This window comes from Loxodonta africana, chromosome X, assembly GCF_030014295.1.
Source record: "Loxodonta africana isolate mLoxAfr1 chromosome X, mLoxAfr1.hap2, whole genome shotgun sequence".
In the NCBI taxonomy this organism is placed as follows: domain Eukaryota; kingdom Metazoa; phylum Chordata; class Mammalia; order Proboscidea; family Elephantidae; genus Loxodonta; species Loxodonta africana.
Genome location: NC_087369.1, coordinates 114928105 through 115072283, shown reverse-complemented (window position 1 = coordinate 115072283; position 144179 = coordinate 114928105).

The window sequence follows — 144179 nt, the reverse complement described above, 5'->3', positions numbered from 1 at the left end:
TAACTATAACTGTGCAATAGATACTGTAATAGACAGTTGCACAAAGTTCCCAGATTCACAAAAGAAACAAGTTATTCTCCCCAGAAGAATTAGGGAAGTCTTCACAGAAAAGGTATTTGAGTTGGTTCTTAAGTGACGAGTAAGAGATTTTGCTAGGTGAGACAAGGGAGAATGGTCTGTCAGGCAAAATAATACTGTGTAAAAAGGCATGGAAGCCTGAAAAGCAAAAACATGGAGTAATAAAGGAAGTGTAAAAAGGTATGGTTGAAGTGTTGGACATCTATGGTTGCAACTAATGAAGAGGTTTACAAACCGGTGGACCCCAAACCATGCTGATCATCAAAAATCTCCTGGGAACTTTGTAAAAATACAGATTACCTGATCCACTTCTAGATATTTGTATTCAATAGATCTGGAAGAGGAGGAAGCATTTTTTAATGTTCCCTAAGTTATTGATGGCACAGTGGTTAAGTACTCAGCTGCAAACTGAAAGGTCTGCAGTTTGAACCTGCCAGCCACTCCGTGGGAGAAAGATGTAGCAGTCTGCTTCCTTAAAGATTTACAGCCTTGGAAACCACATGGGACAGTCCTACTCTGTCTTATAGGGTGTCTATGAGTTGGCATCGACTTGATGGCAATGGGTTTGGTTTTTAGGTTATTAGAGTGATCAGCCAGATATGGGCAGCTATAATCTGAAATGCTACTTAGAGTTTAAGGTGCATAGGGATTACCTGGAGATCTTGTAAAAGTGCAGATTCTGATTCAGTAGGTATAGAGTGGGGTCTGATATTCTGTCTTTTTAATAAGCTCTCAGATGATGCCATTACAGATGATCCATAGGTCACACTTCGAGTAGTGAGGTTCTCAGTCATACTAAGGATATAAGGGAGATACTGAGCCACAAAAACTGTTAAGCAGGGAAGTAACATGATGAAATTTGTATTCCAGGAATATGACTCTGGCACTAGTTTAGAGAATGGATTGGTAGGGTGGACAAGAGTAGAGAAAAAAAAATGTGTAGAAGACCTTTGCCATAGTTTAGGTGAGAGGTGGTTATGGCTTATATAGAATTGTCAGTGAGAATGAAAAAGTGGAGATATTCCAGAAATATTTGGAGGGAAATTCACAGGAGGTTGTGACTGATTGGATGGTGTATGAGTGTGCATGGTGAGGAAAAGTGAGATCTCTCTTGGGGCAATTTGTAAATTTTTTAGATTGGAGTACAAGGAAAGTGTTTACAGAAAGATAATTATTTAAGGCATATTATGTTTGACTGAAGAATAATCATATGGCAGTTTCTAGACAGCAACCAAGAGTATGGTTCTACAGCTCAGGAGAGAACTGTGTACCACAAATAGACTTTGGGAATCAACAAAATATAGGTATCATGTGAAACCATGGAATGCTGAGATCAGCTTGGTAGAATGCACACAAAGAAAAGGACCAAGGACAGAAACTCAGGGAACATCGATATTTAAGAGGCAAGAAACAGAAGAGGAACCTATAGAAGATACTGAAAAGTGACCAGAGAGTGAAATTAAGAGAAGAAAGAATCTTTTGAGTCATTTTTGAAAACTTTCCTTTGTTTACCAACACCACCACCCACCCATATCTGAACTTACAAATTATTCCTATCAGTTCTACTTCTTAAATATCGCTCATACTTTCCACTAGTCTTCGTCCTACAGCCACCTTTCTGGTTCAAGCCACTGTCAATTTTTTTTTCTTGAATAATCCAATAGCCTTCTATCTGGCCTTGCTTTAGTCCACATGATTCACCATGCAGCAGCTAGAGCAATCTTCTAAAAATATTTTCTGATTATGTCACTCTTTGCTTATAATCCAGGAATGACTTCACATTCTTTTCCTAAAAAAATAAAATCCATACCATGACTTAAAAGGTATTGCATTTTATGTCTCAGAATTGCTTCTATGAAGATTTAGCTCACCCCAAGTTTCTTTCTCTCCATTGCTTTCCGCTGATCTTTCAAGTCTTCTAATTTACAAACAATTGAGATGTTTCAACAAACTGACACAGCACTGGAAGTGCTCACTCATCTATGCCAAGAAATCTGGAAGACAGCTACCTGGCCAACCAACTGGATGAGATCCATATTTATGCCTATTCCCAAGAAAGGTGATCAGGGCAACGGGGTTATCATTAATATCACAGACAAGTAAAATTTTGCTGAAGATTATTCAAAAGTGGCTGAAGCAGTATATGGATAGGGAACTGCTAGTAATTCAAGCTGAATTCAGAAGAGGACGTGAAAGTAGGGATATTGCTGATGTCAAATGGAGCCAGGCTGAAAGCAAATACCAAAAATATGTTTACCTGTGTTTTATTGACTATGCAAAGGCTTTCGACTGTGTGGATCATAACAAATTAAGGATAACATTGCAGAGAATAGTAATTCCAGAACACTTAACTGTGCTCATGAGGAACCTGTACGTAGATCAAGAGGCAGTTGTTCAAACAGAACAAGGGGGTACTAGGTGGTTTAAAGAAAGGTGTTCGTCAGGGTTGTATACTTTCACCATGCCTATTCAATCTGTGGGAACCCTGGTGGTTAAGAGCTAAGGCTGCTAACCAAAAAATCAGCAGTTCGAATCCACCAGGTGCTCCTTGGAAACTCCATGAGACAGTTCTACTCTGTCCTATAGGGTTGCTATGAGTTGTAATTGACTTGATATTGTTTGATATTCAATCTGCATGCTGAGCAAATACTCTGAGAAGCTGGATTTTATGAAGAAGAATGTGGCATCAGGATTGGAGGAACACTCATTAACAACCTGTGTTATGCAGATGACACAACTTGCTTGCAGAAATTGAAGAGGACTTGAAGCACTTACTGATGAAGATCAAAGACCACAGCGTTCAGTATGAATTACACCTCAACATAAAGAAAACAAAAGTCCTCACAACTGGGCCAGCAAGTAACATCATGATAGAGAGGAGATTGAGGTTGTCAAGGATTTCATTTTACTTGGATCCACAATCAACATCCATGGAAGCAGCAGTCAAGAAATCAAAAGACACTTTGCATTGGGCAAATCTGCTGCAGACGACCTCTTCAAAGTGTTGGAAAGCAAAGATGTCACCTTGAAGACTAAGGTGCGCCTGACCCAAGACATGGTGTTTTCAATCGTCTCATAAGCATGTGAAAGCTGGACAACTAATAAAGAAGACGGAAGAAGAAATGACACCTTTGAATTGTGGTGTTGGAGAAGAATATTGAATGGACTGCCAAAGAATGAACAAATCTGTCTTGGAAGAAGTACAGCCAGAATGCTCCTTGGAATCAAGGATAGAGAAACTACAACTCACATGCTTTGGACATATTATCAGGAGGAATCAGTCCCCGGAGAAGGGCATCATGCTTGGTAAAGGAGAGGGTCAGCAAAACAGAGGAAGGCCCTCAACAAGATGGATTGACACAGTGGCTACAACAATGGGCTCAAGCATACCCACAATTGTGAGGATGGTGCAGGACTGGGCAGTGTTTTGTTCTGTTGTACACAGCGTAGCTATGAGTCGGAACCATCTTGACAACACCTAACAACAACAACAACAGTTTACAACTCATCTGAGATTCTTTTCTCGTGATATTCCTTTTCCCTTGAATGATTTCCACCACATTCCTCATCTACATGACACCTACTCATATGTCAAATCCCGGCTTAAGTGTTCCCTTATTGTTCATTCTTATACTTCTATCTCATTGCATCTACCACACTTGTCATTTAATAATGAATTTTCTGATCAGTTGTTTAATGTCCATCTAAATACATCTCTAAATACATCTATTCTTTAAAAAAAAAAAATCACCCTCTAGTTATTCTCCACATTACAGTCAGAGTGATCTTTCAAAAGTGTAAATTTGACCACATTCTCCACCCTACTGAAAATATTGCAATGAATTCCCATTATTCTAAAGATAAAAGCATAAACCTTTAACAATTTCTGTCATAATCTACATAGTCTGAGCCTTGCCTACCTCTCCAGCTTCATCTCTCAGAACTCTTTCCTTTACTTCCCACCCTACAGGTACACTAGCTTTCTTTCATGTTCGGGTAAATCATGGTTTTCTCAATGATTATTGTCAGACTTTCCTGTTATCTGTTCTCATGGCACCTTTCACAGGTATTAATTTACATTTATTCTTCTGATCTTGTGTTTAGAATTTATCTTCTTGACTAGACTGTAAGTCTTTTAAGATTAGGGACCATGTCTATTTTCTCACATGACTGATTCCTCAGTGCCTGCTGAAAACTCAAGAAGGACCCCAAGTATATTTCTGGAGTTCTCTTTCTGGGCAGTTCTCCTCTCTCCAATACCCTGACCCATGAACTCCAGCTGCCTTTGTCCCTCTATGCTCTGGATACATGTCCTGAGCTCAGGAGTCCTCCAGGCTCCATTTGTGTTTCTTCTCTCTGGTCACAGCCTGGAAATTCTCTGCAGGCAGTAAGCTGGGACAATTATGTTGCTTATGTTGTTTGCTTTCTCTTTCTCACAGATCACTGTCCTTCATTTTTGATGTCCAGGGTCTTAAAGACCATTGTTACATAGATTTTGTCTCCTGTTTGAAAGAAGTCCTTCTCAACTAAAATTATGAATCAATGTGAAAACAATTTTAAGTATTTCCCCATCAATGAAAAGATGAAAAGCAAAATGTTTTGTTATGGCCAAGCAATGGGGGTAGTGATGGTTTCTCTGACATTCAACTAGTTTTCAGGGGCTGCTTCTCAAGGAGTGACAAGAAGGCATGGAGGCAGGCAGCATTGCTGCTAAGCCAGAAGTCTATCCTTTCAACTGATGACCCTTGACCTCTGGGTGCTGACAAAGGGCTAACACTGCACCAGTTGTTCATAGGCTTGTGTAAGAATTGAATGGGTTAAAACATATAAAGTACTTAAAGGGCCATCTGTTTTGTTCTCCTGAAATTTATTTTCTATCTGGAAGAGACATTGTTTTGAGTGATAGCATCTTCATTTCTTGTCAATAGAAAGCAAGAAAAAAAAAGACCTTCAACATTTTGCTGTCACATGGTTCCTGCAAAAAAAAAAAAATGTTTTCCTTTCAGATATCTGGGCAAAAAATCACACTAGGCAGGGAATATCCGAATTATAAACACCCTAAGGCAAGAAAGTGCTGGTGTGTTCCAGCAATGGTAAGGAGCCTAGTATGGATGGAATGTGGTAGGCTTAAAGAAGTGTGGAAAAAATGAGGCCAGAGGTAGTTTTGGGGGATGACGGTTTCATGAATCAGTCCTGTTGTTATGTTGTTAGGTGCCATCGATTTGGTTCCAACTCATATCAACCCTATACACAATAGAACAAAACACTGCCCAGTCCTGCACCATCCTCACAATTGTTGCTATGCTTGAACCCACTGTTGCAGCCACTGTGTCAATCCATCTTGTTGAGGGTCTTCCTCTTTTTCGCTGACCTTCTACTTTACCAAGTGTGATGTCCTTCCTCAGGGATGGATCCCTACTGATAACATGTTCAAAGTGTGTGAGATGTAGTTGCTCCATCCTTGTTTTGAAGGAGCATTCTGTTTGTACTTCTTCCAAGACAGATCTGTTCATTCTTTTGGCAGTCCATGGTATATTCAATATTCTTCTCCAACACCACAATTCAAAGGCATCAATTCTTCTTTGGTCTTCCTTATTCATTGTCCAGCTTTCATATGCATATGAGGCGATTGAAAACACCATGGTTTGAGTCAGGCGCACTTTAGTCCTCAAGGTGACATCCTTGCTTTTCAACACTTTAAAGAGATCTTTTGTAGCCAATTTGCCCAATAAAATTCATCTTTTGATTTCTCGACTGCTGCTTCCATGACTGTTGATTGTGGATCCAAGTAAAATGAAATCCTTGACAACTTCAATCTTTTCTCCTTTTATCATGATGTTGCTTATTGGTCCAGTTGTGAGGATTTTTGTTTTCTTTATGTTGAGGTGCAGTCCATTCTGAAGGCTGTAGTCTTTGATCTTCATTAGTAAGTGCTTCAAGTCCTCTTCAGTTTCAGCAAGCAAGGTTGTGTCATCTGCATAACACAGGTTGTTACTGAGTCTTCCTCCAATCCTGATGCCCCGTTCTTCTTCATATAGTCCAGCTTCTCGTATTATTTGTTCAGCATGCAGATTAAATAGGTATAGTGAAAGAATACAACCCTGACGCACACATTTCCTGGCTTTAAACCATCCAGTATCCCCTTGTTCTCTTTGAACAACTGTCTCTTGATTGATGTACATATTCCTTATGAGCACAATTAAGTGTTCTAGAATTCCCATTCTTCACAACGTTATCCATAATTTGTTATGATCCACACAGTTGAATGCCTTTTCATAGTCAGTAAAACACAGGTAAACATTTTTCTGGTATTCTCTGCTTTCAGCCAGGCTCCATCTGACACCAGCAATGATATCCCTGGCTCCACATCCTCTTCTAAATCGGGCTTGAATTTCTGGCTGTTCCCTGTCGATATACTGCTGCAACCCCTTTTGAATTATCTTCAGCAAAATTTTACTTGCATGTGACATTAATGATATTGTTTGATAATTTCCGCATTTGGTTGGATCACCTTTCTCGGGAATAGGCATAAATATGGATCTCTTCCAGTCCATTGGCCAGGTAGCTGTCTTCCAGATTTCTTGGCATAGATGAGTGAATACTTATAGTGCTGCATCCATTTGTTGAAACATCTCAATTGATATTCCATCAGTTTCCAGAGCCTTGTTTTTGCCAATGCCTTCAGTGCAGCTTGGACTTCTTCCTTTGGTACCATTGGTTCCTGATCATAAGTTACCTCCTGAAATGGTTGAAGGTTGACCAATTCTTTTTGGAATAGTGACTCTCTGTATTCCTTCCATCTTCTTTTGATGCTTCCTGTGCAGTTTAATATTTTCCCTGTAGAATCCTTCAGTACTGCAACTCGAGGCTTGAATTTTTTCTTCAGTTCTTTCAGCTTGAGAAATGCTGAACATGTTCTTCTCTTTTGGTTTTCTATCTCCAGGTTTCTGCACATGTCATCATACTTTACTTTGTTTTCTTGAGCCACGGTTTGAGATCTTCTGTTCGTTTCTTTTATTTCATCAGTTTTTCCTTTTGCTTTAGCTACTCAATGTTCAGAAGCAAGTTTCAGAGTCTCTTCTGACATCCATTTAGGTCTTTTCTTTCTCTCCTGTCTTTTTAATGATCTCTTGCTTTCTTCTTGTATGATGTCCTTGATCTCATTTCAAAGCTTATCTGGTCTTTGATCATTAGTGTTCAACGCATCAAAATTGTTCTTGAGATGGTCTCTAAATTCAGGTGGGATATACTTAAGGTTGTACTTTGGCTCTCGTAGACTTGTTCTCATTTTCTTCAGTTTCAATTTGAACTTGCATGTGAGTAATTGTGGTCTGTTCCGAAGTCTGCCCTTGGCCTTGTTTTGACTGATGATATTGAGCTTTTCCATCATCTCTTGCCATAGACGTAATCGATTTGATTCCTGTGTATTCCATCTGGCAAGGTCCATGTGTAGAGTCTTTGTTTATGTTGGTGAAAAAATATATTTTCAGTAAAGAAGTCGTCGGTCTTGCAAAATTCAATCATGCAATCTCTGGCATCATTTCTATCACTGAGGTCATATTTTCCAACTACTGATTCTTCTTCTTTGTTTCCAACTTTTGTATTTCAATAACTAGTAATGATCAGTGCATTCTGATTGCATGTTTGGTCAACTTCAGACTGCAGAAGTTGGTAAAAATCTTCAATTTCTTCACCTTTGGCCTTAATGGATCACTCCTAGAGCATGGTAAAGACATAGTAAGAATTTTAGCTTTTACTCTGAGATAGGGAATTATTGGAAGACTTTAAGCAGTGAAATTACATGATCTGATTTATGGTGTTTAAGAAAGTTACTTCGGATATTCTGTGAAGGAAAAAAATACAGGTAGCAAGAATGAGAGCAGGAAACCTTTTTGGAGTCTATTGGAGAGATTCTAGGGAAAGCCGTAAAATAGTCTCGTCCAAGATGGTGGCATTGAGAGTAGTGAGAAGTCTTCAGATTCTGCATGTATATGGAACATAGAATAAACGGAATTTTCTTATGTATTAAATATGAAATGTGAGAGAAAGAGTAGTCACAGATGACTATTAGCTGTTTTATCTCAGCAGCTGGAAAAATGGAATGCGCTTTACTGTTAAAAAGAAGAGGAAGGGGCAGTTTTGCATTGGGATGCCACATTAAGATACATGTAAAACATCTAAGTGAAGATACCTCATAGGCATTTGGTTATACATGTCTAGATGTAAGGAATACAAAAAAAAAATGGTCTTGATCCAGGGTTGGATCCTGGTATGGAAAAAACAATTATCTATAAAAGACATTAGTGAGCCAGTTGATAAAAATTTAATATGGGCTATGCATTAAAAACAGTATTTTATTAATGTTAAATTTCCTTGTTTTGAAACAAGAGAGAGAAGCCAAGTGAAGAAATTGTTCAAGGAGTAAGCATCAAAAGTTACTGATAGGTTGATATTTCAAGTAAGATGACAACCTGAAAGTAATCCTCAGATTTGTCAAAATATAGCACATTGATGACCCTAAAAAGACTGTTTTAGTAATGATAAAAGCTTAACTGGAGTGAGGTCAAGAGAAAAATGAGACTTCCTAGTTGGCTGCCTAAATCCAAATATTTCCACACATGCTCAGAAAAACTACATAGATTAACAGAAATGCAAATTAAATCACACACATCACATTTTTCATCACAATGAGAAGACAGAGAATACTACAAACATCAAATTAGAAAGGAAAAAAGAATGGCATTACATGGGAGAAACCTGTCAGATAACCACCTCAGCCAAATGTGGTACTCCTACTAAAAATGAATACCTGGATCTATTCATAAGGAATGAAGAAAAATCCTATAAAATAACTGACTTGTGTTCTTCAAATAGGTAAAGGTCATGAAAGAATAAATAATCCAGAAGAACTGTTCCAGATTAAAGGAGACTAAAAAATATAACAACTAAAAGCATCCCATCATCCAGGATTGGATCCTGGTATGGAAGAAATAATGACTGATAAAAGACATTAGTGAGTCAATTGATGAAATTTGAATATGTACTGTGCATTAAAAATAGTATTTTATTAATGTTAAATTTCCTTGTTTTGATCATTGTATTGTAGTTATATAAGAGAATGCCTTTGTTCTTAGGAAATGTACACGAAACCATTCTAGGGGTAAAAGGGCATAATCTTATCAATTTCTCTCAAATTGTGGTTTGAAAAACCTGAATTTCATCTATCTGCCTATCTATCATCTATCTATCTATCTATCTATCTATCTATCTATCTATCTATCTATCTATCTATCTATCTATCTATCTATCTATCTATCTATCTATCATCTATCTATCATCTATCTATCTATCTATCTATCTATCATCTATCTATCTATCTATCTATCTATCTCTCTATCTATCTATCTATCTATCTATCATCTGTCTATCGGCTGCCTATCTGTCTTTATCTATTTACCTATTCTGAGAAAGAATGAGAAGTGCAGAAAGATGTTAACTGGTAAATTTGGGTGAAGTGTAGAAAGGACAAGGGACTTACTTGTACTATCTTGCAACTTCTTGGTAGTTTTTAAATTATATGAACATAAACAGTTTAAATGGAAGAAGTAAAAACAGCAAGCATAGGCAAACTATTGCCCTAAGAAAATCTTTAAACCTCGAACTAAAAATATCCCCCGAAGCCTTCTTAAAACCAGACAATTTTTTTCGGTTAACTAGTAAAAAAGATGTTCCTTGAGCATTATGCTCTTTTAAGAGATGTCTATAAGGGATCAAATTGACAACAACAACTCATATGTTAGATAGAACCTTAGGGGGCAGTCAGTTTACGTTAATGAGAGAGGAAAAACTCAAAAAGGAGGGTAAGAATGCTTGCACAACTTGAAGAAAGTAATCAATGTCACTCAATAGTACATGTGGAAACTGTTAAATTGATGTATGTTTTGTTTATATTCTCAACAACAACAAAATAAATAAAAATTTTAAAGAACAGAGAGAAGCAGAGAAAAGAGGCAATAGCTGGAGGAGGATGTGAAATCAAGGGAGATTTGTTTAAATAATAGTAATAATAATACTGATAGAATACTAATAGTACTGATACAGCACTTACTAAGCCACAAGCATAGTTCTAAGTGCTTTACCTATGCTAACTCATTTAATCCACATACACACACAATAATGTAGATACTAAAGTTGTCTTCATTTAACAAATGGGGAAGCTGAGGCATAGAGCACTAAAATAACTCGTTGAAGGCCACATGGCAGTAGGTGATGCAAAGGGAGATACTGCAGAATGTTTGTATGTTGATGGGAATAATCTAGAAGAGAGATAAGAGGAGCAACGAGACAAGAATATCAGGTGAGAGTGAAGATGAGAAAAAAGATATTAGAGGTTTAAAAAAGAAAGCAGCCGTAGTAGCACTTAACCACTATGCCACCAGGGTTTCCAAAAAGAAAAGAAAGCAGAAGGTGTGAATTAATCTTGGATTGTGAAAGAGTAAATTGTCCAGAGAAATGTAGTAAGATTGTAGTAATTTAGTAGTAAGATTGCTAAGTAGCAGTAATGGCTTACTTGAGGCTTTGGGTCATGAATAGTCAGTAGTCATGGTTCTGTTTTTGTCCAGCCATATTCAGTCGTCCAGTATAGCAAAGAATGTTGTTATTATTGTTCTTAGGTGTCATCAAGTCAGTTCCAACTTATAGTGAAGCTATGTACTACAGAACGAAACAATGCCCGGTCCTGCGCCATCCTCAAAATCATTGCTATATTTGAGCCCATTGTTGCAGCCACTGTGTCAATCCATCTCATCGAGGGTTTTCCTCTTTTTCGCTGACCCTCTACCTTACCAAGCATGAGGCTTGAATTTCTTCTTCAGTTCTTTCAACTTTTGGTTTTCTAACTCCAGGTCTTTGCACATATCATTATAATACTTTGTCTTCTCGAGCCGCCCTTTGAAATCTTCTGTTCATCTTTTCTATTTCATCATTTCTTCCATTCACTTTAGTTACACTATGTTCAAGAGCAAGTTTTAGAGGCTCTTCTGACATCTATTTTGGTCTTTTCTTTCTTTCCTGTCTTTTTAATGATCTTTTGCTTTCTTCAAGTTTGATGTCATCCCACAACTCGTCTGGCCTTTGGTCATTAGTGTTCAATATGTCAAATCTATTCTTGAGATGGTCTCCAAATTCAGGTGGAATATACTCAAGGTCGTTCTTTGGCTCTGGCAGACTTGTTTAATTTTCTTCAGCTTCAGCTTGAACTTGCATATGAACAATTGATGGCCTGTTCTGCAGTTAACCCCTGGTCTTGTTCTGACTGATGATATTGAGCTTTTCCATCGTCTCATCCCGGAGATGTATTCCAATGTTTTCCATCAGGTGAGGTCCACGTTTATAGTTGCCGTGGATGTTGTTGAAAAAAGGTATCTGCAGTGAAGAAATCATTGGTCTTGCAAAATTCTATCATGTGATCTCTGGCATCGTTTCTATCATCAAGGCCGTAGTTTTCAACTGCCATTCCTTCCTTCTTTCCAACTTTCACATTCCAATCACCGTTAATTATCAATGCATCTTGATTGCATGTTTGATAAATTTCAGACTGCAGAAGTTGGTAAAAATCTTCAATTTCCTCATCTTTGGCATTAGTGGCTGGTGCGTAAATTTCAATAATACTCATATTAACTGTTCAGTAGTATTCAGTTTACATTCCAGAATTGTAAGCATTCCATCACACACACTTTCAAGTTCCTTGCTCTTTTCTCCCTCTGCCACAATTATGGGGGGAAAAAACATAGCTTTGCAGCTATAGCAAAGATTTGGTGCAATGTTTTGGATTTCCTTTTTTTTTTTTCTTTCTTTTCCATTATTGTGGTGGAGGGAGAAAAAAAGCAAGGGATTTGAAAGTGTGTGTAATGGAATGCTTATAATTCTTGGACCATGGAATGTAAACTGGATAAGGAGAAAAATAAGGACAGGATGGGATTGAGGTATTTTGTAAAGTTTGTAGGATAGACAGGTTGTAGTCCCCAGCAGGATAAAAGAATTGTCATAGTTTAGGTACTAGTTGGAGTAAACTGGAAAGATAGGAGATAGTAATTCCAGATTTGGATGTGTGGAATTAAGATGATGGAGGCATTATAGTTAGTAATAATGATAAGATCTAGGGTTATATACATGAGACTTGGTGGCTGAGGTAATTACTGAAGGCCAATGTAACTAGGCTAAAGTGAGCAGACAAAGTCATTGGGGGAAAGAATGTCAAGGAACAAAGAAGCCTTGATATTAAAAGGATCATCCATGTGTATATTGAAATCAGCGAGAATCATGAGTCAAGGCTCATACCAATGTTCTTTTGATCATTAATTCACTCACTCATTTAGTTAATAAATGCTCACTGAATGCTTTTTAATGTGCTGGGCACTTTACCTGATCAATACAGTGAAGAAAAGTCATACCAAAACCAAACCCAGTGCTGTCGAGTTGATTCCGACTCACAGCGACCCTATGGGACAGAGTAGAACTGCCCCCATAGAGTTTCCAAGGAGCACCTGGCAGATTCGAACTCCTGACCCTTTGGTTAGCAGCCGTAGCACTTAACCACTACACCACCAGGGTTTCCAAGAAAAGTCATAGACATATAATAAATGAATATGAGTAAGTGTTATTGCTGTGAAGAAAAATAAAGCAAAATGGATACTGTAATAAGAGTACGGTTGGTGTGTTATTTTAGATAGAGTTATGTCAATGAGCAAGCAGTGCAAAATCAGACGGAAGTGACTTAAGACACACGAAAGAACATGCGCAGCAATCCTGAAGTTAGAACAAGCTTGACCTATTAATGCCCAATGTAACTAGAATAAAGTGGGTAGGGAATTGTAGAGGATGATTTCGGAGAGATAGGTAGGATTCATTTGATATTGTGCTTTATAGCCCTTGATAAGATGGTTGGATATTATTCTAAATGTGATGGGAAACTATTGGACATCTCGGAGCAGGGTGATTATATAATCCGATTAATGTTTTTTGAAAGACTTACTCTAGCTTCTGTGTAACTAGACTAAAGGGGGGCACAAGTATAAACGGGGAGATGGTTTATTTATGAAGCAAGAGTTAATAATGATGATGATGAAGATGGATTGCACTGGCTTTGTTCAAATTGTTCTCCATTAAACTCATTACCACAATCTTTTTTAAGTTCGTTCAAAAATGCTTTCTAGAGTGAAAAAATAAAAGACCAAGCCTTTTTAGCAGAGGGTTGCCTTTTTTGTAAAATGTTGTCAAAAGTGCTAGGGTTGCTAGTTTCAGTGTTGAAACCCAAATCCATATAAATTAAATTGTTCATGCAAAAAGTGTGGGACAGTGAAAAATTGCAAGCAGCAGGAAAAGCTTAGAATGAAAGGTAAAACTGGCTACGGTAGTTAAAATTCACCTAGGTAATCTTTGCCATACGGGGAGGAAAATACCAGGGGAGTTGGATGGTTCTTACTGAGATGATCTTGAAGGAGATTCTGCATCATGCTTTTTCTAAATTATGAAGTGCTATTTAAAAATTTTTTATTTAAATGTGAATATTGTACTTTTTTTTTTAATTTCTGATTTGAAAGAAATAAATTCTGGTAAAGACATATAATGTGATTTTTCTCCCTGGGCTTTGCAGGTGTTAGAAAAGGACAAATTTGGATAAAGAGCCTAGTTGTTCCAGAGAGGAAAGACTGACTTAAAAAGAGGGAAACTGGAACTAAAGGTACTGTTGTATCCCAGAGAGGAAACAAACAAACAAAAAAATCACTGGTTTTGGTTGTTACTGGGTGCAGAAATCGTTAGGACATAACATCAGAGCCATGGAATGAGTGATCAGAAAGGGTTTCTGATTCTGAACAAAGAGTAAGTTTTCAACTGAAATGTTATAGTAACATAAGTGTGTCAGTTAATGTCCAGGTTTTATATTTATTCATTCTTGCTTTCAATTATCCTTAGTTACTAGGTTTTTTTAACGGCATATGTGTTTAATATCATAGTGATATTTTAATAGTTATTTTGGTCCATAAAAAGTAATAGCGAGGGTACTACACAACTGTAAGGATGCTACGTATAGATGAAGGACGAGTTGACTGTAACTTAATAAGCTGGATGGCTTTAGCAAAGTCACCTATTTTTTATGCCTCATTTTGCTCATCTATTAAATGAAAGGGTCTAACTAGATGATCTTCAAGAAACTTTGTATATTCTCTGATTCATCAGGTATCTGCAAAAACTCTGGATTATAACCCTTTGTATACATTTACCTATATAACTTGGCACAGCATGACCATACTAGTTACCTATTTTACAGGAAGGAGAAATGGAAACTGGGGCCAAAAATGAGATTTAAAGCCAACCATATATAGTAGAAAAATGCAATGGAATTTAAAAATTAATACATTAGTAAATGAAAGTGTAGAGCAAGATTTACTGATTTGAAAAGATTTAATTTGGGGCTGTCCTTCCTTTTTATCTTCATTCATGGAGCAATTTGCTAGATTTTGACACAGTGAATTATAAATTTACCATTTCCCCCTCAAATAAATTTTACTAAGTTACTTTTGACAAGCACACACTAATGAAGAAAAACATAGGGAACTATAATCTTTTCAGTCTTTACTGGGGAAAAATGATATAACTCTTACATGCTATTTAATTAGTTAATTGCCAGACATCACCCAAGCTGAAACAGAATAAACAGAGCAAACCCTTGTTGACTTCTCACTGGGTATGACTAAATTTCATGTCTTTCTCCAGCATAGGTTTTTGAGTTATGACACTGAAAAAGGAATTTGGCTAATCCATTGAAAGTAGCTATGGAATGTAAAAAAACAGATGTAGCCCATCTTCTTGATATGAACAGGAAATGTCTAGGGTGCAGAAACAGTCTGTCTTGCAACACTGTATACTGCCTTGCCCATATGCTGTTTTATTCATTTTTTCCCTGCTTCTACTTGTTTTTTCACTTCTCATCTTAATTTTCACGTAAGGGTGAAGTATTTTCTGGTTTTTAGAAAGCTGGCAGAGGAGGGAATATGTTACATGCTGATAATTAATTCTAGTGTTTATTTATATAACTAAGCACAGGGACTAAACCAATTGGCTCAAGTTTTGAGTTTCCTTTAAATTTTCCTTCTTCAAAAGTCTTATTAAGACAGGAGCAAAGGCCCTGAGATCAGAGGGTGCCTGTTTGAGAAATAGCAAAGAGACTGGTGTGGTTAGAGGAGAAGCAAGTAAAAGAGAAATAGACTATACTATCAGGGAGGTAATAGGGTGTCGAGTGTGGAACCTAGAGACTTAGTCAGACTGAGAACAGAAGGGCCCCCAAATCTGTAAACAAAGTAACAAGAAATGGGCCAGGGCACAGAAACAAAGCCATTCCCAAGAATAATGGGGCAGGGAATCTAAAAATAGCCCACAAACTTCTTTAAAGTTGCCTTTCAGAAGCAGCTGGAAAAAAACAGGCCCAGAGACATGCGCAGAACAGCCCCTGCGACCAGGGCAGTGAGGGGCTACAGCCCCAGCCAGGGAATCAAACCAGGGGAGTGAGAGACTGTGCAGGCGTGACACCCCATAATAAGTTTTTTTTTTATGAATCCCAGAGGCCTCCAGGATAGGCGCCATCTTGGAAAGCTGCTGCGCACGCACCTTAGCTAACATATCCCTGCCTGTGTTTATGAATAAACATATATCTTTTCCGCCCAAGAACTTTTAAAAACTCAGGTCCATCTTTTGTTTTGTAAGACGGGCGTATGCATTGCTCCAGGCCCTCCTCATCTCTGCTAGCAAGCTTCTTCAATAAACCTTTGCTTGTGTGGAAAACTCTACGTGCCTTATCTGCTCATTCTTGACCAGTGAGAGGCAAGAACTTTATTCCGGTAACAATTTTGACGAGCCAGCCAGGAGGCACAAACAGATCTTTTGCGTCCCGTTCTCAGACCCAAGGCAGTGTGGAAAGGAGAATTGCCTACCCCGGCGGACAAACGAAGCAGCTGCCGAGACTGATTTCTTCTGGCGTTTCTCCACCGGGTAAGGACTTCTCCCCCTTACTCCTCATGGCCCGACCTTAGTTTCTTTTTCCTCCCAAGCAAACTTTCTGTCTTTCTGACTGTTTTTCCTTGGAACTGTGAAGCGCAATGACGAGAACTCAATAGAAATCCGAGCGGCGGATAGAGTCCGTTGCCCAGGTAAGGCCACCCAGAAGCCCCCCACAGATGGGTGTCTTGTACTGTGGGGGCTGGAGTCACTAGTGAAGGGTAAAGCATCACCAGAGCGATGGGTCTTTTGACCCTAGGGACCAAGGGATGCCTTCTTTTTGATGCCAGGGAGTAGAGAATTTCTGACCTGCTGGTAGTGCACTCTTTGATGGGAACTGCAGCCCATCCCCTTTCCTCTCTTTCCTCTCAACCTGACCTTTTGCTCAGCCATTTGTTTCAGCTGTTGTTTTTGTGTGTCTGGATATTGTCTCTCTCTAGATGGTGCATCTTGTTTCTGGGGAATGGATGTAGAGGTCTCTGTTTGGATTGAGAGATTGAAGCGCCTCCGTTTGGTATTGGGGATAAGAGGTATCCGGAAGATTAAAATAGAGATTCAGATATTCCTGACTTGTCTGGCCCGAGAGCTCTCTGTTCATTTGTTTTACGTGTGACCGGGGCTATCTGGGAGGTTGAGACTGCAGGATTGTCTCGGCTGCCTCTGTCTGTGTCTTATGTGTAGTTTGTGTGTGTGTGTTAAATATAAACTAATTGGTGAAGAGAAATTCAGGTTCAATTGGAGCATGCTTGGGCAGACTCCTGAGAATTTACTGATTGGGCTGTTTACTGAGCAATTGGTCATCTTTTGCTCTAGGTGGTTTAAAGAAAGAAGATAATTTTGTCTTAAAGGAAAAGTAGCAGTTCCAGAATAGCAAAAGAGAAAGAAATTGTTATCTTTTGCCTTTCAAAATGTCTGGAATCGGGATGACTCCCTCCAGCCTCCAGTCTCCCTAGCTAAGAATTGGATTCATTTACAAAATTGCTAAAGGGCTTTGGTATTTACTGAGTAGATAGCCTTTCAAAATGCCTCTGTACGTAACTGTATCAGAATGGGCTAATCTTGTCTTCTACCTTAAGTTAAAAGGTAGATAGGGTGGGGCAAAATCAGGCCTCCTTAGCTGCCAAGGTCAAATAGAAATCACAATGAAACACGCCTGAAATGCCTTGGAGAAATGTTAGTCAGTTGGACAGAAACCTTATGATTTCCAAAGCCAGTCGATAAAATTAGACTGGAAAAATATGAGAAATAATAAAAGTCAAATGAAAATTAAGAATATTTAAAGAAACTTTACTTCAATTAGTTATATTTAATGGTATACGGGCTTAAAATAATTTCTAAGATCTTTTAGGTAACTTATTGATGTTAAATTGAATCTGCTTCAGAGACAAAGGTTCAATCTGTCATTAGAATAAGATTCCTGAGTCAGAAACCAAGCCACATGGGTTGGATAAAAAGCAGTGATCACAAATTTAATACTTTGATGCTTTGAAATCACCCAATTAGGCAACATACAAGGAAGAAATGTATTGGCAATATATTATGAAATATCCTGATCTGACAACTAGTTTAAGTAAACAACTTATCACAGTTCAGAGGCCTGACATTGTGAAAAACAACAAAAGCAAAAACTAGTTGAATACATCTGAAAATAACATCATCTAGCATGTTTTTTTTTTTTTTTAGCATGAGGTGAAAGAAGATTTGGGATTTAACCACACCACAAATGAAGAGGCCCCTGAGGATAATTAATCTGAAGATGAATTATACATCCTGAAGTAATAGAGGAAGTTGAAGAGCCATCAGTGACTACAAATGAAAAACATGAAGCTCTATAGATTTTTTCATTTATTAGGAAAATATTGTGACCATGAGTGAATTTTTTTTTATATTAACCAGACAACTAGCACTGGTGGCACAGTGATTAATTGCTCCGCTGCTAACTGAAAGTTGACAATTCAAACCCACTCGATGGCAATGGGCTTTTTTGTGGGTTAACCAGACACCTATGGAATCAGAATCTCTAGATGTAGGTTATGCCATTTTTAAAAAGCACCCCACATGATTCCTTTTCCTCTATGCTAAGGTTATGCTAAAGTTTCAGAACTACCAGAGTAAAGGGTATGAATTCTGGAGTCTGAAAAACTTGAATCAAATCCTTACTCACCAAAACGCCCAGTTATAGCATTATTTCCCAATTACACATGCTCAGTTACTTTGTGTCTTGTTCTCTGTCTCTGGGCAAAGAAAGTCACCTCAGTGGTATCATAGTCCTTCCCTAACCATCTTCAGTCCTAAAACCGCTACAAGTCCTACTCTCTAAGATTGTTTGTTCTGTAGTAGGCATTTCCTTCTATGGCCAGTAAAAGGCCTGGTATTTGTATAAAGTGATCTAGTTTATTGCCATTTTAGCAACCTCAATGCAAGTTTACTAACTCTAGTGCTAGAGATTGGGCAGATTTCTAAAAGTATATTCTAGAGACCCAAGTGCATGAAAATCACCCAGAATACTTGTAAAAAAAAAAATTAGATTCTGGACCCCATCCTCAGTTCTGCCCAAATTAATTCTCTGGGAGTACAGTCCAGGAGTCTTCCTTTAACGAACTCACAGGTGACTTCAATCACTCTGAAACTTAAGAGGCACTGATTCAGAATGACTCTCTGGCTTGAAAATACACACCTTTAAAAGGAAGTAAATAATGATGGGTCGATACCTTAAGACTCCAGGAAAATGGGCACTGAACTAAAAATCCAGATTCCTGGGGTTAAGTCTCAGTTCTGCCACAACTAAATATGTGATCTTGAACAAGTCACTGTCTCCTCTTTCCTAATGTGTTGAATGAGCAAGTAAAAGAAAATGACTTACCACGAAACAGGTATTTTAATCTGCTCCTCAAAACATCCTGAGTTAGGTAACATTTTGCAGATGAGGAAAGTGAGGCTCAGAGACCTGAAGTAACTTTACCAAGATTGCAGATCTAACGGGTGGGACAAATACATTTCAAATGCAGGCGTGCCTGCCTCCAAAGCAGACTTTCTTCTACTACACACTTCTGCCTCTTCAATTTGAAGTAGAGATAGATTATCTAGTTCCATTCACTGCTAGCATTCTGTGCTGTTTATGTAATATTCCCTGGCCAACACTTATGCAACTCAGGTAATAATATTCTTGCTTATTAATTTTCCTATAAACATGCAGCTTAGAATGGAAGGTTTTAAACATTAATTTCATTGAAGAGCTATTGAATAGCAGTCAGATAGCTAAGCAAAATTCATAAGGCAGCAAGTCATAGGTGAATATAGTACTGATGACCATAAACCAAGTATAATACCCAATTGCCTACTTTTTATCTTTGCTATTCTCCAACACCATTGACTCCACCATTCATTCTCCGATGTCAAGCAAATTAAACTGTGCAATTTTTGAAACTGCAATACAATTTATTTTTATCTCCCATGACACTTTATGTGGTAGCTATTTGCATTTTCTCTAATAATCATGCTTAAGCTAATAAGGAGAAATTTCTGATTTATTTATTTCTATATTTCCCACACTACTTTGCACATAGTAAACTCGTTGCTGTCAAGTAGATTCTGACTCATAGCGACCCTATAGGCCAGAATAGAACTGCCCCATAGGGTTTCCAAGGAGCACCTGGTGGATTTGTACTGCCGACCTTTTGGTTAGCAGCTGAACTGTTAAACACTATGCCACCAGGGTACACATATTTTCCTAGATCTATGTAGCGTTTTCTTTCTACTCTGCGTATGTGCCTGTACAGTTGTATAATACCTACTTACATTGTGAGAATACCCTATCTGATGAAAGGCAGTATGTTGGAAACTAAAACAGGTTGTAGGAATCAATACAGATTTAATGATAGCCTACCCAACAAAAACTAAACATGTTGCCATCAAGTCTATTCTGACTCATAGTGACCCTATAGGACAGAGTAGAACTACCCGGTAGGGTTTCCAAGGCTGTAATCTTTATGGAAGCAGACTCCCACGTCTTTCTCCTGGATAACCTACCAAACTAAAAGCAAAATATGAGACTATACAGTACTATATATTATTTAAAGGCCTTTTAATTATTTCCAGTCACATTTACTAGAGATCAATTGGCCTGTAATATTGACCTTTAATCATTAATTTTTTTTAATTTTTATTGTGCTTTAAATGAAAGTTTACAAATCAAGTCAATCTCTCATACAAAACCTTATATACGCCTTGCTGTATACTCCTAGTTCCTCTCCCCCTAATGAGACAGCACACTCCTTCTCTCTACCCTCTATTTTTGTGTCCATTCATCCAGCTTCTGACCCCCTCTGTCTTCTCATCTCCCCTCCAGACAGGAGCTGCCCACATAGTCTCATGTGTCTACTTGATCCAAGAAGCCCACTCCTCACACGTATAATTTTCTGTCTTGTAGTCCAGTCCAATCCCTGTCTGAAGAGTTGGTTTCCAGGATGGCTCCTGTCTTGGGCTAAAAGAAGGCCTGGGGACCATGACCTCTGGGATCCCTCTGGTCTCAGTCAGACCATTAAGTCTGGTCTTTTTACTAGAATTTGGGGTCTGCATCCCACTGTGCTCCTGCTCCTTCAGGGATTCTGTGTTGTGCTCCCTGTCATGGTAGTCATCGGTTGTAGCTGGTCACCATCTAGTTCTTCTGGTCTCAGGCTGATGTAGTCATTGATTTATGTGGCCCATTCTTACTCTTGGGCTCATACTTACCTTGCTTCTCTCTCCCTCCCCCCTCTCGTAACCATCAAAGAATATTTTCTTCTCAGTTTAAGCTATTTCTTGAGTTCTTATAATAGTGGTCTCATACAATATTTGTCCTTTTGCAACTGACTAATTTCACTCAACATAATGCCTTCCAGATTCCTCCATGTTATGAAATGTTTCACAGATTCATCGTTGTTCTTAGTCAATGCATAGTATTCCATTGTGTGAATCTACCATAATTTATTTATCCTTTCATCCATTGATGGGCACCTTGGTTGCTTCCATCTTTTTGCTATTGTAAACAGCGCTGCAATGAACGTGGGTGTGCATATATCTGTTCATGTAAAGGCTCTTACTTCTCTAGGATATATTCCAAGGAGTGGGATTGCTGGATCATATGGTAGTTCTATTTCTAGCTTTTTAAGGAAGGGCCAAATCCATTTCCAAAGTGTTTGTACCATTTTACATTCCCACCAGCAGTGTATCAGTGTTCCAGACTCTCCACAACCTCTCCAACATTTACTATTCTGTGTTTTTTTTTGATTAATGCCAGCCTTGTTGGAGTGAGATGAAATCTCATTGTAGTTTTGATTTGCATTTCTCTAACAGCTAATGAACGTGAGCATTTCCTCATGTATCTTTTAGCTACCTGAATGTCTTCTTTTGTGATGTGCCTGTTCATATCCTTTGCCCATTTTTTTAATTGGGTTATTTGTCTTTTTGTTGTTCAGTTTTTGCAGTAACATGTAGATTTTAGAGATCAGCCGCTGATCGGAGCTGTCATGGCTAAAAACTTTTTCCCAATCTGTAGGTAATGTTTTTACTCTTTTGGTGAAGTCCTTGGATTAGCATAAGTGTTTGACTTTTAGAAGCTCCCAGTTATCTAATTTCTCTTTTGCTGTTTTCGCAGTTCTAGTAATGTTTTGTATACTGTTTATGCCATGTATTAGGGCTTCTAGCATTGTTCCTATTTTTTCTTCCATGAACTTTATCATTTTAGATTTTATATTTAGGTGTTTGATCCATTTTGAGTTGGTTTTTGTGCATGGTGTGAGGTATGGATCTCGTTTCATTTTTTTTGCAGATGCATATCCAGTTATGCCAGCACCATTTGTTAAAGAGACTGTCTTTTCCCCACTTAACAGTCTTTGGCCCTTTGCCAAATGTCAGTTGCTCGTATGTGGATGGATTTATGTCTGGATTCTCAATTCTATTCCATTGGTCTATGTATCTCTTGTTGTACCAGTACCAGGCTGTTTTGAATACTATGGCGGTATAATATGTTCTAAAGTCAGGTAGTGTGAGGCCTCCCACTTTGTTCTTTTTCAGTAATGCTTTAGTTATCTGGGGACTCTTTCCCTTCCATATGAAGCTGGTGATTTGTTTCTTCATCTCATTAAAAAATGTCACTGGTATCTGGATCGGGATTGTATTGTACCTGTAAATCACTTTGGGCAGAATAAACATTTTTACAATGTTGAGTCTTCCTGTCCATGAGCAAGGTATGTTTTTCCACTTATGAAAGTCTCTTTTGGTTTCTTGCAGTAGTGTCTTGTAGTTTTCTTTGTATAGGTCTTTTACGTCTGTGGTTAGATTTATTCCTAAGTACTTTATCATCATAGGGGCTATTGTAAATGGTATTGATTTGGTGATTTCATCTTCATCACTCTCTTTGTTGATGTAGAGGAATCCAACTGATTTATGTGTGTTTCTCTTGTGTCCTGAAACTCTGCCAAACTCTTCTATTAGTTTCAGTATTTTTCTTGAGGATTCTTTAGGTTTTTCTGTGTATAAGATCATGTCATCTGCAAACAGAGATACTTTTACTTCTTCTTTGCCAATTTGAATGCCCTTTATTTCTTTATCTAGCCTTATAGCTCTAGCTTAGACCTCCAGCACAATGTTGAATAAGAGTGGTAATAAAGGGCATCCTTGTCTGGTTCCTGTTCTCAGTGGGAATGTTTTCAATCTCTCTCCATTTAGGATGATGTTGGCTGTTGGCTTTGTATAATTGCCCTTTATAATGTTTAGGACTTTTCCTTCCATTCCTATTTTGCTCAGAGTTTTTATCATGAATGGGTGTTGGACTTTGTCAAATGCCTTTTCTGCATCAATTGATAAGATCATGGGTTTCTTGTCTTTTGTTTTATTTACATGATGGATTACATTGATTGTTTTTCTAATGTTGAACCATCCCTTCATACCTGGTATGAATCCCACTTAGTTGTGGTGTATTATTTCTTTGATACGTTGTTGAATTCTATTGGCTATAATTTTGTTGAGGATTTTTGCATCTAAGTTATAATCATTAATTTTTTTGGTGTATGGGTTAAAAAAACAGAAAATCATCTTATATCTTTCAACAGGAGGAAACAGATTATCAAAAAAGGAGCTATACAGGTGAAATTGAGAGCATTTCAGAATGATTTGTACTTAATCTTCCCAGTTCTATATGGAACCAAAGTCATTAAATAGAAACAGTACAAATGTCGTCATGGTTTTGAACTTAAACTGAGAATAAGCATCATAGCTTTAGCCATGTGCTCAATGTTGGAGATTTGAGTCTCAATAATTTCTATAAAAGATACTGCTAAATGTAACCCAATAGAAGACTCTAAAAATTTTTTAAATGATTTTTATTTTGCTTTAAGCGAAAGTTTACAAATCAAGTCAGCCTTTCACACAAAAACCCATATACACCTTGCTACACACTCCCAATTACTCTCCCTCTAATGAGACAGCCTGCTCTCTCCCTCCACTCTCTCTTTTCTTTTCCTTTTCGCCAGCTTCTAACCCCCTCCACCCTCTCATCTCCCCTCCAGGCAGGAGATGCCAACATAGTTTCAAGTGTCCACCTGATCCAAGAAGCTCACTCCTCACCAGCATCCCTCTCCAAACCATTGTCCAGTCCAATCCATGTCTGAAGAGTTGGCTTCGGGAATGGTTCCTGTCCTGGGGCAACAGAAGGTCTGGGGGCCATGACCACCGGGGTCCTTCTACTCTCAGTCAGACCATTAAGTCTGGTCTTATGAGAATTTGGGGTCTGCATCCCACTGCTCTCCTGCTCCCTCAGGGGTTCTCTGTTGTGTTCCCTGTCCGGGCAGTCATTGGTTGTACCTGGGCACCATCTAGTTCTTCTGGCCTCAGGATGATGTAGTCGCTGGTTCATGTAGCCCTTTCTGTCTCTTGGAAGACCCTAAAATTTTATTGTACCGACTAATTTCAATATTCAAGCCTGATAAACATTTGCTGAAAAAAAGAATAACATGTAGCACTTAACTGATTTGAGTTTCCTAGTCTGCCTTTATTTTTCCACAAGCATTGATGAAGTTCTTAATAAAACAAAAGAAAATGGCAAAGAAACAGGTAGGGCATAGAGCGGAATGCTAAAACAGTGTTTGTTCAATCAACCCAATTATATACAATACCCCCTTAAAAATAAATATAAAAAATTATTTGAATAACGGTCTGTTTTTAGCTCCAACATGTAAAAACTTAGTAGTTGTCACTTCTATTCTTCTTGTTGTTGTGTGCCACTGAGTAGATTTTGACCCACAGCAAATAAAACCTTGGCAAATTGAAAATCAGCAACTTTTCATGTACTCTTCAGAGTACTGATACAGGGAAAACCACCACTCCAAAACCTGAAGAGACATGTGAATTCAGAGAGTCATAGCAAGAATCTGCTCACCTGGAGCAGAAGTCACTGGAGCTGGGGAAATAAACCTGTAGAAATGCTTAGATGGTAATTTTGATAATTTGCTGGAAGCTCAGTGTGGGCTAGCATAAGAGTGAAAAACTATTGGGGCCTGCAGTCTTAGGAGGACCCCACTCACTCTTGGATCTTGCCTTTAGGAACCCGTAATACTTAATTTTATGTGTTAATTTCTCTAAGCTATGACGCTTAGTTGTTTCATCAAACACTAGTCTAGATGTTGCTGTGAAGGTGTATATAATATATATATATATGTATATATATATATATACACACACACACACACACTCAGTTAAAGCAAGCAAATGCATAAAAAGCAGGTGCCAGGCAGGGAAAAACAAAACAAAAAACAAATAAAACCAATAGAAGCAATATTAATCCAATTATATCAGTCACTTTAAATATGAATGCTCTGAATATACCACTTGTGTTAGGTTGGGTTCTCTAGAGAAGCAAAACCAGTGATGCGTATATAACTAGAGAGAGAGAGAGATTTATCTCAAGGAAATGGCTCACTCAGTTGTAGAGGCTAACAAGCCTGAAGTCCATGGGTCTGGCCACAGGCTGGAGGCTTCTCCTGACTCACATAGCTGCAGGAGCTGATGAACCCAAGATTGGCAGTTCAGACAGCAGGCCACTGGCTCACAGCCTGTAGAGGCTGATGAACCCAAGATCAGCAGATAAGATGGCAGGCTGCTGGCTCACAGGCTATGAAGGCCAACAAATCTCAAGATCAGGAGGCAATATAGCAGGTCACTAGCTGAAGTCTCAAGAACCGGAGGACAGATGATGATGAGCCAGATGCAAGATACAGAGCAAGCAAGAGAGCTTTGCCAGAACGTCCATATATATATTGAATGATGGCCACACCCTTGAGGAAACTTCCCTTACAATTGATAGGCTAATCACATCATATCACATCACGGAAGATGACTATATCGTTACATAGCTACCAAATTACATCATTACTAACTGCCAAGCTGCATCATTACATAACGACCAAACTACATCATTACATAACTGCCAAACCACTGAGAATCATGGCCCAGCCAAGCTGACACACAACCTTAACCATCACACCACTTAAAAGTCAAGAGTGGATTAAAAAAAAAAAAGACTCAACTATATGTTGTGTAAAAGAAGCCCACTTAAATTTAACAGCTCAGATAGGGTAAAACTAAAAGTAAAGAGATAAAGATATACCATGCTAACACTAATCAAAAGAAGGCTGCGGTAGTCACATTAACTTCAGACAAAGCAGACTTCAGAACAAGCAAAACTAACAGGGATATAAAGAGGCTTTATATAAAGATAAAGGGGTCAGTTCTTCGGGAAATATAATATGTGACAAAATATACTTTCATGATAAAAACATTCAACAAGCTAGGAATAGAAGGGGCATTTCTCAGTCTGATAAAGTGCATTTATAAAAACTCCACAGCTAAGATTATTGTCAATGAAAAAGAGTTTTCCCCTAGAGATCAGGAAAAAGACAACAAGGTCCACTGTCACCATTGCTATTCAATATTATACTGGAAGACCTAGCCACATCAATTAGGCAAGAAAAAGGAATCCAAATTGGGATAGAAAAAGTAAAATTATCCTTTTTTTCTGTTGACATGATCCTATATATAGAAAATCCAAAAGAATCCACAAGAAAGCTACTAGAGCTAATAAATGAATTCAGCAAAGTGGCAGGATATAAAGTCAACACACAGAAATCACAGATTTCTACACACCAGCAATTAGCATTCTGAAAAGAAAATTAGGGAAATAATTCCATTTATAATAGCATCTAAAAGAATAAAACACCAAGGAATAAATTTATCCAAGGTAGGAATAGAAGAAAAATTCCTCATCCTGATAAAGGGCATTTATGAGAAATTCACAGCTCACATCACTGAGAGCTTTACCATTAAGATCAGGAAGAAGACAAGGCTGCCTGCTCTCATCACTGTTATTCAATATTGTACTGGAAGACTCAGCCAGGGAAATTAGTCAAGAAAAAGAAATAAAAGCTATTCAAATTGGAAAGGAAGAAGTAAAATTATCCCTTTTCTCTGATGACATAATCCTTTACGTACCCATTGTTGTCAACTCCAACTCATATTGACCCTATAGGGCAGAGTAGAACTGCCCTGTAGGATTTCTAAGGCTGTAATCTTTACAAACACAGATTGCCACATCTTTCTCTCACACAGCAGGTGTTGGTTTTGAGCTACTGAACTTTCAGTTAGCAGCCGAGTGCTTAACCACTGCACCACCAGGGTTCCTTAATCCTATATGTGGAAGTCCCCAAATAACCCACAAGAAAGCTGCTAGAGCTAGTAAATAAATTCAGCAAAGAGGTAGAACATAAGTTGAACACACAAAAATCAGCTGGATTTTTATACATCAGCAGTGAACATTCTGGAAAGGAAATTAAGGAAACAATTAGAGTAGCATCTAAAAGAATAAAATTCCTAGGAATAAATTTAGCCAAGGAGTAGAAGACTCATACACTGAAAACTATAAAAAATTGCTGAAAGAAATTAAAGAAGGTCTAAATAAATGGAAGGATATTCTGTGTTCATGGGTGGGAGACTGAATGTTGTTATGATGTCGATACTACCCAAAGCAATCTATAAAGGTAATGCAGTTCATATCAAAATTCTGACAGCCATTTTTTTTTTGCAGAAATCTAAAACACCAATAAACCCAAAAAAACCCCAAACCCGTTGCTGTCAAGTCAATTCCGACTCATAGTGACCCTATAGGACAGAGTAGAACTGCCCCATATGGTTTCCAAGGAGCGCCTGGTGGATTTGAACTGCCAACCTTTTGGTTAGCAGCTGTAGCTCTTAACCACTATGCTACCAGGGTTTCCAAAACAACAATACTGAAAATTAAATGAACTCCAAGAGGCCCCTAATAGTAAAATCAGTTTTGAAAAATATGAGCCAACAGGAGAACTCATATGTTTCAATCAACAGTAATCAAAGCAGTCTGGTGCTGGTAAAACTATATACACATAGACCAATGGAATAGAATTGAGTGTCCAGAAATAAACCTATACATTTATGATCAATCGATTTTTGACAAGGGTGCTAAGTCCATTCAATGGGAAAAGAATACTCTCTTTAATGAATGGTTCTGGGAAAACTGGATTCCCACATGCAAAAGAATGAAGCTGTACTCATGCCTCACACCGTTTAATAAAATTAATTTAAAATGGATCAACCTAGATGTAGAAACTAAAACCATAAAACTCTTAGAAGAAAACATAGGGGTAGGTCTTTAGGGCCTAATTTTTAACAATGGACGACTCTTAGATATGACATCAAAAGCACAGGGAACAAAATTTTTTTTAAATAAACTTTATAGAAATGGAAAACCTTTGTTCATCAAGGACTTTATCAATAAAGTGACAGAGAACCTACAGATTGGGAGAAAATTTTGGCAAACCATATACCTGATAAGAGTTTACTATCCGGAATATCAAAAGAACTCCTACAACTTAACAACAAAAAGATAAACAACTCAACAACAAAAAGACAAACAACTCAATCAAAAATTGGAGAAAGAAATTGAATAGACATTCCACCAAAGAAGATGTACAAATGGATAACAAGCACATGAAGAGATGATCAGCATCATTAGTCATTATGTAAATGTAAATCAAACCTGCAATGAAATATCTCTACTAAAATCACTGTGATTAAAAAAAAAAGTTTTTAAACAACAGGTTTTGGCAAGGATGTGGAGAAACTGAAACTCTCATCCATTGCTGGTGGGAATGTGAAATGGTGCAGCCACTATGGAAAATAGTTTGGGGGTTCCTCAAAATGTTAAACATAGTATTACTGTATGATCTAGCAATTCCACTCCTAAGTATATACCCAGTAGAATTGAAAGCAGGTATACAAACATATTTATGCACCAATATTCATTGCAGCACTATTCACGGTAGCCAAAAGGTGGAAACAAATATCTATCAACAGATGAATGGATAAACAAAATGTGGTACATACAAACAATGGAATATTATTCAGCCATAAAGGAAAACGAAATCCTGATACATGCTACAGCTACATCATGGATGAATCTTGGAGACATTATGCTGAGCGAAATATGTCAGTGACAAAAAGGACAAATATTTTATGATCCCATTTATATGAAATATCTAGAATAAGCAACTGTATAGAGACCGAAGTTTATTAGTGGTTATTAGGGGCAGGAGAGAGAGGGAAAGGTGAATCATTACTTAGGGAGCCCTGAGCTTCCATTAAGGGCAATGGAAAAATTTGGAAATGGTTAGTGATGATGTTTGTAAACATGATAAATGCAATTAATGTCACTGAATTGTACATGTAAAAAGTGTTAAAATTGCAAATGTTTTGTTATACACATATACACATACCTACACACACATAAGTAAGTATATACACACACACACAGATTACCAAAGTCAAAAATATAAAACATGAAAAGAGGCTAATCACTACTGGTTCCACAGACTGTAAAGGAAATATGCCCATAAATTTCATAATTTAGATGAAAGAACAATTAGGAGGACTTAAACTACCTGTCTTAGTTTCTTAGTAGTGCTTTTACAGAAATGCCACAAGTGGGCGGCTTTAACAAACAAATTTATTTTCTCACACTTTAAGAGGCTATAAGTCTGAATTCAGAGCACAGCTCAAGGGGAGAGCTTTCTTTCTCTCTGAGCTCTAGAGGAAGGTCCTTGTCTTTTTACAGCTTTTGTTCCTTGGTTACTTGGAGATTGTCACATGATGTGACATTTATCTTCCGCCATTTAAGCTTGCTTACTTCTGTTCAGTGGCTTAGTGGTTAAGTGCTACGGCTGCTAACCAGAAGGTTGGCAGTTCAAATTCACCAGGTGCTCCCTGGAAACTCTATGGGGCAGTTCTACTCTGTCTTATAGAGTCGCTATGAGTCAAAATCGACTCAATGACAACAGGCTTTTTGTTTGTTTGTTTTTTACTTCTGTTCCTAATCTACTCTTTTTATATCTCAAAATGATTGGATTTAAGACACACCCTACACTGATATGGCCTCATTAACATAACAAGGAGAACTCTATTCCCAAATGGGATTATATCCACAGGTATAGAAGTTAGCATCCCAACACATATTTTGGGGGGGACACAATTGAATCCATAACATTCCACACTTTAAATCCAATATCCTTCCCACATTCACCTTATCACATCATCTCAAAAGTCTTACACATTCAGCATCGACTCTATATCCAAAATCTCATCTTCTGGATCATCTAAATCAAGTATTGGTGAGAGTTTATGTACGTTCCATCCTGGGGTAAAATTCTTTTCCATCTATATGACCAGGCTGTGAGATGAGTTTTTAGATACAAGACCAAAAGCATGATCCTTGGGAGAAAAAAATGATAAATTGGATTTATCTTCCACAGACTGGGAGAAACTATTTGCAAAATATGTCTCTAATAAAGGACTCGTATCCAAAATATACAAAGAATTCTTAAAAATTATCAACAAGATTGCAAATAACCCAATTAAAAAATCAGTGAATATCTAAACAGGAACCTTATCGTACGAGATATACAGATGGTGTTAGAGAGAGCTGCCAGAAGTTGAAGCCAAACTGAAAGTAACAAATCTTTATTCATTTACTGCAATCATGTAAGCAAGAGGAAAAAAAAAAAAAGAGAGAGAGCCACTACCAGCTTCCCCAGTGTTTCATTTTCCCATGGACTGTCACTAAATGAGGGTCAGATGACATGTAGTACGGGTGGGAAGATCATTTCACTGCTGAAGGAGCCCCCAAACAAAAGACTCCTGATGTTTTATGGACCTGGGGGCCGGGGAGAGGAGGAGGAGAAAGGGCTTAAAGTGATAAAGTACTAAGTAATGAGTCAGAGTAAAGAGTCTTCAAGTCTCCCAATCAGAGGGTCTTGGCAGAGTCTCCTGAATATTGCTGCAGTTGAGACCCCCCAAATAAGGCATTAAGGAACTCTCCGAAGGCAGACATGCCTAAGAATAAGGCTGGCCTGGGGATGGGGTTCTGAGTCCTTGACTGCACTTATTCCAGAGACTGCAATGCACTAGCTGTATACCATGTCTATTGTGGAGAGGGCAGCTTTTCCACATAAGACCTGCCCAGAAAAGCCTTTATAATTGTATGTGATCAGGCCTGAAAGATTAACACAGTATTTTGGCCTTGAGCAGACAACTTAGATATCAAAGAAACATGTGAAAAGATGCTTAATATCATTTGATATTAAGAAATACAAATAAAAACAATGAGATAACACTACATGACTATTGTTGTTGTTAGGTGCCCTCAAGGTGGTTCCGACTCATAGCGACCCTGTGTACCACAGAACAAAACACTGCCCGATCTTGTGCCATGCTCACAATCGTTATGCTTGAGCCCATTGTTGTAGGCACTGTGTCAAACCATCTCTTTGAGGGTCTTCCTCTTTTCCACTGACCCTGTACTTTACCAAGCATGATGTCTGTCATAGATTGAATTATGTCCCTGCAAAAATGTGTGTATCAATTGGGCTGGGCCATGATTCCCAGTATTGTGTGATTTCCCTATATGTTGTAAATCCTGCCTCTATGGCATAAATGAGGGAGGATGCATGACAGTTGTTTCAGTGAGGTATGACTCAACCTACAAGATTGGACTGTGTCTTAAGGCAATCTCTTGAGATATAAAAGAGAGAAGTGAGCAGAGAGACAGGGGGAACTTATACCACCAGGAAAGCAGTGCCTGGAGCAGAGCACGTCCTTTGGACCCAGGGTCTCTGTGCAGAGAAGCTCCAAGTCTGGGGGAAGATTGATGAGAAGGCCAACAGTGAGAGAAAGGCTTCCTCTGGAGCTGACACCCTGAATTTGGACTTTTAGCTTACTTTACTGTGAGAAAATAAACTTTTCTTTGTTAAAGCCATCCACTTCTGGTATTTCTGTTATAGCAGCACTGGATAACTAAGGCGATGTCCTTCTCCAGGGCCTGATTCTTCCTGACAACATCTCCAAAGTATGTAAGATGCAGTTTCACCATTCTTGCTTCTAAGGAGTATTCTGGTTGTACTTCTTCCAAGACAGATTAGTTCATTATTTTGGGAGTCCATGGTATATTCAATATTCTTTGCCAACACCACAATTCAAAGGTGTCAATTCTTCTTTGGTCTTCCTTATTCATTGTCCAGCTTTCACATGCATATGGTGCAATTGAAAACACCGTGGCTTGAGTCAGGCACACCTTAGGCTTCAAGGTGACATCTTGGCTTTTCAACATTTTAAAGAGGCCCTTTGCAGTAGATTTGTCCAATGCAATGTGTTTTTTGATTTCTTGACTGCTGCTTCAATGGGTGTTAATTGTAGATCCAAGTAAAATGAAATCCTTGACAACTTCAGTCTTTTTTTCCCTTTATCATGATGTTGCTTATTGGTCCAGTTGTGAGGATTTTTGTTTTCTTTATGTTGAGGTGTAATCCATACCGAAGGCTGTGATCTTTGATCTTCATCAGTCAGTGCTTCAAGTCCTCTTCACTTTCAGCAAGCAAGGTTGTGTCATCTGTATAACACAAGTTATTAATGAGTCTTCCTCCAATCCTGATGCTTTGTTCTTCTTCATATAGTCCAGCTTCTCAGATTATTTGCTCAGCATACAGATTGAATAGGTATGGTGAAAAGATACAACCTTGACACACATCTTCCCAGACTTTAAACCATGCAAAACCTCCTTGTTGTGTCCGAACAGGTTCCTCATGAGCACAATTAAATGTTCTGAAATTCCCATTCTTCACAATGTTATACGTAATTTGTTATGATCCACACAGTTGAATGCCTTTTCACAGTCAGTAAGACACAGGTAAACATCCTTCTGGTATCCTCTGCTTTCAGCCAGGATCCGTCTGACATCAGCAATGAAATCCCTGGTTCCACGTCTTCTTCTAAATCCAGCCTGAATCTCTTGCAGTTCTCTATCAATATACTCCTGCAGCCATTTTTGAATGATCTTCAGCAAAATTTTGCTTGCGTGTGGCATTAACGATATTAGAATGGGGGAAAAAAAACTGAAAACACCAATTGCTGGCAAAAGTGAAGACCAACAGAATTCATTGCCGGTGGCGATGCAAAATGGTACAGACACTTTGGAAGACAGTTTGACAGTGTCTTGCCATATGATCTAGCAATCACGCTCTTGGGTATTTACTCAACTGATTTGAAAATTTATGTCCACACAAAAACCTGCAACCAAATAATCATAGAAGTTTTATTCATAATTGCAAAAAAGCAGAAGCAACCAAGATGTCGTTCAATACGTAGATTGACAACAAACCATGGCACATCTACATAAGGTAATATTATTTGGTAATAAAATGTTAATAAGCTATCAAGCTACACAAGGACATTAATGGGTTTTTAATGAATATTGCTAAGCAAAAGAATACAATCTGAAAAGGCTACATAGTCCATGATTCTAGTTATGTGAAATTCTAGAAAATGCAAAACTATAGATAAGGAAAACAGGTTAGTAGTTTCCAGGATTTCTGGGGGGTGGGAGAAATGCTGAGTTGGTGGCACGCAGGGGACTTTTTTATCGTTGTAAGTATATATATATATATATCACAGAATTTGCCAGTTTAACATTCTTTCCCTTGTAAAATTTAGTGACACCAATTACATTAACCATGCTATGCAACCATCTCCAATATCCGGTTGCCACATTTTCCATCACCTAAAATAGCAGGGGAGTTTTTTAGAACAGTGAAACTTCTGTATGATATCGTAGTGGTAGATATATGACACTATACATTCATCAGAATTCAGAATTATACAACATATAGACTGAACTTTAATATAGGCAAATTATAAAAATCATTTAGGAGGTCAGGGGATCTCAGGGTGGAATGCAGAAAGCAAGAAAATAATCTAACTGTATTACAAATGTATGAAACAATATCACTAAAGTAGATGGGATGAAAATTTTCTGGCCTAAGTAGCTTTTGAAATGAGTGGAATCTTTAAAATTAAGGTAAAAGGAGCTGTGTAAAAGAAGTATGCTCTAGTTGAAAAACTGTTTCCCATAGTGATTGGAGGTAATAATTCTGAAACCACTGTACGGGTATACCCCATTTTATTGCGCTTTGCTTTATTGAGATTTGCAGATACTGTATTTTTTACAAATTGGAGGTTTGTGGCAACCCTGTGTCCAGCAAAACTATCGGTACAATTTTTCCGTAAGTGTGTGTACACTTAGTGTCTCTGTGTCACATTTTGGTAATTCTCACAATATTTCAAACTTTTTCATTGTTATTATATCTGTTATAGTGATCTGTGATCAGTGATCTTCAATATTACTATTGTTATTGTTGTGGGGCACCACTAACCACGCCCATATAAGATGGCAAACTTAATTGATAAATATTGTGTGTGCACTGACTACTCCAGATCAGCCATTCTTCCATCTCTCTCCCTCTCCTGGGGCCTCTCTATTCCCTGACACAATATTTAAATTAGGCCAATTAATAATACTACCATGGCCTTTAAGTATTCAACTGAAAGGAAGAGTCACACATCTTTCACTTTAAATCAAAAGCTAGAAATGATTAAGCTTAGTGAGGAAGGCATGTTGAAAGCTGAGATAGGTCAAAAGCTAAGCCTTTTGGGCTGAACAGTTAGCCAAGTTGTGAATGCAAAGGAAAAGTTCTTGAAGGAAATTAAAAGTGCTACTCCAGTGAACACATGAATGATAAGAAAGTGAAATGGCCTTATTGCTGATATGGAGAAAGTTTTAGCAGTCTGAATAGCAGATCAAACCAGCCACAGCATTTCCTTAAGCCAAAGCCTAATCCAAAGCAAGGCCCTAACTCTCTTCAATTCTGCGAAAGCTGAGAGAGGTGTGGAAGCTGCAGAAGAAAAGTTTGAAGCTAGCAGAGGTTGGTTCATGAGGTTTAAGGAAAGAAGGCGTCTCCATAACATAAAAGTGCAAGGTGAAGCAGCCAGTGCTGATGTAGAAGCTGCAGCAAGTTATCCACAAGATCTACCTAAGATAATTGATGAAAGTGGCTACACTAAACAACAGCTTTTCAATGTAATCAAAACAGCCTTATACTGGAAGAAGATGCCATCTAGGACTTTCATAGCTAGAGAGGAGAAGTCAATGCCTGGCTTCAAAACTTCAAAGGACAGGCTGGCTCTCTTGTTAGGGGCCAGTGCAGCTGGTAACTTTAAGTTGAAGCCAAGGCTCATTTACCATTCCGAAAATTCCAGTCCCTTATAAATTATTATAAATACACTCTGCCTGTTCTCTATAAATGAGACAACAAAGCTGGAATGGTAGCATATCTGTTGACAACATGGTTTACTGAATATCTTAAGTCCACTGTTGAGACCTACTGCTCAGAAAAAAAATTCCTTTCAAAATATTACTGCTCATTGACAATGCACCTGGTCACCCAGGAGCTCTGATGGAGATATACAAGGAGATTAATGTTGTTTTCATGCCTGCTAACACAACATCCATTCTGCAGCCCATAAATCGAAGAGTAATTTTGACTTTTGAGTCTTATTATTTAAGAAATACATTTTGTAAGGCTATAGTTGCCATAAATAGTGATTCCTCTGTTGGATCTGGACAAAGTAAATCAAAAACCTTCTGGGAAGTATTCACCATTCTAGATGCCATTAAGGAACAGTTCTTGAAAGAAATTAAAAGTGCTACTCCAGTGGACACATGAATGATATGAAAGCGAAACAGCCTTATTGCTGATATGGAGGAGGTTTTAGTGGTCTAGATAGAAGATAAAACCAGCCATAACATTCCCTTAAGCCAAAGTCTAATACAGAGCAAGGCCCTAACTCATGGGAGGAGGTCAAAATATCAACATAAACAGCAGTTTGGAAGAAGTTGATTCCAATCCTCAAGGATGACTTTGAGGGATTCAAGCCTTCAGTGTAGGAAGTAACTGCAGATGTGGTGGAAATAGCAAGAGAACTAGAATTAGAAGTGGAGCCTGAAGATGTGACTGAATTGCTGCACTCTCATGATAAAGCTTTAACCAGTGAGGAGTTGTTGCTTATGGATGAGCAAAAAAAGTAATTTCCTGAGATGGAATCTGCTCCTGGTGAAGACGCTGTGAACATTGCTGAAATGACAACAAAGAATTTATGATATTAAAGAAAAAGCAGAGGCAGGGTTTGAGAGGATTGACTCCAATTTTGAAAGACATTCTATTGTGGGTAAAATGCTATCAAACAGCATCACATGCTACAGAGAAATCTTTCCTGAAAGAAAGAGTCAATCAATAAAGCAAACTTCATTGTTGTCATATTTTAAGAAATTGCCACAGCAACCCCAACTTTCAGCAACCACCACCCTGATCAGTCAATGACCATCAACACTGAGGCAAGATCCTCCACCGGCAAAACGATCACGACTTGTTGAAGGCTCAGATGATGGTTAGCATTTTTTAGCAAAAAAAAGTATTTTTTAATTAAGGTATGTATGTACTTTGTTTTTATTAGAAATAATGCTGTTGCACACTTAATAGACTGACTACAGCATAGTGTAAACTTAGCTGTTATATGCACTGGGAAACCAAAAACTTCATGTGACTAGCTTTATTGCAGTGATCTGGAACCGAACCCATAATATCTCCAAGGTATGCCTGTACAAGTATACTAGAACTGAACAATTAAGTAAATATACAGTGAATGGTTAAATGTCAGGTTTCTGTTACATTGGAAGGTCACAGAGAAGCAGAGTTAGCTAGAAAGATCCATGCAAAAATGGATTAGAGTTGGAGACAGCATGCACTCTATTTAGCTTAAATATAAACATAGATGTTTACATATAAAAATCATTATAGATGCATGTATATGCGTGTATTTGTATATGCACATATATTTCTCTGCTCTGTGAGCAAAGAGGTATTAGAAATAATGAAACCCCAGTAACAATGAGCACACATAGCACCCAGATCTTAGGTTCTGATACTATTCTCCAATAAAAGAAATGCGAGTTCCTTGGAGAAATAGCTGATTCTAGAACTGAAACAAGAAATATATAAATGAGCCTTGAGCACCTTGAGCATCTTCTGTGCCAGAAAGTAAAGGAAGTGCTACCAAAAAGAAAGAAAAAAACACAATGATGAGCATATATCAAAGGGACACAGTGCCAACCTAAACAAGTTCCCAACGGCCAAAGCTGGAACAAGTTAAGCAACAAAGTAAATAAAGTATTATTATATTATAGCCCAAAGTTAAAAATAAATATCCATGAGCCCATACTGATATAAGTAAATGAATGAGAAGAATAGATAAATATCCCATGCAGAAGAATTCCAAATAATTTCTGTAGGTACTTCACCTTCAGGAGGTGGTGCATAAATCCTCACTCTTGAATTAGAGGTTGTGCTGTGTAGTGGCTTCCTTCCAAAGAGGACAGTATGGCAGTAGGGAAAGGGGTGGGGAAAAAAAAGTAGCTTTACAATGATGAATCCTGATAAATACTACCTTATCAGGTGAATAAGTTATCAATCATGAAAAGTCATTTTGATATCATGCACCCACGATAAAATGTGATAAGAATGACATTTTACAGCTGTGGTCATCCTCGCGGAAACCCAAAACCCCAATCTAATCATGAGAGAAAAACACCAGACAAATCGCAATTGTGGGACATTTTACAACATACTTGACCAGTACCCCTCAAAACTGTCATGGTCATCAAAAATAAGGAAAGTTTGAGGATCTGCCACAGCCAAGTGAACAAAAGGAGACATGACAACTAAATGTAATGTGACACCTTGGATGGAATCCTGGGACAGAAAAAGTACATTAGGTAAAAACAAAGGTAATTAGGATAAAGTATGAACTTTTGTTAATAATAACATACCAATATTGGTTCATTAATTATGACAAATGCACCATACTAATAATAGGGGAACCTGGTTTCAGGTTATATGGGATTTCTCTGTACTATCTTTGAAATTTTTTCTGTAAATCTACAATTATTCTAAAATAAAAAAGTTAATTAAAAAACCAAATGACCATAAAAAAAATATTTGGAAAATGTGACAAGGTTATTCATACAAACTCAATTATGTGTCACAGATTATGTTGGAATGAACGGAATGGTTTGCCTAGAAGTTTAATGAATATCTACTAGTTTGAACACCTATCAAGAAATTTGAGAAACACTGTCCTATGCTTCCTAACTTTCGGTAAATCTAACTAGACTACAAAAGAACTTCCGATGATAATTATAGAACTTACTCTTTCTGTCAGTTCTTCATTCATCCTCATTGTGAACTATCCTAAGTGCATGTATTATCCAAAAAACCCAAACCTGTTGCAACTGAATCTATTCTGACTCATGATCCAAATCACATATATTACCAATGTTTTCTTCCAGTAGACACACACCTCTGAATGCAGTCTCTGGGTATGATACATCCAGGATATCATATATGTGTGTGTTGTATCTACCTCACTCTGTAAAACCTGTAAGAAAGAATTTCTATTTAAAAAGAAAATCCTCCTTAAACATTTTCTGTACTGTAGTACTTCAATTAATAGTGCTCATGTAGAAAATGTACATAAATCAAGAGGTAGTCACTGAAACAGAACCAGGGAATATTGCATGGTTTCAAATTGGAAACGGTGTGCAACAAGTTTGTATCCTTTCACCTTACTTACCTAATATGTACGTATGTTGAACAAATAATATGAAGAAGAACTTGGTTTGGAAGAATACTCATTAACAACCTGTGATAGGCAGATAGCACAAACTTGCTTGCTGAAAATAAAAGAACTTGAAGGACTTATTGATGAAGGTCAAAGACTAGAGCTTTCAGTATGGATTACACCTGAATGTGTAGAAAACGAAAATCCTCACAACTGGACCGATAAACAACATCAGGGTCATGATGAATAGGGAAAATATTGAAGTTGTCAAGGATTTCAGATTAACACTCAATGTCCATAGAAGCAACAGTCAAGAAATCAAATGAGGTGGAGCCAACATGGCACTAGAGACTGAAGCACCATGCCATTCCTCTGCAGCAAAGACCCCCCCCCCAAAAAAAACAAAACAAAACAAAAACAAATGTCAGTTCTGGAACACTAAGCATCAAATGAAGGAAGAAAGAACTTGATCAAGCACTGAATGGAAGAAGAAACTGACAGAGAACAGAAAAAGAGAAGAGCTACAGAGTGGAGGTTGCCTACCAGCTAATGTGGCATGACTTTGCCATCTTGGACTACAGCCACCAAGGACCCCGGAAGGCAACTTCATGGAACTCCTAACAGGAGACAGAGTACCTGGTAACCAGAGATACATGCTTTCCCACCCTCCACCCTTCTGCCCTGTACACTGCCTCCATCACTTTCCAAAGAGCGGCAGGTTGCTTGGCTGGAGGGATACCAGCTCAAAGCTGCCCTGGATCCACCCTGTCCCCAACAGCCAATTCCCCCAGCACCATATTTTTAAAAATATATTGTTTATTTGTTTGTTCGCTCTCTCTCCCTTCCTTCCTTTCCTTTCTTCTGCCCACCTGGCCCTGTGTGCCATCCCTGCCCCTTCTGAATGGGCTGTGCAAGAGAAAAAGGAAAAGTCACATACAAAGGGGAAACAATAAGACTAAGCTCCGATTACTCAGCAGAAACCATGCAGACAAGAAAGCAATGGGATAACATATATAAACATATTTAAAACCCTGAAAGAAAACAATTGCCAACCAAGAATAATATATCCTACAAAACTCTCTTTCAAATATGATGGCAAAATTTGGGTCTTTCCAGATAAAGAGACATTAAAAGAATATGTAAAAACCAAACCAAATCTAGAAGAATTAATTAAGGGAGTTCTTCAGTTAGAGGACAAATAGCATCAGACAACAACATGCATCTAGGACATAGGACAGTATCAGTCAGATGCTGACTGAGCTGATGAACTCTCAAGGATAAAACAAAACTAAAAGATTTACAACAGGGAATGAGAAATTTCAATCTATAAATGACAATAACATCAGAACAAGAAAAGCGGCAATAAGTGGTGTCGGTATAGATCTTTAAGATGGAGAGGAAGTCAAGGTGATATGAAGTAATAAAAGACTGGTCCAAACTTAGGAAGATTAGGGTAAATTTCAAGGTAACCACAAAGAAAATTAATAAACCTACTCATCAAAATAAAGAAGAAAAACAAAGTCTCAGTAAATGCAAAATCTACAGAAGTAAAAGAAATGAAAAGAAATCCAGAGACAAAACAGTACACATTCTTTTCCAGTGCATATGGAACATTCTCCAGAATAGACCACATCTTAGGCCACAAAGCAACCCTCAACAAAATTCAAAACATTGAGATACAAAGCACTTCTCTGATCACAATGGCATAAAACAAGATAATAATAATAGGAATAGCAAGGAAGAAAATACATGGGAACTGAATAACACCCTACTTTAAAACCACCGCGTAGTAGAAGAAATCAAATATGGAATTAAAAAATTCCTAGAATCAAAGGAGAATGAAAACACATTGTGCCAAAACCTTTAGGACACAGGAAAGGAAGTGTTCAGAGGCCAGTTTATAGCAATAGATACACACATCAAAAAAAAAGGGAGAAAATTAAAATGTTAGCTATGCAACTCAAACAAATAGAACACCAAAAGAAGCCCACAGTCACCAGAAGAAAGGAAAAAATAAAGATCAGAGCAGAAATAAATGAAATAGAGAGGAGAAAAACAATAGAAAGAATTGATAAAACTAAGTTTTCTCTCTGAAAGGATCAACAAACCATTCGCCAAACTGACAAAAGAAAAACAGGAGAGGACGCAAATAACCCAAATAAGAATGAAATGGGGAACATTAACAACAAATGAACTGAAATAAAAAGGGTCATAACAGAGTACTATGAAAAACCGTACTCCAACAAATTTGCAAACCTAGACGAAATAGACAAATTTCTAGAAACGCATTACTTACTTAAACTAACACAAACAAAGGTAGAAAATCTGAACAAACCCAGAATGAGAGAAATGATTGAAAAGATAATGAAAAATCTCCCACCAAAAAAAAAAAAAGTCCTGGCTCAGATGTCTTCACAGAAGAATTCCACTGAACATTCTGAGAATAGCTCACACCAGTACTACTCAAAAATATTTCAGAACATAAAAAAGAAGAGATACCTCCAAATTCATTCTATGAAGGCAGCATAACCCTGATACCAAAACCAGGCAAAGACATCACACGCACAAAAAAAATTACAGACCAATATCTCTCATGAATATAGATGCAAAAATTCTCAACAAAATTCAAGCCAATAGAATTCAGCATTACATAAAATAATAATGACAATAATACACCTGACCAAGTGGGATTCATACCAGATACGCAAGAATGGTTCAACATTAGAAAATCAATCAATGTAATCCACCACAAAAATAAAACAAAAGAATCACATGATCATCTCAGTTGATGCAGAAAAGGCATTCGATAAAGTTCAACACCCAATTCTGATAAAAACTCAAAAATAGGAATAGAAGAGATATTACTCAGCATAATAAAGGGTATCTATACAAAACCAACAGGCAACATCATTCTGAATGGAGAAAGGCTGAAAACATTCCCCGAGTGCACAGGAACAAGACAAGGATGTCCTTTATCACCACTCCTATTTAACACTGTGCTGGAAGTCCTAGCTAGAGCAATAAGGCAAGAAAAAGAAATTAAGGATATATAAAATGGCAATGAAGAAATAAAACTATCCCTATTTGCGGATGGTATGATACTATACATAAGGAATCCACAAGAAAACTACTGGAACTAATAGAAAAATTCAGTATAGCAACAAAACACAAGATGTTGTTGTTGTTAGGTGCCATCGATTGGGTTCCGAATCATACCGACTCTATGCACAGCAGAATGAAACACCGCCCAGTCCTGAGCCATCCATACAATCATTGTTATATGCTTGAGCCCATTGTTGCAGCCACTGTGTCAGTCCACCTCGTTGAGGGTCTTACTATTTTCCGCTGACCCCGTACGTTGGCAAGCATGATGTCCTTCTCCAGAGACCGATCCTTCCTGACAACATGTCCAAAGTATGTAAGACACAGTCTTGCCATCCTTGTTTCTAAGGAGCATTCTGATTGTACTTCTTCCAAGACACATTTATTCGTTCTTCTGGCAGTCCATGGTATATTCAATATTCTTCCCCAACACCACAATTCAAACTCATCAATTCTTCTTCGGTCTTCCTTATTCATCATCCAGCTTTCACATGGATATGATGCGATTGAAAATACCATGGGTCAGGTGCACCTTAGCCTTTAAGGTGACATCTTAGCTCTTCGACACTTTAAAGAGGTCCTTTGCAGCAGATTTACCCTATGCAATGCATCTTTTGAAATCCTGACTGCTGTTTCCATGGCTGTTGATTGTGGATCCAAGTAAAATGAAATCCTTGACAATTTCAATCTTTTCTCTGTTTATCATGATGTTTCACATTGGTCCAGTTGTGAAGATTTTTGTTTTCTTCATGTAGAGGTGCAATCCTTGCTGAAGGCTGTGGTCTTTGATCTTCATTAGAAAGTGCTTCAATTCCGTTTCACTTTCAGCAAGCAAGGTTGTATCATCTGCATGATGCAGGTTGTTAATGAGTCTTCCTCCAATCCTGATGCCCTGTTCCTCTTCGTATAGTCCAGCTTCTCGGATTACTTGCTCAGCATACACATTGAATAGGTATCGTGAAAGAATACAACCCTGACATACACCTTTCCTGACTTTAAACCAATCAGTATCCCCTTGTTCTGTTAGAACAACTTCCTCTTGATCTACATAAAGGTTCCTTATGAGCACAATTAAGTGTTATGGAATTCCCATTCTTCGCAATGTTATCCATAACTTGTTATGATCCACAAAGCCGAATGACTTTGCATAGTCAATAAAACACAGGTAAATATCCTTCTGGTATTCTCTGCTTTCAGCCAGGATTCATCTGACATCAGCAATGATATCCCTGGTTCCACATCCTCTTCTGAAACTGGCCTGAATTTCTGGCAGTTCCCTGTTGATATATTGCTGCAGCCGTTTTTGAATGATCTTCAGTAAAATTTTGCTTGCATGTGATATTAATGATACTATTTTATAATTTCCACATTCCTTTGGATCACCTTTCTTGAGAATAGGCATAAATATGGATCTCTTCCAGTCAGTTGACCAGGAAGCTGTCTTCCATATTTCTTGGCATAGATGAGTGAGCACCTCCAGCTCTGCATCTGTTTGTTGAAACATCTCAATTGATATTCCATCAATTCCTGTAGCCTTCTTTTTTGCCAATGCTTCAGAGCAGCTTGGACCTCTTCCTTCAGTACCATCAGTTCCTGATCATATGCCACCTCTTGAAATGGTTGAACATTGACTAATTCTCTTTGGTGTAATGACTCTGTGTATTCCTTCCATCTTCTTTTGATGCTTCCTGCGTCATTTAATATTTTCCCCATGGGATCTTTCACTATTGCAACTCGAGGCTTGAATTTTTTCTTCAGTTCTTTCAGCTTGAGAAACACTAAGTGTGTTCTTCCCTTTTGGTTTTCCATTTCCAGCTCTTTGCACATGTCATTGTAATACTTTACTTTGTCTTCTTGAGCCACCCTTTGAAATCTTCTGTTCAGTACTTTTACTTCATCAGTTCTTCCTTTTGCTTTAGCTGCTCAACATTCAAGACTAAGTTTCAGAGTCTCCTCTGACATCCATCTTGGTCTTTTCTTTCTTTCCTGTCTTTTCAATGACCTCTTGCTTTCTTCACGGATGATGTCCTTCATGTCATTCCACAACTCGTCTGGTCTTCGGTCACCAGTGTTCAATGCATCAAATCTATTCTTCAGATGGTCTCTAAATTCAGGTGGGATATACTCAAGGTCATACTTTGGCTCTCGTGGACTTGCTCTGATTTCTTCAGTTTCAGCTTGAACTTACATATGAGCAATTGATGGTCTGTTCCACAGTCAGCCCCTGGCCTTGTTCTGACTGATGATATTGAGCTTTTCCATCGTCTCTTTCCACAGATGTAGTCAGTTTGATTCCTGTGTGTTCCATCTGGTGAGGTCCATGTGTATAGTCGCCATTTATGTTTGTGAAAGAAGGTTTTTGCAATGAGGAAGTCGTTGGTCTTGCAAAATTCTATTGTTTGATCTCCAGCATTGTTTCTGTCATGAAGGTCATATTTTCCAACTACTGATCCTTCTTTGTTTCCAACTTTCACGTTAAAATCACCAGTAATTATCAGTGCATATCGATTGCATGTTCGATCAATTTCAGACTGCAGCAGCTGACAGCATTGTACTTCAGGATAGATCTTGAAATGTTCTTTTTGACGATGAAAGCAACACCATTCCTCTTCAAGTTGTTATTCCCAGCATAGTAGACTATAAGATTGTCCAATTCAAAATGGCCAATACCAGTCCATTTCAGTTCACTGATGCCTAGGATATCGATGTTTATGTGTTCCATTTCATTTTTGACAATTAAAATACAAGATAAACATATAAAAATCAGTTTAATTCCTACATACTATGAAAAGGAAATTGGGAAAGCAGTACCATATTTATCAGCCCCTAAAAAAAAATACTTAGGAATAAATCTAACCGGGGACATAAAAGACCTATACAAAAAAGAACTACAAAGCACTACTGTAAGTAACCAGAACAGACCTATGTAAATGGGAAAACATACCATGCTCATGGATAGGTAGATCCAACATTGTGAAAATGGCAATTCTACCCAAACAACCTACAAATACAATGTAATTCCAGTCCCAAATACCAACAGTATTCTTTAACGAGATGGAAAATCTAATCATTAACTTTATAAGGAAGGGAAAGTGGCCATGCATAAGTACAGCATTACTGAATGAGAACAAAGTAGGAGACCTGGAACTACCTGACCTCAGAACCTACTATACAGCTACGGTAGTCAAAACAGCTTGATACTGGTACTACAACAGACACATTGACCAATGGAACAGAAATGAGAACTGTCTTAGGCTGGGTTCTCTAGAGAAGTAAAATGTATAAACATATTTATAAGAGATCTATAGCATTTTTTTTTATAGCAAGGAAATGGCTCACGCTACTATAGAGACTGGAATGCATTAAGGCCATGGATCAGGATAGAAGCTTCTCTCAATTCACGTAATCTCAGGGGCTGGTGAAACCAAGAGCAGGGCTCCTGCTCTCAGGCTGTGAAGATCAAGGAATCCCAAGATCAGCAGTCCACGCCCTCAAGGAAACTCCCTTTCAACTGACTGGCTACTCACAACAGATTCTATCATGGGGGAGTGATCACATATAAACACTGAAAATCATGGCCCAGCCAAGCTGACACACAATCTTAACCATTACAAGAAACCAGGTGTAAATCTATCTACCTACGGTCACCTGATCTTTTGACAAATGCCCAAAATCCATTAAATGGGGAAGAGACAGCCTTTTCAACAAACGGTGCTGGGAAAACTGGATGTCCATCTGCAAAAAAAATGAAACAGGACCCATACCTCACACCATACACAAAAACTAATTAAAAAATGGTTCAAAGACCTAAATATAAAACCAGAAACTGTAAAAATCATAGAAGAAAAACAGGGTCAATACTAGAGGCCAGCAGAAATAGGATACAAACCATAACTAACAATACACAAACACCAGATGATAAGCTAGATGACTGAGATCCTCTAAAAATTGAACACTTATGCTCATTGAAAGACTTCAACAGAAGACTAAAAAGAGGATCTACAGACTGGGAAAAAAAATTTGGTTATGACATATTCGACAAAGGTCTAATCTCTAAAATCTATAGGAAAATCCAACGCCTCTACAACAAAAAGACAAATAATTCAAATAAAAAATGGGCAAAAGATATGAACAGATACTTTACCAAAGAAAACATTCAAGCGTCTAATAGATACATGAGGAAATGCTCTCAATCGATAGCCTTTAGAGAAATGCAAATCAAAACTACAATAAGATACCATCTCACCCCAACATTACTGGCAAGAATCAAAAAAAAAAAAAGAAAAGAACAAACATTGGAGAGGCTGAAAGGAGATTGGAACTCTTATGCTCTGCTGGTGGGAATGCAAAACGGTACAACCACTTTGGAAAATGATATGGTGCTTCCTTAAAAAGCTAAAAATAGAAATGCCATACTATCCAGCAAGATACTCCTAGGAATATATCCTAGAGAAATAAGAGCCGTCACGAGAATAGACATATGCACAGCCATTTTCATTGCAGCAGTATTCACAATAGCAAAAAGATGGAAGCAACCTAAGTGTCCATCAACAGATGGATGAATAAACATACTATGGTACATACACACAATGGAATACTTTGCAATGATAAAGAACAATGATGAATCTGCGAAACATCTCACAACATGGATGAATCTGGAGGGCATTATCAATCACAAAAAGACAAATATTGTATGAGACCACTACTGTAAAAACTCATGAAAAGGTTTACACACAAAAAGAAACAATCTTTGATGGTTATGAGCAAGAGGAGGTATGGGGATGGAAAAACACTAAATAGACAATAGATAAGTGGTAACTTTGGTGAAGGGTAAGACAGTACATGGTAGTGGGGAAGCCAGCACAACTTGTCCAAGGCAAGGTCATGGAAGCTCCATAGATACATCCAAAATCCCTGAGGGACTGAATTGCTGGGCTGAGGGCTGTGGGGACCATGGTCTCAGGAAGCATCTAGCTTAATTGGCATAACAAAGTTTATAAAGAAAATGTTCTACATTCTACTTTCGTGAGCAGAGTTTGGGACCTTAAAAGTCTGTGAGCAGCCATCTAGGATATACCACTGGTCTCACCCCTTTGGGAGCAAGGGAGAATGAAGAAATCTAAAGATACAAGGGAAAGATTAGTCCAAAGAACTAATGGACCACATCTATCACAGCTTCCACCAGACTGAGTCCAGCACAACTAGATGGCACCCGGCTACCACCACTGACTGCTCTGACAGAAAAATGTAGAACAAAATTCTAACTCAAAAAGAAAGACCAGACTTGCTGGCCTGACAGAGACTGGAGAAACCCTGAGAGTATGGTTCCCGGACACCCTTTCAGCTCAGTAATGAAGTCACTCCTGAGGTTCACCCTTCAGCTGAAGATTGGACAGGCCCATAAAACAAAACAAGACTAAAGGGGCACACCAGCCCAGGGGCAAGAACTAGAAGGAAGGAGGGGAAGGAAAGCTGGTAATAGGGAACCCAAGGTTGAGAAGGGAGAGTGTTGACATGTCGTGGGGTTGTCAACCAATGTTATAAAACAATATGTGTACTAACTCTTTGATGAGAAACTAGTTTGTTCTCTTAACCTTCATCTAAAGTACAATAAAAAATTTAAAAAAAGGTTTACACACAGAAAGAAACAATCTTTGATGGTTACGAGGGAGGGAAGGTGTGGGAGGGGAAAAACATTAACCAGACAATAGGCAAGTGGCATACACACAATGGAATACTTTGCAATGATAAAGTACATACACACAATGTACTTTGGTGGAGAGTGAGACAATACACAATACGGGGGAATCCAGCACAACTTGAACAAGGCAAGGTCTTGGAAGCTTCATAGACACATCTGAACTCCCTGAGGGACTGAATTACTGGGCTGAGGGCTGAGGGCTGGGGGCTATGGTCTCGGTGGACATCTAGCACAATTGACATAGCATAGTTAACAAAGAAAATGCTCTACATCCTACTTTGGTGAGTAGCTCCGGGGGTCTTAAAAGATTGTGAGGAGCCATCTAATATACATCTGCTGGTTCCACCCCATCTGGAGCAAGACAGAATGAAGAAAATCAGAGACATAATGGAAAAATTAGTCCAGCACAACTAGATGGTCCCTGCTACCACCATTGACTGCTTTGACAGGGATCACAATAGAGGGTCCCAGATAGAGGAGAACGTTGTAGAACAAAATTGAAACTAACAAGAAAAGACCAGACTTACTGGTCTGACTGATACTGGAGAAACCCTGAGAGTATGGCCCCCAGATACCCTTTTAACTCAGTACTGAATTCACTCCTGATGTTCACTCTTCAGCCAAAGATTAGACAGGCCCATAAAAGAAGTAATAATATACGTGGGTCAAACACGTATATGAGACTAAATGAGCATTCCAGGGTCAAGGAAGAGAAGACAGGAGGAGAAAAAAAAAATGAGCACACCAGCCCAGGGTCAAGGAAGAGAAGACAGGAGGAGAAGGCTGGACGAATGGAATTGGGGAACCCAAAGTCAAGAAGGGGAGGGTGTTGACTCCTTGTGGGGTTGGCGACCAATGTTAGAAAACAATATGTGTATTAATTATTTAATGAGAAACTATTTTTTTCTGTGAACCTTCACCTAAAGCACAATAAAAACTAAATATGTAAAAAAAAAATCAAAATTAGCCACTTAATAAAGTATTCAACCAAAAAAAAAAAAAAAGAAAGAAATCAAATGATGTATTGGGCAAATCTGCTGTAAAAGACCTCTTGAAGGTTTTAAAAAGTGAAGATGTCACTTTGATGTCTAAGGTGTGCCTGAGCCAATCCATGGTCTTTTCAATAGCCTCGTATGTATGCAAATCTGGACAATGAGAAAGAAAAATAGAATAAGAATTGATCCATTCAAACTGTGGTGTTGGGGAAGAATATTGAACATAATGTGGATTTCCAGAGGAACAAACAAACCAGTCTTAGAAGCAATAATAACTAAGATGCTCCTTAAAAGTGAGGATGATGAGAATTCAGCTCACTTACTTCAGACTTGTCATTAGGAAAGACCAATTACTAGAAAAGAACGTCAAGTTTTGTAAAACATAGAATCAGGGAAAATGAGGGAAACCCTCAATGAAATAGACTGACAAAATTGCTACAACAATGGACTCAAACATACCAACAATCATGAAGATGGCACAGGACTGGGTAACATTCTGTTCTGTTACAATAAGGTTGCCAGGAATTGGAGCAGACTCAACTACCACTAACAACAACAGCATAGTACTTGATCTTCTAGGAAAACACCATCTAGTTGACTCTTTATTGTGTAGGATTCTTGAATATTGAGTATGTGTACAGATCTTAAGTTTCTTTTTGTGGGAAGTCTTGTCTTTACCTTTATATATTCCTACACCTTACTTCTGGGATGAGAAGATGTAGTCCTCCAAACAGGCAAGAAGGCAAGTGAGGCTCTTCTGTTTTCGGAACAAAGCATCGGGATTAGTGTCAAAAAATGCCTGTATATAAATGAAACTTCTTTTAACTAGTAATACAGAATACCCGTATTAACAAACAGCCATCATTCCTATATTCAGATTATTTCAAGACAGATGTTATAGTATATTCCAGAAGACCACACCCAGCTCTCCAGAGCTTGATTTTATCCCCATTTCTCCTATGAGGAAATAAATGAATTAAGATAGGTGAAGTTCTTAGAATGGTACCTGACACATTGTAAATGCTACATGAGTGTCAGCCACTGCTGCTATGAAGGTACTGTATGCATATCAAGTGCACATACACACAAATGAAAAAAAGTGATTGTCATTGGATACATACAGCTGTGCATATTGGAAAAAAGTGCTGATGGTGAGCCTCATTCTCAGTGATTTTTAAGATTTAGAGTGAGCTGATTAATGGCAGGAATCGTAAGAGGCGACTTCATAAAATGAATGTCAGGTGATGAATTCCCATGATTAAAAATGTCTGATTAGTATTTTTAACTATAATTATCCCCAAATCACAGGGATTTTAGTTTCCTTTTCAGTTTATGTGATAACAATTGACCTTGCTTCTGAAGACAGTTTACAAAATGCTGTCTCATACATTTTCTCATAGCAATAAACCTATGTGGTAGGTAGGAAGCAAAAATAGAGCAAAATGTTGGTGCAGCTGTGAGGAATATGATATTCACTGTGTAATATTTTCTGCCTTCATAGTTTAGTAAAAAAATAAAGCTAAAATTGGATTTTTCCCTTACAATTTACAATAACATTTGCTGGCAAATCATTACATGAAGAAACTTTGCTGGTTCTGAGTTTTATATCATTAAGTACTGAGAGTTTTGAAAATATTTCTCAATGCTTATTAACATTGCTTCTCATTCTTCTTCTCATTCTCATACTTTTTTTTCTTCTTCTCATTCTCATACTTTTTTTTTTTTTTTGCTGGAATGGTATGGATGACAGTTTTCATTTTCTACTAAACTTCACATAAGGAGATAAATTCCCAAATACCTTTCTTTGCTCTAAATATACAGCATCTAGCAGATTCTCTGGCTAAATTGAAGTGCTCAGTATTTATTGAATAAAGTTAAATGTATCATCCTATGACAGCGTAAATGACAAAGTATAAAGAAAATGTTCTTAATCAGGAGACATATTTGTGGTTCCCTCTGAAATTGTATGCGAAATTTTGCACATCTGTAGTGCCTGGAGAAGGTCCATAGCTTTTATAAGATTCTTCAAAGTGACCTTCCATTAAAAAAAATGGTTAAGAACAACTGATAAAAGGGCAATAGGCCTAATTCAAAATAACATACATTTTGCATTGATGTGCACTAGATAGTTTGAAAGAAACAAGTGCTATTTGGGGAAGATTACCTTAGCAAGAAAATCTTTCCTGACCACCCTTTATAAAACAGTAACTACCTTCATTCTCTTGCCATTAATTTGCTTTAATTCTTCGTAAAATATATCACCACCTGACAATACATATATTTATTTGTTCATTTGTCTGTCTCTCAGACACCTCCCCCCTTAAGAATGTATGAGCCAAGGAAATGGGGGTTTACTTTTATACTCAGAGCTGAGAAGTGTACCTGGTTAAATAGTAGATGATCAGTAAATATTTATTGAATGAATAAATGAATTAACGCTAGAAAGCAAACAATTAACTCTTGAGCAGCCAGAGATCTATGAAGCTTAGCTAAAGATCATGAAGTATGTAATAAAGTACAATTAACTATCAAAAACAATGTCACAAAGAAATATTTCTTGCTTCAAAATGGGCATAAAATGGTTAGCCAGCCAAACTAGTTTCTCCTGCAGCTATAAATATTGACAGTATGGTTCAATGAAGGGAGATATTTTTAGCTTTTTAAAAATTAGAAATTGCTTTAAAAATGAAAAGATATTGGATTCCACTTACATTTTTCTATTGACTTTGTGTGGTCAGAAAAAAAAAAGCAGATTGAACAGATAAACACAAAAAGACTATATGATTCATACAGCATTCTGACTTGAAGGATACTTTACTTCCTGAATAATAATGCCATACCTGGCATGATTAATCTCTTGCAGCAGGGGTCAAGCACATTGAATGAGAAAAAATTTTAAAATTCCACAACAGAATAGATATAAGCAATAGCTAAGCCAGAAATATAGTAACTGAAGAATGTATTACATTCTAAATTTTATACTATTGCAGATCAAGTGATTACAAGAAAAGATAAAATACAAAGGCATAACCTTAACAGGAAATGTGCAGAGACTATATGATGAGAACTATATAACTTTGTTGAGAAAAATAAAAGAAAAATTGAAGAACTGGGAAACCATGCCCTAGTTGCAGTTTTGTTAATTTTTGCCCTCTTTTGAACAAACACCATTATCATTATGACATAACCTTCTTTATCTGTGGTAATACCATTTGCTCTGAAATTGGCTTAGTCTGGTACTAATATGGGAAACCCTGGTGGCATAGTGGTTAAGTGCTATGGCTGCTAACCAAAAGGTCGGCAGTTCAAATTCACCAGGCACTCCTTTGAAACTCTGTGGGGCAGTTCTACTCTGTTCTATAGGGTTGCTATGGTCGGAATTGACTCAATGGCAACAGGTTTGTTTGTTGGTACTAATATAGCCATTCCAGGTTTCTTTTGATTAGTGTTATCATGGCATATCTTTTTCCATTATTTTACATTTAACTTATTTGTGTATTTATATTTACAGTGTGTTTCTTGTAAGTAGCATAAGTTAGCTCTTTCTTTTTTTTTTTCAACCTGACAATCTCTGCCTTTTAGTTGGATGTTTAGACTATTTATATTTAGTGTAATTGTTAATATAACAAAAAACAAAAGCAAAGAGAAAAAACTTGCCATTGAGTCAATTCCAACTGATAGTGACCCTATAGGACAGAGTAGAACTGCCCCAAAGAGTTTCCAAGGCTATGTGGTTGCAATGAGTTGGAATTGACTTGACAGCAACAGATTTATTTTATTTCATTTTTACAGAAACAGACTGCCATATCGTTTCCTGCAGAGTGAATGGTGGGTTTGAACCACTGACCTTTCAGTTAGCAGTCAAGCGATTAACCACCGCGCAACCAGGGCTCCAAATTTTTGATACAGTAAGTTTTAAATTTATCATCTTGCTATTTGTTTTCTATTTGTCTCATCTTTTCCTAACTTCTTTTTGTTAATTAAATGTCTTTTATGAATTTATTTTTTCTCCTTGTTGCCTTATTCACTAAAACTCTTTGTTTTGTTATTTTAGTGGTTGCTTTTGGTTTTAAAGTATATGCATATTTAACTCTTCACAGTCAAGCCCCAACTGATGTACCACTTAACATATAGTACAATAACCTTACGTTTGCAAATATTACAAATATCACACTACTTTGTTATTAAGTCCCTGAGTGGCACAAATGGTGTGTGCTTGACTAATAACATAAAGATTGGCAGTTTGGCTGAGGGCTGTGGGGACCACGGTCTCCAGGAATATCTAGATCAATTGTCATAACACAGTTTATAAAGAAAATGTTCTACATTCTACTTTGGTGAGTAGTGTCTGGGATCTTAAAAACCTGGGAGTAGTCAACTAAGATACTCCACTGGTCTCACCCCTTCAGGAGCAAGGAAGAATGAAGAAAACTAAAGACACAAGGGAAAGAGTAGTCCAAAGGACTAATGGACCACAACTACCAGATTGAGTCCAGCACAACTAGATGGTCCCCAGGTACCACCACTGAATGTTCTGACAGGGATCACAATAGAGGATCCTGGGCAGAGGTGGACAAAGCTGTAGAACAAAATTCAAACTAACAAGAAAAGACCAGGCTTACTGGTGTGACAGAGACTGGAGAAACCCTGAGAGTACGGCTCCTGGACAAGCTTTTAGCTCAGTAATGAAGTCACTCCTGACATTCACCCTTCATCCAAAGATTAGACAGGCCCATAAAACAAAACAAGACTAAAGGGGCATACCAGGCCAGGAGCAAACACTAGAAGGCAGGAGGGGACAGGAAAGCTGGTAACAGGGAAACCAAGTCAAGAAGGGTGAGGGTTGACATGTCATGGGGTTGTTAACCAATGTCATAAAACAATATGCGTACTAACTGTTTAATGAGAAACTAGTTTATTCTGTAAACCTCCATCTAAAGTACAATAATAAATAAATAAATAAGATCAGCAGTTTGAACATATCCAGCAGCACCAGAGAAGTAATGCCTGGCAGTCTGCGTTCATAAAGTTTTCAGCCAAGAAAACCCTATGTAGTTCTACTCTGAAACACATGGGGTCATCATGTGTCAGAATCAACTAAGGGGCATTTTTTTTTTTTGTACGTTGTTGTTATTTTTATTTAAACAGTCCGTTATCTTTGAAAGAGATTAAAAGAATGAGATAAAGCACCTTTAATATTCACCCAAGTAATTAACATTCCTGGTGCTCCTCTTTCCTTTGTGTAAATCCAGATTGCCTTCTGGTATCATTTTCCTTCTGCCTGACCAACTCCCTTTAATATTTCCTGTAGTGCAGGTCTGTTGTTGCTGAGTTCTCTCAGCTTTTTAATGGCTGAAACAGTCTTTATTACACCTTCCATTTTGAAAAATAAATTCATGGGATATAGAATTCTAGATCGATTATATTTTCCTTTTTGTATTTTAAAGATGTTCCTCCACTGTCTTCTTACTTGCATTGTTTAAAAAAAAAAATTGGCCGTTATCTTTATTTCTGTTTGGCTGTGTAGAACAGGTTTTTATTCTAGCTGTTTTTAAGATTTTCTTTTTATCATTTGTTTTGAGCAACATGATATGTACCTTGATATGGATTTCTCCATGTTTTTGTGCTTGGCATACATTGAGACTTTTGGGTCTGTGGACTTATAGTTTTCACCAAATACGGAAAGTGTGTGGTCATTTTCCAAATATTTTTTCTGCCTCCCCTTTGACAACTCCAGTTACACAAATATTAAGCCGCTTTAACTTGTCCCACAGCTCACTGATGTTTGTTTATTACTATCATTATTTTAATCCTCTTTTCTCTCTGAGTTTAATTTTGGATAGTTTTTTATTGAGGTCTTCATGTTTACTAATTTTTTCTTCCACTATATCCAATCAGCCATGAATTGACCCAGTGTATTTTTCATCCAAAATATTATGGTTTTCATCTCTACAAGTTTAATTTTGGTTTTTAAAATATCTCAAATGTTTCTACTTAACTTTTTAAACATTTGTAATACAGTTATGCTAACTCTTTTAATATCTTTATCTGCTAATTCTAACATTCATATCAATTCTGATTTGCTTTCCATGGACTATTTTTCTTTTCATTATGGGCTGTAATTTTCATTTCTTTTCAGCCTGGTAATATTTGACTGGATGTCAAACACGAATTTTACCTTTTTGGATACTGGATATTTTTTATTCTTACAGGTATTTTTGAGCTTCGTTCTGGAATTCAGTTATTTGGAAACGGTGTCATCTTTTGGGGTCTTGCTTTTAAGATTTCTCAGTCAGGGCAAGGTAAGTTCTCATTCCAAGGCTAATTATTCCCCACTTACTAAAGAAACCCCACACTTCTGTCAGTTTGTTGTATCATGGTGGGTTGCACATTGCTGTGATGATTGGAAGCTATGCCACCAGCATTTCAAATAACAGCAGGGTCACCCATGGTGAATAGGTTTCAGCTGAGCTTCCAGGCTAAGACAGACTAGGAAGGACTTAGCAGTCTACTTCTGAAAAAATTAGCCAGTGAAACCTTATGAATAGCAGCAGAACATTGTCTTATACAGTGCCAGACATGAGCCCTTCAGGTTGGAAGGCACTCAAAATACAACTGGGGAAGAGCTGTCTCCTCAGAGTAGAATTGACCTTAATGATGTGGATGGAATCAAGCTTTTGGGACCTTCATTTTCTTCATTTGCATGACTCAAAATGAGAAGAAACAGCTGCAAATATCCATTAAAAATTGGAAACTGGAATGTACAAAGTATGATTCTAGGAAAGTTGGGAGACATCAAAAATGAAATGGAACACATCAACGTCCAAATCCTAGGCATTACTGAGCTGAAATGGACTACTGTTGGCTGCTTTGAATAGAACAATCGTATGATCTATGTCATGGATTCAATTGTGTCCCCCAAAAATATGTGTCATCTTGGTTAGGCCATGATTCCCAGTATTGTGCAGTTTTCCTCCATTTTGTGATTTTCCTATGTGTTATAAATCATAATCTCTGCCTGTGGTTAAAGCAGATTAGGGTGGGATATAACACCCTTCCTCAGGTTGCATCCCTGATCCAATGTAGGGGGAGTTTCCCTGGAGTGTGGCCAGTGCCACCTGTTATCTTAAAAGAGATAAAGGGAAAGGGAAGCCAGCAGAGAGTGGGGGACTTCATACCACGAAGAAAGCAGTACCGGGAGCAGAGCATGTCCTTTGGACCCAGAGTTCCTGTGTGGAGAAGCTCCTAGTCCAGGGGAAGATTGATGACGAGGACCTTCCTCAAGAGCCGACAGAGAGAGAAAGCCTTCCCCTGGAGCCAACATCCTGAATTTGGACTTCTGGCTTACTAGACAGTGAGAAAATAAATTTCTCGGTCATCTAGTGCTGCCATAACAGAAATACCACAAGTACGGTATTTCTGTTATGGCAGCACTAGATGACCGAGACAGTCTTCTATGCAGGCAATGACAAATTGAAGAGGAATGGCATTGCATTCATCATCAAAAAGATCATTTCAAGATCTAACCTGAAGCACAAAGCTGTCAGTGATAGGACAATATCCACATGCCTATAAGGAAAACCAGTTAATGTAAATATTATTCAAATTTATGCACCAACCACTAATGCCAAAGATGAGGAAACTGAAGATTTTTACCAACTTTTGCAGTCTGAAATTCATCAAACATTCAATTAAGGTGCATTGGTAATTACTGGTGATTGGAATGTGAAAGATGGAAAATAAGAAGTATTGGTAGTTGGAAAATACGGCCTTGGTGATAGAAATGATGCTGTAGCTAGCATGACAGAATTTTGCAAGGCCAATGACTTATTCATTGCAGATATCTTTTTACAACATAAATGGCAATGATACATGTGGATCTTGCCAGATGGAATACACAGGAATCGAATTGACTATATCTGTGGGAAGAGACAATGGAAAATCTCAATATCATCAGTCAGAACAAAGCCAGAGGCCAGTGTGGAACAGATCATCAATTGCTCATATACAAGCTCAAGTTGAAGCTGAAGGAAATTAGAACAACTCCACAAGAGCCAAAGTATTACCTCAAGTATATTCAATCTGAATCTAGAGACCATCTCAAGAATAGATTTGACTTATTAAATACTAATGACCAAAGACTAGATGAGTTGTGGAATGGCATCAAGGGCATCACTCATGAAGAAAGCAAGAGGCCATTAAAAAGACAGGAATGAAAGAAAAGACCAAAATGGATGTCAGAAAAGACTCTGAAGCTTGCTGTTGAACGCAGAGTAGCTAAAGTGAAAGGAAGAAATGATGAAGTAAAAGAGCTGAATAGAATATTCCAAAGGGTGGCTCGAGAAACAAAGTATTATAATGAAATGTGCAAAGACCTGGAGATAGAAAATCAAAAGGGAAAAACCAACTTGGCATTTCTCGAGCAGAAAGAACTGAAGAAAAAATTCAAGCCTCAAGTTGCAATATGGAAAATATTAAACAACACAGGAACCATTGAAAGAAATACACAGAGTCACTGTACCAAAAATAATTGGTTGACATTCAGCCATTTCAGGAGGTAGCATATGATCAAGAGCTGATGGTACTGAAAGAAGTCGTCCAAGCTGCACTGAAGGCATTGGTGAAAAACAAGGCTCCAGGAATTGATGGGTTACCAATTGAGATGTTTCAACAAACCAATGCAGTGCTGGAAGCACTCACTCATCTATGCCAAGAAATTTGGAAGACAGCTACTTGGCCAACTGACAGGAAGAGATGCACATTTGTGCCCATTCCAAAGAAAGGTGATCTGACAGAATGCAGAAATCATCTAACAATATTATTAAAATCACAAACAAGTAAAATTTTTTCTGAATATCATTCAAAATTGGTTTCAGCATTATATCGACAGGGAACTGACAGAAATTCAAGCCAGACTCAGAAGAGAACATGGAAATAGGGATATCACTTCTGATTTCAGATGGATCTTGGCTGAGAACAGAGAATACAAGAAATATGTTTACCTGTGTTTTATTGATTATGCAAAGGCATTTAACTGTGTGGATCACTACAAATTATGGATAACTTTGCAAAGAATGGGAATTCCAGAACACTTAATTGTGCTCGTGCAGAACCTGTACATAGACCAAGAGGTAGTTGTTTGAACAGAACAAGAGGATACTGCATGGCTTAAAATCAGCACAGGTGTGCGTCAAGGTTGTATCCTTTCACCATACCTATTCAATCCGTATGCTGAGCAAATAATCTGAGAAGCTGGACTATATGAAGAACAGGGCATCAGGATTGGAGGAAGACTCATTAACAACCTGCATTATGCAGATGACACAACCTTGCTTGCTGAAAGTGAAGAGGACTTGAAGCACTGACTGATGAAGATCAAAGACCACAGCCTTCAGTATGGACTATACTTTAACATAAAGAAAACTAAAGTCCTTGTAACAGGACCAATAAGCAACATCATGATAAACAGAGAAAAGATTGACGTTGTCAAGGATTTCATTTTACTTGGATCCACAGTTAATGCCCATTGAAGTAGCAGTAAAGAAGTCAAAGGATGCTTTGTATTAGGAAAATCTGCTGCAAAAGATCTCTTTAAAGTGTTTAAAAACAAAGATGTCATTTTAAGGACTAAGGTGTGCCTGACCCAAGCCATGGTATTTTCAATTGCCTCATATGCGTGTGAAAGCTAGATAATGAATAAAGATCAAAGAATTGATGCCTTTGAATTACGATGTTGGAGAAGAATATTGAATATACCATGGACTGCCAGAAGAACGAACAAATCTGTCTTGGAAGTAGTACAGCCAGAATGCTCCTTACAAGCAAGGATGGCATGACTTCATCTCACATACTTCGGACATGTTATTAGGAGGGACCAGTCCCTGGAGAAGGACATCATGCCTGGTGAGGTAGCCTAAAAATACCCAAATCTGTTGCCTTCTAGTGGATTCCAACTCATAGCAACCCTAGGGAATATAGTAGTACTGCCCCATAGAGAAGCTTCTCCCTCCTTACTCCTCCAGAACTCTCTCTAGGCAGTAAGCCAAAGAATTTGTAGAGCTAAACTAGCACCCCCCCATCTCTCAGAAATTACTATCCTTTATTGTGTCTGTTTATTTCTTTTGGTTGTTTTAGGTGACAAGGTAAATCCAGTCTTTGTTACTCCATGTTCTTTGAAAGCAAAAGCCTGATTCCCTTAGTTTCATTTTTTAAAGTGACTCGTTGAGGTAAATGCGTATTTCATTAACAGTTTTTCTTTACACAATAAAGGTAATTAAGCCTATGCATTTACCTCTGTATACAGTTTTTGAGATTATAATTCAGATTAAAATATGAATCTCATAGATTTTATTATTATGTTCTTTTTATTCTATTTAAGAGATTAATTTTCAAATATTGGGGTTCAATTTTTTTAATTATTCTAGCTTTATGGGTTTTTGATCAGAAAACATCACTTAAAATTTTCTACTTTTTGGCTTTTTAGACGTTTTCTTTGTTGCTTAATATAAGGTCAAGTCTTACAAGAGTTTAATGGATCTTTACACTCAGTATAAATTTTCATTTTTGTTAACATATTCAAGTCCAAGTTAACTTTTTAGAGTAGTGTACATATTTCTTAGTCAGTATTAAATCTGCAGAGTCTCTGTACATATTTCCATAAATAAGTGTCTAAAACTTGTCTTGGAAATGTGTTGTTGCTTCCCTACTTCTTACATAAATAATACCTTCACCCATTAAAGCCGTGTTATTTGTATATGGTTATGTCACTCCAAGGTCTGGAGATGTGCCCAGATGGTATACACCAGTCAGCGTATAAACCTCCCCAGGCAATAGTGAATAGTACATGCAAGGGTAATGCAGGTCAATTTGAAATAGAGCAATTTCTACCAGAAAAGGCCCTTGGCCTTCCCTTTGACAACACACTACAAGGATATAAGGTTTGAAGTTGTTACAGCAGTTTTGTGGCTACAAGGCAAGAATTTGGATTTGACACATTCAGAAGACTCAACATAGAGCCTGAGTATAAAAAACACTAGGGACCATGGAGAAGAAAGACGAAGAAAAATGCATTCTAGGTAATATCATTTTAACCAATCGATTGATCAAGTTTTGCCTAAAGCTAGGCCATCTCCAAGTTTTTCAGTAATGAGAGGCAGTAGATTTATTTTCTATAATTTCCTTTTTCCCTTAAGTACATTTGAGTTGGGTTTTTTGTCACTTGTAACCAAAGTATCCTGATATAATGCCTGATTGGTGATTTCAACCAAGATTATGATGGTCAGAGTGGGCAAAACAGGTGAGCAGTACCCATTACAGAAAGCTTATTGATGCCTGGGGTTTGCAATTCATTATACATGCTCCAAAGAGCATGCATTTTATAAATACACAATGTCTTAAGATATTTTTAGTCTTTTGCCTTCTTTCGAAATGACAAAAAAGGGCTTTGTTATCCTATCTCTAAAATCATTAGCAGAAGGTAAGTTGCAAATGAGGTAAGGGAAGAGATATTGTTATAGGCAGGCTCTCTGATGCCAGAAAAAAGTAATAGTGAGGTTTTTTTTTACAAGTAGGAGCAACCAGAAAAAAAATCATGAAGCACAGTAATGTGGTGTCACTTATCATAAGGACAAATGGTTTCATTCTGCTAAATATACTTTGCACTCATTAGAAAAAAAAATACTTTGCACTCATTAGAGTGACCCCAAATTATCAGGAACAGTAAAATTATATTTAGCATATTAAGTCTATATTTATATTATTTTGAAATATATATTTATGATAGCAATTGTTAAAATCCAATGTGGGATATAGATTATCAATATTTTACTGATAATGGATTTAAAAAATTATATAACCTTTTCTTCAGGTTAAAACCCACTAAACCAAAAAACCAAACCCACTGCGGTGATAAAAATAAACAAAAAAAGACCTTAGTCATATGACTATAACTAGGCAAATTTCTTAAAAAATTCTTATAACACTGCCATTTTATTTGCTTATAACTTTGCCCTTGTTTAATTTTCGCTTTAGATTTTCAGAGAATATTAGCATAGGCTTCCTTTTCTTAGTGAAAAGAAAAAAATTAAGTACTGGTTAAATCATTTCCCAAAGGAAAAAAGAAAGGGCATATTTTGCCTTGAAAAGTAATTAACAAAGGAATTACTTTATAGATGAATTCGAAAGACACCTTTCAAAGTGGTGCTATGATAGCTGGTTGCATCTATATATATATATATATTTGTCTTTTTTGGGGGTGGGGGGTCAATTCCACTTAGAACATTGTAGTAGCAGAATACCTGATTGAATTTTCATTACTTTACAAGTATTCTGGCTTTTGCTGAATCCTAGGAGAAAATTGTCTAGGATAGAAGGAAACCATTTCTGTTTTTTCTTCATCTTCCTTGTTGCCTTAGCTTTGTTTGTTTCTCCCATGGAAAAGGTTGTATTCTTTCTCAAACAACCAAGCTCACTTCTTGAGAACTATCTCTAAGAAGAGAAAGGCTGTGTATCAGCCATAATTTGAAGCATCATCCAGGTACTTGAGTTTTTAACTTAAGAAGATCCTAGGGGAAATGGAATAAAACATTTCAAATTTAAGTTATGGAAAGCATGTGCATATTTTTGAAAAAAGTTACATGAAAATATCATTTCAGTAATAAAACTGGCTTGGAATGCCCTTCAAATGGTTAAAGAGAGGGGGGAACTGTCAAATTGGGTTTCCCTTGAATCTCTGAGGTACAGAATTGATCATGCTGTTTGATTCCAGTATGTGTCAAAAGGATGCCAACCAAAATAACCAAGTACACATCTTGATTCTAACAATAATCCATAAAGGGAGTTTTGTTGATTTAAATTTTTTTTCTGCTCTACATGGATATGATTAATACATTGAAGGTTGAAAGAACAGTCGGTTTTCCCAAGAAGTTAAATGAATGTGCTTTGCTTTTTGTTGGTGGTAGATCAAGGTAGTAGTCTTTTTAGTTTGTTTTTCGAGGTATTGTTTCTGAAGAACCTAAAGAGATGAAGCAACTCATTTCTCAATTCTCCAGAGGCTCCAATAGCACGATGGGGTCACTCACACAATCGTTTGTTCCTTATGTTGGGCTATTTGTTTGGCCCTGTGTAAATAACTCTAAAACCATTGTTTTAGAATAAAAATTACAGTTCACTTGGAATCAGTGTCCTGTTTAGATGTGACCTCACCTGGGTTTGGACCTCTATGTACTGACTAAATACAAGACATATGTTGTAGTTGTTGGTACTGTGCCATTTCAATCAATCTGCAGGCAATTAAAAAACAAGAATATCTGTCATTTCCATTTCTGAAAATGCTTAAAGACTATATACATCATATTTTTATGCAAATAACATGTGCCTTCTATGTTTGTTTGCCAACCACACCTTCTCTTCTGCCCCTGTGAGGTAGTTTTGTAAGTGCACTGTGCTAATTTTTTTAAGCAATATGTAAAAAACATTGGCATAGCAGTGCTTGTGAAAATACCTCACAGATGGGAGGGTGCGGTTGGCAAACAAACGTAGAAGGTGCGAGTTATTTACGTAAAAATGCAGGGCGCGCGTGTGTGTGTATGACAAATGCATAAATGCATATCTTAAAGGACATAATTCTTTTAAGTTTCTTGAAATCGATTAATTTCATAAGCAGTTATCCATTAGATACAGACATTGCCCTTATTTTTTTCCTCTAAATCATTAAGTGAATATTCTTCATAGAGATTAGGTTTATTATGTCTAACGTTTTTCTTTCTGGGAAGAAGCAATAACTCACTTGTCACTATAAGCTGACAAGACTTTTTTCTCTCACTGACCCAATCTAACCTGTTTCTGACCATGTTCTTGCTTTTGCAAGATTTTGGTGGTGTCAGTACACTTCAGACACATCTCCTGTATCCAAATTGGTGAAATGATAGTGTACTAGAGCCTAGTGGGCAGGGGCTAATTTGAAATTGGTCATCTTGGCTTTTATGAAAGAGGTAATTGTCACAGGTGAAAATGCAGCACGTGTTCCTGCAGATTCATTCTCTTTTCCTCTTATTGCTGTTTTCAGCACTAAGAATCCAGCATAATCCATTATGAAGATGTGATTGTTAAAAAAAAAAAAGGTAAGTATTCAATATTCTATTCTGTCTACTGTCTACATATGTGAAAAAATCTCCTGTTTCTCTGATGACATTACTTCAGGGAGAGTGGCAAAGGTAACTCTATTCATGACTGTAGCTGTGTCTCTCATAAAACTCTTGATTTTTAAGTCATCCTTTTTGTCATTTTGGATTGTAGGTTGTCAAATAGATCATACCACTTAATAAGGCCAAGGACACAATTAACTAACGTCCAGCAAATTTGGACAATTTTAGGCTAGTTGTAGTTTATAGCTGGATGGGAAAATAAAGAATTTTTTTGTCCTTTGATTACACTGAATACGTAATTAAATTTAAATCATTTAAAGAGGTAGATGATATTCTAAAATATATCTTTTCCCTTGCTTCTCCTTAGCCAAGACATAGTAGCCTTCAAAATGCTCCAAAAATATTTTCTCATAAAACAGATTGATGAGATTTAAAGAAAAATAACCCTACATTAATGGAATAATAATATCAGAGGCTATTGACTACATGTAGTTGCTTTCCAAAAAGATGGCACCATATTATCCAAACGTGTACATGCTTTAAATTCTAAAACCTTTAGGAAAGAATCACCTTCACTAATCCATTTTAATGTTTAAAAGCCCTAAAAATGCAGGCACACAACAGATAACCTGTTGTGATCAATTAGCTCCAATGGTATTAAACCAGAAAGTGCTTGCTTTCATGAATAATGAACACTTTTCTTTGAAACTGTTAAGCCATGGTCCATTTTTAAAGTCAGCATTTCAGAAGATTATGCTACAGGCATTCCGAAGTTGCAAAGCTAATGTCATGGTTCTTAGACTGACTCTATAGGACAACCCAAATCAATAGTGACCTTTAGTATAATTTCATGCAATCTATGTAAGGAAACAATTTTTACCTGACAAGTGGTTGGAAAGATGGTATATGGTTACATTGGTGTGTTTTGTCTTTTAGGTAGCATAACCAATAGTGACACAGACATAACACAGACACCTCTAAAACATTATGCATGATATAGTTAAATTTTATATGATATGATTTTTTTCTTGGGTCCTGATTTAAAAATAAATAAAGAAAAGCTGGTCAACAGGAGTTACAGATTCATTCTTAACATCTCAATTTACCTGTGGTTTGGCCTCATGCATGCCATGAAATTATGTTATAGTAAAGTTTCAGAGTATCAATGACTGTGTGATAAATACAGACCTAGAATTGGCAGGATAATTCAATTAATTTTAGAAAATTATACAACTGTACTCAGTGGGGTTTTTTTTGGGGGGTACTCAGACAAAAAAGAAAAATCATCGACTCAGGGTTTCAGCCACAGTGCTGATTCGTGTACCTCTATACAACTTTTTCCTATGCAGTCCAGAAGAAGATTAATGCCTCAAATATATCTTTGCCTTTTAGCACAATAAAATAAATTTGGTCAAGAGTTTAGTACACACATGCACAAAAGATATTTTTTAAAAACAAGGGAAAAGTAATTAATTTTCAATTCATTTGCACAGCCGGTGTGCAGATAATAAAGGAAACAAAAAGATTATTGCTAAATTATATACCAGATGTGCTATAATTAGGAATAGAATATGAATTATTTCTTAAACCTGAAATAAATTCAGGATCAAAAAGCTAGGACACGATGTGTTTTTCTACGTTACTGATAAACATTCTAGTAAGCTAGCTTCTGTGTTTAATATCAATGGAGGCCAAATAACTTCAAATCACATAAATGCTCCAGAGATTTTCAAGGAGATAGGAAGGTGGGCTTGTTCATTTTCAAGTATGGCATTCTATGGCATTGAGAAGAATCCAAATTAGTTTGCTTCATACTTTGATAAGGATTATGTTGACTGTTGGGCTGATTGCATTTTGATCTTTGCAGTATGAAAATATATTGCACACAGTAAATAATAAAACTGTTCTGAATTGGTCCATATAACAACAGCAATTCACAGAATTCTTGCACTAGTTACCAATTCACTCTACCAGCCAATGAACTGGGCTTTTCTTGACTGTTCGCATAAAAGAGGGATTGTCTACTGTTTGATGTCACCTGAGAGAGCAATTTAGACTTTCAAGGTCACCGAGCTTAAGTTCACTCAAATTTTATGAACTGAAATGACATCATTCTAATATTTGTGCAGTGTGTTGCAGAAATGAAATGCAGCAAAAATATAGAGAAGTTGAGGTTAATCTTTAGTAGCATGTTATCTTCTTGTTCAGGATCCTTTTCTCCTTTTCTGGTAGTATTCTAAGATTCAAAGGACAGTATATTAACGGTGGAGGAGACATTTTTGGGCAGCAGAGACTGCCATGTGCCACTTCTACTTCACTGAGAAAAACCCACTGTTTCAAGGGTGATATTTCCTTGGAAAAAATATTAGAGGTAGTTTTACTCCGAAGTAACGTGCATTATTATCGTTTGTATAATTCACCCCAACACATTGGATACTTGCCAAACTATCTAATTGAGTCTTCTTTTTAGCACAGAGTTACAATATAAATAAGACAAGACAATCACTCAAAGAGACACACCCATTATGTTATAAATGTGGGCTGCGTAAGCATGCAGATAAAATCATGTGTGTACTTCAAGCCCACAAACCTCTGTACGGTTGAGTAATGACCTTCATTATTTACCATTAGAAATAAAGCTTATATAGACTTGCAAAATAGCAACATGAGTTACAAGATGATTGCAAACTTAAAAACCTGAGTGGGTCTTTAAAAATTCCCAGAGTAAGATAAATAAGGAAGGTGATCTATACTACAATGACTCTGTTTCTAGAAGCCATAGGAAAACTTTGTTTTATGTAATGCTTTGCTGGTAGTCAGAGCCCAAGTAAATCTAACTGCATTTGATAGTGCTTTTGCTACTACTCTGAGCAGTTAAAACATTTTGGCATTTCTCCTATTCATTTTTGGTCCTTGCAGACATCTCCCATTCAGAGAGTTTTTTTTCATATTAATATTCATGTCTTCTACTGGCTTTCCCTGTTCTTTTAACTGATGTCTTGTTAGTTGACATAATGAAAAAAACAAATTGCCTAATCAAGCTTTTTATAGTACTAAGAACGGGGGAAAGATTTTTTTTAATTATATGCATATAATGCATGTCATCAAAATCAGTGGCATTGTTAATGAGAATGAGCTCACAACACAGTCACTTGAAGAAGAGAGGAACTATTTTTCCCCCATGATCATTGTACAGAAAAGAGAAACAAACAAGATATGTGGACTGTTAGCATCTGTCAAATGGAATTTCCAAATTTATAATGAAATTAATGCTTTTGAAGCTATAAATATCAAAATGTGGCACTGCGTCTGCTAACTCATGCTTTCTGGCAACAAGCTGTGCTGAAAGGCAGTCAGTTGGTATTGCAGGCAAGCATGATGGGCTGAGGGGTTCCAATTTGTTTATTGTTTTCTGATGCACATCCATGGGCCATATGGCCAGGGTCTTCATGGAAACAAATTGTCCATAATTTTCTTCCAGCTTGAGGATAAGGTAGTAAAAGCATTTCAGAGCAGTAGAAGAACCTCAAAAAAATATGCTAATTATACCGATTGTATAAAGGTTGATACAACTGATCACCCATCACATCTATTAGCTATGCATATCTCAGAATCAGGCGTGTATATTATTCCAATTAGTATCTCAGAGGTATTTTATGCTCTCTTCTCCGGGACTTAGATGAGGTGAGAACTGAGTAACCACCTCCTTCCTTCTCCAGAGCTATATGCTGCCAAAGAAAGACAGCTTAGTTGAATAACCAAACTTACCATAGTTGTTTTTATAAGCAATATAAAGACCCAAAGAATATGTTTTTCTTCCACAATAGATTTATGTTTTCACATGTGTTTCCTTTTGATAATGCAGTTGGATGTTGCTAGTATCAGCAATTGAAAGTATTACCCTGGAAACCCTACTTGTAATAACATTTTATTTTAAAAAATGCTTTCTAATTCAAATAAGTGCATATCATCATAATGAAATTCAATGAGAAAAGTTATAGAGAAGAAAGTAAATATCAAAGCAATGGGTCCTAAGCACATGGAAACAAAAGTACACAGCAAGGAGATCAAGTGCTTTAATAAGAGATGTGATGTCAGTTTTCAGAGATATTAATGTTCAACAGCCTATAGCCTATAGCCTTTGAGTTGTTCAGTAAGAAGGATAGGGCTGTACAAAATCATTGTCATTCCTTGTGCCTTATGACCTGTGGCACGCAGCTGCAAGCGAGCCAACTATTTAGGGGTGCCTTTTTTCTATAATCAGGGCATGAAATGAAACCAATTGGTCCACATGGGAATTTGACATACGATGTGGGTCTTCTTAATACTATGCTCTAATCACCACAGCAAATCAATTCTAATTCAAAATAGAAATAAAGTATGTATTGTCTAAATTACCTATAATCACTCACTATTGCTATGACCACAATTCTGAAATGCTGACTGTAGTGAGTGAACAATAAATAGGTTAAATATTATAGGAGTGTTAAAAGAGATCTGCTTAAAGTAAATGAAAGGTCAAACAACACGGTGACACCCCTTTTACAGCACTCAAGAAATTATTTGAAATGGAAAACATTAAATTGTCTGAAAACTGATCTGACTCAATTGTCTATAAATGCAAAGTATTGGGGCAGTTGTCTTCATATCTTATAGCTTGAATAGCATTAAGTTAAATGTACTTTCAAGCTCTTACAATGTAGCAGAAATTCTATGGCTTGTAATCACTGCTTCCATTCCCTTTGAATGCCCACCCGCATTTGATAATAGCCAGTGTTCCACATTAAAAAGGATGTGTGGATTTTTCCTATTATTTAGCTTTGTCTTAAAATGATTTGAATGGTATTTTCAACTACTGAGTTGTTACAACATATTTGACATCACTAGTCACATCTGTGTGTCATTTAAATTTGTGATGAACAGACCTGCATGTATTTGGTTTTGGCCGAAAGATGATTATTATGCTTATTTAGACCCCTTAGGTTTGATAACAGGAGCTTTATAGCACAAGCTCACAAGAATGATTTCCCCTGAGATTTCCAGATTGTACAGCTGTGCTCTTAGCTGTGTATCCTGTAGAAATGGCCTTTGTTGTACAATTCGTCTTGGTCTTACCTGGCATGAACATGCGATTTCTAGAACTGTGTGTTTTAGAGACTGCTTCCAAAATGCACATATCCTTTTGCCTGTATTTAATGTTAGTAGTTAACTAGTTCCCAGTTAACTAGCTAACAGTTGATGACTTCTTGAGCCAAATTAAATTATGTCATCATATTTATCTTAGAGGTTAGTTCAAATTCTGGGTAGTAATTTGCTGTGAAAATTTTCGTCTAAAACACAATACAATACTCTTAAAAATTCTGGATAGCAAAGATCTAGAGAGCTAATAAGCAGTAGCAACCAAAGAGACTTGTTTACAATCCTACCATGTGTAAGGCACTCTATTGCCAGCTCCTGACAATACAGAGAAATATGTGCTATTTGTGGGAGGGGATTATAAATTTCAAAATGTGGATTGGTAATGCATGTAGAAATGTTGCATATAGCTTGAGAATTAAATTAGAACTTGCATAAAGACAGACCTAGACAAGTAGCAAAGAATGATAGGTAATGAAAGTCAGGGCATTCCGGTCTGGGTGAATGGCAGGAGCAAAGTGTGAAGGCTATTTAAGAGCTAACCTGGCACCTCAAACTGGTGCTGAGAAAGGCTCTTTGATGTTGACCCTGATGTTAATTACGGGCATATACGCAATTCCATAAAACTTAACTGCAAGGTGGTATTATTGTTGTTGTTATTATTTCAGTGATGATTATTTTTAGGTGAGAATTTTTATTTCAGTTAAAATTCTGTTTAGATGACTACCATCAATATAGGAAACCCACTTATGTGTTTGGAATTGTTTGTCCCCTGGTGAGAATAGGAAGGGAGAGGAGTAGAACTAAGCCATAAAAAAAATGTGGTTATTTCGATTCTCCTTAATCACTGAGGGATATTACTAACCCCTCTTCTCAAACAATGAAAATATCTACTCCTTGACCGCTCCAAAAAAAAAAAAAATCTGTCAAGTTGATTCTGACTCATGGGAATCCCATGTGTGAAGAATAAAGCTGCTCCATAGTGTTTTCAGGACTGTGACCTTTCCAAAGCAGATTATCAGGCCTTTCGAGATGCCTCTGGGTGGGCTTGAACTGCCAATCTTTATTTAGTAGCCAAGCACTTAATTGTTTGCACCACTCAGGGACTCTCCCTGACAACTAGGAATGTAGAGAAACCCAACTTCCACACCACCTACCAGGACAAATCGTGTACAAAACAACATATAAACAACAAACCTGCAAGTGGAAAAGGAAAAGGTATTGGGGCGGGGCAGCCCATAGCTATTTTTTTTCCCTTGCCACCTCTCACTACCACCCTCCACACATATTATGTCCTCTTTGTTTTCTTCCACCAAAGTCTAAAATGCTGCTTTTCATGTGTTAATTCAAACAGAGAAAGACAAGGCATCAGCCTTATTTTTTTCCACCTCTTGTAGATAGGTAACAAAACTCACCTCAACAAAAGCAATTCTGAAGTCTCATTTTCATAATAGCAAGATTTTACTTGGTTCCTAATGAGTGTAATTGCACAGCTCCCTGGCATGGAATTTCAGAAAGCATCCTCCTTTTTTGTTCACTAAAGCAGTGTCCTGGCTACCAAGTGCATTGTAGTCAACCAAGAATCATACACTAGATTGTGTGCTGCGGCAGGACTGCGGGGTAGGCAGGTGCTCTGCTATAGAAAAAAAAATTTTTTTTCTGCTATAGAGTTCAGTAATTAGAGAACTCCATCATTTGAATTTGACTGGTGTTTCTTTCATTCCTGACAACATGAGACCAAAATTTCAGCTGCACTATGCCATTGCTTTAAAAGGTCACATTTCCACCACCAGAGTGCAAAGTGAAGAATTGAAGAATTCAATTATAGAAATAACCCAGGCTCTGATATTTTTTCCTAAAATTATCCAGGTAATTATTCCATTGTGTTTTGGCCTAGGAATATAATCAAGGATAGGATAATAAAGATTAAATATATCTTTATGATGTAAACAACTCTGTTGCTATCCTTTGTTGCAGCCAGGTTTAAAATGTGAAATGAATCTATGAGAGAGAAAATCTAACGGAAGTGCAAACTTAAAATTCAATGCTATTATGTTTAGTGTACTGCTTATTTTTGGCATAATGTTTGGGGAGCTGCATCTCACTTCTTAATTCAGAGCCATCATATTTCGACCAAAAAGAAAGGCATTAAACTGCCCCATCTCTAGTCCTTGCTGCTGACTGTGTAGGTGATAGGAAATTTTCACCGATCTCTTCTGCATTTGTCTCAGGATCTTCTTTTTCCTGTTCGATTTAAGCCGTAAGGAACTGCTGTTGAATGCTGATGAGGCACTGGGTGAAGCCTACAGCCAGGGTTTTTTTTTTCTTCTCCTTCTTCTCTTTTTTCCCCCATTTTAGCTAATTTGTTTCAGAAAGTTAGACACCTGTCTTGCTCTTAATCAGGAACCTCTAAGGTCAGTTAAAACCATTTCCCAGAGCTGTTTAAGATGTGCTTGTGGCTGTCTGACCAGGTGAATAGGTAAACATTTTGGTCATTGCTCATGAGAATAAATCACCTTGCTTAGATGGGGCTTGGAAAGAAAAGTGAATCGAATGCCACAGAGCTTTAGCTATAGTTATCTTCATGCTTGGTGGAATGCCTCCATCTTTTGTAATGCAAATATTCATTTATTTCTTCCCAACAGCAGGTCATCCACAAGGATTTAGTTTCTTTCCAAGGTGGGGGAACTGATTTAACCTGATGTTATGCTTTTCTACAAGATTCTTATTTACAACAGATTCTTAATGAGTTATGTCAGACTAGCTGCTGGTATGATCCTCTTGATTTCAGGGCCTGTGAAGCAGAATGCTTAATGATGCACGCCTTGCTAGTTCCAGTGAAGAAAATTACAGATTGACTATAGCACCACCGACTAGATGCCAAACTCATAATAAATGGAACAGTGCCACCTTCTGGTCACAAAGTAGGGAAAGAATTAGGCTGGCCAGGCTTCTCCAGGTTGTTTCAAACTATTTGTGACTGATATGGTGATAATGCAATCTACAAATAGTAGTAACCTAATTCTTTTCGCTCTTCTTTTTTTAATTTCTTGCAGCATCTATGATTTGATTGTATGCATTTCATGTAATAACGAAGCTTCAGGAGAGGCTGAATTATGTTGCATTCTAATTGTTTTGCATGGAAATGAATTATGTATGCATTATGCAGATAATATGAAGGATACCATGGTTACCATTGTACACATGGCAACTTTTATACAGTGACAGTCTTAGGAAATATTTAGGAAGAATTTTAAAACAAAGAAACTCAATTTAGTTTTGCAATATTTGTTTAGGACTGTGAGTTGGATACTGGTCTTAATTTTGAAAAAATTATTTTGGATCTGCCTTGTTATTTCCCTATCTAACCTTTCTCACAATACAATAAAATATCAATTAATTGGAATGTAGCTAACCAAAAACACTCAAACATTGCAATTCATTTTTCTATATTCATTTTTTTAGAAGAGGTAAATTACAAGTAAGCAAGATGATAGCAAGGATTTAATAAAATTGAAAAATCCCATGGTATGTCCTGATATCTGTAAATAACTCATTCTCTTATACCATCTACAGGTCAGTGCAATGGTGTTTGATGTTCAGAATGAGGGTCCTGAGAACATGCAGGATCCTAATTCTGAAAGAAACATAAAAATATGTTCCCTGCTTACCTACTAGGGCAGGAACACATTTTTAAATTAAATCAGTGTCCAAAATTCTTCCCCCTTTTTTTTTCTCAGATTGTCACTTGTAGAAGCAGTGGTGTGTACTGAAACGCCTTCAAGAGTTTTCAGCTTTTATTAAATGAAAAGGCTAATCTGCATCGTAATTGTGAATTGTTGGAGACAAGATTCCTCTCAGCCTGAAGGAATGAAACTGTAGGCATATCAGGAAATTGGTAATATATTATTGAATTGGGCTTCTTCAGCAGGGAAGGTTGATGCTTAGTCAACCTTATTTTGAAGTGAGAGAGGATGCGTGTTTTGTCTGAGAGTGGCCAAAATTTTGCCTTAATGGCTGTTATTCAAATACCCACTCTAGGTCTTCTGTGGCATTTACGGCATTCATTTATTTCCCTTGGACTAGCTTCTGGAGCTTTTTCACACAGACTATACTTTGGCTGTTTTTCTTCCAGAAAAAGTTTGAAAACAGGGCAGAACGTTTGCTTTTTTCAAACAATCAATATTACGTAATGCAGCAGGTTTCCTGATGTGTCCTAGTTGACAGAAAACAGAGGAAAATTCAGTCCCCAGCAGTAGTAACTAGAGTATCTCAGGTACCTAGGCACATTTAGTTTCTTGAGATATCTTTGAGGCCCTCTATTCTATTTTTAGCCTCAATTATCATGAATTATGTTTTATTTTGATAGCTTATTCAAATTCTTAAGGAAATAAATAGGGTTTCATTATAAAACTATAAACATCACACTTGTAAGGGCACTGTATTAGGTGCTATAAAGGATAGAAATATATTTGAAACAAGCTCCGGTTTTGAAGAGTTTTATGCTATTATTAAAGCAAATGAAAATAAATAGATTTTAATTTACTTTATGAAGTAAGCATACTATCCAAAATTAACATTTATAAATCATATAAGATACCTGTAAGATTAATACCAATAAAAATATTCCAAATGAGAGTTTTTATCTTCCACATACATAAAACATGTTCAATTTAATGTTTAGATGTATAAATGTTCTTTTTGTGCAGGAAACTGAATGTATTTAATTTTCTCCTACCTTGATTGAAAATGCTAAAAGCTAGTTCCATTCATTATGTTAATGTAGCTGTAACATATTGTTATATTTGATATACTTCATGTATAGACATAACAGACTGTATGATATATCAAAGATAATGAATTTATAGTCCTGTGGAAATGTAGAAAGATTAAATATGCATGTCTCTTCAAGTTAACATATATTTAATTAAGTATAATGTTATACTTAAGGAAACCGTCAGGGTTGAGACATCATGAGATTTGACTTATGTGTTCTTCCTTAAATGTCTTGAAGATTCTTGTGATATTTCTTTCTGTGTATTTCTTTTCTGAGGAATCTACTTCAAATACTTCTTAAAAGTCTCCTTACTGCTTCCAAATGTATTATAAACAAAGAGAATGTCCTTTCCTCAAATATGCTGGGCTCCTAGGAGGTGTCATTGTGTATCAAAAAAAAAATCAGGAGTTTTCTCGTTTATCAGCGTTATCAAGTCCCATCCAGTAGTGAAGAACTTGTGGCAAAAGTACATATACGCTAGGCAGAAATTTAGACTTACTTTGTCCAGTTCATTTCTCTCAGATTTCAAGGGACCAGCAGAAACCAAATTTCTAACTGCTTTTTTTTTTAGCTTATTTTCTCTTCTTGAGTCATGGTTCCTGCCAGCTTTGGATAGAGATTTGAATAAAATTTCTGCCTGCCACTATAGTTGTCTATACAGGTTTGGCACATGGTCAGAGATCTACAAGGCTGCGAATAACTCCCCCAAGTGGCCTGGCCTAGTAACTGACTAAACAAGACCCCTTTCTTGAAATACAGTCAGCTGACCAAAAAAAGACCAGTGCAAAGTAATATATAATATTCTTTAATGATCGTTAATACATCAGATGAGTTTTTCAGATTTACTATATTAACATTAAAAATAAAGCCTGAGACTGGAAGGACCCTGGAGGTCATGTTCCCCTTTCTTAGCCCAAGATTGGAACCGTTCCCAAAGGCAACTCTCCAGATAGGGATTCGACTGGACTATAAGATAGATAATGATACTGGTGAGGAGTGAGCTTCTTAGCTCAAGTAGACACGTGAGACTATGTGGGCAGCTCTCGTCTGGAGGCGAAATGAAAAGGCAGAGGGGGACAGGAGCTGATTGAATGGTCACGGGGAATACAGGGTGAAGAGGAGTATGCTGTCTCATTAGGGAGAGAACAGCTAGGAGTACATAGCTAGGTGTGTATAACTTTTTGTATGAGAGACCGACTTAATTTGTAAACTTTCCCTTAAAGCACTATAAATAAATTAATTAAAAAAAAAAAAAAGAAACAAAGCCTGAGCGAACATGGCAGAAAAGAAAGAACTGGAAGTAAAGCTTTCAGGTATGGGGGATAACAGCATGGTGCACAAAAGCTGAGTCTGGGAAGGTACTGTATGGGAGCCCTTTTTGAAGCCAAGGTAAGTGTGTGGGCCTAAGCCCATGTCGAGGTGGTACCGAAAGGGAAGAGGAGAGAGACAGTTTTACAAAAGAATAACTAAACCTTCTTCACAATTTTGCCTAGGATTTGATCTTCTCTATTTTTTTATACATGTCAGTAAATAATTATTGAAAGACTGACTCCTGGAAAAGTATAAGCAAAGTGGGAATAGCAGGGAATCAGATATTACACGAGCCCTATACTCATTCTCAAGTGACCTGAAAGTTGTCAGGTTTATTCCCATAGTATACTAACGTGTGCGCTGGAAGAATCTGATTAACCAGTTATTTCTTCCAATATGTACTGTATGTAGTAAGTTAGGAGCCCGGGCAGCTCAGTGATTAAAGTGCTTGACTGCTAACCAAAAGGTAGGTGGTCTGAATGCGCAAGCTGCTCTGCAGGAGAAAGATGCAGCAGTCTGCTTCCTTAAAGACTTACAGACTGAAACACTATGGGGCAGTTTGGCTTTTTCTTATAGGGTCGCTTTGAGGTGGAATTGACTTCATAGCAGTGGGTTTGGTTTTTTGGTTTTGGTAGTGAAAATTACATTATGTTCTTTTGTTTTAAACTTTACATTTCTTTTGCATAATTAATACACATGGCAAACATTCTAATCATCAAACAGTTGTACATTTGCTATAGGAGTCTCCTAGTCCTAATTTCCATGGCTTCAGTTCCCTGTTCCTCAGAGACAATCTGTTACCAATTTCTTGGGTATTCTTCCAGAGATACTGCATGAATGTACAATCCTATCTATATGTATCTCCATTTGTTCCGCAGCTTCCTCTTTTTACTTAAAAATATATCTTCAGTATCTTTTTATTTGAATATAAATAGAGTTTTCTATCATTATTAGTAGCTGCATGGTATTCCATTTATGGATGTACTCTAATTTATTTAATCCACCACCTATCTATGGGTATATGGGTTGTTTTCAATCTTTCTGTACTATAAAGTTGAAGTGGATATTCTTGCACTTTAATCTTTGTGTATAGGTACAAACGTATCTCTAATATAAATTCCCTCAGAAGGAACTGCTTTGTCAAATGGTGTGTGTGCTTTAAATTTTAACAGTTATAAATCACCGTTTGTTGTTCTTGTTGTTGTTAGGTGCCATTGAGTCAATTCCGACTCATAGCAACCCTATGCAAAACAGGATGAAATATTGCCTGGTGCTGCACCATCCTCACATTCGCTGTTACACTTGAGGCCTTTGTTGCACCCACTGTATCAATCCATCTCATCGAGGGCCTTCCTCTCTTTCACTGACCCTTCACTTTACCAACCATGATGTCCTTCTCCAGGGCCTGGTCCCTCCTGACACCATGTCCAAAGTATGTGAGACATAGCCTCGCCATCCTTGCTTCTAAGGAGCATTCTGGCTGTACTTCTTCCAATACAGATTTGTTTGTTCTTTCCACAGTCCATGGTATGTTCAATATTCTTTGCCAACACCGCAATTCAAACTCATCAGTTCTTCTTCGGTCTTCCGTATTCATTGCCCAGCTTTCACATGCATATGAGGCAATTGAAAACACATGGCTTGGGTCAGGTGCACCTTAGTCCCTCAAGGTGACATCTTTGCTTTTCAACACTTCAGAGAGGTCTTTTGCAGTAGGTTTGCCCAATGCAATGTGTCTTTTGATTTCTTGACTGCTGCGTCCGTGGGTGTTCATTGCGTATCCAAGTAAAATGAAATCCTTGACAACCTCAATCTTTTCTCTGTTCATCATGATGTTGCTTATAGGTCCAGTAGTGAGGATTTTTGTTTTCTTTATGTTGAGGTGCAGTCCATTCTGAAGGCTGTGGTCTTTGATCTTCATTAGTAAGTGCTTCAAGTCCTCTTCACTTTCAGCAAGCAAGGTTGTGTCATCTGCATAACGCAGGTTGTTAATGAGTCTTCCTCCAATCCTGATGCCCCGTTCTTCTTCACATAGTCCAGCTTCTCGGATTATTTGCTCAACATACAGATTGAATAGGTATCGTGAATCCTGATGCACATCTTTCCTGACTTTATACCACGCAGTATCACCTTGTTCTGTTCAAACGACTGCCTCTTGATCCATGTGCAGATTCCTCATGAGCACAATTAAGTGTTCCAGAATTCCCATTCTCCGCAATGCAACTCATAATTTGTTATGGTTCACACAGTCGAATGCCTTAGCCTAGTCAATAAAACACAGGTAAACATTTTTCTGGTATTCTCTGTTTTCACCCAGGATCCATCTGACATCAGCAATGATATCCCTAATTCCACATCCTGTTCCAAATCCAGCTTGAATTGCTGGCAGTGCCCTATCAATATATTGCTGCAGCTACTTTTGAATGATCTTCAGCAAAATTTTGTTTGCTTGTGATATTAATGATATTGTTCCATAATTTCCGCATTCAATTGGATCACCTTTCTTGGAAATAGGCATAAATATGGATCTCTTCCATCGATTGGCCAGGTAGCTGTCTTCCAAATTTCTCAGCATAGACAAGTGAGCACTTCCAGTGCTGCATCCAATTGTTGAAACATCTCAACTGGTATTCTGTCAATTCCTGGAGCCTTGTTTTTCACCAGTGCCTTTAGTGCACCTTGGATTTCTTCCTTCAGTACCATCAGTTCCTGATCATATGTTACCTCTTGAAATGGTTGAACATCAATCAGTTCTTTTTGGAATAGTGACCCTGTATGTTCCTTCCATCTTCTTTTTTAATAATAATTTTTATTGTGCTTTAAGTGAAAGTTTACAAATCAAGTCAGTCTGTCACATATAAGCTTATATACACCCTACTCCATACTCCCACTTACTCTCCCCCTAATGAGTCAGCCCGCTCCCTCCTTGCAGTCTCTCCTTTTGTGATGATTTTGCCAGTTTCTAACCCTGTCTACCCTCCCACCTCCCCTCCAGACAGGAGATGCCAACACAGTCTCAAGTGTCCACCCAATACAAGTAGCTCACTCTTCGTCAGCATCTCTCTCCAACCCATTGTCCAGTCCCTTCCATGCCTGATGAGTTGTCTTTGGGAATGGTTCCTGTCCTGCGCCAACAGAAGGTTTGGGGACCATGACCGCCGGGATTCCTCTAGTCTCAGTCAGACCATTAAGTCTGGTCTTTTTATGAGAATTTGGGGTCTGCATCCCACTGATCTCCTGCTCCCAGGGGTTCTCTGTTGTGCTCCCTGTCGGGGCAGTCATCGGTTGTGGCCGGGCACCATCTAGTTCTTCTGGTCTCAGATTGATGTAAGTCTCTGGTTCATGTGGCCCTTTCTGTCTCTTGGGCTCATAGTTATCGTGTGACCTTGGCGTTCTTCATTCTCCTTTGATCCAGGTGGATTGAGACAAATTGATGCATCTTAGATGGCCACTTGTTAGCATTTAAGACCCCAGATGCCACATTTCAAAGTGGGATGCAGAATGTTTTCATAATAGAATTATTTTGCCAATTGACTTAGAAGTCCCCTTAAGCCATAGTCCCCAAACCCACGTCCTTGCTCCGCTGACTGAAACATTCAGTTTATCCCAGAAACATCTTTGCTTTTGGTCCAGTCCAGTTGAGCTGACCTTCGGTGTACTGAGTATTGCCCTTCCCTTCACCTAAAGTAGTTCTTATCTGCTAACTAATCAGTAAATAACCCTCTTCCACCCTCCCCCCCTCGTAACCACAAAAGTATGTGTTCTTCTCAGTTTATACTATTTCTCAAGATCTTATAGTAGTGGTCTTATACAATATTCGTCCTTTTGCCTCTGACTCATTTCGCTCAGCATAATGCCTTCCAGGTTCCTCCATGTTATGAAATGTTTCACAGATTCGTCACTGTTCTTTATCGATGCGTAGTATTCCATTGTGTGAATATACCACAGTTTATTTACCCATTCATCTGTTGATGGACACCTTGGTTGCTTCCAGCCTTTTGCTATTGTAAACAGAGCTGCCATAAACACGGGTGTGCATATATCTGTTCGTGTAAAGGCTCTTATTTCACTAGGGTATATTCCGAGGAGTGGGATTTCTAGGTTGTATGGTAGTTCTATTTCTAACTTTAAGAAAACGCGAGATAGATTTCCAAAGTGGTTGTACCATTTTACATTCCCACCAGCAGTGTATAAGAGTTCCAATCTCTCCGCAGCCTCTCCAACATGTATTATTTTGTGTTTTTTGGATTAATGCCAGCCTTGTTGGCGTGAGATAGAATCTCATCGTAGTTTTAATTTGCATTTCTCTAATGGCTAATGATCGAGAGCATTTTCTCACGTATCTGTTAGCTGCCTGAATATCTTCTTTAGTGAAGTGCGTGTTCGTATCCTTTGCCCACGTTTTGATTGGGTTGTTTGTCTTTTTGTGGTTGAGTTTTAACAGAATCCTATAGATTTTAGAGATCAGGCGCTGGTCGGAGATGTCATAGCTGAAATTTCTTTCCCAATCTGTAGGTAGTCTTTTTACTCTTTTGGTGAAGTCTTTAGATGAGCATAGGTGTTTGATTTTTAGGAGCTCCCAGTTATCTGGTTTCTCTTCGTCATTTTTGGTAATGTTTTGTAATCTGTTTATGCCTTGTGTTAGGGCTCCTAACGTTGTCCCTATTTTTTCTTCCATGATCTTTATCGTCTTTGATCCACTTGGAGTTAGTTTTTGTGCATGGTGTGAGGTATCGGTCCTGTTTCATTTTTTTGCAAATGGATATCCAGTTATGTCAGCACCATTTGTTAAAAAGACTATCTTTTCCCCAATTAACTGACACTGGGCCTTTGTCAAATATCAGCTGCTCATATGTGGATGGATTTATATCTGGGTTCTCAATTCTGTCCCATAGGTCTGTGTGCCTGTTGTACCAGTACCAGGCTGTTTTGACTACTGTGACTGTATAATATGTTCTAAAATCAGGTAGAGGGATGCCTCCCACTTTGTTCTTCTTTTTCAGTAATGCTTTACTTATCCGGGGCTTCTTTCCCTTCCATATGAAGTTGGTGATTTGTTTCTCCATCACATTAAAAAATGTCATTTGAATTTGGATCGGAAGTGCATTGTATGTGTAGATGGCTTTTGGTAGAATAGACATTTTTACTATGTTAAGTCTTCCTATCCATGAGCAAGGTATGTTTTTCCACTTATGTAGGTCCTTTTTAGTTTCTTGCTCTAGTACTTTGTAGTTTTCTTTGTGTAGGTCTTTTACATCTTTGGTAAGGTTTATTCCTAGTATTTTATCTTCTTGGGGGCTACTGTGAATGGTATTGATTTAGTGATTTCCTCTTCGATGTTCTTTTTGTTGATGTAGAGGAATCCAAGCGATTTTTGTATGTTTATCTTATAACCTGAGACTCTGCCAAACTCTTCTATTAGTTTCAGTAGTTTTCTGGAGGATTCCTTAGGGTTTTCTGTGTATAAGATCATGTCATCTGCCAATAGAGATAATTTCACTTCCTCCTTGCCAATCCGGATGCCCTTTATTTCTTTATCTAGCCTAATTGCTCTGGCTAGGACCTCTAGCACAATGTTGAATAAAAAAAAAAAGGGCATCCTTGTCTGGTTCCCGTTCTCAAGGGAAATGCTTTCAGGCTCTCTCCATTTAGAGTGATGTTGGTTGTTGGCTTTGTATAAAAAAACAAATATAGATACCCTTTATTATGTTGAGGAATTTTCCTTCAGTTCCTATTTTGCTGAGAGTTTTTATCATGAATGGGTGTTGGACTTTGTCAAATGCCTTTTCTGCAGCAATTGATAAGATCATGTGGTTTTTGTCTTTTGTTTTATTTATATGGTGGATTACATTAATGGTTTTTCTAATATTAAACCAGCGTTGCATACCTGGTATAAATCCCACTTGGTCGTGGTGGATTATTTTTTTGATATGTTGTTGAATTCTATTGGCTAGAATTTTGTTGAGGATTTTTGCATCTATGTTCATGAGGGATATAGGTCTGTAATTTTCTTTTTTTGTGGTGTCTTTACCTGGTTTTGGTATTAGGGATATGGTGGCTTCATAGAATGAGTTAGGTAGTATTCCGTCCTTTTCTATGCTTTGAAATACCTTTAGTAGTAGTGGTGTTAACTCTTCACTGAAAGTTTGGTAGAACTCTGCAGTAAAGCTGTCCGGGCCAGGGCTTTTTTTTGTTGGGAGTTTTTTGATTACCTTTTCAATCTCTTTTTTTGTTATGGGTCTATTTAGTTGTTCTACTTCTGATTGTGTTAGTTTAGGTAGGTAGTGTTTTTCTAGGAATTCATCCATTTCTTCTAGGTTTGTAAATTTGTTAGAGTACAATTTTTCATAATAATCTGATATGATTCTTTTAATTTCAGTTGGGTCTGTTGTGATGTGGCCCATCTCGTTTCTTATTCGGGTTATTTGTTTCCTTTCCTGTATTTCTTTAGTCAGTCTGGCCGATGGTTTATCAAGTTTGTTTATTTTTTCAAAGAACCAGCTTTTGGCTTTGTTAATTCTTTCAATTGTTTTTCTGTTCTCTAATTCATTTAGTTCAGCTCTAATTTTTACTATTTGTTTTCTTCTGGTGCCTGATGGATTCTTTTGTTGCTCACTTTCTATGTGTTCAAGTTGTAGGGACAGTTCTCTGATTTTGGCTCTTTCTTCTTTTTGTATGTCTGCATCAAAAAAAAATTTTTTTTTCATTTATTGATATAAATTGACCTCTGAGCAGTATTTTTGCTGTGTCCCAGAGGTTGTGATAGGAAGTGTTTTCATTCTTGTTGCATTCTATGAATTTCCTTATTCCCTCCTTAATGTCTTCTATAACCCAGTCTTTTTCCAGCAGGGTATTGTTCATTTTCCAAGTATTTGATTTCTTTTCCCTAATTTTTCTGTTATTGATTTCCACTTTTGTGGCCTTGTGGTCTGAGAAGATGCTTTGTAATATTGTGATGTTTTGGATTCTGCAAAGGTTTGTTTTATCACCTAATATGCGGTCTATTCTAGAGAATGGTCCATGTGCACTAGAAAAAAAAGTATACTTTGCAGCACTTGGGTGGAGTGTTCTGTATAAGTCTATGAGGTCAAGTTGGTTGAATGTAGCAATTAGGTCTTCTGTGTCTATATTGAGCTTTTTACTGGAAGTCCTGTCCTTCTCTGAAAGTGGTGTGTTGAAGTCTTCTACTATAATTGTGGAGGTGTCTATCTCACTTTTCAGTTCTGTTAAAGTTTGTTTTATGTATCTTGCAGCCCTGTCATTGGGTGCATAAATACGGTTATATTTTCCTGGTCTATTGTCCCTTTAATCATTATGTAGTGTCCTTCTTTATCCTTTGTGGTGGACTTAACTTTAAAGTCTATTTTGTCAGAAATTAATATTGCTACTCCTGCTTTTTTTTGATTGTTGTTTGCTTGATATATTTTTTTCCATCCCTTCAGTTTTTTTTTCAGTTTTAGTTTGTTTGTGTCTCTAAGTCTAAGGTGTGTCTCTTGTAGGCAGCATATAGATGGATAGTGTTTCTTTATCCAGTCTGAGACTCTCTGTCTCTTTATTGGTGCGTTTAGTCCATTTATATTCAGCGTAATTATAGATAAGTATGTGTTTAGTGCTGTCATTTTGATGCCTTTTTGTGTGTGTTGTTGACAATTTCTTTTTTCCACTTACTTTTTTGTGCTGAGACGTTTTTCACTGTAAATTGTGTGTTCCTCATTTTCATAGTAGTTGACTTTGTTTGCTGAGTTGTTATGTTTTTCTTGGTGTTTATTTTGCGTTATGGAGTTGTTATACCTCTTTGTGGTTACTTAATATTTACTCCTATTTTTCTAAGTAAAAACCTAACTTCTATTGTCGTATATCGCCTTGTTTCCCTCTCCATATGGCAGTTCTATGCCTCCTGTATTTAGTCCCTCTTTTTGATTATTGTGATCTTTTACATATTGACTTCAATGATTCCCTTTTTGAGCGTTTTTTTCTTTTTAAAATTAATCTCAATTTGTTTTTGTGATTTCCCTATTTGAGTTGATATCAGGATGTTCTGTTCTGTGCCCTTGTGTTGTGCTGGTATCTGATATTATTGGTTTTCTGACCAGACAATTTCCTTTAGTATTTCTTGTAGCTTTGGTTTGGTTTTTGCAAATTCTCTAAGCTTGTGTTTATCTGTAAATGTTTTAATTTCGCCTTCATATTTGAGAGAGAGTTTTGCTGGATATATGATCCTTGGCTTGGAGTTTTCCCTCCTTCAGTGCTCTATATTTGTCATCCCATTGCCTTCTTGCCTGCATGGTTTCTGCTGAGTAGTCTGAACTTATTCTTATTGATTCTCCTTTGTAGGAGACCTTTCTTTTCTCCCTGGCTGATTTTAAAATTTTCTCTTTATCTTTGGTTTTGGCAAGTTTGATGATAATATGTCTTGGTGATTTTCTTTTTGGATCAATCTTATATGGGTTTGATGAACATCTTGGGTAGATAGCCTTTCATCTTTCATGATGTCAGGGAACTTTTCTGCCAACAGATCTTCAACTATTCTCTCTGTATTTTCTGTTATCCCTCCCTGTTCTGGGACTCCAATCACATGCAAGTTATTCTTCTTGATAGAGTCCCACATGATTCTTAGGGTTTCTTCGTTTTTTTTAATTCTTTTATCTGATTTTTTTTCAGCTATATTGGTGTCAATTCCCTTGTCGTCCAGATTCCGCACCCTGCATTCCAATTGCTCGGGTCTGCTCCTCTGACTTCCTATTGAGTTGTCTAATTCTGTAATTTTACTGTTAATCTTTTGGATTTCTGAATGCTGTCTCTTTATGGATTCTTGCAGCTTATTAATTTTTCCACTATGTTCTTGAATAATCTTTTTGATTTCTTCAACTGTTTTATCAGTGTGTTCCTTGGCTTTTTCTGTAGATTGCCTTATTTCATTCCTGAGGTCATTCCTGATGTCTTGAAGCATTCTGTAAATTAGTTTCTTATATTCTGCATCTGGCAATTCCAGGATTGTATCTTCATTTGGGAAAGATTTTGATTCTTTAGTTTGGGGAGTTGTAGAAGCAATCACGGTCTGCTTCTTTATGTGGTTTGATATCGACTGCTGTCTCCGAGCCATCTCTAAGATATTGTAGTGATTTATTCTATATTTGCTTACTGAGTCTTATCTTGTTTTGTTTTCTTTCAATATACGTAGATGGGCTACTAGATTGCGCTGTCTTGATTGTTGTAGCCCTTGAATCACTTATGTCCTATTACCAGCTGGTTTGGGCTGTTACCAGGTATATAAGCCTAAGAGTCCATTCACTATTCTTGAGTAGAATCTGATTTCAGGCCATCAAGTGTGTGGTGCAGACTGTCACCTATCCACCTAGAGAGGTAGTGGTGATAGTCGTGTGCACCAGATTCTAGTAGCAGCAGGGGTTCACACTCCAGGGGGGTCAGGATGCTGACAGGCTTCCCCCAAGTGCCAGTGAGGTAGGTGTGTCTCTATTCCTAAAGCACTTTGGTGGATGGGCTCTACAGCTGTACTTTAGGCTCCCAATGCCAGTACCTCTACAGATTGGTAGGTGTCACCCTCCTTAGACCCCTAAGGCAGGAAGCTAGGTGGTCTGGGGGGAGCTTCAGCCCTCAGTTCCCTGTTGTGGGTCAGTGAGGGCTCCGTTGAATACGCAGAGATATCAGACCTGGGAAACTTGTCTTTCCAGTAATCTGCTAAAACAATTACAGTCAGATCCCTATCAGAATTGCCTTTGCATTATAATAGCCACCTTGTTCCCTGTAGGGATGAAAGCCCAAGACTGTGGATCACATATGTTTGGCTGGTGCTGGTTCTGTATTTTAAGTCCAATTAGGGAAGGATTTTTGGTCCCTGGGTTTTTTGTAGCTGCTTCTCTCAGGCCAGGAGAATGGGTTAGGAAAAGACCAAAAAAGAAAGAAAAACTGCAGAGCAGTTCACTCTCTGGCTCAGGAAATTCCAATGTTAATGAAGCCGCCTGGGAAGGGGAGGGGAGAGTTCAGATAAATAGGAGAGAGTAGCACCCCAGAAAATAGACAAAGTTACTTATCTTGCTTGGGTTGACTGTTTTTTCTGAGATTCCTGAGGGGTGCATCGACTGTGTGCGCTGGCTGGGTAGAGATTGCCCCTGAGATTCAGGCCCATGTCCCGTGCTTGCGCTGTCTCAGAAGCCGTGGTTAGTTTCTTCGCTCCTAGTCCAAAGCCCCACGCCAAGGTTCCCCATCTGGGACGCTGCACTCCAGGCTCCAAAACCAGTCGCTGCCTCCCGGTGACTTCTCCTCCTGTCAGCTGTGTCACTGAGGTGCCTGCGTGCACTGGCTGGGCTTCCCCCGAGGTCACTTCTTGGGGCTAGGGCTGCGTCCCATGTTTGCGCCATCTTAGGATGCCGTGCTCGACCCCCTGTGCCCAGTCCAAAGCCCGGCACCAAGGTTTCCTGACTGGGACGCTGGCTCCAGGCTCCGAAAGCAGTCGTTGCTTCCCCGTGGTTATTCGTTCTCAGTCTCTGTCACTCAGGTCAGCTCTTTAGATCTGTGTTTGATGGTCAGGGTTCGTACATTGTCATGTATGTGATCAATTCACTTGTTTTTCCGAGTCTTTGTTGCAAGAGGGATCCGAGGTAGCTTCTACCCAGTCAGCCATCTTGGCCCCGCCCCCTCCTTCCATCTTCTTTTGATGCTTCCTGCAGTTTAGTATTTTCCCTGTAGAATCCTTCAGTATTGGAACTCAAGGCTTGAATTTTTTCTTCAGTTCACTCAGCTTGAGAAATGCTCAGCATGTTTTTCCCTTTTGGTTTTCTATCTCCAGGTCTTTGCACATGTCATCATAATACTTTACCTTGTCTTTTCAAACCACCCTTTGAAATCTTCTGTTCAGGTCTTTTACTTCATCGTTTTTCCCTTTTGCTTTAGCTACTCGACGTTCAACAGCAAGTTTCAGAGTCTCTTCTGACATCCATTTTGGTCTTTTCTTTCTGTCTTGTCTTTTTAATGACCTCTTGCTTCCTTCATGTATGATGTCCTTGATAATGTTCCACAACTCGTCTGGTCTTTTGTCATTAGTGTTCAATGTGTCAAATCTATTCTTGAGATGGTCTCTAAATTCAGGGGGGATATACTCAAGGTTGTACTTTGCCTCTTGTGTACTTGTTCTAAATTTTCTACAGTTTCAACTTGAACTTGCCTGTAAGTAATTCATGGTCTGATTCATAGTCAGCCCCTAGCCTTGTTTTGACTGATGATATTGAGCTTCTCCATCATCTCTTTTCACAGATGTAGCCGATTTGATTCCTTTGTATTCCATCTAGTGAGGTCCGTGTGTGTAGTCATCGTTTATGTTGGTGAAAGAAGGTATTTGCAATGAAGTCGTTTGTCTTGCAAAATTCTTTTGTGCAATCTCCAGCATCCTTTCTATCACCAAGGCCATGTTTTCCAAAGACCAATCCATCTTCTTTGCTTCCAACTTTTGCATTCCAGTCACCAGTAATTATCAGTGCATCCTGATTGCATGTTTGATCAATTTCAGACTGCAGACATTGGTAACAATCTTGAATTTCTTCATCTTTGGCCTTAGTGGTTGGTGTGTAAATTTGAACAAGAGTTGTAGGTGTATGGATCTTCCTTGTAGGCGTATGGATATTATCCTATCACTGACAGCGTTGTACTTCAGGATAGATCTTGAAATGTTCTTTTTGATGATGAATGCAAAGCCATTCCTCTTCAAGTGGCCATTCCCCACATAGTAGACCATATGATTGTCTGATTCAAAATGACCAATACCAGGCCATTTCAACTCACCAATACCTAGGATATCAATGTTTATGCATTCCATTTCATTTCTGATGATTTCCAATTTTTCTAGATTTATACTTCATACATTCTAGGTTCCAATTATTAATGGATGTTCGCAGCTGTTTCTTCTCAGTTTGAGCCATGCCACATCAGCAGATGAAGGTCTCGTAACCTTGACTGCATCCATGTCATTAAGGTCGACTCTACATTGAGGAGGCAGGTCTTCCCCAGTCGCATTTTGAGTGCCTTCCAACCTGGGGGGCTCATCTTCTGGCGCTTTCTCAGACAATGTTGCACTGCTATTCGTAAGGTTTTCACTGGCTAATTCTTCTCAGAAGTAGACCACCTTGTCCTTCCTAGTCTGTCTTAGTCTAGAAGCTCAGCTGAAGCCTGTCTGCCATGGGTGAGCCTGCTGTTATTTATTTGAATACCGGCAGCATAGCTTCTAGTGTCACAGCAACACACAAGCCCCCACAGTATGACAAACTGACAGTTTGTCAGTCAAATCACCATTAGGTTCCAGTATTGAGATATAGATAATGTAGCGGACATCCAGCACTGAACGATGACTACAAAAATCTGTTGATTTAAACTCAAAGTTGTTCCATATTTATTAAGTAAATATTTACTGAGCATCTACTATGTGCAGGCACTGATCTAGGCACTAGAGAAAGAGTGAAGTCCTTTCTCTCAGTTACATTCTCCTAGGGAGCTTACAGTCTAGTGGATAAGGAGAGCTGTTTCCACATTTGCTCCCATTTTTTATTATGGGGCTGAATAAAACGCGGATCTGGCTTTTTATGTTGATCTGGATTTACATTTCCATTTTTCTTAGTGCTACTATTGTTATAGGAATTAGCTGTGAGAGTAGAGAAGAATATCCAGAAAGTCCCTAGGGACATCTTCAAAAATGCCCTGCTTCTCCTAGCAAGCTGTACTCACAAAGCAGCATCAGTAAGAAGCAATAGTAAACTAGACCTTCCTGATGTAAGTAATCATTCTTAATCTGAGCACTTTTTTACTAATAGATGACCTCCTGGGGTATTCACCACCTTCCAAATTGGCAGCTTTTGATATTTCCCTCAGTATCACAGATTCATATTCTATTTTAAAGCTAATGTGCAGTGTGCATTGGATGTTCAGGGAGCACAGCTGCTTTCAGTCAGCAGTAATAAAGTAATCCCTGTACCCAATTATATGACCAAACAATTAGCAGCAGCCTGTGTACTCAATAAATTGTTAGTTGGTTGCTGGCTCTATTCAGAAGTTGAGAATGGTAATTATGGCAGCAGCATATTTAAGCTCATGATACAACAGGCAAGATGAGTAAGGCATTTATTTAGAGCAGCTGGTTCTTTGGATGGACAGAAACCCAGATGGAGTAGTTCCGAGTGACTGAATGTTAGTAAGGTTATGCAGTGTTCTGGTACACAGTCATCTCTGCTTTGGGAAGATTTCAGGCGTTATCAGTTAAGAACCTGAAACACTGAAACTAGAACACAAAAGATACTTTGGGAGAAAAAAATGCAATTTAAAATCCAAATAAAGATTTCGTTTATTACAATAATTTCTTAAGGTTATTTGGTACCCTCTAGTTTTAAGAAATTAAAATCAAAACTAATTGTAAATTAGGTTCATAGTGAAATTTGTGGAATTAAAATACATTTCATTTTACTCTGACTATAAACAGTAGGCTATTCCAGCATTTATTTTTAATGAGATATGGTGAAAACAGAATTGGAATTTGTACGATGTATATTCTTAATTATGAAAGAGAGTCGGCATAGCCTAGTGGTTCCTCTAACTTTGGTTTCTCGATATTCTTTTGGGAGAGCTTCTCTGGAGCAATATATACTGCTCAGAGAAGTCAGAAAACTTATTTTTTGTGTCAAGAGCCTGATGTCTATTAACTACTAAAGTTTTTTTCATAAACTAGGATTTTTTAAAGAGAATTTAAATTTTGCCCAGGAATTATATATTCCTGCAGTGAGAAACAAATGACTGTCATGACTTTGGATTCCCCATGTAGAATGTCTTATTCTCTGTATATATTGAGATTTTTTAAAAAATATGTTTTGTTACATTTATTGATGACTGAAACCGTCATCATTAAAAATATTAAAGCACTATTAATATGATGTCAGTAGCCAGAAGAAATATTTATGGTCCAGTTATTTCTCAACAAGTAAGTTGGAGAAACGACTTGACTGTGCAGTTCATGGCTTGGTGTTGAACCATTACAATAACTGAAACAATGTGCTTGAAATTCATTACCATGAAATCTGCATTCTACCCATGTGGTCCCTTAAAAAAAATCAGGCATCTGCAAAAGGCTATGCAAAGAAGTTCTGTAAAAAATAAATGCCTCATTCACTAAGAAGTTTATTTATTTTGTATAAACAAACATAAAATGAGACATTGGATTAGGCTAAAAGAATATATTTAAAAAATGTTTATAGGTTCAAATTTATCATTAGCTTTTTCATTCCTTCTCTGTATTCATTATATTATACTGAGCCAAGTCTAGAGGACCACTTTTACTTAAATATTTTTCTTCATCCCATATATACACACTTTCTTTCCATGTCACCCACTTCGTCCCAGTGTTGATGATAGTTTTGGCAACAATTGTTGTTGTTGTCATTGTTAGGTGCTGTCAAGTCGGTTCCAACCAATAGCAACCCCATGCACAACAGAAAGAAACAGTGCCCGGTCCTGCGCAATCCTTACAAGCGTTGTTATGCTTGAGCTCATGTTGCAGCCACTGTGTCAATCCACCTCATTGAGGGTCTTCCTCTTTTCCACTGACCCTGTACTTTGCCAAGCATGATGTCCTTCTCCAGGAACTGATCCCTCCTGACGACATGTCCAAAGTATGTAAGACACAGTCTCGCCATCCTTGCTTCTAAGGAGCATTCTGGTTGCATTTCTTCCAAGACAGGTTTGTTCGTTATGTATTTAATATTCTTCACCAACACCACAATTGAACGGTATCAATTCTTCTTCCGTGTTCTTTATTCATTGTCCAGCTTTCACATGCATATGATGCGATTGAAAATACCATGCTTGGGTCAGGCACGCCTTAGTCTTCAAGGTGACATCTTTGCATTTCAACACTTTAAAGAGGTCACTTGCAGCAGATTTACCCAATGCAATGTGTCATTTGATTTCTTGACTGCTGCTTCTATGGATGTTCATTGTGGATACAAGTAAAATGAAATCCTTGACAATTTCAATCTTTTCCTTTAGTTCCGACAGTTCCCGATCATATGCTACCTCTTGAAATGATTGAACATCGACTAATTCTTTTTGGTATAATGACTCTATGTATTCCTTCCATCTTCTTTTGATGCTTCCTGCATTGTTTAATATTTTCCCCGTAGAATCCTATTGCAACTCGAGGCTTGAATTTTTTCTTCAGCTCTTTCAGCTTGAGAAACGCCGAGCATGTTCTTCCCTTTTGGTTTTCCATCTCCAGCTCTTTGCACAAGTCATTGTAATACTTTACTTTGTCTTTTGGAGCCACCCTTTGAAATCTTCTGTTCAGTTCTTTTACTTCATCAATTTTTCCTTTTGCTTTAGCTGCTTGATGTTCTTGAGAAAGTTTCAGAGTCTCCTCTGACATCCATCTTGGTCTTTTCTTTCTTTCCTGTCTTTTCAATGACCTCTTGCTTTCTTCATGGATGATGTCCTTGATGTCATTCCACAACTTGTCTGGTGTTTGGTCACTAGTGTTCGATGCGTCAAATCTGTTCTTCAGATGGTCTCTAAATTCAGGTGCGATATACTCAAGGTCATACTTTGGCTCTCATGGACTTGCTCTGATTTTCTTCAGTTTCAGCTTAAACTTGCATATGAGCAATTGGTGGTCTGTTCCACATTCGGCCCTGGCCTTGCTCTGACTGATGATATTGAGCTTTTCCATCGTCTCTTTCCACAGATGTAGTCAATTTGATTCCTGTGTGTTCTATCTGTTGCGGTCCATGTGTATAAAAAAAAAAAATAGTCGCCGTTTATGTTTGTGAAAGAAGGTATTTGCAATGAAGAAGTCGTTGGTCTTGCAAAATTCTGTCATTCGATCTCTGGCATTGTTTCTATCACCAAGGCCATATTTTCCAACTACCGTTCCTTCTTCTTTGTTTCCATCTTTCACATTCCAATCACCAGAATTATCAATGCATCCTGATTGCATGTTTGATCAATTTCAATTTTTATCAGCAGCTGATAAAAATCTTCTGTTTCTTCATCTTTGGCCTTAGTGGTTGGTGGGTAAATTTGAATAATAGTCGTATTAACTGGTCTTCCTTGCAGGCATATGTATATTATCCTATTACTGACAGCATTGTACTTTAGGATAGATCTTGAAATGTTCTTTTTGACGAAGAATTGCAACACCGTTCGTCTTCAAGTTGTCATTCCTGGCATGTTAGACTATATGATTGTCCGATTCAAAATGGCCAATACCTCAGCTCACTAATGCATAGGATATCAATATCTATGCGTTCCATTTCATTTTTGGTGATTTCCAATTTTCCTGTTTATTCTCATTTTGAGTCGTGCCACATCAGCAAATGAAGGTCTCAAAAGCTTTACTCCATCCACGTCATTAAGGTCGACTCTACTTTGAGGAGGCAGCTCTTCCCCAGTCGTCTCTGAGTGCCTTCCAACCTGGGGGGCTCATCTTCCAGCACTGTATCAGACAATGTTCTGCAGCTATTCATAAGGTTTTCACTGGCTAATGGTTTTCAGAAGTAGACTGCTGGGTCCTTCTTCTTTGTCTTAGTCTGGAAGCTCAGCTGAAACATGTCCTCCATGAGTGACCCTGCTTGCATCTGAATACCGGTGGCATGGCTTCCAGCATCACAGCAACACACAAGCCCCCACAGTATGACAAACTGGCAGACACGTGGCAACAATAAACACCTATTTTTTTATCACATAAATTCTGTATTTCTGAAGTATGTGCAAAACCAGTAGGCAGAAACTTATTTGGTGTTTTTGCTCCTTTTTTAGAGGAAGGTTCAAGGATCTCTTTTTGAATTCCGTGTTTTGCCTCTCCCAGTTTTCACACACAGCGTACTCACAGCAATCAGCACAGCACTGTCCCTATTCTTGACAATAATTTTAATTCATGGAATTTTTTTCTCCTGCATGTCTCTAGTGTTTTTCAAGGGAATTTAAGATGAGGAAAAAATGGAGTGGTGTGTGTGTGTGTGTATGTGTGTATGTGTGTGTGTGTGCTCTTAGTATTCCCCGGAAAGAACCAGGGAATAGGTAACATTTAGACAATTCTATGTTTTTCTACCTGATAGGGGTATTGCTTTCAGATTCAGAACCACTAGCCATTATTATAAAGTTTTAATCAGTAAAGTTCAATACTTCTGTGGTGACATTATCTGCTGCCTATTATTTTCTTATTAGTGAAACAACAACTCATGGTCTTTTAACTACATGGGAAAGGCAAACTGAATGGTTCTCTCATTTTATGCCAAGATTGTACTGCTTTTTTAGGTTCACAGTCAGCATTGACATTTGGCTGTTCTCCAGGTATGTTTTTGATGGACATTGCTCCACAGAAAAGAGAGAGGATATCATTATACCACATCAATATATGATGGCAAACTGTCCCCAAGAAGTTTTGTTTCTGCTGCTAAATTGGGGTTTGGTCTTGTACTCTTTACCATGTTCATTAAAAAAAGAGAAATTCTATTGATTTAAAATAGCTTTATTAAATAATGAGTATATACAAAATACCTATAAATTTATGTAAGGTGTAATGAAACATAAAGATCATGCTTTTCTAATCAACCCATTTAAGAAAAATAACATCATTACCTTTAACGTCATCCCCTGTGTGTCCCACCTGTCATTCCTCTTATTGAGGTAGTCTCTATCGTGAATTTTGTATTTTTCATTCTCTTGCTTTTTTTTATATTTTTACCATATGTTTGTATCCCTATACAATGATCTCTTGAAGCTTTGCACAGGTTAAAAGAAATCATACTATAAGCATTCCTCTGTGACTTGTTTTTAAGGTAAGTATTACTTTCTTCAAATTCATCAATGTTGTATCATGAAGTTATAGTTTTTATTTACTACTGTGTAGAAATTTCTATTATATGCCTATTTAAGAATGTATTTATTAATTATACTATTTATGGACATTTGAGTAGTTTCCTTTTTTTTCTTGCTATTAAAAACTGTGCTGCTCTGAACATTCTTGCCACTGTCTCCTGATGCACATCTGTAAGAGTTTATCCAAAGTATATACCTAGTAGTGGAATTGCTTGGTGTTGTGAACTGAATTGTGTGCCCCAAAATATGTGTTGTAAATCTTAACCTCTATGCCTGTGGCTATAATCTCATTTGAGATTGGGTTGTCTTTGTTATGTTAATGAGACAGAACTAGTGTATGGTGTGTCTTAAGTCAATCTCCTTTGACATATAAAAGAGATTAAACAAGAAACTGAAAAAAGCAGAGATGCAGGAAAAGAGATGCCAAGCCACAGGAAGATCTCCCAGGAGCAGAAGCTCAAAGAGGCTAGGACCTTCCCCTAGAGCTGAGAGAGAGAGAGAAAGCCTTCCCCTAGAGCTAGCATTCTGAATTCAGACTTCTAGCCTACTAAACTTTGAGAAAATAAATTTCTGTTTGTTAAAGCTGTCCACTTGTGGTATTTCTGTTACAACAGTACTAGATAACTAAGAGAATTTGGTACCAAGAAGTGAGGGTGCTGCTATAACACATACCTAAAATGTGGAAGTGGTTTTGGAATTGGGTAATGAGTAGAGGCTGGAAGAGTCTTAAGGTGCCTAATAGTAAAAGTCTGGAGCCCTGGCGGTGCAGTGGTTAAGAGTTTGACTACTAACCAAAAGGTTGGCAGTTCAAACCCACCAGCCACTCCTTGGAAACCCTATGGCACAATTCTACTCTGTCATGTAGGGTAACTATGAGTTGGAATCGACTCATTGGCAACAGGTTTGTTTTGGTTTAATAGTAAAAGCCTAGATTTCCTACCAAACAGTTGGTAGAATTATGGATGTCAAAGGCATTTCTGGCGAGGGGTTAGAAGGAAGTGAGGAGAGCTATAGGGAAAGTCTCTGTCATCTCAGAGAATACACATGGCGCCAGCAACAGAATGTCGCTGGAAATGCGGACGTTAACTGTGCTTCTGGTGAGGCTTTAAAAGAAAATGATGGACATAGGGTTGGACAATGGGGGAAGGATGATGCTTTTTATGCAGTGGCAAAGAACTTGTCTGAGTTATGTTTAAATGTCTGGTGGAAGGTAGAACTTGTAACTGATGAACTTGGATATCTGGCTGAGGAGATTCTTAAGCAAGATATTTAAGGGACTGTGTGGTTTCTACTTGTTGCTTATAGTAAAATGCGAAGGGAAAAGATGGACTTAAGAATGAACTGTGCAAAATAAAACCAAACTTAAAAGATATGGAAAATTCTATTGAGCAAACTAAGGCCACATGTCCTAGAATTTTCACGAAGGATATGGCTACACAATCTCTTGCTAAAGAGATTAAGCCTGTGACTGATGGATCTAACCAACTACCACAGCAGAAAACCCATCAGCTTAAACTGAAGGGGGCAGAGAAAGAATGAAAGAACACTGTCTGCCTCTTGGAATTCTACAGGCAAGAAACAGGCCAAAGGAGCTCCATTTGTTGTCCTCCAAGAAAAGAAAAGAACCATCCCTGGAGCAGCTCAGAGTTCAGCAGAATTGTTGGAAGGAGCATGGGAAGCAGAGCTGCCTGGGTTTCGAAGGGTGGGGCCATGATCTCTGGGGTGTCAAAGGAAGAGGGCACGGCCTCTGGGGTATCAAAGGGTAGAGCCACGACCTCCTAGCTTTCAAAGAGTCAGATCTTCACCAACTCAGTTCTGGATTGCAGGCGTGCCATTCTTTTTGGCCAAGAGGATGGGGCCACTGCCCAAAGCTGAAGGGGCATCATTGCCATGCCCAAGTGACAGAAAAGCAGGGGCTGCCAGTGCCAAGGAAGTAGGGTTACCATTCAGATGGACAAGGAGAACCCAAAGCCAAGTGAGCAGAGTTGCCATCTGTCAGGGATTGAATTATGTCACTCCCAAAATGTGTATCAACTTTGCTAGGCTGTGATTCCTAGTATTTTGTGATTACCCACCATTTTGTCATCTGATGTGATTATCCCATGTGTTGTAAATCCTACCTCTATGATGTTAATGAGGCAGGATTAGAGGCATTTATGTTAATGAGGCAGGACTCAATCCACAAGATTAGGTTGTGTCTTAAGCCAATCTCTTTTGAGATATAAAAGAGAGACGTGAACAGAGACACATGGGGACATCATTCCACCAAGAAAGTAGTACCAGAAAATGCACCCTTTAGAGCCATTGTCCCTGTGCTGAGAAGCTCCTAGTCCAGGGAAATATTGATGACAAGGACCTTCCTCCACAGCTGACAGAGAGAGAAAGCCTTCCCCTGGAGCTGGTGCACTGAATTTGGACTTCTAGCCTACCAGACTGTGAGAGAATGTACTTCTGTTTTTTGAAGTCGTCCACTTGTGGTATTTCTGTTATAGCAGCATTAGATAACTCAGGCACTGTCCCAGTGGTTCTGGAAGGCGGAGCTGAAGCCTAGGTCCAAGGGGCTTCCACCCAGAATCCAGAGGGTGTGGCCAGCACCCAGGGTGTCGAGGGCAGGGCCATTGCTTAGATTGTGTCAGAGAACAGAGGATTATTTTCAAGTCTTGAGAGCTAATGTAAATTGTCCTGCTGGGTTTTGTACTGGCTTTGTGCCTGTTATCCCTTCTTTCCCTCCAATTTCTCCCATTTGTAATGGAAATGTCTACCTTGTGCCTGTTCTACCATTGTATTTTGGAAGCATATAACCTGAAATCTAGATTTTACATGTTCTCAGATGAGGAATTCTGCCACAGAATGGAATATGCCTAATGTCTCACCCACATTTGATTTAGATGATTCAAAAGATGAGAATTTCAACTTGGAGTTGATTTAAGACTTTTTGGATGATGTGATGGGGTGAATGTGTTTTGCACGTGGCGAGCACAGAAGTTTTTTGGGGGCGGCGAATGGTGGAATGTTATGGATTGAATTGTGTCCCCCCAAAATATGTGTTGTAAATCCCAACCTCTATGCCCATGGTTATAATCCCATTTGGGAATTGGTTTTCTTTGTTATGTTAATGAGACAGGATTAGTGTAACCCAGAACCCAGTGCCGTAGAGAAAACGTAGGGTGTGTTTTAAATCATTCCCTTCTGAGATATGAAAGAGATTTAAAAAGCAAGTGAAAGAGGCAGAGTTGGGGAAAGAGAGATGCCAAGTCACATGGAGATTGCCCAGGAGCAGAAGCTCAGAAGAGACAAGGACATTCCTCTGGACCCGACAGAGAGAGAAATCTTCCCCTAGAACCAGCACTCTGAATTAAGATTTCTAGCCTCCTAGACTGAGAGAAAATGAATTTCTGTTTGTTAAAGCTATCCACTTGTGATATTTCTGTTATAGCAGCACTAGATAACTGAGACACACTGGGTCATAGGGTATGTGCAACTTCAACTTTATTAGATAAAGCCAAATTGTTTTTCAAAATGGTTATGTATCAGTGTTCCAGTTGCTCCGTATCTTTTACAACAGTTGATATTATCAGACTTAAGTCTTTGCCAACCTGATAGGTGTGAAATGGTATCACATTTTGGTGAATTTTGCATTTACCTTAGTAATGAGGTAGAGCATTTTACATATGTTTATTGGTCATTTGTGCTTCTTCTATGAAGTCAGTGTTCAAGATTTTTGTCTATTTTTCTATTAGTGTTTTGTCTTTTTTTCTTAATGATTTTTAAAATATAGTTTAGGCACTAATACTTTGTCAATTATGTGTTGCAGACCTCTCAGTTTGTGGTTTGTCTTTCACTTTATGGCATGTTTTAATGAACAGAGATTTCAAATTTAAATATATTCAAATTCGGTAATCTTTTCCTCTATGGTTCTTGCTTTGTGTGTTTTATTTAATAGATTCTTCTCTATCTTAAGTTCATAAAGATATTCTCCAACATTGTTTTCTAAAAGTTTCAAGTTTTGCTTTTTACATTTAAGCTTTTCAATCCATTTGAAATTTTTGTTTGTGTGGAGTGTTAGATAGGCATTCCCTTATGGAGAGCCAGTTGGGCAGAACCGTTTATTGAGACCATCATCCTTTCTGCCCTGGTCTGCAGTGCCCGTTCTGTATAACCAAATTTTCATGTATGTATGGCTCTGCCTCTAGATTCTTAATTCTATCTCATTAAATAATTTGTCTATTACTCTGCTAATACCAAATTATCTAAATTATAACAGCTTTATAAACATTCTTGATAAGTGGTTCTTTTACTTCAAGATTGTTATGTCTATTCGTGGTACTTTATTGTTCTGAGCAAATTTTAGAATTATGTTTAGAATTATTTAGAGTTATGCAGTCACACACACATACACACACATATCTGTTGGGATTTTGTTTGGTATTGGATTGGATCTATGTTTTAATTTGAAATGGATTGATATTATTATAATATTAAGTACTCCAATCCATGGCCACAGTATACCTCTCAATTTATTTAGGTGTTTAATCTATTTTTTTCGTAATTTTTATTGTGCTTTAAGTGAATGTTTACAAATCAAGTCAGTCTCTCACACAAAAACCCATATACACCTTGCTACACACTCCCAATTACTCTCCCCCTAATGAGACAGCCTGCTCTCTCCCTCCACTCTCTCTTTTTGAATCCATTTTGTCAGCTTCTGACTCTCTCCACCCTCTCATCTCCCCTCCAGGAAGGAGATGTCAACATAGTCTCAAGTGTCCCTCTGATCCAAGAAGCTCACTCCTCACCAGCATCCCTCTCCAACCCATTGTCCGGTCCAATTCATGTCTGAAGAGTTGTGTTTAATCTATTTTTGTAAAGTTTTATGATTATGTCCATTCAAATTTCTAATTTATTTATAATATATACTGCATCCCTAAAATTTTAATATGCACTACTTTCATTATTGTTTATCACACAATAGATTTTCTACTAATTCCCATTATAATTTCTTCTTTGTTCTAAGATTTACTTAGAAGTATGTTTCTTAATTTCTTTAAACATATGGTTATTGTTGAGTATATTTTTATGTCACTGATTTATAATTTAACTACAATATCATTACATAATCTGCTTTATATGATGCCAATACATATTGTTTGTTGAAACTTGGATTTTCACTCAGAGTGTCATTTTTTCCTTTGTGTGCTTGAAAATAATTGGTACCTGCAGTATCCTGTGGAAACCCTGGTGGCATAGTGGTTAAGTGCTACAGCTGCTAACCAAAATGTCGACAGTTCAAATCCACCAGGAACTCCTTGGAAACCGTACGGGACAGTTCTATTCTGTCCTATAGGGTTGCTATGAGTCGGAATCAACTCGATGGCAATGGGTTTTAGGTTAGTGTCCTATATTGTCCATTAGAAGTTGTTAAGTGCCCTCAAGTGGGCCTCAACTCATAGTGACCCTATGTACAACAAAACAAAACACTCCCCAGTCCTGCGCCATCCTCACAATTGTTGTTACACTTGAGCCAATTGTTGCAGTCATTGTGTCAATCCATCTCTTTGAGGGTCTTCCTCTTTTTTGCTGACCCTCTACTTTACAAAGCAAGATGTCCTTCTCCAGGGACTGGTCCCTCCTGATGACAAGTTCACCCTTCCTTCTGAAAAGTTAGCCATTGGTTTAACTGCACTTCTTTGTATATAATTTGTCTTTTCTGGTTGCTTTTGAGATTTTTTTTCTTTGTGATATTCTTCACATTTACTATGATGTATCTAAGGGTGTATTTATTTTTATGCAAACTCTTTGGGATTTATTGTGCTTGCTAAACTTATGGATTGTTGTCTTTCATAAGTTCTGGAAAATTCTCATCCATTAAATATTCAAATCAGGAGCCCAGGTGACACAATGGTTAAGTGCTTGGCTGCTAACTGAAAGGTCAGCAGTTTGAACTCACTAGCTGCTCTGCAGGAGAAAAGACTTGGCAATCTTCTCCCATGAAGATTTCAGACTAGGAAACCCTATGGGGTAGTTCTACTCTGTCTTTATAGGGTTTCTAGGAGTCAGAACTGACTTGATGGCACACAACAATAACACAAATATTCAAATATTACCTCTCCCCTTTTTCTCCCTTTTCTCCCTTTGAAACTCCAATTACATGAGTATTAAAATTTATTACTCTGTATTCCATATCCTTTAACCCCTTTTTAATATATTTCATCTCTTTGTCTCTCCATGTGGCATAAGGGCTGGGTCCTTTAGATCTATGTTCCATTTTTTTATGTGTTTATCTATAGTTAGTGATTTTACCCATGATTGCAGTTTTTGAAAATTATCAAAAGCCATTTTCTGAAATTCTGTTTTGTTCTTTTTTAGATGTGTTTGCCACTGCTTACATTTGCAAACCCTATTTTTATTTTTTGAAACATTAAATAGAATTATTTAACATTCTGCATCATATAATTTCAATTACTGATGCCTTTTTTCATGTTTTAGAAGTTTATTGGAAAGTGATGATAAAAGTATAATAAGACAGAGGGCTGGAGAAATTTAATTGCAGTACATTCATAGCAAAGATATTAACTGATTCCATGAAGCATGATAAAGTTGGGATGGCCATTCAGAGTTGTCCTACTTGGATACAAAGAAGTTAGACATTTTTACCCCCATATTGACTAATCGGAAACCCTGGTGGCGCAGTGGCTAAGGGCTAAGGTTGCTAACCAAAAGATCAGCAGTTCAAATCCACAGGTGCTCCCTGGAAACTCTGTGGGGCAGTTCTACTCTGTGCTATAGGGTCGCTATGAGTCAGAATCAACTTGACGGCAATGGGTTTTTGGTTTATTGACTAATCAGTAGATGTGGAGTGTTTCTGGGGAAGGAGCATGGCTATGGAAGAGGGGGCTTGGGCTTTTTTTTTGTTGTTATTGTTGTTGAGGACAATTCTCAGAGAGAGATTCATCTAATTGTCAGCCGCTGATACTCCAGGTAGCTGGTGAAATCAGTGCCTCATTTCTAAAGTGGAATCTGTGCAGTGCATCACAGCAAACACTATCCTCTCTTGCCAGATTTTTAATTCATACCTCAACTAACTGCTACTTAGTGTTGCATAGAGATATTAGAAATGGGATTCCATTTGCAGTTCCATATTTATACTCCTGGACAAATCTTTTGAGGACTCTGGCATCAGCATGCCCATATGCAATATGGGATCTCTGTGCTGAGAAACTCCTGGAACCAGGAGACCAAGAAAGGGAATCAGCTGTAACCCTGAAGATAGTGAGAAATGGTGGCAGGAGACTGAGCAGTGGGCTTCTCGGCCCACAGAGCAAGAAAGCTGAATTCCTGAGGTGACTCTGGAGACTCATTGGCAGGGGCTAAAAGAGCTTTGTAACACTTTCCTGAGCAGGGCAGAGGTCTAGGACCAGAGAGGGAGGTGTGCCGGTGAACACAGCTGAAAAGAGGCTGTCCTGATGGAAGAACTGTATCCTGAGTGTGCCTGGGCCTGAATTGTAACCTGTTACTTCCCTAATAAACCCCATAATCGTGAACACTGTATGTGAGTTCTGTGTGGCCATTGCAATGAATTATTGAACCCAGCAGAGAAGTAGAGAGTGCCGTGGAAGGGAAGGTTGGTGTCAGAATTGGTAAAGATGGTGGAGACAGGAGGCATGTCTGACCTCTGCCTCATAGGAATCAGCCTTGGCCTGTGGATCATGATTCTCCTTCCCCTTTGTGAAGTTCGAGGAGATCAGACTCGGCCTCCATGCCATTTTTACAATTGGCATTTGGGAACTATAATGTTAGAAGCCAGACCTGAAAATTTCAATTATGTATCCATAGAAATCAGTTACTTATCTCTTTTCAGGTAATACAAACTCTATCCCTGACTCCATCAATCTGCTATAGCATGGATACATGTTATTGTTTGCAAGATTCTTAGTGACAAAATGTGGTTAGCTCAGAGATAATCTATTCCTGCTACTTAAAAACTTTAAGAAAAATCACTTGAAATTCATACCTTAATGCATACTTTTTTCTATGAAAAATAGCTTCTTATTCAGTGAATAGCATCAATTTTCCTTTCACTTTCAGTTTCTGGCTACTCAGAAGCCTCTGACTGTTGATTATAACGTAAGCTTATTGTCCTAATCACATAATGCAAGTTCTAGGAAAAAGACTCCCATTCACTTCTATCGTTTCTTCACTATCTCTTGGAAAAATAGATTATCTAAAGTCCTTTGTGTAGTTGTGCCAACCCTGAAATTAAAGTGAAGAAACACATCTTCCCTTTCTTTCACTGCCTGTCCTTCTTTCTGCATCAGTAGATAGTGGAAACCCTTCATCACTACTTCATCTTATTCTTTGTCAACTACGTCTCTCCTTATATGCTCTGACTGCTAAGCTTTCTGATTTATGGGTTGGAAAATCAGGTAAAATGCTAGTTTTTTTTTTGTTTTTTGAGGTTTTTTGTTTTTCTTTTCCAGTAATCTGAGAAAGAGCATGCAAATATTATAATAGTGATTGCCTCCTTATTTTCACTACCCATAGCCCTCTGGCCCTGCCATGCATCCTTAGTCCAGGCAGCTGGAAGGAAACTTATTATGTCCCAGACATTGAATGGAGACTTTGCTGACGTTAACACTGGCTTCATAATACAATAAAATGCACCTTTCTACTTCCTGGCATGTATGGAGCTCATTAACTTTATTCTAATTGTCTAAGTTTACTTCAGATACACTGATATAAATGAAGACAACAAGAGAAGATCCAGCTGGACTCCAGTGGTCACTTGAAACCACAGTTTTCTTTTTCAAGTTCATCTAGGAGTTAATCAAACATTTCCAGGTGTTAAGTTTAAAAAATACTTATCAGCGGAGTAGAAAAGGAAAAAAAAGGGGTGGGGAAGAGATAGCATGGTTCATATGTTGGAGACCAAACGTTTCAGTTATAAGGAAAAAACTGAGTCATGTTGTTTAACCCTCCTACTTAAATATATTAAATCAAATGCCGTAGTTCTTTGAATAGTACATGAGTAACTTAATCATAATATTCTTTCTTTCATTATATGTGTTTGCCTAGTGCAGCCTCTGTTTCCTCTTGGGCTGCTTTGTTTCTTTTTAAGCATACAGATCTAACATAATTTATAATCTGATCAGACTGACCAGTTCAAAGAATCTTTGAAAATAAATAAAATAAAATGTTATTTATATGGATTAGACATATTAATTGAGGCATTTAATAGTTTTTCCTTTCTCTTTCTCTATTACAACACTAGCATGAAGGCTTTGACAATTCTCCAGACGTCTTAGACATCCCACCAACCAGCCTGTTTCATTTTTCTTAAGCCTCTGGCAATGTTCCTTTTTCGAGGTTATATCAGCAAAAAAAGTTTTTTTTTTTAATTAGCCTAGATCAGAATTTCCAAATGGTGTTCTGTAGAACATTAGTTCCTTAAGAAGTTAATATATGGTGCATGAAGGAAGAACACCATATTCAAATAATTTTGGGAAACACTTGGTTAAGCAAATATAAACAGAATCTCTATTCATTGTTCATTTATTCAATGAATATGTAGAATATGTATGTTCTAGGTACTGTTTTATCAGCATTCAACAAGATAAAACAAGGCCTTGCCATCGTGACACTTAGATTCTCTGGAAGAACATGTATGAACAGCAAGTATGTAATATTAATGAAATAGAGAAAATTGCTGTGAAGGAAATTAAAGCAGTGTAGGGGATGAACAGTGATGGGGTGGGGTTTATTTTAGATGGGTGGTAAAAGAGGGACTCTCAGAGAAGAAATTATTTGAGCAGAGACTTGAATGAAATTAGGGAGCTGACTACCGTGAACTGGGAATAGTTTTCAAAGTAGAGGGGACAGCAACTTTAAAGGCTCTGATGTGAGAATAAGCTTGACGTATTTAAGGACAATCAGGAAGGCCAATGTGGCTGGAGTTCAACGGTGAGGTGGAGAGTGGCAGGGAATGAGGTCTGAGATGCACTGAAGGTCCAGATTTTGCAGTCTTTTAAGCCATAGTGAAGATTTGAGGTTTTATTATTAGGGGACTTCTCAGGCTCTTGAAAGCTTTATTATGCTATTGTGCACTGTGAAGCATCAAGAATCGGCTATAGTGTACAGTTTCCCAAAGTTATGTAACCATGGATTTCTCTTTTTGTTGAATACTTTTCAGGATTAGTGATCCTTGAAACATACTTTCAGAAACATTGGACTAGATACTTCTGAATCAATGGCTTCAGGTAGAATATGTAATCACTATGATTGACTAAAATGTAAAGTACTCAGTTCACATTTATATTTATAGTCCCACATTCCAGAATTAGTATAAGTTACATTTAAGTCCACTTTTCAAACTCAATTCACTTTAAACATTCTTTGAAACAAAACAAATGAGCCAGTTCATCTTAATGAGAGTTTCTGGAGGAAGACAGACTTTAGGATGATGGCAGTCTATTTAAATATTTTAAAACTTGCTATTTTTATTGAAATGCCTTTTTTTTTTTGCTATTTCCACAGGTATTTTAGATTCAAGAGCCATGTAATGACGTTATTTTTGCATTACGAATTAAGAATTATTTTGGTGTTTCTTAAAATGCATCCTTCTTCCTTTTCTTTCTTCCTCCCCTTCCTCTTCTTATTCTTCTTTTTCTCTTCCTTCCTTTTTGCTGGTTCTTAGGGAACACTTTAAGTCAGGAGATGAATGAGATTTATACATTAAATAATTTTCTCTCCTAGTCTTCCGTATCTCTTATACACCTATGCCTGAAGTCATGATTTGACATATTTATTCAGTCCCTTCACATACATGGTGCTGTATAAGACATTACAGAGTACAACTCAATAAGTCATAGGTCTTCCCTTCTAGGAGTTTCTTGTTGAAAACAAGCTACACTGGATGTGAACATACAATATTTATTAAGTACCTAGTATGTGAAGGCAATTTCTTAGAAGTATGTAGTTACATATAGGGAACAGAGGCCCTAATATGTAAAGAGATTTTAATGCCTATATATTGGTTGTTTTGGCTTAAAGAGGCTAGCTTTCTCCCTAGCTGTGAAAAAGTTGTGAATTACTACTATCTTTTTTAGCAGGTTGAGAAAAGCTAGTACAGAGGAGAAGTGTTCAATTAGTCTGGCTTAAATCCATGCTCCCAGGAGCCCCTACAGACCAAATTTCAGATGCCGAAGTCAATTTAAAGAACTTGTAGAGGATTCATAAACTATAGTAGTTTAATCTCTTTTTTTTAATTAATTTTTATTAAGCTTCAAGTGAACATTTACCATTCCAATCAGTCTGTCACATGTAGGTTTACATACATCTTACTCCCTTCTCCCACTTGCTCTCCCCCTATTGAGTCAGCCCTTTCAGTCTCTCGTTTCATGCCAATTTTGCCATCTTCCCTCTCTCTCTATCTTCCCATCCCCCCTCCAGTCAAGAGTTGCCAACACACTCTCCAGTGTCCACCTAATTTACTTGGCTCACTCTTCATCAGCATCTCTCTCCCCCACCGCTGACCAGTCTTTTTCATGCCTGATGAGTTGTCTTCGGGGATGGTTCCTGTCCTGTGCCATCAGAAGTTCTGGGGAACATTGTCTCTGGGATTCCTCTAGTCGCATTCATATCATTAGGTATGGTCTTTTTATGAGAATTTGGGGTCTGTATCCCATTGGTCTCCTGCTCCCTCAGGAGTTGTCTGTTGTGCTCCCTAGCAGGGCAGACATCGATTGTGGCCGGGCACCAACTAGTTCTTCTGGTCTCAGGATAATGTAGGTCTCTGGTTCATGTGGCCCTTTCTGTCTCTTGGGTTCTTAGTTGTCGTGTGACCTTGGTGTTCTTCCTTTGCCTTTGCTCCAGGTGGGTTGAGACCAATTGATGTATCTTAGATGGCCGCTTGTTGGCATTTAGGACCCCAGGCACCACAATTCAAAGTGGGATGCAGAATGTTTTCATAATAGAATTATTTTGCCCGTTGACTTAGAAGTCTCCTCAAACCATGTTCCCCAGACCCCAGCCCCTGCTCCACTGACCTTTGAAACTTTCATTTTATCCCGGAAACCTCTTTGCTTTTAGTCCAGTCCAATTAGGCTGACCTTCCTTGTATTGTGTGTTGTCTTTCCCTTCACCCAAAGCAGTCCTTATCTACTGATTGATCAATAAAAAACCCTCTCCCTCCCTCCCTCCTTCCCCCCTTTGTAACCACGAAAGTATGTGTTCTTCTCCGTTTTTTCTATTTCTCAAGATCTTATAATAGTGGTCTTATACAATATTTGTCCTTTTGCCTCTGACTCATTTCGCTCAGCATAATGACTTCCAGATTCCTCCATGTTATGAAATGTTTCAGAGATTCGTCACTGTTCTTTATCGATGCGTAGTATTCCATTGTGTGAATATACCACAATTTATTTACCCATTCATCCGTTGATGGACACCTTGGTTGCTTCCAGCTTTTTGCTATTGTAAACAGAGCTGCAATAAACATGGGTGTGCATATGTCTGTTTGTGTGAAGGCTCTTGTATCTCTAGGGTATATTCTGAGGAGTGGGATTTCTGGGTTGTATGGTAGTTCTATTTCTAACTGTTTAAGATAACGCCAGATGGATTTCCAAAATGGTTGTACCATTTTACAATCCCACCAGCAGTGTATGAGAGTTCCAATCTCTCCGCAGCCTCTCCAACATTTATTATTTTGTGTTTTTTGGATTAATGCCAGTCTAGTTGGTGTGAGATGAAATCTCATCGTAGTTTTAATTTGCATTTCTCTAATGGCTAATGATCGGGAGCATTTTCTCATGTATCTGTTGGCTGCCTGAATATCTTCTTTAGTGAAATGTGTGTTCATATCCTTTGCCCACTTCTTGATTGGGTTGTTTGTCTTTTTGTGGTTGAGTTTTGACAGAATCATGTAGATTTTAGAGATCAGGCGCTGGTCTGAGATGTCATAGCTGAATATTCTTTCCCAATCTGTACGTGGTCTTTTTACTCTTTTGGTGAAGTCTTTAGATGAGCATAGGTGTTTGATTTTTAGGAGCTCCCAGTTATCTGGTTTCTCTTCATCATTTTTGGTAATGTTTTGTATTCTGTTTATGCCCTGTATTAGGGCTCCTAGGGTTGATCCTATTTTTTCTTCCATGATCTTTATCGTTTAGGTCTTTGATCCACTTGGAGTTAGTTTTTGTGCATGGTGTGAGGTATGGGTCCTGTTTCATTCTTTTGCAAATGGATATCCAGGTATGCCAGCACCATTTGTTAAAAAGACTATCATTTCCCCAATTGACTGACACTGGTCCTTTGTAGTAGTTTAATCTTGCTGTCATTGTTGTTAGGTGCCACCGAGTTGGTTCCAACTCACAGAGGCCCTATAGGACAGGATAGAACTGCCTCATAGGATTTCCAAGGAGGAGCTGGTAGATTCGAACTGCCAATCTTTTGCTTAGCAGCCATGGTTCTTAACCACTGCGCCACCTGGCTATAAAAAATCTAGTCACTGTGGGAAAAGCAGCAGTGACCTTAAGGGTTCTGCAGCCTTTGTATTGTGGTCTGAGGTAGCCACGACTGCTGTTTACTTGTCATTGCCACTTGGATGGCTCAAAGGCACTCAAAGGCACCTCAAAATCAGTATGTTCAAAATATAACACCCAGGATCCTGCCCATACATCTCTAATCTGATCCTCTTCATATGTTTTCTTAGTTTTGTGTATGGTATCTCCATGCCAGTAGTTGCATAAACCAAAAAATTGATATTTCATCCTTCCTTCTCCTTCACCTCTATATCCAGTCCATCACCAAATCCCATTTATTTTACCTCTTCCTTAATATCTCTTGAAACCACTCATTTGTTTTCATTTCCAATTAACTAAATCGTTCAAAACCCATTACCATCCAGTCAATTCCAACTCATAGCAACCCTATAGAGCAGAGCAGAACTGCCCCATAGGGTTTCCAAGGAGCAGCCGGTAGATTTGAACTGTCAGCGTCTTGGTTAGCAGCTGAGCTTTTAGCCACCATGCCACCAGGTCAAGCTATCATAAATTTTCTATTGAACTAAACCAATAACCTTTTTAAAAAAGATCCCCATTAATCCAGTCTCACTTTCTTCCTCATCCATTTATAATAGTCCAATATACAGGAGAATGGATAAATAAAATGATACATGCAACAACATACACACACGAACAGAATCGTAAACACTTTATGCTGAGTGAAAAAATACAGATTGAAGATTATGTATTGTATGATTCCATTTATATGAAATTCTAATTAGGCAAAACTAACCTAATTTCTTAGTTATGCAGTGCTGCTATAACAGAAATACCACAAGTGGATGGCTTTAACAAAGAGAAGTTTATTCTTTCACAGTCTAGGAGGCTAAAAGTCCAAATTGAGGGTGCCAGTTCCGGAAGAAGGCTTTCTCTTTCTGTTGGCTCTGGAGGAAAGTCCTTGTCATCAGTCTTCCGCTGGTCTAGGAGCTTTTCAGTGCAGGGACGCCAGATCCAGTGGATGCACACTTTTGGTTCTTCTTGCTTTGTTGTAACGAGGTCCCCATCTCTCTGTTCACTTATCTCTTTTAGACCTCAAAAGAGATTGACTCAAGATACAACCTAATCTTGTATATTGAGTCCTGCCTCATTAATATAACTGCCACTAATCTCACCTAACATCCTAGAGGTAGGATGTACAACACATCGGAAAATCAAATCAAATGACAAAATGGCAGACAATCACACAATACTGGCAATCATGGACTAGCCAAGTTGATGCACCTTTTGGGGGGGACACAATTCAATCCGTGACACCTAAAATGATACAAATCAGATTCGTGGTTACTTCTGTGGGTAGAAATTGACTAGCAAGGGGCACAAATTTTTGGTGTGACAGAAATATTCTGTTACTTGGTATGCATTCATCACAACTCATTGATACCCTTAAGATATGTGCTTTTCATTGCATATAAGTTATAACTCAATATAAAAATAATGCATATCACATCATTTATCAGTCACCCCCCAATTCAACAGATTCTCTGGTTAAAATATAACAAAAATCTTTAACATGACTTACAATCTTGACTCTTGGCTTTCCCTCCAGCTTCAACTCCCTTCCTGCATTCCAACCATACTTTCAGCCTTTCAGTCACTTTTTTCAGTTTCTCAAAATGTCCTCATGTTACCCGGCACTTGGTCCGTGCACACATTTCCTCTATGTCTGTAATTCCCTCCTCCCCTAAGTTAGCTGATATTCATCCTTCAAATTTCAGCTCAAATATCACTTCTTCAGAGAAGCCTTCCCTGACTTTCCTAACTAGGACAGCCCCTTCTATTAAATGCTATTTAATGCTCCTCTTTTTCATACCTTTAGCATACTTGCAGTTTTAAGTTTAAAAATTATTAAATTATTTTTAAACAAAGTCTGTCTTGATCACTAGACTGTAATCTTTGTTCTGACAGAGTATATGTCTTTTTTTTTTCCACCATTTTGTTCCCAGAGCCCAACACAGTACCTGGTCCATCGTAGGCACTCTATCTCTGTTGAGTAAATCGATGGACTATTGAGATCGAAGAATGGTTTTTGATCTACGGTGTGTTAGAGAAAATGAAGGAGGCTTATACTGAATGACATAATAATCTGTAAAGAAATGCATGGTGAGAATTATTCTAAAGAGACAGGGAACCGAAATCGGTATCAAGATGTTGGATTGAGTTGTTCTGACACAAAGGAGAAGGGGGGTCAGAAATCCAGCACCACTGGAGCTGAGTCACAGATCTGTGATTCATACTTTTAATGAAACAATAGTGTTTTACCACGACAGGCACAATAAGAAAAGAGAAAACACCGGAGACACAATCTACCATTTGGAAAAGAAAGACTAAGTGGAAGTCACGGAGAAATCTGTTTGGACTCACTATCTGGAGGGACTTTTCAATCATTATAATTTTTCATCCATTGCATAGATTGCCTCGTGAGACAAGGAACTCTCTTTCAGAAAATATTTCAACATTATCTGGAATGCCATCTGTGAGCAATATTACAGAACGGTATCCATTGTTTGATGGGAAGTACTACAAAATGTGTTTTCTTCTTGTTATGGATTGCATTGTGCCCCACAAAAATATGTGCTGTAAATCCTAACTTTTATGCCTGTGGTTAAAATTCCAGTTGGGAATGGGCTGTCTTTGTTATGTTAATGAGGCAGGATTAGTGTAAGGTGTATTTTGAGTCAATCTCTTTTGAGATCTAAAAGAGATTAAACTAGCAAGCTAAGAAGCAGAGATAGGGGAAAATTAATGCCAAGCCACATGGAGATCTCCAAGGAACCAAGAAACAAGCTGAAGAGACAAAGACCTTCCCCGAGAGCCCACAGAAAGAGAACACATTCCGCTAGAGTTGGCACCTTGAATTTAGGCTTCTCATCTCCTAAACTGTGAGGAAATAAATTTCTGTTTGTTAAAGCCATCCATTTGTGGTATTTCTGTTATAGAAACACTACATAACTAAGACACTTCTATATCCAAAATTTTAAAATACTATGTTTTATCCTTGAGGCACTGATTATCTAGTAGAGAAAATAAAACATAAAGAATTGTGTGAAATGTCTAAAAAATGTAAATTAGATGCTACTGGACTTATAAAGAGCAAAGATCACTTCTGGCTGAGGAGACCAAAACATTTTTATTGGAGAAGATAGCATTTGAGCCAGGCCTTGAGGGTAGATAAAATATTCAATATGCAGCAAAAGAGAGCCATTCATTTTAAAGAGAATGGTAATGACAGAGGTGTTGGGAAGGTATGAATTCCAGAAATAGTGACTATTTTAGATTAGTTGAAACATCACTTATGTACTATGAGGTTACTGAGTGATAAGCTTAGAAAAATAGAACAATAGTAATACAGAAGGGTCCTTAAAAATCATCTATTTCAAAACCACCCATTTTATGTAAATAAATTGAGACTCGAAAGATTCATTGACTTGTCAAATGCTACTTTGATGTTAGTTGGCTGAGAATGGCTTTGAACTCAGGTTCTCTTCATTCTAAAACCAGTGATTTTGTATTATATATTGCACTACATTGTTTTTTCACTGTATCTCATGCTAGATTTTTGTATAGCTGTACGTGCCAAAGAAGGCTTTTGGCCTTTTATCTAACTCATACTGGGGAGTCATGGAAAGATTTTCAGCAAGAAGTAAGTAATGTGATTAGAGCTGTGCTTTAGAACTATTCACCGTATGGCTGAATGAAAAAATGAGGAATGCCAAAGGAGAAACTGAAATTTGAAAGAGAAGCTGTGTTCAGCACAACTTGCTATCAAAGATGCATCTTGTTAGAATTATACAGGAGGCAAAATGAAATATGGGACTAGAGATCAGGAGAGTTTTTAGGTCTTGAGAATGAGATCTGGACGCCATCCACATAAAGTGATAGAAAGTTCAAGCCATGGGAGTAAATGACCTTTAAAAAGAAAAGCATGATAAATGAAAAGTGGAAAATGCAAAGTATAGAAACCTTAAGGAGTATTCACATTTCTGGTTTGGAAGGAGGAAAGGAAACCAGTGATGGAGATAGAGAGGGTGATGAAGGGAGAGGGAGGTTTATAACTCATCACACAAAGCCGATTTTTAAGAAAGAAGAACTTGTGAAATAGTGTTCTACATATAGTGCAAAGAGATGGAGGAAGATGAAGGTTAAGTAAAGGCTGTTGATGAGACAAAGTGCTTTTAACAACAATTTTGGATACGGAGGATAAGACTGTAATCCAGGGAAGGGGAGGCAACCTTTCTTTCTTTCTGCTTCAATGGGACTTGAGGCTGTTTAAGTAGAGAATTGCTCAGCTGTCATCAGGGGCCACCAGCTAATATAGGATCCTAAGTAGCTTCAAAAGCTACCTAGGGAACTGTCATATCTGAAGCATAGCAGCAACTGCTACATGTTACACAAGGGAAAGTGTGTGTTTCATTTTATTGCATTGACTGTGCTGGTTTCTATGTAGAGGGCAATTGAATGATAATGCTACTGTGAGATACTCTGGCTTTCTGGATTTCCTTTCTCTGACCACTATCCTACTCTTCACTAAATAGTTTGGATTGTCAGGATATAGAATTCATAATTCTTAAAGGTCTCCTTTTATATCCTCCCTTTTTTCCCATTCTATCATTTCTTTTTTTTAATAAAAAGATGAAGACGGCACTGGAATTCACACTGTAACCCACAAGATCAGAGAAAGCTTACTGTGATTACGACTAATTCTTTTCTTCTTTCTTTTTTACCTAGAGATATCTTTTACTTTTTTATTATACTTCAGATGAAGGTTTACAGAACAAACTAGTGTCTAATCAAACAGTTAGTACACATATTGTTTTATGACATTGGTTAACAACCCCACACCATGCCAACACTCTCCCTTCTCTACCTTGGGTTCCCTATTACTAGCTTTCCTGTCCCCTCCTGCCTTCTAGTCCTTGCCTCCGAGCTGGTGTACCCCTTTAGTCTTGTTTTGTTTTATGGGCCTGTCTAATCTTTGCCTGGAAACCCTGGTGGTGTAGTAGTTAAATGCTACAGCTGCTAACCAAAAGGTCAGCAGTTCGAATCCACAAGGCTCCTCTTGGAAACTCTATGGGGCAGTTCTACTCTATCCTATAGGGTCGCTATGAGTTGAAATCAACTTGACGGCAACGGGTTTTAATCTTTGGCTGAAATGTGAACCTAAGGAGTGACCATTACAGAGCTAAAAGAGTGTCTGGGGGCCAGACATTGTCAGCCTCTGTCAGACCAGTAAGTCTGGTCTTTTGTGAGTTAGAATTTTGTTCTACATTTTTCTCCAGCTCTGTCTGGGACTCTCTATTGTGATCCCTGTCAGAGCAGTCGGTGGTGGTACCTGGGGACCATCTAGTTGTACTGGACTCATTCTGGCGGAGTCTGTGGTAGTTGAGGTCCATTAGTCCTTTGGACTAATCTTTCACTTGTATCTTTAGTTTTCTTCATTCTCCCTTGCTCCCGAAGGGGTGAGACCAGTGGAGTATCTTAGATGGCCACTCACAGACTTTCAAGACCCCAGACCCTACTCATGAAAGTAGAATGTAGAACGTTTTCATTATAAACTATGTTATGTCAGTTGAGCTAGATGTTCCCTGAGACCATGTTCCCCACAACCCTCAGCCCAGTAATTCGGTCCCTCAGGGAAGTTGGGTGTGTCTATGGAGCTTCCATGACCTTGCCTTGAACAAGTTGTGCTGGCTTCCCCAGTATTGTGTACTGTCTTACCCTTCACCAAAGTTACCACTTACCTATTGTTTATTTAGTGTTTTCCCATCCCCACCTCTCCCCTCCCTCATAATCATCAAAGATTATTTCTTTTTGTGTGTACACCTTTTTATGAGTTTTTACAGTAGTGGTCTCATACAATATTTGTCTTTTTGTGATTGACTTATTTCACTCAGGATGATGCCCTCCAGATTCATTCATGTTATGAGATGCTTCACAGATTCATCATTGTTCTTTATCGTTGCCTGATAATCCATTTTGTGTATGTACCATAGGTTGTTTGTACATTCATCTGTTGATGGGCATCTAGGTTGTTTCCATCTTTTTGCTATTGTGAACAACGCTGCAATGAACATGGATGCGCATATGTCTATTTGTGTGACAGCTCTTATTTCTCTAGGATATATTCCTAGGAGTGGAATTGCTGGATAGTAAGTTATTTCTATTTCTAGCTTCCTAAAGAAGTGCCATATCGTTTTCCAAAATGGCTATATCACTTTGCATTCCCACCAGCAGTACATAAGAGTTCTGATCTCTCCACAGCCTCTCCAACATTTTTTATTTCCTCCTTTTTTGATTTGTGCCATTAATGCTGGGGTGAGATGGTATCTCATTGTTGTTTTGATTTGCATGTCTTTAATGCCTAGTGATCGCGAGCATTTCTTCATGTGCCTGTTGGCTGCTTTAGTGTCCTCTTTGGTGAAGTATCTGTTCATTTCCTTTGCCCATTCTTGATTGGATTACTTGTCTTTTTGCACTGACATTTGTGAAACAACTATCTAGAATAAGAGTGTAGCTAATAGAGAACACAACAAAGTTGTTTGGATTACAATTAGAACGTTTTTTTTTTTTTGGAAGAATTAGGATAATAGAGTCAATTACCTAATTTAAAAGAAATTCAACTCTGAATGCTACTGTGTTCCAAAATCATTTGAGAGCTGGTAAATCACATATGTAGAGAGGTACATGATTTAGTCTGAATTTTAAGAAATTAGAGTCTCAGACCATAAACCCAGTTGGTTAATAAAAGGTACTAATGAAGTAAATCTCTTATCCTATATTGCCTTTAGTCAGTGGTTTTAATTGAGGTCATTTTGCCCTCCCAAGGGAAATTTGGCAATGTCTACAGACACTTTTGGTTGTTACAACTGGCAGGTGAGGTGGGCAGTGCTACTGGCATCTAATGCGTAAAGTGAAGGATGCTACTAAACATACTATACTGCACAGGACACCTCCTCTCTAAAGGAAAGAATTATCTGTTCAAAATGTCAATAGTGCCAAGGTTGAAAAACTTTAGCTAAATCCGTGCTCTGCAGACATAACCCTCATTCCTTCACTGCAGCCACTCTTTTCATAAATGTATGATAGAAATTACTCGAAGGCTTGAAGATGCCAGTGCAGATATCTCCATATAAAACCTTCCCATTAGAGAAAGGAGTGAGGGAGAGGAGAGGCAATTTTCGAAAACCTAGCATTTATATTGAGCTCCACTATGTACCAGACACTCTACTTAATATTTTGCACATATTATTTCATTTATCTCTAAAAAGAAGCCCTGTGAGGTAAGCCATATTCATGGATTTGTAAAACGAGGCTCAGAGAAGAAAGGGTAACTTTTCAAGGCCATATTGTTCATTGGCAGAACTGAGGTTTTTAGCATCACAGTGAAGGTTCTTTCCATATCACTGGAAAAACCATGCAAAGTGCATAATGTAGACTGTGCAGCAGTGGCACAATATTCTTGTATGAAGGCCTTCTCTTTACTATTCAGTAAAGGTCCTGAAACATTGAAAAAAAATTACTCGTAAAAACTGATTCAAGAACATATCAAATTATGTCCTGTCTTTGACAAAATATAAAGACTGACACTCATGCCTTTATAACAGAAAATTCATTGTTGAGTCAAAAGGAAGGTCTTTTTGAAGCACAGTTTGCTTCATTCATCCTACTAAAAAAAAAAATTTAACAAATCAAATGATATATATATATATATATAGCTCTTTTCCAGTCTTAAGAGTATATGGTCATTCAAAGTTTACTTATTCCCCTAGTTTCTGTTACCTATAGCCTAAATTTATATTTCATAAATAATCAAATATTCAGCAGTAGGCACTGAAAAAGGTACAGAAGACGAGACAAAGAGAGAGAAAGAGAAGACATACATGTGTCTAGGAGTGTGCTTTTAGAATACTTCAATACTAAGCTATGGCTGTGTCAGACATGGAATGGTGAAAATGAATTTGCAATGTTTTTGAATTAAGGTTCATAACCAACTTACATGATATGGCTAGCTCACTTCGAATTTCTAGATCCCACTATCTTGGAGATTGGCAACAGCAGAAATACCTAATGGGTGAAATAGCTTTTGCTGTATTATATCTAGATCTACAGCTTTTAACAAGTAGGCATACTACTTAGAAATAATATTCAAGTCTCCAGAGCAACATTTTTTAATTTCTACTGAAATATCTATATCTCTATATATTTATACATGTGTGTATATACATATATATACACATAAAATACACATACACATATACATACACACATATGCATGTATAGTATATATCATATTTTATGGGGAAATTAAGCGTCAAAGATTCTGATGTCCAGGTAGCTTTGAGTATAAAATTTCAAACAAATGCAGATTGTCTTGCTTTATAGTCTACAAAATACATCAGAAACCAACTATACAATCTCTTTTGTTGTGCTGTGCTGCCTCGTAGATGTAGCTGACTATATATATGTATGTATTTTGACATCAGGAATTTTTTAGACTTGTTCTACTCTGGAGCCTCTGTAGAAAGCCAAAAATCAATTTAAAATTAATCCTTTCCTAACAAAATAAAATATAAAACTTAATGAGCTTTGAACAAACTATGCCAAACCATGTCCTCATATTTAATACATATACTTTACTTTTAATGTAGATTGAACACTGTTCTTATGACAAATACTTCATTAAATTTATTTGCCAACTTTTGTGTGAGGGAGGAGGTTTGTTCACAAACCTGCCTTGAGCTGACACAGGGGAGAGACCATCACTCCTGTCTTCCTCCAGGACTCCACTCATATCCCTAACATTGGTCACTCTTTTTTGGCAAACAGAGACATTCTATGGTATCCATGATTTTATTATCCATACCCTGGCCTTAATTTACTTAAACAAATTGTGCATTTCACAGAACATAATTAGAAAATGCTTAAATTGGAGGTTGCTTGGGATAAAGAGAGTGATTGAAGTAAGAATTGTGTGTGCAGTAGAACATTATTTCTGCCCTCTATGGTTCAAGAGGACATGATAGAGTTGTGGGATGGTGGCTTTTCTGTATTTCTTTACAAGGCAACATTTACAAAGAAGACTTTTGGGGGCAGTATTTTCGTCACTATATTCTTAATAGATATTTTGAGCCCATTAAAAATATTTTGAGCCCATTAGGTGTCCTTAAATGAGAAGTTTTAATCTCTAGACTGCTTCTGACCAACATTCTGAGGCATAATGCTAGTAAGGCCAAAAAAAAAGACTCCATATAAATCTGGCATCCTGGTTCTTCAAATGGCTTTTTCATCTGGCTCTAAATTCATGCCATGATAAAGAAAAAATAAAAAGAGCATTGAAATTGGAATATAAGACATTGCGTGAAAACTGCTGTTTATATTTTTGAGTTAATCTAATCTAGAGTCAGGGAAAGGAAAGGCAACTCCTTATCACTGAAATACCCTAAAGGCAAAGAAAGAAACAAACAAAATCAAATATTTGAGTTCAATTTTAAATACAGGGACAAAAAGATATAGATTCAAAAAATGTGGTGTTTCATTGTCCTGTGAAGCACAGCACAGAATACTTCTGTCTTTATAGCTATGAGGCTGGCCATTTATAAGGTGCAAATGCAGAGCCCATTAGGATCTTTTTTAAATCCTTTATAGTCTCTCTTTCCATTTGCATCCAGTTTTACAATTTTAAATCCACCATATATAGTGATGACTTGAATTTGAAATTCAATAGAGCTACTTTCAATTTTATTGGAATGAGACTTTATTAAAAGTGGACATTAGAACTTTGGTATTCTTCATGTTGACCTCTAAAACCTAGGTATGGTTTAGCAAAGGAAATATGGAAAGAAAAAAAAAGCTCATCCAAAATATTTACAAGATGAAAAAAGATGATCACGAAATACACGGATGCAAAATGCAGAAATGTCTTTGCGTTTTGCATCAATGTCATCTCCTCCTACTTTCCAGTGTGTCTCTATTGCTCTCAAGAGACCCATCTTTAAGTAAGGCTGCACTGTGTCTGCAGAGTAATCTATAGCAGGCTGACAGCCTACTGAGAAAATCCGGCACAGTGAATATTTATGACACCTCCGATTGTTTAAAAATGTATTGACTTTTAACTTTTATTATGATCCAGAAAATGCAGGTTAGGTATGTGCATATGGATGGTATGGACAGATATGTGTCTTTGTATATTATGGCACTTAACTTAGAGATAGAAATGGAAAGCTCCACCTTTTTTAAGAACGATACAGTAGATTATTTCTTGAACATCACTGGCAGTGTTTCTGCTCAATGAAAATTATCATCCAAATGACTAAAACTCCCACAGAGATGATATAAGAGATCTGTTATGCATTTGACAGGTTAATTATAAAGATGAGGATGATAACAGTAACTCTTGATTTGTCGATTTAAAATACAGGTAATAAACAAAGAAACAGAGCATATAATTAATTTTTTTTAAATAGGCAATTAATGACCACTAATCAAAACAGGTGAGAAGTTAAGTAACGAACCCTATAAAATTAGATCTACAGACTGGTTTTTGAATACTCTTTCTGATACTCAGTGTTCAAGAACCTGCTCAAATAAAAGCAGGCAAAAACAGAATCTGTAATTTTAAAAGGCATAATGTATATGCAGAACACTTGGATAATAAAGAAAATTGTGAGTACAAAGTACTTGAACATAAGGATTTAAATGGTCCTTTAAAAAGTAGCATAGCTCATAATCATATATGACCATGAGGAAAACTTAAGTTGGTCATGTTACCATAAAAATACTAGAGTATAGGCATTTGAAAGTGTTCTTTTTTTTTCCAGGTGAGACAATTCTTAAAAGTCTGAATTCCACAGATCAAATTCACATCAAAAGAAATAAAGGTGTTTAAAGAAGCGGGTCTGTGTTCCCTCTGGCTACATAATCCTGTGACAAAGAATACAGCAATTCTAGCTGCATCCAGACAGCTGCACAGAGCCCCAATCTGCCTAATGGTCTGTCAGCTCCCACTGCTGCAAAGCTCTCAGTCACTTTGGCACACAGCATTAGCAATGCCCATCCAGGCTGGCTGCGTGGCCACCAGGCACAGAGTCTACACTATTTGGGCAAAAGGAAATCAAATCTAAAACTGCAGGGAAGAATATGTGCACTATTTAAAAAGAAAAAAAAAATAAAACCAATTCTGTTGTTGACTAGTTTGAAAACTTATCACATGATTACCTTTGAGGCAGAGAGTATTTCAGCATTCTTGTAAGGAGGTTGGATATTAAAGCATTCAATGCTGTGCTCTTTATGGCTGTAAGTGCACTGAGGCATAATTCTCTATGGTTTGACACAGATGTGTATTTTGTAATGATAATGGTCAATCTTTGCTAAGATGGAGGATGTTGTCTGAAATACTGATGAACCACCTTAATTGATTCTCTGGCAGATTGTCACATAGGTTGTGGAGTGTAGATGGGGGCAAAAAGAAGCCAAGGTATGAATCTAGAGACTAAAAATAAAATCTGCATTAAAAAATATCTTTATATACTTGGTTAACATTACAACATCAAGAACACCATAATGCTCAAGGTACTTTGTTATAATAGATACAACTGACAATGTTTTATCAGCAGATTTTTGTTTTAGTCATCTTTTATCCACAGCATACATGAAATGAACATGAGAGTGCCAATTTCAATAAAAATCTATGCCCTTTCAAAAATCTATGCGCTTCCTAAATGCTATGTAAGGCTTAAGTCAGCACTACCATGGTCAAACAGAGCATGAGTGAATTATTCTAATAATTTAGACCCCTGATCTGCTTTCATCTGAATTATCTAGAAAATGACTTCCTCTCTCTCCAAACTCTTGGCCAAAAGAACAAAAAACTTGCAATAAAGATGATATTAATAAATATATCTTGTTATAATAGGCTAATGATAAAATATTTTTAATATATAATATAGTATATATATCATACCTGCTTTAAAGGACCATCACTTGCAGCTGACCCTTAGAGTGTATGGAGATCTCTCCACTTTCAGATAAGGAGTTTCAACAAATATAATATAAAAGCCTGCGGTAAATTAGGAGGCTCTTCGTGTTATAGCTGTAACGATTCATTTCCTTTCCTTTTTTTCTGGTTGTAAACTGACTTCCTAGTTTAGATACTGAATAGGTTCTCAGGTATTTTAAACCCATGCCTTACTGCAGATGCCAGTTTAGAGGATAAGTGCTTTGAGACTGGGAACCATGTTTTGCCTCCCTTTTGTGTATTCACACAACTTACACTGTATATAGATAGGTGCTTAATAAATATTTGTAGATAGAAGGATCAACATGTGTTGAATATTTAATGAGCCCCCACTGAGAACCAGCTACTATGCTAGAAACTGGGGATAGATTGATAAACGAATAAGATCTCAGGTTTAATGGGTCTCATAGGGTAGGAATCCCTGAGTGGCAAAAAAACAATTAAGCACTGGGTTACTAACCAAAAGGTTTGCAGTCTGAATCCCCCCCAGAAACACCTGAGAAGAAAGCCCTGGTCCCTACTTCTAAAAGGTCATAGACATTGAAGAGCCTGTGAGTCACAGTTCTACTTTGGAATACATGGGGTGGCTATGAGTCAGAATCGGCTTGATGGCAACTGTTTTGTATATATATTTATTCACACATATATGTGTGTGTGTGGTATGCGTATATATACATGTATACACCTGCATATACACATACATGCATACACATTATAAGGTGAGGGGCAAACAAGAAACTAATAACACTTTGTCATAAGTAAAATTAAACTAATAATACTTTGTGATAAGTGAAATGAAGAAAGCAAAGCAGGGAAATATGATCAAGAATGACTGTGCCAGGAAATGGAAAGTAATTTTAGAAAGGTGTCTCTAAATAGGTAATGCATGAATTAAGACCAAATTTTCTAATTTTTGGTGTTCTTATCTGCCCTTTGATCTTGTCCTTATAACTAAATTTTCAAGGAAAAAACACATTTGTCTCTCTTTTTTTTTAAGCATAACATTAGGTCTGGTCTGTAATTTTGTTTTAGGTTGAAAAGGAAATAAACAAATCTGATCTTTCTGGTGATTTGAGGAAGTGACAAGAACACAAAAAAGAAAAATGATCATGTTGTTAAGGTAAGCAAACTTATTTGAACTACATTAAAAAATGCTTGGTTCAAGGCTTGGACGAAGGTTCACGGCAGGTCTTATTTTATTTGAAGTTTACTACCTTTAATCACATCCCTACAATACTCAGTGCATACCAATAAAATATATCTAATGATTTCTCTGAAGGTTCCATAGACAGACAGTATTATATATCTTTTCCTGGAACTCCAAAAAACCTTTTTCCGACTTAGAATGCTTAAGTCTCTTCGCAGCTAGGTTAAATTTCTTTCAGGAAGATGCTAAATTTTGTCCTAATTTTTATCTTCCAATAAACTTAAAAGTTCTAAGTTCTAGAATGATCATATCACTTACCTGATTAAAATCCACCAATGGAGCTTCACTGTCATTAGCATTAAATCTTAGGTCCTTACCGTGGTTTACAGGATTCTTCAAGCTATAACCCTGGCATGCTTCTCTAACCTCATATTGGCCTCTTTTTGTATCCATTTGCTCTGTTAGAGCCACCCTGTCCTGCTTTCTGCTCCTTAAACAGGTTCAACTCTTTTCTGCCTCCATGTATTTAAACATGGTACTCTCATGTCTCAGCTCAAATGTCACCTGATCATCCTTTTGTAAGCTGTGTACCTCCAGTCTCTATCAAATTGCCAGATTTTAATTTCTTGTTAGTTTTTTACCAGCATATGATTATATCATCTATACTTATATACATATACATAAAAATATTTGTATATTGTTTACCCTTTTCTTCCAGATACAAGTACAATAAGGTAGGAACCTCGTCTATCTTATTCACACTGTACCCACCAAGAACAGTGTCTTGCACATAGTGGGCACCCATCAAATATTTCTTAATGAATGCATGGATGTGTACATTTGTTGCTTTGGATCAGTGTGTTGGCACACCCTCAAATTTCATCTGTCCTCGTCCTCAAAATTATAAACCTTTACAGTTGTGTTTTTTATTTCAATTTCATGGAAATCAGCCATAAGAAATCAACTCCAGGGAGCCTATATGTCTATAAATTTCCTTTATAATGCTGGGCCTATACTGTAGACCATGTTTTAAGATATACTGTTTATTGTTCTATAATCAAGGTATCTTCATAAATATACCTATGCCAGTTCAAGTGGTCTCCAGACTTATTTCCCTATGAAAATGTAATTTTCAACATTGCATTTGCTCCTTGTTTGGTTGCATCAGTGGCATTAATTCAGCAAGCATTTATGTGTAAACATGTTCTTAGATCTGTAGATTGAAAGATGAATAAAAAATGGTCTTTACCGCTGAGGAGCTCACAGTCTGGTGTAAGTGAGTTTAGTGCAAAATAACATTTTAATACTGTAGTATAATATGAGTTATCTGGTACTTTCCTAACAAGAATTCTCAAAAAAGAATTATTTTCAGTACTAATATGAAAACAGTGCCTGGTTTAAAGTCAGGTGTATCTTTTCACCACATCTATTCAATCTGTGTGCTGAACAAATAACCTGAGAAGCTGGACTATATGAAGACGAACATGACATCAGGATTGGAGGAAGACTCACTAACAACCTGCAGATGACACAACCTTGCTTGGTGAAAGTAAAGAGGACTTGAAGCACTTACCGATGAAGATCAAAGACCACGGCCTTCAGTATGGATTACACCTCAACATAAACAAAACAAAAATCCTCATAGCTGGACCAATAAGCAATATCATGATAAATGGAGAAAAGATTGAAGTTGTAAAGGATTTCATTTTACTTGGATCCACGATCAGCACTCACGGAAGCAGCAACCAGAAAATCAAAAGGCACCTTGCATTGGACAAATCTGCTGCAAAAGACCTCTTTAAAGTGTTGAAAAGCAAAGATGTCTCCTTGAAGACTAAGGTGCACCTGACCCAAACCATGGTGTTTTCAATCTCCTCCTATGCATGTGAAAGCTGGACAATGAATAAGGAAGACTGAAAAAGAATTGACACCTTTGAATTGTGGTGTTGGCAAAGGATATCAAATATGCCGTAGGCAGCCAAAAGAATGAACAAATCTGTCTTGGAAGAAGTACGACCAGAGTGCTCCTTGGAAGCAAGGATGGTGAGACTACGTCTTACATACTTTGTACAAGTTGTCAGGGGGGATCAATCCCTGAAGAAGGACATCATGCTTGGTAAAGTAGAGGGTCAGCAAAGAGGAAGACCCACAGTAAGATGGACTGGCAGAGTGGCTCCAACAATGGGCTTAAGCATAACAACAATTGTGAGGTTGGTGCAGAACCGGCAGTGTTTCATTCTGTTGTACATAGGGTCGCTATGAGTCAGAATCAACTCAACAGCACCTAACATCAGGATTCATATAGAATTTTGTAAAATATATACTTTATAGATTTGTAAATATAATTACTTATAAAGTCCTTTTTTTCCCCAGGCTTATGATGTGGAGTGTGGTGTGGAGGGCAAAAATCTAAAATCCAGAAAAAAAGGAATTGAGAGGAAGGAATCGTATTTATCATTCTACTTTACTAGGAAGATATGAGGGCATTTAGTATATTTTGATATAAAATAATTTTCACCATGCATTTGTATCATAAATGGTTAAATGACCCTTACTTAAGTAAAATACCACATTTCCTCAAGCATTGTGATTAGAAAAATGTTTTCCTTTATATCAATTTTAAGTAATAAAGTTTATGGATATGCTGAGGGACTAAGAAATATTTATTGAGGAGCTTTCATGCATCTCATTTAATTCTTAGGAGAATTTTATCAGCTAAGTATAACTATACCCATTTTGTTATTGTTAGGTGCCGTCAAGTCAGTTCTGACTCATAGTGACCCCATGTACAATAGAATAAAACACTGCCCGATCTTGCACCATCCTCACAACCATTGGTATATTTGAGCCCATTGTTGCAGCCGCTGTATCAATCCATCTCGTTGAGGGTCTCTTTCTTTTTCACTGACCCTCTACTTTCCCAAACATAATGTCCTTCTCCAGGGACCGGTCCCTCCTGATAACATGTCCAAAATACCTGAGACAAAGTCTTGCCATCCTTGCCTCTAAGGAGCATTCCAGCTATACTTCTTCCATTTTACAGATGATGAAATAGAGGCTCAGGGAGGTGAAATAGCTTATCGAAAGTCAAACAGGTAATAAGTGGTGAAGTCAGAATTTCAGCCTAGATCGGTTTAACTCTAAACTCTATGCTGTATCCATTGTACCTAGTTACTTTAAAGTGAGAGAATAAGAAGACAGAAAATTAATATAATCCAGAACAAAACATTATAGGCATCACAAAAAGGCAGAAATGAGACGTTAAATTATAAGAATTCAGATGAGGGAGAGATAAAAAGGTAATGATAACTTTTGGGTCATTTATTAATTCCATCTGCATTTATTGTACACCATGCCTTAAGCACTATGCTAGGAACGATATGCAGCACCGATATATTATGCTCTAGGTCTTAATTCTGAATTATATAGTTTTGTATTAATTTTTAAAAGTCCTGATGATGTGGTAGTTTTTAGTGTTAAACTTTTGAAAGGAAAGGGAATGTAGTTTGCAGAGTGAGTGTTATGGATTAAATTGTGCCCCCTAAAAATGTGTGTCAACTTGGCCAGGCCATAATTCCCAATACTGTGTGATTGTCCACCATTTTGTCATCTGATATGATTTTCCTGTGTGTTGTACATCCTACCTCTATGATATTAATGGGGCAGGATTAAAGGCAGTTATGTTAATGAGGCAGGATTCAATCTACAAGATTAGATTGTATCGTGAGTCAATCTCTTTTGAGACGTAAAAAGAGAGAAACTAGCAGACAGACAAGGGGACCTTATACCACCAAGAAAGTAGTGGCAGAAGCAGAGCGTGTACTTTGGACCTGAGGTTCCTGCACAGAGAAGCTCCTAGACCAATGGAAGACTGATGACAAGGACCTTCTTCCAGAATTGACAGAGAGAGAAACTCTTCCCCTGATGCCCTGAATTTGGACGTCTAGCCTACTAGACTGTGGAGAATAAACTTCTGTTCGTTGAAGCCATCCACTTGTGATATTTCTGTTGTTGCAGCACTAGATAACTAAGACAGTGGGTAACAAGTGTATGTGTGTGTTTGTGTGTGTGTGTGTATCTATATCTTATCATCACAAAAATAGACCAAGAAAGCAAATTTTCTCATCTTGCAGACTATTGGTTGTGGTCAGGGAGGGAAAGTACTAGATGTAAGAGAGAATCATTTGAGAATGCCTTGAAGTCATCCATTGAGATTGTTCAATTATTCTGGAAACAAGAAGCCAGGAAGAGAGAAACAAACCATCATTTCTAAGGAAAAGATACTTTTCTGCATTTTCCCTAAGCAAAGAAGGCAATCATGAATGGTGTAAAGAGTTTTTTTCAAAGTTAGTGATAGAGATGTCTGTATGACAAAGTAACGCACAACTGACTTATTATTTTTCAGAAAAAAAATTTATGAACCTCACCAGATTCGGGGGTATTGATTGACTGTTTAACATTCTTAAATGGTTGGCTAATCTCTGTGTACCACACACGTGGAACTGTAACCCTGTTCTTTCTGACACATCACTCAATCAATATAATTTATAGGATGAGAGCAGCAATCAGCAGCTGTTGTAGGTAAAGACATGGATATTTCAAATGGAAATCCTGAAATATAAGTGACTTTTAAAATTTGGTACCAAATTTGATTCGAGTAGAAGCTTGCAAATCTAATTAAGTAAAAAAAAAAGTGGTCAAATCTTTCATATAACTGCAATGCATTGTGAATGCCATGCTAAATTCATCCCTATTCACTTCCTTACATGTATTTCTTAGATGAATTTATAGCCTTTCTAATGGAAAACAGAATCCTCTCTTGTTACCTTTGCATTTTAAATATCTTTCAATTCACAAGGAGAAGACTATTTTCATACAAACACTCTCCTCTCCCAGCAATCTTTTCATCATTGGAGAGAAATCTAAGTTATCTCTAATCACATTTTCCAGAAACAAAATTGCCTTAGGAAATATGAACCTACAGAATTTCTTGAGGATACAGTAAATTACTTCATTTGTTGTTTTTTTTTTTTAAGAAATATTTTGATATACTGGATATTATATTTTACACTAACAATAATTTCACTATGATGAAGCTTCTTCTAACAGAACATAGTGCAATGATGAAATTCCATGTAATATCATTTTTAGTGGGAATTACTGTGAAGAAACTATTTTGCAGGATCTGGTTATTTTGTAATAACTCATCATTTAGAAAGCGGGTATAATGCTGATTTTGATTATCTATATTTCAAATTAGTAATGATCACTATTGTTTATTGAAAAGTTCTTACATTAAAGAAAATGTCAAATATTTTAAATTCACATATAATATTAGCATAAAACAATACGTTTCACTCTTGCACATTTTGCAATTATACGTATTTTCTACATAGCCGCAATTGTACTAAACACACTATTGTCTATTCTCCTCTTCACTTATAGTGTAAAGTGTTCAATGTTTTTATGGTTTAAAAAATATTATAAATTTAATGTATACTTAGTAGCTCGTTGTGCTAATATATGATTTGTTAAGCTGTGTCTCTATGTTTAGTCATGTAGATTACATCATAATTTTTACTGATATCCACAATACCGCAAAGTATTCTGGGAAGATGGTGGGATGAGCAGGTCTAGGTTCCTTACCCTCTCCACATGAACATCAAGAGATCTGTGCTCATCCCTGTGAGTCTCTGAATCAGGGGGCAAAGGACAGCAGCAAGGACCTGTGGATGAACTGACCCAAATCAGCTATGAGCTTCATAGGGTAGGAAAAGTACTTCTTCCATGATCCTCGCCCTTCCCCACCCCCACCTGTCACAGTGGACTGTGGGCTGCTATGGACTAAACTATGGTAGTGGTGCATGCAGACTGGTGGCTCTGGCAGAGTCCACTCCCCCATCCAACCCATGGCTTGTCTGTGTACTGGAAAGAAACCTTATCTCTGGCTCTGAAATTAATAAGACAGATCTCCCTTGTGGTATGTTCAGAGTGTGCCCACCTCTCTACTCCTGGTGCAGCAGAAAGACAGCAGCCAGGGTCCCAGTCTACCTACAGCCCAACTGAGTGGAAATTGCCTTTATCTCCAGCTCTGAAATAAGTGGGCCCTCACAGAGTAAGGGAAACCCTGGTGGCATAGTGGTTAAGTGCTATGGCTGCTAACCAAAAGGTTGGCAGTTCAAATCCACCGGGCACTCCTTGGAAACTCTATGGGGCAGTTCTACTCTGTACTATAGAGGCGCTATGAGTTGGAATCAACTCGATGGCCGTGGGTTTTTGGTTTTCACAGATTAAGGGAGGGAGCAGCAAACAAGGATGGAAAGCTTCAGTAAATCTCACCAGCAGTTCACCACCAGTTTGGGAGCAGCTGAAGGGCTAAAAATGTGATCAGATGCAGCCCTCACAGAGCAGGGGGATCTTAGTTTTCTAGTGCTGCTATAGGTACCATGAGTGGGTAGCTTTAACAAACAGAAATTAATTTGCTCACAGTTTAGGAGGCCAGAAGTCCAAATTCAGGGTGCTGGCTCTAGGGGAAGACCTTCTCTATCTGCCTGCTCTGGAGGAAGGTCTTTATCTCATTTGAGCTTCTGCTTCTGGGATATCTGCATGTGGTTTGGCATGTGTCTTCCTCCATCTCTGCTTGTTTGTTTAATCTCTTTTATATCCCAAAAGAGGCTGACTCAAGAACACCTTACACTAATCCTGCCTCGTTAACATAACAAAGACAACCCATTCTCAAATGGTATTATGATCACAGGCATAGAGTTTAGGATTTACAACACATATTTTGGGGGACCAAATTCAACCCATAGCAAGGGGAAAGAGAAATAACAACAACAACAAAAAGGCGGTACATTCTGAAGGGCACCGTATGTTCTCTATTCTGTTTGGAAGCTGCTAAAAGATGGAAATATGGTCTGCACATCTTAAAACAGAGTCATCACAGAGAGTGAGATGAAGCGGTAAGCAAAGTCTAATGGTGCTGCTTGCCTAAGAGTTTCTTGCAGAAAGTACTGTGTTAAAAACACCAAATACAGGCATATCTCAGAGATATTGTGAGTTCAGTTCCAGACCACGGCAATAAAGTGAGTTACACGAATTCTGTGGTTTCCCAGTGCATTTGAAATTTATACTATGCTTGTAGTTTATTAAATGTGCAATAGCATTATGTCTAAAAAAATACAATGTAATTTTGTTACCTTAATTAAAAAAAAACTTTATTGCTAGAAAATGCTAACCATCATCTGAGCCTTTCAGTGAGTAATAATCTTTCTGCTGGGGGAGGGTCTTGCCACGATGTTGATGGCTGCTGACTGATCAGGGTGGTGGTTGCTGAAGGTTGGGGTGGCGGTGACAATTTCTTAAAATAATATAACAATGAATTTTGCCACGTCAATTGACTCATCCTCTCATGAAAGTTTTCTCTGTAGCATGCAATGCTGTTTGATAGCATTTTACCCAAATAGAACTTCTTTCAAAATTGGAGTCAATCTTCTCAAACTCTGCCACTGATTTATCAACTAAGTTTATGTAATAGTCTAAATCCTTTGTAGTTCTTTTCAACAATGTTAACAGCATCTTCACCAGGAACAGATTCCATCTCAAGAGACCACTTTCTTTACTCATAAGAAGCAACTTCTCATCTGTTAGAGTTCTATCATAAGATTGAAGCAATTCAGTTACATCTTCAGGCTCCAATTCTAATTCTAGTTCTCTTGCTGTTTCCACCATATCTGCAGTTACTTCCTCCACTGAAGTCTTGAACCTCTCAAAGTCATCCATGAGGGTTTGAATCAGCTTCTTCCAAATTCCTGTTAACGTTGATATTTTGATCTGCTCCCATGAATCATGAACGTTCTTAATGGTATCTAGAATGGTGAATCCTTTCAAGGAGGTTTTCAATTCACTTTGTCCAGATCCACCAGAGGAATCACTATCTAGAGCTTTACAAAATAGATTTTTTAGATAATAAGACTTGAAAGTCAAAATGACTCCTTGATCCATGAGCTACAGAATGGATGATGTGTTAGCCAGCATAAAAACAACATTAATCTCCTTGCACATCTCCATCAGAACTCTTAGGTGACCAAGTGCATTGTCAATGAGCAGTAATATTTTCAAAGGAATCTTTTTTTTTTTCTGAACATTAAGTCTCAACACTGGGCTTAAAATATTCAACAGATGTGCTGTCATCCAGGCTTTGTTGTTCCATTTATAGAGCACAGGCAGAGAAGATTTAGTATAATTTTTAAGGGCCCTAGGATTGTAAGAATATTAAATGAGCATTGACTTCAACTTAAAGTCACCAGCTGCATTAGCCCCTAACAAGAGAGTCAAACTGTCCTTTGAACCTTTGAAGCCAGGTATTGACTTCACCTCTCTAGCTGTGAAAGTCCTAAATGGCATCTTCTTCCAATATAAGGCTGTTTCATCTACACTGAAAATCTGTTGTTTAGTGTAGCCACTTTCATCAATTATCTAAGTTAGATCTTCTGGATAACTTTTTGCAGCTTCTACACTAACACTTGCTGCTTCACCTTGCACTTTTATGTTGTGGAGATGGCTTCTTTCCTTAAACTTTATGAACCAACTTCTGCTAGCTTCACATTTTTCTTCTGCAGCTTCCTCAACTCTCTCAGCCTTCATAGCATTGGAGAGAGGTGGGGCCTTGCTCTGGATTAGGTTTTGGCTTAAGGGAATGTTGTGGCTGGTTTGATCTTCTATCCAGACCACTAAAACTTTCTCCATATCAGCAATAAGGCTGTTTCACTTTCTTATCATTTGTGTGTTCACTGGAGTAGCACTTTTAATTTCCTTCAAAAACTTTTCCTTTGTGTTCACAACTTGGCTAACTGTTGGCACAAGAGGCATAGCTTTCAACCTACCTCAGCTTTCAATATGCCTTCCTCACTAAGCTTATCATTTGTAGCTTAAGCTTTAAAGTGAGAGACGTGTGATACTCCCTTTCACTTGAACACTTAGAGGCCATTGAAGGGTTATTAATTGGCCTAATTTCAATATTTTTGTGTCTCAGGGAATGGAAAGGCCCAAGGAGAGGGAGAGAGATGAGGTAATGGCCAGTGAGTGGAGCAGTCAGAACACATGCAACATTTAACAATTAAGTTTGCCATCTTATATGGGCACGATTCATAATGCCTCAAAACAATTACAATAGTAATATCAAAGATCACTGATCATCATAACAGGTATAATAATAATGAAAAGTTTGAAATATTGTGAGAATTACCAAACTGTGACATAGAGACACTAAGTGAGCACATGCTCTTGGAAAAAAAGTGATGCTGATAGACTTGTTCAACGCAGGGTTGCCACAAACCTTCAACTTGTTAAAAAAAAAAAAAACACTTTGTGAAGCACAATAAAGTGAAGAGCTATAAAACAAGGTGTGCCTGTACTTGAAAGAATTGAGGAAACCAACGCCTTGTAAAATTCTAATGTCCCAAATTCAACAAAAAATTACAAGACCCGCAGAGAAAATGAACATGACTGCTCATTATAATGAACAAGGCAAATGCAGAGAAATTATATCTATGGAAGCCAACAGAATGGAAGAATGTAATACAACAATATTAAGCAAGCATAAAGAAAACACACAGACAAAGAGCTAAAGGAAATCAGGAAAATGACACAAATTAAAAAGACAAAATAAAGAGACAGACACTATAAAAAGGAATCAAACAGAAATATTGAAGTTGAATAACACAATAACTGAAATGAAAAGCTCAATAGATGGATTCAGCACCAGATTTGAGCAGGCAAAATAGAATGAGTAAACAGTAATCAAAATTATGGAAGCTGACAAGCAACTAGGGAGAAGGCTGAAGACTGCTGAACACAGTTTAATGGAATTATGGGACAACATCAAATAAACCAACATATGAATGATGGGAATCCCAGAAGGACACAAGAGAGAAATGGACACAAATAGTATTTGAAAAAATAATGTCAGAAAGCTTTCCAAATCTGACAAAGGACATAAACCTACAAATTAAAAAAACTCAACAAATTCTAATAGAATTAAACAAATAGACCCACACCAAGACACATTATAATCAAGCTCTCTAAAATAAAAGACAAAGAGAAATCCAGAAAGCAGCAAGACAAAAGCCAATAATCTTATACAAAGGATCTCCAATATGATCAAGTGCTGATTTCTCCTCAGAAACCTTGGAGGACAACAGTAGTACAATGACATTTTTCAAACTGCTGAAAGAACAGAACTGACAGTCAAGAATACTATATTTCACAAAGCTATCCTTCAAGAATGAGGACAAAATCAAGATATTCCAAGATAAACAAAAACTCAGATTTCAAAAACACTAGGCCTTCCCTGTAAGAAATGCTAAAGGGAGGCGGAGCCAAGATGGCGGAATAGACACACTTCTGGCGAGCCCCCTTACAACAAAGTGAAACAAGTATATTTATGACAAGCTAAGAGCCTTGAGGAAACCCTGGTGGCACAGTAGTTAAGTGCTACGGCTGCTAACCAAAGCGTCGGCAGTTCAAATCCGCCAGGTGCTCCTTGGAAAATCTATGGGACAGTTCTACTTTGTCCTATAGAGTCGCTATGAGTTGGAATCGATTCTGTGACACTGGGTTTGGCTTTGGTTTTGGTAGGACCCTTGAACATCAAAAGCAAGCTTAGAAAATGAACTGAGGGGCAGAAGGAGGAAGAGATGGTTCAGAAATGGAGTTACTGGACCTGAATTGCTGGGAGCCCTCAGGCACCATTCCCGAGAGTGGCTGCGGTGGGCTGATACTAGTGTTTGGCCGCAGTTTCCTCAGGGAGAAGCAGCAAACCACACAGCCTACTCACACCTCCAGAACCAGAGAAGAACGGTGCTCTCGGCAGAAGCTAAGTACTTAAGTATATTTTACTGCACCCCACCTCCCCAAGCCAGCTTCAGTTGCTGATTTCCCTGAGCCTGAGACAGGCCCTGTTGAGTGCCTAGAGCCATCCTCCGGGTCTTGAAGAAGGAATAAATTTGCAATTGGAAAGATAATTTGCCAACTCCACTAACTGGGGGAGCTCAGGACAGAAACGACTCCTGTCCAGGCATAAATGGGCCGTGGACTTTTAGAACCTTTCCCCTCTGCATGGACCTGTGTGGGCCTATTTTAGGAGAATAGGCCCTTGTTGGAAGACTCCAACCATTTCAGCTATGCAGCAGAGAGGTGGGTGTTTGATGTTTGACATTGCTTTGCCTATTAAACAGGGTCCTCACCTACCCACATCATGGGCCTAAGGACTGGTGCCCCCACTCAGGCCACCCAGCCACCTGTGATGGGGCCCAAGGATAACTGGTACCTCCCAGTTCTTACAACCAAAAACATTGGGTGCCCATGCCCTTCTGCAGAACCCCCCCACCTGTACGATCTAGGCAATAGGGACATGCTTTCCTCAGAGACGTGTGGGGGACATTTCTCAGCCCCCTGCCTTGTTCACAGTGTGACCCCCTGCTGCAACCAGATACTGGTACCTACACCAATCACCTCTACCCCCTAAGACTGTCAGGCAGAGCTTGTACCACACACTTGATGGTCAGCTACCTGGACACCTGAGCTCCAAAGGTGAAACTAATCAAGCTGTCTCACTCAAGCAAACCATTTGGGCATATCCAAAAAAAACAAAGCAAGAAGCTACAACATGGTAAGCAAACATATCTAATACAATAACTTATAGATGGCTCAGAGACAACAATTGATATCAAGTCACATAAAGAAACAGATCACGATCACCTCAACAAGCTCTCAAAACAAAGAATCAAGGGATCTTCTAGATGAAAGTACCTTCCTGGAATTACCAGAGGCAGAATACAAAAGATTAATATACAGAACCGTTCAAGATATCAGAAAGGAAATGAGGCAATACAGAGAACAAGCCAAGGAACACACAGATAAAGCATTTAAAGAAATTAAAAAGATTATTCAGGAACATAATGGAAAATTTAATAAGCTGGAAAAATCCATAGACAAACAGTAATCAGAAATTCAGAAGATTAACAATAAAATTACAGAAGTAGACAACTGAGCAGAAAGTCAGAGGAGCAGAATTGAGCAAATGTGAGGCAGAATTTCTGAACTTGAAGATAAAGCACTTGACACTAATATATTTGAAGAAAAATTGGAAAAAATAAAGAAAACTTAAGAATCACATGGGACTCTATCAAGAGAAATAACCTATGAGTGACTGGAGTATCAGAACAGGAGGGGATAACAGAAAATACAGAGAGAATTGCTGAACACTTGTTGGCAGAGAGCCTCCTGATAGTGTGAAAGATGAGAAGATATCTATCCAAGATGCTCATCGAACTTTAAAAAAATTTTAAAAAAAGGCATATTATAATCAAACTTGCCAAAACCAAATATAAAGAGAGAATTTTAAGAGCAGCTAGGGATAAATGAAAAGTCACCTACAAAGGAGAGTCAATAAGAATAAGCTTGGACTACTCGGCAGAAACCAAGCAGGCAAGAAGGCAATGGGATGACTTATATAAAGCATTGAAGGAAAAACAATGCCAACCAAGAATCATACATCCAGCAGAACTGTCTCTCAAATATGAAGGTGAAATTAGGACATTTCCAGATAAACAGAAGCTTAGGGAATTCATAAAAACCAAACCAAAACTACAAGAGATACTAAAGGGAGTTCATTGGTTAGAAAATCAATAATATCAGGTATTAACGCAAGACTAGAACACTGCACAGAGCTATCAGAGGTCAACCCAGTCAGGGAAATGACAAAAATAAATCAAGATAAAAAAACGCTCAAAACAGGGAAACAGCAATGTTATTATGTAAAAGAAGACAACATTCAAACAATAAAGAGGGACTAAGACATGCAGTTATACATCTTTCAAATGGAGAGGAAGACAAGGCAATATAAAGAAATAAAAGTTAGGTTTAAACTTAGAAAAATGGGAGTAAATATTAAGGTAACCACAAAGGAGACAAACTATACTACTCATCAAAATAAAACACAAGAAAAAAATGGAGACTCAGCAGAAAAAAAAATCAACGGCAATGAACAAGAGGAAAAGACAATACATAAAGATAAACTACTCAGCACAAAAAATTAAGTGGGAAAAAGAAACTGTCAACAACACACAAAAAAAGATATCAAAATGATAGCACTAAATTCATACTTCTCCTTAATTAAGATGAATGGAAATGGACTAAATGCACAAATAAAGGGGTTGAGTGGCAGAATGGATTAAAAAACACTATCTGACTATATGCTGCCTAGAAGAGACACACTTCAGACATAGAGACAAAAATAAACTAAAACTCAAAGGATGGCAAAATATATATCATGCAAACAACAATCAAAAAAGAGCAGGAGTGGCAATGTTAATTTCTGACAAAATAGACTTTAAATACATCAGAAGGGCTAAGGAAGGACACTATATAATGATTAAAGGGACAATATACCAAGAGGATATAACCATATTAAATAATTATGCACCCAATGATAGAGCTTCAAGGTACATAAAACAAACTCTATCAGCATCGAAAAGTGAGATACACCGCTCCACAATAATGGTAGGAGATTTCAACACACCACTTTTGGTAAAGGACAGGGCATCCAGAAAGAAGCTCAGTAAAGACACGAAAGATCTAAATGCCACAGTCAACCAACTTAACCTCATAGACATATACAGAGCACTCCACCCAAAAGCAGCCAAGTATACTTTCTTTTCTAGTGCACATGGAACATTCTCTAGAATAGACCACATATTAGGTCATAAAGCAAGCCTTAGCAGAATCCAAAACATTGAAATATTACAAAGCATCTTCTCTGACTATAAGGCCATAAAAGTGGAAATCAATAACAGAAAAAGCAGGGAAAAGAAATCAAACACTTGGAAACTGAACAATACCCTGTTCAAAAAAGACTGCATTATAGAAGACATTAAGGATGAAATAAAGAAATTCATAGAATCCAATGATAATGAAAACAATACCTGTCAGCACCTTTGGGACACAGTGAAAGCAGTGCTCAGAGGTCAATTTATACCAATAAATGCACACATCCTAAAAGAAGAAAGGGCCAAAATCAAAGAATTATCCCTACAACTAGAACAAATAGAAAAAGGGCAACAAAATAAACCTGCAGGCACCAGACGAAAACAAGTAATAAAAATTAGAGCAGAACTAAATGAAATAGAAAACAGAAAAATGATTGAAAGAATTAACAAGACCAAAACCTGGTTCTTTGAAATAATCAACAAAATGGATAAACCATTGGCCAAACTGACAAAAGAAAAAAAGGAGAGAAAGCAAATAGCCCAAATAAGAAATGAGATGGGCGATATTAGCAGACCCAACTGAAATTAATAGAATCATATCAGAATACTATGAAAAGCTGTACTCTAACAAATTTGAAAACCTAGAAGAAATGGATGAATTTCTAGAAACACACTACCTACCTAAACTAACAGAAACAGCGGTAGAACAACTAAATAGACCCATAACAAGAGATTGAAAAAACTCCCGAAAAACAAAAGCCCTGGCCGGGATGGCTTCACCTCAGAATTCTACCAAACTTTCAGAGAAGAGTTAACACCACTACTGCTAAAGGTATTTTAGAGCATAGAAAAGGACGGAATACTCCCAACCTCATTTTATGAAGCCAGCATGTCTCTGATACCAAAACCACGTAGATACCACAAAAAAAGAAAATTACAGACCTATATCCCTCATAAACTTAGATGTAAAAATCCTCAATAGTATTCTAGCCAATAGATTTCAACAACATATCAAAAAAATAATTCACCATGACCAAGTGGGATTTATACCAGGTATGCAGGAATGGTTCAACATTAGAAAAACAACTAATTTAATCCATCATATAAATAAAACAAAAGACAAGAATCACATGATTTTATCAATTGATGCCGAAAAGGCATTTGACAAAGTTCAACACCCATTCATGATAAAAACTCTCAGCAAAATAGGAATTGAAGGAAAATTTCTCAACATAATAAAGGGCATTTATACAAAGCTAAAGGCCAACATTGTCCTAAATGGAGAGAGACTGAAAGCATTCCCCTTGAGACTGGGAACCAGACAAGGATGCCCTTTATCACCACTTGTATTCAACATTATGCTGGAGTCCTTGCCAGAGCAATTAGGCTAGATAAAGAAATAAAGGGCATCCAGATTGGCTAGGAAGAAGTAAAAGTATCTCTATTTGCAGATGACATGATCTTATACACAGAAAACCCTTAAGAATCCTCCAGAAAACTACTGAAACTAATACAAGAGTTCAGCAGAGTATTGGGATACAACATAAACATACAAAAATCAGTTGGATTCCTCTACACCAACAAAAAGTACATTGAAGAGGAAACCACCAAATCAATACCATTTACAGTAGCCTCCAAGAAGATAAAATACTTAGGAATAAATCTTACCAGAGATGTAAAAGACTTAAACAAAACGCCTCTGCAAGAAACCAAAACAGACCTACATAAGTGGAAAAACATACCTTGATCATGGATTGGAAGACTTAACATTATAAAAATATCTATTCTGCCAAAAGCGATCTAGAGATTTAATGCAATTCTGATCCGAATTCCAACAAAATTTTTTTAACGAGATGGAAAAACAAATCACCAACTTCATATGGAAGGGAAAGAGGCCCTGGATAAGTAAAGCATTACTGAAAAAGAAGAACAAAGTGGGAGGTCTTACTCTACCTGGTTTTAGAACCTATTATACCACCTCAGTAGTCAAAACAGCCTGGTACTGGTACAACAACAGATACATAGACTGATGGAACAGAATTGAGAATCCAGGCAGAAATCCATCCACATATGAGCAGTTGATATTTGACAAAGGCCCCAAAACAGTTAAATGGGGAAAAGACAGTCTTTTTAACAAATGGTGCTGGCATAACTGGATATCCATCTGCCAAAAAATGAAACAAGACCCATACCTCACTCCAGGCACAAAAACGAGCTTAAAATGGATCAAAGACCTAAATATAAAATCTAAAACAATAAAGATCATGGAAGAAAACATAGGGACAACGTTAGGAGCCCTAATACATGGCATGAACAGTATACAAAACATTACTAACAATGCAGAAGAAAAACTAGATAACTCAGAGCTCCTAAAAATCAAACGCCTATGCTCATCCAAAGACTTCACCAAAACAGTAAAAACAGTACCTACAGACTGGGAAAAAGTTTTTAGCTATGACATTTCTGATCAGCACCTGATCTCTAAACTACAGGAAACTGTAAAAACTCAACTGTAAAAAAATAAATTATCCAGTTAAAAAATGGGCAAAAGATATGAACAGACACTTCACTAAAGAAGACATTCGGGTAGCTAACAGGTACATGAGGAAATTCTCACGATCATCAGCCATTAGAGAAATGCAAATCAAAACTACAAGGAAATTCCATCTCACTCCAACAAGGCTGGCATTAATCCAAAAACACAAATAATAAATGTTGGAAAGGTTGTGGAGAGATTGGAACACTTATACAGTACTGGTGGGAATGTCAAATGGTACAACCACTTTGGAAATCGATTTGGCGCTTCCTTAAAAAACTAGTAATAGAACTACCATACTATCCAGCAATCCCACTCCTTGGAATATATCCTACAGAAATAAGAGCCTTTACATGAACAGATATATGCACACCCATGTTCATTGCAGCACTGTTTACAATAGCAAAAAGATGGAAGCAACCAAGGTGCCCATCAACGGATGAATGGATAAATAAATTATGGTATATTCACATAATGGAATACTACGCATCAATAAAGAACAGTGATGTATCTATGAAACATTTCATAACATGGAGGAACCTGGAAGGCGTTATGCTGAGTGAAATTACTCAGCAGCAAAAGGACAAATATTGTATAAGACCACTATTATAAGAACTTGAGAAATAGTTTAAACAGAGAAGAAAATATTCTTTGATGGTTACGAGAGGGGGAAGGGAGGGAAGGTGGGAAAGAGGTATTCACTATTTAAATAGTAGGGAAGAACTATTTTAGGTGAAGGGAACGACAACACACAATACAGGGAAGGTCAGCACAACTGGACTAAACCAAAAGCAAAGGAGTTTCCTGAATAAGCTGAATGTTCAAAGGCCAGCGTAGCAGGGGCAGGGCTTTGGGGACCATAGTTTCAGGGGACATCTAAGTCAATTGGTATCATGAAATCTATTAAGAAAACATTCTGCATCCCACTTTGGAGAGTGGCGTCTGTGGTCTTAAACGCTAGCAAGCAGCCATCTAAGTTGCATCTATCGGTCTCAACCCACCTGGATCAAAGGAGAATGAAGAACACCAAGGACGCAAGGTAATTTTGAGTCCAAGAAACAGAAAGTGCCACATAAACCAGAGACTACATCAGCCTGAGACCAGAAGAGCTAGATGGTGCCCGGCTACAACGGATGACTGCCCTGACAGGGAACACAACAGAGAACCACTGAGGGAGCAGGAGAGCAGTAGGATCCAGACCCCAAATTCTTGTAAAAAGACCAGACTTAATGGTCTGACTGAGAGTAGAAGGACCCCAGTTGTCATGGCCCCCAGACCTTCTGTTGCCCCAGGACAGGAACTTTTCCTGAAGCCAACTCTTCAGACATGGATTGGACTGGACAATGGGTTGGAGAGGGATGCTGGTGAGGAGTGAGCTTCTTGGATCAGACGGACACTTGAGACTGTGTTGGCATCTCCTGTCTGGAGGGGAGATGAGAGGGTGGAGGGGGTTAGAAGCTGGCAAAATGGACACGAAAAGAGAGAGTGGAGGGAGGGAGCAGGCTGTCTTATTAGGGGGAGAGCAATTCGGAGTATATAGGAAGGTGTATATAAGTTTTTGTATGAGAGACTGACTTGATTTGCAAACTTTCACTTAAAGAACAATAAAATTTTTTTAAAAATGCTAAGGGGAGTCCCTCAGATGGGAAAAAAAGGATATTAGGCAATAACTTCAAGACACAGAAAAAAAAAGTTCTCCAGTGAAGATAATTGTAGGGGCAAGTATAAGGGCAAGATGAAAGATATTTTTTGCTTCATAATTCTAGTGGTTAAGTCCTTCATGCTTTACAATGAAAATACATTTTAAAAAGCATAAATGTATGTTACAGGACATGTGATATTTAAAGACGTAACTGGTCATAATAGCAGCACAAATGGAGGGAGGTGAATAGTATAGGTTTAGAGTTTTTGTATGTTGTTGAAGTTAAATTAGTATCGATTTTATCCAGGTTGCAAAATGCTAAATACATAGTCATAATGAGGTAAACACTGAATATTGTCTAACCGATAGTTGTGATTTAATTACACTAAGAAGAATTGGAAAGGGGATGTAAGTGTGTGTGTGTGTGTGTGTGTGTGTGTGTGAAGGGGTGGTTGCGAGGAAAGCCTGTCTAAGATAGCTAAATTCTTATCATGCATAACACATAATCATGAGATATCTACAAATGAAAAATCGAGAATTTTCAGTATTAGCATATTGTTTAGAAATATAGAGGTAAGTACTGGAAGAAACTATGCCCAGAAATTTGGAAGAGAGCTACCTGGCGAACCCACTGGAAGAGTACCATATACATGTCCATTCCAAAGAAAGATCATCCAATGGAATGCAAAAATTATCCAACAAAATCATTATTATCACATGCAAGTAAAATTTTGTTGACGATAATTCAAAAATAGTTTCAGTAGTACATGGACGTGGAACTTGCAGAAATTCAAGCAGATTCAGAAGAGGAGGCGGGATAAAGGAAATAATTGCTGATGTCCGATGGATCTTGACTGAAAGCAGAGAATACCAGAAAGATGTTTACTTGTGTTTTATTGACTACATGAAGGCATTCAACTGTGTGGATCATAACAAATTATGGATAACATTGCAAGGAATAAGAATTCCAGAACACCTAAATTCCACTTATATGGAACCTGTACATAGACCTAGAGTCAGTCTTTTGAATAGGACAAGGGGATACTGAGTCATTTAAAATCAGAAAATGTGTGCATCAGGGTTGTATGCTTTCACCATACTTATTCAATCTGTATGCTGAGCAAATAATCTGAGAAGCTGGACTACATGAAGAAGAACATGGCATCAGGATTGGTTATTGTTGTTGTTAGGTGGTGTGGAGTTGGTTCCAACTCATGGTAACCTTATGGACGACAGAACAAAACCCTGCCCGTCCTGCGCTATCATCCCAATTGTTATGTTTGAGTGCATTGTTGCAGCCACTGTGTCAATCCACCTCGTCAATGGTCTTCCTCTTTTTTTTTATGACCCTATATCTTACAAAGAATGTTGTCCTCCTCCAGGGACTGGCTCCTCGTGATAACACTTCTAAAGTACACGAGACAGAGTCTCCCCATCCTCACTTCCAAGGAGCATTCAAGACATACTTGTTTGTTCTTCTGGCAGTCCGTGGTATATTCAATATTCTTCGCCAGCACCAGAATTCAAAGGCATCAATTCTTCTTCAGTCTTCCTTGTTCATTGTCCAGTTTTCTCATGCATATGACATGATTGAAAATATCATGGCTTGTGTCAGATGCACATTAGTCCTCAAAGTGACATATTTGCTTTTTAACACTCTAAAGGAATTTTGCAGGAGGTTTGCCGAATGCAATGCGTCATTTGATTTCTTGATTTCTTGACTGCTCTTTTCATGGGCGTTAATTGTGAATCCAAGTAAAATGAAATCCTTGGCAATTTTGATCTTTTCTCAGTTTATAATGATGTTGCTTATTGGCCCAGTTGTAAGGATTTTTGTTTTCGTTGTGTTGAGGTGTAATCCATATTGAAGGCTGTATAGTCTTTGATCTTCATCGGTAAGTGTTTCATGTCCTCTTCACTTTCAGCAAGCAAGGTCGTATTATCTGCATATCACAGGTTGTTAATGAGTCTTCCTCCAATCCTGATGCTGAGTTCTCCTTCATATAGTCCAGCCTCTCAGATTATTTGCTCAGCATACAAATTGAATAAGCACGGTGAAAAGATGCAACCCTGATGCACAATTTTCCTGATTTTAAACCATGCAGTATCCCCTTGTTCTGTTTTAAAGATTGCATCTTGATCTATTACACGTGCCACTTGAGCACGATTAAGTTTCCTGGAATTCCCAGTATTGGAAATGTTATCCATAATTTGCTATAATCCACATAGTCAAAATAATTTGCATAGTCAATAAAACACCGGTAAACATGTTTCTGGTATTCTCTGCTTTCACTCAAGATCCATCTGACATTAGCAATGATATCCCTCCTTCCATGTCATATTCTGAATTAGGCTTGACTTTCTGGCAGTTAGCTGTTAATGCATTGCTGCAACCATTTTTAAATTATCTTCAGCAAAAATTTAGTTGTGTGTGATACTAATGATAACGTTCCATAATTTCTGCATTCTGTTGGATCACGTTTCTTTGGAATGGGCACAAATATGATCTCTCCCATTTGGATGGCCAGGTAACTATATTGCAAATCAGGATTGGAGGAAGACTAACAACCAGTGATATACTGATGACACAACTTTGCTTCAGGAAAGTGAAGAGGACTTGAAGCACTTACTGATGAAGACCAAAGACTACAGCCTTCAGTATGGATTACATCTCAGCATAAAGAAAACAAAAATCCTCACAACTGGACCAATAAGCAACATCATGATAAACGGAGAAAATATTGAAGTTGTCAAGGATTTTGTTTTACTTAGATCCATGATAACGTCCATGGAAGCAGCAGTCAAGAAATGAAATGACTCATTGCTGTGGCCAAATCTGCTGCCAAAGACCTCTATAAAGTGTTAAAAAGCAAAGATGTCACTTTGAGAACTAAGGTATCACCTGACCGAAGCCATCGTATTTTCAATTGCCCCATATGCATGCAGAAGCTGGACATTAAATAAAGAAGACCAAAGATGAATTGATACGTTTGAATTACAGTGTTGGCAAAGAATATTGACTATACCATGGACTACCAGAAGAACCAACAAATCTGTCTTGGAAGAAGTACAGCCAGAAAGCTCTTTAGAAACAAGGATGGCGAGACTGCGTCTCAGATATTTTGAGCATTTTATCAGAAGGGACCAGTGCCTGGAGAAGGACATCACGCTTTGTAAAGTAGAGGGTCAGCGAAAAAGAAGACCCTCAGCAAGATAGATTGACATAGTGGCTGCAACAATGGGCTCAAGCATAGCAAAGATTGTGAAGATGGCCCAGGACCAGGCAGTGTTTGTTTCTGTTGTACATAGGTTCAGTATGAGGCAAAACCGACTTGAAGGCACCCAACAGCAACAGCAAGAAGGATGAGTCTACTTTATTTTTCTGACTAACTATTCATTTATCTCAACACCACTCATTAAACGATCCTTCAACAGTCCTTGTTTTGTAAAGCTTACTTTATTGTACATAGATTTTATATATGATTGTATCTATTTATGGACTGTCAATTCTGTTCCAGTCATGAGTATCTATATTTCTTACCCAGAATGAATTTTATTTTTTGATATTTTATAAAAAATGTAAAACATGTTTTAAAACAGGGCTATATCTCAAACCTCCACCTTAGTTATATTGCCTTTCATTTTCAGAATGTCTTTGTATATTCTTATCTATTTATTTTTTCATATAAATTCTGAAATCATTTCATTGAACCACCTTCTCCCTAGGCGAAAACAATTCCTTGTCTAAATTTTACGGTAATTATATTAAACATATAAATTAACTTGGAGTGTATACATATTTTTACTTCATTGTCTCACCTCAGTCTCTCCACTTATTAATGTATAAACTTTCAGATTACATTTTTGCAGGTTATTTTTAATATATAAAGTCCCAATATATCTCTTTTTAAGTTTATTCCTAATAACTTTTTGTTGTCACTGTTAATGAAGCTTCTTGATTCATTATACTTTTTCACTTGGGTAGTGCTAGTGGACTAGAATGCTGTTGACTTTTCAATACTTTTCCCTTACCTGATGTTATGGATGGGAAACCCTGGTAGCGTAATGGTTAAGTGCTACTGCTGTTAACCATAAGGTCGGCAGTTTGAATCCACCATGCGCTCCTTGGAAACTCTATGGGGCAGTTCTACTCTGTCCTACAGGGTCACTGTGAGTCAAAATCGACTCGACAGCAATGGGTTTGTTTGTTTGTTTGTTTGTTTTTTGATGTTATGGATTGAATTGTGGCTCCCCAAAAATATGTGATGAAATTCTAGCCCCTGTACCTATAAATTTTGCCCTGTTTGGAAATAAGGTGTTTCTTTTGTTATGCTCATGAGTCAATACAAGAGTATGTTGAGTCCTAAAACTAATCACTCTGAATGTTAAAAAGGGCAGAATAGACACAGAGACACACACAAGTGGGTGATAGTTGCCAAGGAAGACCAAGGGACACCAAAGAATGTAAAGGAACTCCAAGGAACGCCTGGGGCTACTGACAAGGAAGGACCCTGCTATTGAGCTTATTTCCTGATTTGGACTTCTAGATGCGAGACAATAAATTCCTGTTTTTTAAAGTCATCTAAGTGTGGTGTTTCTTTGATACAGCAGCACTAGGTAAGTAAGACACCTGACAACCTTGTTAAGTTGTTTCATTACTTGTAATATTTTTTCAAAACTAATTTATTGGTTTTTCTAGTTATATAATTGTCATAAGTAAATGATATATTTTTCTCTCTCTTACTGATGTTTATCCCTCTTATTTTCTTGCGTGTCTTATTACATTACAAAAAAGTTCCAAAGCAATATTTAAGAATGGTAGCTAGTCTTGTTTATTTCTAAAGTTAAAAAGAATGCCTAGAACTTTGTTATTGGTGAGTTGGGTTTTTTTGTTTGTTTGTTTGTCTGCTTTGTTTTCTGTACAAGCAGTTCTTATTTAACTTCTCACTCCTGACAAGCTCCATTAGTTTTATGGCATGCACACTATATTCACACAACAGCAATTTTTTTCTGTAAGAGATTATTATATGTACTTTGGACCATAATTGGCATAATAAGAAAAACAACCCAATTTTTTAAAAAATTGTTATTATTTGTATTTCCACCATTCTTATTTTCTAGGCTGCTAAATATAGTTTCCATGCTGCTAGGTATAGTTTCCTGCATTAGTCTTGATTAAAAAAAAAAAGATAAGAGAGATTATGTAAATATTTTGGATGGAGTTAAATGAGGCTTTGTGTGGATTGAGCTTATTGCTAGTTTTTTTTTTTTTTTTTTTGCAGATTGGCTCTATTTGGAAACTATGTCAGTTAAAACTTTCCATGAGTTTTGCAGGTAATTAAATTAGGGAAGAGCGCTTATGCATTTTCTCCTTTCAACACATTCAGAAATATTTTAAGGTATAAGCATACTTATCATAAGGTGATTGGTATAGAAACTCAATTACTAGGGCATAAATTCTGAAGGCAAAATTTGCTTGTGCATGTCCTTCAGTTTTGCTCACAATAATTATAGATTCCACTTAACGAACAGTTATTTTGGGCTTTTTTTATCCTTATTTTACTGATGAAGAAACTGAGACTTTATCTAACTCAAGGTCATAGAACCAACAAGTGGTACTTGAATTCCTATTCATGCTTGTCTCATTCCAAATCTTCTGTTCAAATCTAGACGTCATACAGCATTCTACTTTGAGGACATCTTCTTGAATCATCTCTGCTGGCTCCTTCACATTCACTTTATCTTGGAACTCATATTTGAATTTCACTTCTAGTGTCTCCAGATGCCATGAACAAATGTACCATTTCTGGTAAGCCCTTAGCTGTCTTCTCTAAGGGGTGATGAAATGCTTAGGTAACATTTAATGTCTTAATAGAAGAGAAAGAAGCAATTTTGTGTATTTATGTGTGCTTGAATGTGCACGTGTGCACAACTTTTTTTTTTCCTTCCGTATGCTGCGATCTTTCCTCTCACTCTCTGCTGTATGGTAGTTTATTGATGGCGGTTGTTGTTTTCAACCCCTCTTTTTCTCTTTTCATACATAGCAAGTCACTTTTGGACCTCCACCCCCGTAATCATTTTCTAATCTATCAGATACCGCTCCAATCCCCATGTCCATGTGTATATGGAATTGCTTTTGAAAAAGATCGTGCTAATTTTGTCTGCTGGCAGTCACATTGCATGTTAGATGACCTTTCCATTTATTGACAATAAATTTATGCCAATGCATGTTTAGACAAGTACCAGTGCAATAAAGTATTAAGAGTTCCATGCACTGAAAGATTTTTCATTTAGTCAAAAAAAAAATCATTCAACATTTAAGTGCTTCCATATTAAAACCGTTGAGGAAAACTCTTGATAGCAGAAGAATGAACTCCAAGAAATGGCTTCTCTCCTCTTCAAACCTGTACCATCCATGTTACATTACGTGAAATGCAGGTTAATTGAATATAACTATAATGCACTGAACTATGTAACCCTGTATCACTACGATATATTTTGATAAGCATCAATTTCAGATTTTTCAGAGTTAGTATAATGAATATATGATTCAGATTCTGAGAGATGACTAGAAATTAAAGTAAATGCCAAATGTCAGCAGTATTGGTAAATCAACACATATTGGTTATCAAGCCTGACATATTACTATGTAGGATGACTTTTATATTAGAGCTATTTGTGATTTCATTGTAAGTAAAACATCTTCATCTTGTAGAGGTAGAATAAATCTGTCAGGAAAGGAACTTAAAATTAAAGTCACATTGCACTGTGTAAGTTCACCTATTCATCTGGTGAACATTTATCATAAAATGCTGAGACTTTTTATATACACTTGATACTTTGCTGATAAGAATTTAACATCTTAGATCCAAAGATATATTCCTTAGATTTTGTGATATCATATGTCTAATTGGTACACAGAGTACTGGATGCCACTGAGGATCTCCAGCTTCCTCTCCTAGTTTCAGCAGTGTAGATGGTGACATACTTAACTGTGCATAACCTTGGCAGTTTTCTGTGTTGATTAGGTGGGATAGGGGAGCCATCACTTGGATACTTGGCCATTTGAAGACAGTGTCCCTCTGATAAACACCAAAGACTTATAATTACATGTGCTACTAACATTTTATAGTGTTGTCAGGGGATTAATTTAATGATGCTTGAAGAATCAAATGAGTGTTGTGTTGATGCCTTAAGTGCTTAAAAAAGAATTATCATCGGTTTACAGTATTAACTAGATCAAGAAATCTCTCACTCTAGCAGGAAGCAGGTAAAAATGGACAGATTTTACAACCAATTTGTAGAGTGGGGCATGAAGGAAGTCTTTAAAATGTGTTTGATGACTCATTAATTTTATAAAACTTGTTGATAAAGCAATCAGAATAACCTGTAGTACTGCATCTTAACATTACTGTATATTTTACTATCACTTGCTTCCCCTTCCTCAAATTGCCTCTTTTACTACTGAGACTTAAAGAGAAATAAATGGATTTTTACTGGAGATGGAGTGTTTTAAGGAAGACATTTTCAATAGAATTCCAATTCCTTAGACTGACATTCAAACCCCTCACAAACTAGCCTTTACCAACCTTTCCAGATTTATCTTCATCTAAAAATATATATATATATTTTTTCTTTTATGCTTATACATGAAACCCTGGTGGCGTAGTGGTTAAGAGCTACTGCTGCTAACCAAAAGGTCAGCAGTTCGAATCCACCAGGCACTCCTTGGAAACTCTATAGGGCAGTTCTACTCTGTCCTATAGGGTCACTATGAGTTGGAATCAGCTCATGGCAACGAGTTTTTTTTTTCTTTTTGTATGCTTATATACGAAACTTCCATTTTGACAAACCTGATTTACTCCATTCCAAACATGCTTGTGGAAGTTCATATCTATACCTTTGCTCCTAATAATAATAACTACTGTTTATTAAGCATTTGGTGTCCCCAGGTGGTGCAAGCTGTTAACACGCTCGGCTGCTAACCAAAAGTTTGGAAGTTGGGTCCACCCAGAGGAGCCTTGGAAGAAGGGCCAGGCAATTTACTTCTGAAAAAATCGGCCTCTGAAAACTGTGTGGAGCACATTTCTACTCTGACACACACGGGATCACCATGAGTCAGGATTGACTCAATGGCAATTGGTTACTGGTTATTAAGCATTTGTCATGTACAGTGCATGTGCAAAATGCCGTTCATGCATTATGACATTTAATCCTCACAACAACTCTAAGGTAGGT